General features: G+C 40.3%; 1 protein-coding gene across 1 annotated transcript; it reads left to right on the top strand.

Annotated features, from left to right (window-relative positions):
• The first annotated feature begins 25,793 nt into the window (after nucleotides 1-25,793).
• suclg2 (succinate-CoA ligase GDP-forming subunit beta) lies at nucleotides 25,794-137,150 on the top strand. Its single transcript, XM_044122735.1, has 11 exons — nucleotides 25,794-25,929; nucleotides 49,680-49,821; nucleotides 75,399-75,498; nucleotides 77,134-77,224; nucleotides 79,254-79,406; nucleotides 82,290-82,379; nucleotides 84,305-84,401; nucleotides 86,709-86,870; nucleotides 89,051-89,193; nucleotides 124,752-124,872; nucleotides 136,257-137,150. Exons 1-11 carry the CDS (start codon nucleotides 25,846-25,848, stop codon nucleotides 136,367-136,369), a joined length of 1,296 nt encoding a protein of 431 aa, XP_043978670.1. The 5' UTR covers nucleotides 25,794-25,845; the 3' UTR covers nucleotides 136,370-137,150.
• Nucleotides 137,151-144,179: the final 7,029 nt, after the last annotated feature.

The following is a 144,179-nucleotide window of genomic DNA, read 5'->3' as shown; positions in this document are numbered from 1 at the left end:
GTGGCTTTGATGGACAGACAAGATTGGGACGTTTTATTTAGCCGGTTGCACGCTGTGAATCCGTCTGCCCTTAATGCTGCAGTGAAAAGGCCAATTCAGACAGTAAACACTTATTTTCCAGTATTTACACAGCAGCAGCTCTATGGTCATTATTCATATACAACAAACCGTCACCTCTGTCATAAACCTGGCCCCGTTTCGCCAGCCCAGAGAAGACCAGTCTGTCGTTTCTGTCTCCGGTGTTGACTGTGTCCCGCTGTGACAATGAGTATTTCTTTTCAGAGCGGCAGCCACTCGGCCACTGCCTGCTGAGAGCAACTCAGCCCACGCCGGGTCAAGTAAAGGTGAGCCACTAGTTTCTTTGGCCCCGGTGAATAACCTTCTTTACTGCTGTGTGAAGAGTGTCTTCTGGGCTCTCTCACACTCCAACCGACGAGACCGAGTGTCGCTCTCTGGGGAAGGAGGGTCTGTCGTGAGTGGGAAATGTACTGAGGGGAAGGAGCTGCAGGTTCTACAACTACTGACCATTAGGAGGCATGTACAGCGAAGGAGGGAGCCATGAAATCTATAGTGACAGAGAATCAATTAATCGCACTGCAAAAAACAAAATCTTACCAAGTGTTTTTGGTCTAGTTTCTAGTGCAAATATCTCAGTACAAAACTAACTTGAAAATAATTTTTCAGCAAGATTAAGAGGCTTGTTCTAAGTAAATAATTGCTAAATATTTATGAAAAAGTACTACTTCCATTGGCAGATAAATTATGTGACAACATGGGAAAAATTTCTTGTTTTAAGTTAAATAATCTGCCAATGAAACTTTTTTTTTTAATCAATATCAACCTCTAAATTTAAAACCTGCGCCTTGATATTTTTGCTTGTTTGAATTGTACGCAGTTCTTTAAATGTCATGTGAGTAAATATATTTGCCCATTTATCCATAACAACCGGAACTTTCAATATCTAACAGTTACTTTCACAATTTACCATCTATTAAAAGAGTGCCCCTCAGATTAATTTCACTCCCTACTATGGCGGGGTGAAATTATCGTAATAACCTGATTTCTATTGATATATAAAGAGCAACATCTTCCCTTTCAGGGTTTTTTCTGAATGTCACATTCCCTACAAACGCTAAAATATGCAAAACTGTTGCAAGCTGAGACTGTTGAGACAAAATTAAATAGAACTAAGTCAAATAAATATTAACATTTTGAAGCTGCAGACTATATATTCTATATCTTGCTGCTAATGCAGAGCATAGCTCACACAGAACTGGATGCTCTCTGGTAACATGTCAGCCACTGGAAAGAAGCGCTGCACTCATGCCACCATCTATGAAATCCAGAAATGGATTTTTCTTTCCCAAAGCAAATCAATAGAAGAACTTTATAGTCAAGGAGGTCCTCGGAGCCGGCGGCTCGGATTCCAGTCAACAGATTAGATTTGGTCTGCCCGTCTTGTGCTGATTATCGACTTGTGTTCTTCTAAATCTGAATATGTTTTTGGTCACCGAGGAGACTTTCAGTTTGCCTCTTAGCTAAAACAGAACCTCACGCCAAACACGGTGCTGCTTTTACTTTACTCTTGGTGTAACAAGAAAATGTTACTCATACTTGAAATACTTGAAAAACTCCTACATTTGCTTTGTTTTCTATTAACATTTGTATTATATAATCATGTGATGGTGATTGCACTGATAAACATTGGAACAATTATTTGCTACAACTCCACTTTGTTCTGTGAAGTTCTGTGTACCAAAATGTGTATAAAATGTGGCTTAAAGCTGAGATGCTGATGTTTGGACATGTAAAATATATATTCTCTCTGCATACTTACTTTTACTTGTTGCTGTCGAAGCTACGGTTTAAAATTTAACAACCTTTGACTCCTGTGCTTTTTAAACTATTTCATCTTATTTGTTGATTGCTCTGAATGTTGCCACATTCTAGGAACAAATGATGCAATTTGTACGGGGGAAAAATGAAGAAAAACGCGTGACCATTATTTTTTTTCTCACGCGCACAGCAGACTCGTTCCCATGGCAACCAATAAACAGTCCCCGGAGCGCAGAGCAAAGATTACAAGTCAAGTCCATCTCGAATTAACACTAAAACAAAAAAACGCAATCAGACTGATTCCCACACAAAAAAGTACGTAAAAACACCCAACAGAACATTCTGTCCGTTGCAGATTTATGTTTTTGAATTTTCATTTTGCATTCATTAGGAAGTGATCGCCTGAACACTAGCGGTTGCTGATTGGCTCACTTAAACACCTGCACTCTTGATTATCTGTCAGAAAATGTATGTGGGTCGCCTTATTTTTCCGTTAATTGAACCGAAATACTCCAAACTACACAGCAAGTGTATATGTTAAGGTGATAAAAGTTAAGCTAGCATAGCTAACCTACTCCCCACTTTCTTTATATATTTTTAATTAAAGTCTTTTACTGATCTGTGAAATGTGATCCCCTTGGACCGTGTTATCTTGCTCTCGTAGTGTTGACAATTAATTAAGACTTTGTGTGATACACCATAAAGTGAAAGATTATAACCATCACTTGTTTATATAGTCAAGAAAATTTAAGTGTATATAAATTACTACTATTGCAATGCATTATATATGTTTTTTTAGTGAAATTTACCAAAATATCACGTCAAATTATTTTTAAAAAAGAAAAAAAGGGAACCAAATTATAGACAGCGCTCCACCAGGAGACCTAGAGTGAGAAGACGACGGTCGCTCTCTCATTCACTGGAGCTGTTCTTGTTTACAGGTTAGTGATGAGAAGCTGGTGGAAACTGTAAACGCTAAAAGAAAAATGTTAAGTTACAAATTAATTTTGTACCGATTTCACAATTACATGATAGATGTGCTTAAAGGTTCGAGAGAAAAAAAAAGTGATTTTGTTCATGACTACGGTTAGCAAGATTGTAGCAATAACGGTCGTGAAACAGCCGTTATAGAGTTCGCTACAGGTATCGAAATGCCTGTACACTTCCCGACCCAACGTTGTTAGATTACGGTGGTGTCCTGACTTGTTGTGTTATCCGTTAATCGGAAGCGCTAATGTTACTTTTTTTTGCTACATGTAATCAGTTCTCATCGGAGTTGCAAATATTAATTTATTTTAGACGTTACCACTTCCCCCCATACTGTGTAATCGATCCTAGCGTAGTTATTCAGAGCTTAACGTAGGCTTAGTTATCTAAATATGTCCATATTAAATTATGTAACTAATCACATGATTATATATTTTTTCAGAATTATTATAATTCAAGGGGATTATAAGCTTTAAAATTTCACTGCACTTAAGAAATAGGTTTTCCTTTTATGTAAATCTGTAAGATTTAAATTGATTGTCAAGTTATTTTGATTTGGCCCTTGGGCGTGGTCACAGCTGGTGGGAGCTGATACTGTTTGTTGAGTGAATAGAAAATGATTGTTTTGGAGCAACAAAACGATACTTTGAAAATGATTGCACAAAAGAAATAGTTACTGTCTAATTTCATGATTTCACAATTTTGAGAATTTCTAATGAAGACAGAGTTTGGGGAAGAAGACGGCGGTCGTTCTCTCATTCACTGGAGCTGTTCTTGTTTACAGGCTTCCCACGCAGAAGAAAGGAGAAGCAGAGACAAGAAAACTAAACATCATTTGTTACAGCTGTTTCATTCCAACTGAGACGTGTAACTTTTGCGTCCCTTTTTCAGATTCTTTGCTTAATTTACTAATTTTCCCAACCACCGATATTTCTGACTCAATACAAAGAAATAAATACAGTAAGTCACGTGATGTCCAATCCACTAGATCACTGAGCGGACTTGCCATTCCCGTTTTACAAAGGAATTTTAAAACACATTACCAGGCTGTTAATGCTTTGAACACAGTGTGCAGCTGCTGCCGAGTTACTGTACGCAAATAGATGCAGGCACATAAAGTAACAAAGATAATATTTGTGGGGACTGTCCCAGTCAGGCCAAAGCTGGAGGTATCGCTGAATTCAGCAGCGACCAAACGGGATCCTTTCACAATAAGTTTGGTTTGTGATGCTCAAAAAGCCCCACTGTGGTCAGTGTAATAATTTGACTCCTCTATATGTGCAGCTATCCAGCATATCCGATCATCAGTATCAGCCGGTGTTTATAGTCGACCTTAAAAAATATTAAGTCGTTCAACCCCTATTTCTGGGCTGTGGGTGGATGGACCGACTGGGGTTTCAGTTTTCTTCTGACTTTGGGGAGTGCTGTTGGGAGCTACCTCACTGGTCTTGAGCTGCTGTCTGTCTGAACTGAGCGATCAGGGTTAGAAGTCAGGAAGATGACCAAGAACCTGATGGTCACTCTGTCAGAGCGTCAGCATGCCTCTGTGGAGAGAGGAGAACCAGTTGAGTAGAGCACACAATCCTATGATGATAACTACAAACACTTATCAAAGATATTAAGCATAGAAGTACATTTAGCAGAATCTTAAATCAAGACTGCTTAGTCTATGTGATTCTCAAAAGAGAAAAGGTGATAATGATTCACTGCGATGTGGATTTTTATACCAAATACAAAAAAACTTGTTAAACACAAAACTGAATTTTAAAAACTCAAGTCACACACACACACACACACACACATATATATATATATATATATATATATATATATATATATATAATTTAAAAGCAGTGGTTCTTAATTATTTTCTGTCATGCCATACAAGTGAACACATTTTTCAGCCCCAGTCTTTGAATTGAAATACCACTGATATTTAAATATTCATCTGTAGTCACCACTGGCACCAGGATTCTGTATTTAATTACCTGATTGTCAAAGCTGATTAATAAAATGAGCCACGGCTTAAAAATTAAGTTGCTACAGCTTTTATTATTGTTGTAAGTATCAAAGAGAAAATTTAAAAATAATTCACTGGGATGTGGATTTTTTAGACCAAATACAATAAAACTTGTTAAAACTGTGTCTACTTGTCAATTTCATCAGCTACTTTCTTTTCAAAACTGTATAAAAGTTATAACTCAGATTGTCAGAAGAAATGAAAAGGACATATAATTTACATTCACAGTAAAATCAAAGATTATGTAGGTTTCTTTGCATTTGCTGGTGTTTTTCTGTCGGTTTTAAGGCTGAGCTGTCGGGCTTTTAAACGTTCCCCTTGAGCCGATCAGGCGCTGTGGCTTTTGCACTTGACACATTGGTGAAGCATTCTACGAAAATTAGCCTTCATGGAGGAATAATATAAATTCCGGTACAGGCAAACCCTCTCGCAATAGTAACATCCAGATAGACCATTTCTTGACTTGTAACAGACCAGCGCGCCTGAGTGCCGCCAAGGGTAGCCCCGTTTTCTGTCGCCTGTTAAAACACCGAAACGTAGCCGACCTCCTCTTATTTAATTTTGACCCTCACAAAGCTCTCCGTCTATTCTCAGCTCTGCACACCCATATGCCCAAGGTAGACTACTTCTTCTAGCCTTCCGGAGTTGAACAGCGTTCAGTTTTATGTTAAATGTTTGTTCCTTCCGCTGAACCCCCCTTCTTGCCCCCCACGCGCACACACACGCCTCTGCCACCAGATACCTCGCATATTTTTAAAAGTACATTATCAATAAACATCAATAATAGCAAACTGGTAAAAAATAAATAAATAAATAAAAATCCGTACCTGATAATATTTTGAGATAATTTGGATTGCCAACGTAAATTCACGGCGAAAGGGACTTCAAACTGGGAAAGTGTCAGGCTCACGACTGTAGTCTTCGGATGAACAGCCAAACTATTCCGGTTTAAACTGGTTTTTCTTTTAGTGCAGTTTTATTGTTGCATTACTGCCCCCGTATGGCCAAGAGAGGTTTCGGTGTGCTAATTCACTTAACTAAATTTTGTTGCGTTCACACACAAAAAAAATGTTTCGTTAGGTTAACATGTGACAAAACCATGTTATCTTTACTAGAATGAATTCATTAATCACAACAAGCACATCTTGTATGTCTTAACTTGAAATGAAATATTAACATAATGTAAAGAACTGCCCTGTTTCACTTCTATGTGGGCATGACAGCACGCTTGGCTTGTTCAGCTGCTGACCCTGCTCATCACCTAGCTTCAGGCTCTTCCTCTTCGAAACAAACAATAGCATCTTTCACCCGGCCTCTTCAAGCGGTGGGCTGCGGAGTGGCAGCTGTCCAGAAAAAAAAAAGAAAAAAAAAAAATCCAGGTCTAATAAAGCATTATGTGTGTGGGAGGGCTGGCGAGTTTAGGCGCAATAAAAAAGCACGAAGTGATAAATTTAGCATCATGAAAGCTGGAGCTTTCAGATTGTGGGATGCTGTGGGTGTTTACGAGAGAGGGATGTTTTCATTATACCTCCGTTACACGTTATTATAGTGACTGTGCCATTTTCCAATTTATTAGTACATTTATTTTTACAAAGGCCATTCGTGGGAGAAGGAGTTATCTGATAGCGGGGTCCGATGTTTACAGTAGTGTTTGATATGGTGCTGGCAGTCGCCATATGTTAGAAACTGTGCCTGAAATAGAATCGTTGAACCGCAATATTGTTCTAAATTATGAATGCTCAAGTACAAAGAAACACATTAGAAGCACTTAACTGAAGATTAAAAATAAATCAGCGTGTGGGCTGCTCCTGCTGTTGAGTTCACGGTCTCCAGAAAGCCTTCTTAAAGAATGTGATCCGAAAAATTCATTCATAAGATTTTATCGGATGCAGCACCCCCTGCTTTCATTTGCAGCGCTTAGAAAAACATAACCAAATGTTGCGACACAGAGTTGGTTTCGGACCTTTCCTTCTGCTACTTTATGTTTTCATTGCTTTATTGCTTCATTATATCTTGCAACTTCCTGTGTTGGCTCAGTTATTATTGCTGGTGATTTTTTTGATTTGTTCTGTTAGATTCAATATTTATTTCTATTTCCCTTCAATTCTTTGTTTTTGTTCCCGCACTCAGCCGTACTTTGCTCCCCTTCCCAATTCTGTTGATCATTTTTCTCATCCAACAAATCATTTCATCGAGTTCACTCAGTTAATATAATTTGTTTTGTAACATTTGACACTAATCTTTATCAGGGGTAAGACAAAATTCAAAAAATGTTTTATAACAGGAGAAGGACATTTAAAAGGAAATAAAATAAATAAAAAAATGTGCAAGAACAACCAAAAAGAGTTTTTGTATATCAGCGCCTTAATACATTTTTGGATTTGCTGATGTTAATAACGTGGAAAATAATTGCATAGTCAATGATGAGAATTTTTAGCATCATTTAATGTAAGGCTTCATCTGGCGTGTGGGGAAGCTTGAATGATTGTTGGTGTGTACAAGAGAGGCAGGAAATGAAAACATCTTTTATCTTCTACCTGCTCCTTTTCAAACAAATTGTGTAAAATTGGCATGACGATTTGTCCTATTATTATTAACTTCTTTCCTATTTTCACTTTTTGTCGTCTGTGCGGAATAAATAAATCCTATTCGTGGAGCCTCGTAAACAATAAAGAGATTTGTACAAATAAAGAAAAGAGGTATTGATCAGCATTACTGTGTTACTTTCTCTACTGCTATCACTGCATTTGCTAGAAGAAGCAAAAAAAAAAATCATCATTATCATACAATAGCAAGAAATGCTTTGTGTCATCACATTATCAGTCCTCTGTGCCGTATGCGGTTCAGTAACAAAAGCTGACTTTGGAGGTGCACAAAAAGCAGCAAATCTGAGGAAGACGCAGTGAGAGGTGAAGCATGAGCGGGCGGAGGAGAAACTCAGGGACTGCATAAACACTCACAAAAAAAAAAAAGAAGAAAAATATGATAGCAAGAAACTGGAATCCAATTTAGTGACCTAATCAGAGCAGTGCTGTAGCAGAGAGACGGACGGAGCGGATCTGGAAAGGTGTCTGATGGAATTCAGCGAGCGAACATCAGCACCCATCTGTCCCCACGTCACGGAGGAAACGGAGATGGAGACTGTACACTTGGCTCTGAAAAATCTTTAGAGATGGATGCATTTTTATTATTATTTTTTTTTAAAGGATAAGGTCCATGGCTGACAATCATGCACCATTAAAGAAAAGACATCTATGAAATGACCACCTTTCAGTGTGTAAAGCCACTGTTTTCAATTTCCCAAAGCATGCCGCCTCTGCTTTTATGCCAGTGTGAAACAGAGAGAGCTAATGTTGTTTCTTTTATGTATATTAAGCCGATGAAAAGTTAGAGCTTTTAAAAATAACAGCAACAGGCACATGTGGTTTAGCTCAATTTTTCTCTTTAAATTATTTCACTGACGTTGCTGGATCCTCAGCATGTAGCGTACTTCGTTTCGCCGGATGCGATTTTATAGAATCGCCTGTCGCTACAGTACAGAAGTGAAGGCCGAGACAAGACTGAACTCGTTTTGATGAGCCATCTTCCGGTGATGAGATGTTTTCGGGTTTCACATCGGCTGGTGTTTCATTAGATCAGCGGGAGTGATGCTGCGTTTGGTTGTTTTCCTGCTAACTGGCTCTCATCATTGAGATTCAGAAACATTCATTTCGCAATCCGAGCAGGTCCCGACAAGCTCTCGCTTCCCTCTCTGAGCCCGCTCATATTCTCTTCCTCTGTTCCTTCTTCTGTTGTCTTTGTAGGTCAACACTCAGCTCACAGAGTCCAGGCAGCAGGTATCTGCTTGTCCAGTGTGAAGTGGTTTGGTCGGCCGACTGAAGCCTTACCAAGTTACACCGAGCTGAGGTCCAGCTGAGCAGCTCTCTGCCCCCCTAAGATTCACATCACACCTCTTCGAACACGTACAAAAATGATTCCTGACAGAAGGGGATGTGCTCACTTAATGGAGACGTTAAAGTTGGACCAGGTCTCTGTCTAACACAGCGACCGTCATGCTTTTCGAGTTTTGTCGAGTCACAGTTGCAAATTTCACTGTATTTATACAGACACAAAGTAGAGCTTATTTGTCAAGTGGCCAGAAGATAGTATTATTACTTTTTTTTTTTTTAAATGTAGGTAAGGCAAGGTAAGGTAATTTTTTTATATAGCACATTTTCAGCAATAAAACAGTTCAAAGAGCTTTACATAAAGTAGAAGGAAATGCAAACAAAATAATAAACCAAAGGAGTGAGCAAAAAGAAAAAAATATATAAACTAAATGTTGGTTCTCCATGTTTGGTAAGATTAGTGAGACATAAAACTAAATGTTGGTTCTCCATGTTTGATTTTATAAAGTAGAAGGTGCTAAATGTTAAGGTAATGAGTAGTTTCTCTAGATAAAGTAATAGGAGTTTCTCTGGATTCTAAGTTTGTTCTAATTCCTGTTCTGGGTTGAGTGAAGTATATAAACTAGATGCTGTTGTTCTGGGTTGCTAGGCAGAATAAGAATAGGTACGCCAGGATTTTCTCTGTACAAACTAATAGGAGTTCCTCTGGATCTTTTTGTTTTAGGTGTGATTCCTGTTCTGGGTTGAGTTTACAACTAGAAATCTGGAAACTTTCTAGAACCATTTTTTTGTTGTCATTGTTGCTTTTCAATCTGTCTTTTTTTTTTTTTTTTTGGTGTGTGTTTCCCAGGCTTGGCTGAAACCTTTTTCTGTTACCTTTGTAAAGTGGTTGGAGATCATCTCTGACTTTGACAAAGATTCTCAGTGAAATTATGAAAAAAGGGGGTGAAAGCCCAGTTATATGTCAAATCCTCACCTCCATAAAATAATTATTTTACATTTTACTATGCTGTGGATCTCTACAGGTCTAACAATTTCCTCTTTGATCAATGCTCTCTTTCCCTGCCTGACCTATCAAGTTGGGTGAGGAGCCATATCTTTTTATTCATTTATTTATTTTTTATCATTTTTTTAAATAATGAAAGTGCAATGTGAGATGTTCACGGCCGCTTTTATAATCTTAACACCCTGCTTTAACCTTTTCCACAACTGAATCTGCGGTTTGTTACAAACATTTCTGCAAGGCACTCATCTGGAAGTGGGAACGTTCATCTCACTGATAAATCCGTTCTAATGCTGTGGCGCAGATGGACATTAGATGACGCAGAAATCTGGTTTCTGGGTTACCGTCACATACAATTAATCTTTTCTTTTATTAGTTTTGCTTATTTGCGGTCCTTTATGTTAAGAAGCCATGTACATATTAAGTGTCTGGTTCTGTAAATACGAAGGACACCAATTCGGAAGTGTACCTGCACTTATTCATTTATTTATTGCACTTCTAATCAGGGTCCGCATTTTCTGGCTTTCCAGTGTTATTAAAACTGACCCACTCCCCTGACTATCCTGAATTCGCTGTGGTTCTTGCACTACAGCCTATTTGGCGTATTGCATCTGGGTCTTCTCCCCTTCATTAATCAAACCAGCACGCCGTATTTTCAGGTTCCTTAGAACAAAAGGTTTTGGTCTAACACACTCCGACTTATATATTTCTCCCTCATATTTCAGCTGCCGCATGACACTTTATTTTACATTTGGACTTTATGGTTATGACTCCCTTTGTCTGTGACAGGGGTGATTCACCGTCTAAGTGCAACAGCGAGTTCAACCTGGTCTGTTGTCTTGGGGCTGAGTGTTGAGAGCAGAAGTCAGCTGAAGCAGCCGTCGAATGATGCTGGACGCGACCAGCATCCCCGAGGAGGCGGGTGAGCACTTGGCTGTATTCGCTGATCACCTTTGAAATGCAAGCAATCAGAAACTGGAGGTGGAACGATATTGTACTTTGAACCATGAAGCGCCTTTGTACCTGGATGGCGGCTGAAGGAGCCTGCTTGTTGCCGTGCGTCCATTTCTCCCTGTTTTCAATTAGTTTCGAATGACATTAATTGGACGGAGGTTTTACGCGCTACATGTCCAGTTTTATCACTTCTTGTCGTCTGTTGCTGTTTTCTCTCATCGGTCTTCATAAAATAAACCTCGTCAATGCCAAAATTTTACCTGTGGAACTTAGCAATGTATTAAAGTTACATTTTTGTTTCGTAAAAAATAGAAGCACGTTAAGAAAAATTATGCTTAATATGATAAAATTCAAATGAAAAACAAATTTGTTTGGGGAAAACAAAAGCAAAAAAAATACTGTGCTAACATGTTGCAAAAGCGAACAAAATGTGAAATTAATACCTTTTTTTTGTATTTTGATGTAATCCATCAGTTATGGTAAATGTGATTAATTGTAAATAAAGTTAATTTGTCCAGGAATGATTTTCTTGACCCTAATATCAAAGTGTCAGATCAATCTCACTGCTCAGAGGTACCAGTCAGGATAAGGTTACAAAAACGTGCACGTTTTTGTACATGCAATGGCACAGTAAAGACACTGATTAATACCTGGAGATAAAAACAATTAATGCTTCAATTGTTGACTGTGTGTTCTGTGACTTTGTGTTTTTGTGATGTAAAGCACCTTGAATTGCCTTGTCGCTGAAATGTGTCATTGACTGATTGATTGATTAGAGATTCACAATCCCTTTATTGATCAAGTTGGTTTTTACAAATTAGTAATTTGTCTTCTGGGTCACAGACATGCATTAAATATAGATGTACATTTAATGGGACAACAATTATGCTACAATAATTCAGCATCTGTCCCAAAGCTGACGAAAAGCTAGAAAGAAGGAGAAAGCAACCATGATGGATCTGTAGGAATTTCCAGCAAGTACTGGTCATGTTTTATGCATTAACAATGTCTGTAACTCTCCGTTTATAAATAAGAACATATTCAAGATTGTGTTTTCTCCCAAAAAGTACATCCAAGACTGGTTAGAATCTCCCAAAACACTTTCTGGGGAAACATGTTCAAGATTTAGGACCTATTTCAGAACAAAAAATAAAAGCCCACAGCGAAACACAGTAGTGGCAGGATCATGCTCTGGGTTGACATTTCTTCAGATGGGTCTGGGTTTTTATCAAGATGAATGGAAATATGAGCAGTTCCAAATAGCTGTTAGTTTGGCCTCAAAACTGTAATATTTAATGTTAGCTTAAGCGTATCTACAGGATCCACAGTATAAATACGAGTTTTCACACCAGATCCAATCAATCCATTTTTAATACGTAAAAGTTTCCACGTCTGCCTTCATGCTTGCATGCCACTCTCACCAACAAATCTGAAAGCGTAATCGTTTGATTCAGAGCCCGTCTCGTCCCTGCGCCTGAACGTCCGGGAACGCTTCATATTAATGTTCTTGTAAGCAGCTTTCAGCTATCACGAAACCAGATCATATTTCATGATTTTATTGAAAAGAGAGCCCATTTGAGTTCATAATTACCTGTGCATCGCGCCTGGGGCCCTTTTTCCTTTCCCCACTTTTCTGATTTATGTTCCACTAATCCTCTGCGCGGGGTGTGAAGGCAGCCAGTGGCTGACCTGGATATCACCGAGCATTATAAAGCACTACAGGGAGTCTTGGGCTTTGAGAAATTGCGCCAATGGGGCCAGTGCTGTGAGCATACATCTATTGTTAATACGTCTTCTGCCCTCGGGGCCCCCTATAAGGGCACGTTAGGGACGGCGGCAATCTATTCACTCCAACTTACTGTCAGTGACAGAGCAAACAAACAGACTTTTAAAAGCTGAGCTGTCTTGAATTCTCAGTTGACGTTTTGTTATAAAACCACCTTTCAAAAAGGGTCCAGTTAGCCATTTGATAAATTGCTAATATTTCTTTTTTGAGGGGGATATTTTATGTGACAGACCAATAAATAATCGCTCTTAATTGTGAAAGGGGAGGAAAAATATATATGGTTTTCAAATAATAATAAATAAAACTAGTCTAACGCGCTTTTGTGCTCATCATTAAATAAAATCCAATGCAACAACCTGCTTAATAAATGACCTCATACAAGTAAATAGACTCTGCCTGTTTGTAATTTAACCACAGTAATCGCAGCAGGGCTTCAATATCCCAAGGTCTGAACATTTTACAGAACACTATTCAATCAGCAGGAAGACATTTGTAAATCTGTCAATATTGTCCAAAACACCTCCAGATGTTCACTCTGGAGGAGCTGCAGAGATTCACTGCAAGAATCCACAGTCTTGCCAAGTATTTTGTCTACACTGTAAGTCTCTAGATTTTCAAAAAAAAAGATAAAGCCATGCCCCAAGACACTTGTGAGTATAACTTTACGACCAAATGTGGTTGCGCAAGGAGGCTGACATATAGATGCACACCACACCTTTAAGATTTTCATTTCTAAAAATATTTGAAAACCACAAGTACGATTCTGGTGTGAAAAAAAATATGACAATGTTCCACCTTGAAAAAAGAAAATAGTCGAACCAACTTACCGTAATTGAGTTGCTTCAATTGGTAACAATCAATTAAGTTTATTAAGTTGGACAAATTTAAGTCAGTCCCACTCAAATCATTTAGTTAAAGGATAAAGGATCTTAAAGGAAGTTTCTTTAAGTTAAAAATTTTTGACTTTTAAGTTTATTCAGCACAAAAAAAGTATCACTAAAGCAAAAGAAGTAAGTGAAATTGATGTAAATAAGTCCACAACATGAACTACAGCCCAAACACACATCTTAGCGTGCAGGAGTGGGGGATGTTTCTAAATGGAGTGTGCAGAGTTTACTATCGTTGCAGTTTTGACACATAAAACTGTTTGATGGTTTGGACCCTGGGTTAAAGTGGAGCATCTTTACTTGGGATCTAATTGTTTTCCTCAGAGTAATTTGCACATCAGGGAGAGAGTTCCAGCTGTGATGAAAGGGAAGTGATTCATAATTCATGGGGCTGTAAATGCGGAGAGCAACGGGCTAATGGGCAATATGACGTTATGCAATGAAACTGTGCATAATGAAATTTGGGAATATTTCGTGACCCCTGTAATGAGAAGCAGGATTTTCTAACGAATGTGGAAGTCAGCCTACATGTGTCGAGTTTATTTAATTTCGCTTAACGACGTGCCGCGCGACTGCAGAGGCAATTATCGCGACGCTCACAAAGCGAGAAATATCTATTCTCCGCTCATCATCGTCGGAGGGGCTGCGATAGAAGAGGTTGACTTGAAAAGCTCCTTTGATGTGACACTTAAGACACGGCTCCACCACCGGTCAGATATCCTTTACAAAAGAAATCATTAAAACCAAGGGATAAAAGCAAGGTAGAGGCACAGATTGGAGAAAATAAGGAGAAGACAAACAGGAAAAGAACAGGACAGGGGGGGGGGTGAACGACGGGAAGTGCATCCTAAGGAAGCACAGCTGCTTTGTTCTCATGCCACACACAAGAAAGGGCCACATCAGTGATGCTGGCTGTTTCCAGCAAATCGCATAAAAGTGAGGGGGGAACTCAGTAGAGAAACGGGGAGAAACTGAACATAATCCATTTGGGATTCTGGAAGGGACTCAGTCCTTGCTGTCACCCGTCCATCGTTTCCAGGAAACACAAAGAGCATTATGCATGAAGCCCAGAAGGTCTCGGAGCGCGCGCCGTGCTGTCGCACTGCTCTACCTCGCAAAGTTGCTCTGACACAATTGCTCCAGGATCTCACAATGCCGCCATGACATAATGAATTACATCCAGATCAATGACGGGGTAAGAGGTGATCATTTGCACCGCCGTTTCAGCCTCGACCCAACACTCTCCCCGCCTCCACCCTCTTAAAACTTTTATTAAAGAGTGAAAATGTAAGTCACCTTTCAGGTGCGACATTGCTTTTCTCATGGGTTTGAGTAAAAAAAAAAAAAAAAAAGAAGAATACGACACTGGAAGAAAGTTATATAAGATATTCAAATGTGCTGTGTCCTTTTCCTTTTGAAGTCTTAAAGTGCTTGTCTGAGATATTTTAAATTTCTGTGGGTTTTCTCTTGAGTGGAAGTGCAAAAAACTTCTGATTCTGCTGTAAAGTTTAGCAAAGAGATACAAAATCAGGACGTGGCAATCGTCCAAACATTGTTCCGGTGTGTTTCGCAGATAGTGTAAAACTCACAGCGGCGAAGGAAACTAAGGAAGAGATAAAGGCTAAGTCAGATTACATTGTGAAAATACAGTGTGATAGAGCTGATGGTGAAACAGAGTCACTTTCACCTTCGCATGCATTTTCATGACCTGGTTTTTGAGAAGCCCGGAGTAAACCAGTCAAAGCTTCGAGCTCTTCCTGGCATGGTCAGGCTGACACGTCTTAAATCTTAAAGGGACATATTTTGTCTCCTTTATTCTGCATTCATCTGTATGGTTAAGATATGCAGAATGAAAAATGACTCATGTCCAGGTCCAAACAGAGCCAAGCACTCTGATTCATGCAAAAGTGCATTTACATACTGTAAGGACCTATGTTTAAGGTTCAGCGAGATGCCTCATGAAGGAAGAGTAAAATTATATGAAAGCATCTGGTCTAATACAGTTTCATAGCAGTGCATCACTCTGTGTCATGGTAATCACCATAACAGAGAACAAATACAAACGTAGCAACATTTGTTTGACCTCAAAACATAAACACTATTTCATTCCAAGCTTTTAAAAAAAAAAAGCAGTTTCAACTTGAGTCCTTTCACCAACATGAGTACCAACATCTCAGATTTAAGGGTGAAATACTTACTATGTGAGTAATAAAAAATCTTTGCAAACATTTCTAAATTAGCACGGTAAAATCTGTAATTTTGAATGCTAAGAAAAAAAGAAAAAAAACCCAATCGCCAAATTCTGGAGAGACTGATCAGCGTGGAAAGCTGTTCAATATAATTTAATTTTAAGAAACTCTTCTTGGAGGCTAAGAAACAAACAGCTTTTTATTAATATTTTAACAGTTTGATGGGTCTTTTCAATACACTTTGGAACAACCGGCCACTTAAGAACATTCAGATTTTTGATATGGCTCAAAATGGAAATTATTTTGGCTAATGTGTTTGAAGGCAAACGAATTGTTCTTGGTTCTCTTCTTCTATCAGTTTCTAGTATTAAAAAAACAGTCCTACTGAAGTTTGAAATGATAACGACATGGACTGTAGTTGGTCTCTGGTTGGTGATTGTAACCTTGTTTTAGCGCCTAGCATTGTGCTGTGGGCTTCGTTAAAGTTACTGCAGTACATTTCTCTGCTTGTGTCCTTGTTTGTGAAAACATGTTTGTCTGTTTAGAATGACTTCCCCTCCACAGTCCAGACATGCAGGTCAAGAGAATCAATGAACCAAAGCCGCCCTGTAGGTGTGTAACTCTTTGTTACTTTCACATTCAGATACAATACAAAGCTTTGAATTTGTTATGATGACCAAATAGTTTAAAACATGACAGTTAATTGTGTTCCCACTTTGCATCTTTTGGTTAAAAGTAGATGAAAGAGATGTGAACTAGATGGAAACTACACTAAATGTTATTGGCATACAGAGTGTGAATGCATGCTACTTGAAATACAACATCCCAGTGTAATCAAGCGGCCTTCGTGGCTGTAATATTGCAAACCCTGAAATTGCAATGAAGATTGGGATTTGATTCGTTGTGCAGCTGGAGTCTAAACTCTGGTTCTCATTAAGGCTGCAGTCAGGTTGTATTTAGTCTGAAAAGTGTAGATTTAGTGTATCACCAAAATCAGGTCCACATATTCATTTGAGGTGCAAATGTAGACGTGAGTTAGCTGAGACCGGGAAGTGTGTATCACTTCCCAAGCTGCAGAAATGAGCCTTCTTATTATGTCGTCGAAGTCTATGACAAAGCCATGCGTCAGCTGTGTATGCTTTTTCTCCTAATGTTTCAGAGAGATGTTGTCACTTAGCTTTATTTCAGTGTTACAGAAGTAATTTGCATTATTCTGAGTGTTGCGCATAGCTAAGCGAATGCTAATTCTTCATGGAATATGTGATTCACTCAGAAAAATAACAATTTTTCTTTTATAAATCCACCTTTTTATGTCACATTATTAGAAAATAAAAAAGTTGCAATAAGCTGCTTGCATATCTGCGCATAACCTTAAACTAATACTTTGATAAACTACTGTTTGTTTGTTTTTTCTCAACTCCAGGGGGTCTTTTGTGGGCTCTAGCATCCCTTATTTGAAGGTAGGCTGACAGGAAAGGGGGAAGAAGAGGAGGGAAGACATGCAGCAAATATCGTCGGGTCTGGGAGTCAAACCCGTGACAGCCGTGTCGAGGACTCGACCTCCAAACGTGGGTCACGCTATCCCCTACTGTTTGTTTTAATGCCAGCATTAAGACTTCTTAGATGGAAGTGAGAACATCTCGACAAGGTAACATCTGCCCACTCCCACAGAGGCCTTCCAAATCAATAGTATAGTGAAGACATCTTTTTTCGACGGTCATCTTTAGGTGACCTCAGAGATTTTATGTCAGACCTCGGGACACTGATGTGGCCATTGCAGAACTTCACAATTCATCTGGTGATACAAAGGGTCAGGAGGTCGAAAGCATCACTGAAAGAGCTACAAAATTTTCTGGCAAGTACTGGCTGTGTTGTACTATTACTGATAATAACCTGCTGTATCCTCCATATGTCTAGACGATGGTTGCAAAGGCCATATAAGTATGGCTCAAACACTTGTAGAAGTTGTTTGGCTTGATGGTCTGAAGGAGCTAGCTAGAATGCTTGGGCCAAAATTTCAAAAAGCATGTTTGGCACGAAAACAAAGAGCAAACCTTGGTGTCGGCCACTGTGAAACACGGAAGTGACAGTGTTATATTCTGGGGTTGCGAGTTTTGGAATGGACTAATGGGGGTTCAGAACAAAATGTGACAGCAAATTGGACACTAAATGTTCTCACAGTTGGTTAGGGTTGGAAAATGCCTGCATTTCGGCGTGGGCGAATATGAATTTCTTGATAGCACATGTCTCATCAGAGGTGAAAAAGGTTGGAAACTATCTATGATCGTTTCAGCAGATATGAATGTGTACAGGGCTGTGCCCACTTTTGAGAAGCATTGTGCTTTTGTTCGCGATAATCTTGAGCAACTTTGAAGATATAAAAACGTTTCTGACGGCTGAGCTTCACAAGAGGCTACCTTACAGGTGTTGCTTAGCATTCAGCCCTGTCCCACCACAATGCAAACCAGCGAATGCAAATATTGGCTTTGTGTCAAAAAGCTACTTTAAAGTTGGATGTGTTAATCTTCTCGCTATTGGCCTGGTGAAGCCTTCCTCATTATTCCGGTCCCAGCCTCCATCTACTGAGGGTATTTCCACAAGGTTAATTAGTGTAGGGTCCCTTGAGGTTCCCTCATTTGATGTGGGCTTAGGATAGTGGAGGTGCCTCAAACAAAAACAAGGTTACTGGAGCCGTAGAGAGCGCACTCCTCCTTGTTCCCCCATCCACCTATATCCACACGGACAACCTTACCATTCCTGCTTTAAACTTCTGGAGGAATAGTTGTTTATCTTGGAAGCAAGAACTGGAGGTATAAGCTATGAAGGAGACATTTGCATCTGCTTGAGGTCAATCCATAATTTAGGTAATGGTTCAGCTGGTGATGGGAAATGGAGTTATGGTAAATAAGCAGCTGCTTTTCTCAGCAGAGCTACGAGATGAAAACCAAGAAGTTGAATCATTGTGTGTCATTGTGCAGAAAGAGCAACATTCGCGGGAAACATTCTCGCGACCGAAAAATGCATTTGGATGTCACTTTGCTCCGGAAAAACCATTTCGGCAACTATCATCCATCAGCGATCTTGCAGTGTATGGGAGCTTTTCTGATATGGGCAATAATGTTCTATTGAGCTAATCTGAGGCCCACGGGTGCATCTGTCATCCTCCCCCAAGAGAAAGTGGCAGTAACATAAGGCTTAAATCAAAGAAATAACACACGGAGTAGATGGGGGGGGGGGCCCTCCGAAGGTCATTGTGTCACAAATGACTTTGCATCAAGAGTCACACTCTGAATCGCACCCTTGAATAAAGTGTATCTTCGAGCCAGTCCCCACGGCCTGCAGCGGAGTGCACTGCGCCTCGCCATTTATGCCCCCGCTATTTCTGCCTCTTCCTTCCCTCCACCTCTGTGACCTTCGTCGGGAGGAACATGATTTATCACACCAATATCCCCTTCGGTAGCATCCTGATTGCTTTGATTTCTCTATTGACATTTTCCCACCATTCTGGCCGCATGCATTTTTCACACTTGTGAGCGAGCATCCGCAAATAGTGTCAAGAATGCACTCTAAAATAACACCTCGCATGCCAGCGCACGCCCTGAGCCTAATGGGCAGCGATCGTGTTTGCTTTACATTTGGCAAACTCAGAGGCCGACCCAGGCCGGCTTCTTCAAGAAACGGCCTTCAAAGGGATTGAGATAAGAGGCGTCTCGCAGCACCTGTAGGTCCGCAGGCGGAGAGGTGTTGAGGTGTCAGGGGTTTGTTGCGGGGAGAAAAAAATGAAAGGCGGGAGAGGAGCGGCTGAGACTTTTAAAGCCTGACCCGGTTCTCCTTTGGTGACCAAGGTGGCGCGCAGCATGGACTGAGAGGCTTGTGAAGGAATGCACCTCATATGCACATCTAAGAACTCTCCCATCCCCTTTTCTCAGCATTGCCACGACGCCTCAGACTGTTTGCATTCATGTGTAGAGGCGGCTTGTGTGTGTGGGTTTCCGTGTTATCAATTCAGTCCTCGCCTGTGCAATGAGCCATGCTGTGTGATACGGAAGCCTGGAGAAAGGAAAAGAATAAAATCTACGATTGAAGCCAACATTTCAGATGTCACCTATGCTCATCCTGTTGAAGTTGAGAGTGTGTCAGCATTTGTTTTCCTTTGCGAGAACACAAGAAAGCCTCTAAACCCCTCTCCTGCTGCAGTGCGCCAAAGCCCCCTTAAAGCTCAAGATCTGCATGGTGTTGTGGTTTTTGCAGGAGTTTCCAAGGGGCCAACCGTATTGAGTTCAACTCACACGCATGCGTGATTAACAGATCAGTCGCCTCCATTAAAAGCTCCTTTCATGTGAAATCACGTTATAATATCACGCCTCCTTTGATCCGAGATGGCAATTTCCATCTGGGGGAAACTGCTGCAAAAACCTGAAGAAACATCACACGGTCGTACACCCAGTACTTCACAAGCTCCGTTTGATGCAGCTGTCTCCAAGCATGGGACTCGTCGTGTTATTCCACAGCACATTAATGGAAGGCCTCCAGCTGAGTGTGGCTGACAGGCGTCTGGGAGGAGAGAGATAGCAAAGATGTGGCAGCTTCTGTCATCGTATTGATTCGATCTCAACCACTGACATTCAGAGCAGACACAAGCAAAGCTCAAGCAATTTTCTGTTCCCTTGCCGGTATGGATTTTAGGATGGAAAAGTGAAAGTTACGTTGAATGTAATGCCTCGCCCTTCTGGTTAAAAATTAAGTTTATGCCCTGCACAAACCCTCTGGAAGGTAATAGGAGAAAAAAGATAAAGAGATATTCTATGCTTATGCATATGCATAGTTATGACATTGTCAATTTAAAGGGCTAGCATGGAATATGATGACTGATAATGTTTGCCAAAGCAGAAGATGTGCTGAGCGCAGGGTGGCAATGACCCTTCTTCCCTCCCACCCACCTTCACGTTCCTCCTCCTGTCCGATCTCTCTCTGCTCTTGGTGCTGGTGTCTTTCTCGCCCGTTTTAATTTCCTTGTCATGCTGTCTGCTTTCTGTCTCTGAAAGCTGCTACATTTCTTTGCTTGTTGACTCAGCAGTAAAGTGCTGTAATTCCTCATCCCCTCCATTCATTTTCTGTTACTTTAGACAGAAATATAGGACTTTTGTCGGTTAGCAGAAGCCCTGTAAATCTACGTGCAAACACGTAGTTAATGCAGAAACACCCATGCCTCCTAAACTTTTTTCTTTTTTACTATTTTGACATGTTGCAAGCCTCAGTGCATGTTAGTGGGATTTCATGGGTACAAGCCAACACACAGCAATGATTATTGTGAAGTAGAAGAAAAACATTTTTTTCCCCAACTGGATGTGTTTTACTTTACCACTTTGGCTCACTTCTTGTCTCACGCATGGCATTTTCACCAAAAATCCAAACAAAATACGATCTATTAGGGTCTAAAAATGTGAAGAAGTAACTATCGTAGGTTGATTTATTTATTTATTTTCTGTGCTCATATTATTATTCATGCTTATTCTACATTCTACCATTTTTTGTTTACAGTTGTGTTACGTTAAATTTTGCATTTCCTTATTGCCATGTTTGTTCCTGTTACTTGTCATGTTTTCCATTTGCAAGCATTACATTTATTTTAATTAAAAGTCATTTTTACGAGCATCATGCCTGAAACGGCCTCTGCGTCAGCAGACCAAACATGACTGGTACCTCCTGTCTCAATTCATTTTGCTTCCACATGCACGCATGAATGTGCCCTCACTCTTGTATGCGCTGCATGTACTTTCATCGTTTTGACCTTTTGCTTTAGTTCCTGTGGCCAATGCATTTTATGTGCATATATTCACAGAGGTCAAAACCTGGAAAGCCGCTGTTTGGCCCCTTCTACTCTTTTTGGAACATGAAATATCAGTCCAGGCTGAATAAAATAGACCCACTGGTGCGCATAGAAAACTTATGAATTCCTCTCTGTACGGTGACCTTCTCTGCTGTCCAGTCAGTTCTGCTAATGAGACAGGCCAAACCTTAATTTCCTTCTCTCAGTGACATTTGATAGGGCTCCTACGGTCAGGAGGTTCTGTACAGAAGCCTCATAAACGGGGTGTGTGGCTAACAGGCGAGCCAAGGAAAGCAAAAACTCCCACACAGAGGGAGGGGAACCAGCAATGTGGACACAGCGAAGAAACTAGAAGAACCTACAATTAGAATTAAAGTTGAAAAAAAAAAGAAAAAACAAAAGAAAAAGTGACAGAGAGCGATGGTACAGCCATCAACGCTGCAGTCTTTAAGCACCAAGCTGTGAGTCCTGTGAGCTGTTAGCCAAGCCTCATGCTGCTGTGAAGGTGAGAGCGAGGAGGCGGAGTTCGCCACACAGTCTGCAGGGATCAGTGGCTCTTATTCTCTGCTGCTTTGATGACTTGCGGCTTTGCCTGGGACTCGCAGTGGATTATTGGCAGGAAACCGCAAATTAGTTGCTCTGCCACCACATTAGCTCATGTTCCTTTGGAGAGAGGAGCGAGTGGAGGACAAGATAGGACAAGTGGGAGTTAGTGGATGTATGCTGTTGTTTTCAACGGGGGCCACCTGAGAACGGCTGCGATTGGCTAAGCAGTCACCAGGCAACCGGGCATGAAAAAGATGCTATATATTGTTCTGTACAAGCCAGAACAATATATAGCTCTATGGACTTAAAATCAGAATTCTTTTTTTTTTCCGGTGGCCCTAATCCTCTTCCGTAGAGTCAGCCTCTACTTTGTTTATAGATATTTTAATAATAAAAAAGAGGCAATTAGAGGAAGTAGTTCTTTAGGATTTCTAAAAGGCTTTCAGATCTGGACAGATCTTGATTGTTATTTTGGGTAATTTTTAAGATTGTTGTGGTTGAAACCTCAAGAAAAGTTTATGATTTGAGGTTTTAAAAGACTTTCCTGGAACCTAAGAGGTCTTCACCCTGATTTGAAATATTTTATATAAATACAGATATGAAGTGTGCATTTGTATTTGTAAGGATTTGGTTGCATTTGTGTGTTGATTGTTCCCAGCTGTGTCTCGTTTCCCTGATTACCCTATCTGTATTTAATACCTGTGTTTCTTGTTCCTCGTTGGGTCCTTGTCTGATGTGTCTAGTGTTTGTTGTTAGATGTCTTTTGTTTCCAGTTGCTACCAGTTTTGAGCCTTAGCCTTCCGTTCAATATGTGCTGCCTGGATTTTGGACTTTGTGTTTCTGGATTATCATTAAGTCATCAGTTTCTTCAGTCTAACCTGGGTCCACAGCGTCTTCCTCACCACCTCTCCACCGCAGATCATGACAGTATTCTGCCTTCTCTACCTCCAACACACCTAATAAAATCCAGAGTGTAGTTTCATCTCGATACAAATCCAACTGATCTGTGAAGGCCTCAAAGGCTTGGTAGACAGAGTTAGTGAGTAAGGACAATTATGAAGACCAAGAAACACAGCAGACAGATCAACAACAACATTATAAAGAGGTTTGGATATAAAACATTGCTCTATAAGCTTCAACTATCTGATTTTGGAGCCGTTCTTCCAAAATGAATGGCCAAAAGTTTGTCTATAGATCTGCAACGACGATGAAAAGATTTGTGGCTATCGATGGTTCGACAAGTTAGTGCACTAATTACATACAAATTAATTAGAAATGCATGCCATGCGCGTCATATTTGTGATTGCAAAAATGTTTTATACATCATTTCACTTTGTGTTCTGCACTACTTTGTGTTGGTCAGCCTCCTTAATTCCTAATGGGTTAGAATTGATAGTCACAACATCCCAAACAGGGGTATGAAGACTTTTTTTGTTTTTTGCTGTTGTATCAATAAATATAGAGTTCCACAGATACATTCATTTTCAATAAATTAGAATTATGCATTTGGATGAAGCTTATTTGTCAGATTAAAAGTACATTTCCAAAACTGACAACCTTTAAGCAGGTATTAAACATACTTTATGCTGTTTTTAATAGTTTGATGTAATATTCTAATTTTAAATGTCTGTAAGTAAAAACTGTAAGCTGAAAATCACCAGAATTAACACAAACAAAGACTGTCAAACATCCAACCGTGCGTAGCTAATCTGTATAAAGAGTTTCACTTGGTGATAAGAGTTCCTGAAACAAATGGACTTTTCAATAATTTTCTTATTTATTGAATGAGTCTGTACATGTGAGTAAAGTGAAGCGTAACACAGGAACAAAAACTCTGAGATTCTGAAATAAACCCTCGGCTGGCGAATCGCTTTGGCTTCAGCTCAGAGACTCGTTTTATTCCTATGCAGAGCCTGCTACTCTTCACTGGCACACCGAGCAGTTTATGCATTCAACAGGATTTGTTAACATGCTGAAATATTATGCCACAGCAGCACTTTTCACTTCATTTGTGCTCGTACAGTGATTATGTTAAACAGGCTTGCAGCCAAAAGAATATGTATATATTTTTTTCCCTCTCACGGAATATGGATCACCAAGTGTCAAAAGGCACTCGCCCTAAAAGAGGAGAGTTGAGAGTAAGAAGATCAAACAAATAAATTCTCTCCCGCCTGCTGTTAGACTGGCTCCCATCTGCGCACGTTGTCGAACTTTCCTAAGGTTTTATCATCTGGGCTTTGTTGTTTGAGCATGAAGAGGCTCAGAGACAGATCTCCTGGATGTAGCTGTTCATCATCGTCTCCTCCCCTCCATCTCGTCCTCTGTAGCCTGCTGACACTGATGGTTTCTGGGCAAGTATCTCTCTCTCTCTCTGTCATAATCACTGCTCTTTATGATCGCTTTGCCCTCTCTGCCCTTTCAAGATGCGGCATGTAATGAGGGCTCTGGAGGACTGTGTGAGTGGGCTATTTAGCTATTCAGACAAGATCGCCTCACACATCCCACGCTCTCCAACTCGACTCCCTACCAAACACCTTTCAGCTGAGCGCAGTGATTGTTTGTCCTGAACACAAGGTCACATGCCGGACGGAGCCAGAGCGGCTCCAGAGCACCAACATCCATGACGGGGCCCTTTCAGTACCTATTTACTTCATGTAAATTAATGTCAGTGATGAAAATGGACGCTTTGGATGTTTCAAAACCGTTGTAGATGCAGAAATACTCTATTTTTATTGCTGCAGAGACAAAATAAAGGTCGCTTTCCTCAAATACACTGTGGTAAAATTTTTGCCGTTTTGTATTTTATGTTTAGAAATTTAATAAATACATGAACCTTGTCTTTATAATCCATGTTTATACATTTCTTTTGTGAATGTTTTGTGATTGTACATACAGCATAAAAAGGCACATTATTTTTTATTGTATTACTGTCTGGGATAAAATGAGACTAAAGTTTTCTTGTGATATGTCGACAAAATGTGCCAAAGCTGTCTATCTGCTAAACACCAGAATAATAAAAGAGATTTTTTTTTTTGTTAAATGGTTTTTCTCAAAACATCTAGAAACAAAATCTTGCTGGATTTCTGACCCATTCCTCCTGACAGAACTGAGCCAAGTTTGAGGGTTTGTGCTTTGCCCGCACACATTTTCTGCTTCTTTTTTGGGGAGGAATTTAGGTTTATATAAGCAATACTGAGCTTTTTCCATAATCTTTTGAAATTGACCTCTGTTCAATAATATGTTATTTGGAAAAATTACAACTTTTAAGCAGATTTTAAACTTACTTTTTATTAAGCCCACATTTCTGCTTTTAAAAAACCCCAAAATTTTTAACTGGTAAATCTAATATTTTAATCACTAGTTGTTTGCGTGACACCCTCATCATTTATAGTCTCTATATAATGGACATTTCAGGATAATGTATAACATATTACAGTATACAGTACAGACCAAAGGTTTGGACACACCTTCTCATTGAATTCAATGACAAAGTGTGTCCAAACTTTTGGTCTGTACTGTATATTATATTATATAATATTTAACATAACAAAATGATTATATTTCAAGATTTTTTTTTTTTTTTTTTACAAAGGAGACTATTAGCAGCATTTGCTTACTCAAATGACTAACTAAAGTGACAACATTAGGAATAAGCAAAAAGCAAACTATAGTAGACAAAATACTCTCACTTTACAGCAAGATATAACCCACTACACCACAGCATGCACATTTCAAATACCTAAGCTTACATTGGCAGTATTTACCAGTGTTGTCACGTCAGACCTGTGTGAAAGCGCTTCCCTTCATAGGTTCTCTCCGCTTGAAGCCCCGCCCACATCTTCCGGTTGCCCTATGAACGGCTCCTTGTTGACCTACACGTGGTTTCGACGTCACTCCTGTCTCTGGTATTGCGTGTCAACATGGCGGCTTCCATGGCTTCCCAGGCTGCAGTTAGAGGACTGAGGACACCTGCAACAAAGCACGTCCTGCTGGACAAGCTAAAGGTAGCAGTGCGGCTTGAGCTTGTGACGGCGCGGGCCTGTGCTCCCGCAGGCTGCGCGTGGCGTGTAGGAACGTGGTTTGCGGGGTTATACCTCTTCGGCAGAGTGACAGACAGTAAAGGCGCTCTCTTCCCTGCAGACTCCTGTAATCACTGTAATTATACATGTCCTGTTACAAGTACTGCTTGACAGAATCATAGTTATTTGACTCGAACGTGTCTGAAGAAAGTCTGAGTAACTCGTCCGTCCCCGAAAGTTGGAAAATTGTAGGCGTATGTAAGACTAGATTAGTATGTTAAATGCTTGAAAATTTTTATCCAATTATCTTAGAACTTTGATTTAGAATAGAGGCAGTACACATGGGACATAACTAGAGCATTTAAATTAAGCTGAAGATACAAAATGTACCTGCACCCTGCTTCTAGAACAAAGGTCAGAGTCATTTCAGATAAACCTGGAGTACAAAGGTTACCTTTGCTCTTCCATCTGTAAACAGCAGGAAACAGATAGGCCTAAATCATTCCAATGCTGTCAAAACCGCTGAACAGAGCAACAAACTAGCTGCAGTCTATTAAGTTGCAAAACAACACTAGAGAACAAAGTTGTATTTATACTGTTTTCTATAAATTTAGATTAGATGGCTAAAAATATCAAAATTTTCAGCTTCGAACCTCTCCAAGTTTAACTTTTCCCGCTGTAGTTGTCATTTCATCTATAGTAGACATGGTGTGGTATTATAAGTTTTACTTCATATATCACACTATAATGCTGTTAGAAAAAATTTGAGACATTCATCTCTCTTATAGAACACTAATTGGTCCATGTGCAATCATATTGTCTAACATTTATTTATTTTTAATTAGCTGTATTTTTCAAGTGCTTTGTACAACATAATAGGCAAAATTATACCAACAGCAGAGTTATAGGAAATTGATCTTTTGGCTTTTTTTCATGCCACAAAAAAAATAACACGTGGAGCATTTATCAGTTGCAGAGGAAATCTTGCAGTGGGTAGTTAACAGGCATTTTCTAGTGATGTATTTGTTGGGCGAGAGCGGCAGATACCCTCTGCAAACATGTTTGGATTCTTATATGTAAAGAAAATGTCTGAAGTTAATATCAATATCAGCCAATTTTAGTAATTTTTTTTAAACAAATCGGTTTCTTAGTAAATCTGAGCCGATATAAAAAAAAAACAGTGTTTATTTCTTGCTTGTGTTTCTGAAGGAGCGAGGGGTTGGACATGTGGTATTTGTTTGTTCATGTGGTAGTGACACAGTGCAGGATTTTAATGAGACCTTTAATGTGGATAACTGCACATTTACTTTGTAAGCGATTCGTTACATAAACTCTGTCAGGTCACCTCTGTCATGCTGGCAAATGTCTTGTTGTTTGTTAAGGAGGAAAACTCCTCCCAGTCCACACCTCCACGTCACATCTTCCTGGCTCATCTGCCGGCTGACTGCTAAGGAAGTGTTGTTTGTGACTGTAAATACTTCCAGATTTGAGTTTCCTTTAAGTGACGGAAAAATATTGTAGCTGCTTTCCCCCGCCCCCTCAGCCAACAGACTGACAGTGCACAGTTAGGTTGGAAGTCGGCAGCACTGTTACTTCATGCTGCACACAGCTGGAGAAAACTACTCCAGTCCTGTTTTTCTGTCTTGATAAAAAATACTTTAAACTGCCGAAATGCTGTGGCAGAATTAAAACTGAATGACCTGCCCTTATCTTGTTTATTTTACATCTTTAGTGTGTCTGAGTCAGTGCAGAAGTCTTCAAGAATCACTATTTTCCCCCCTCTAAGTAGAATCAAATGTTACATTTAATTTAATTAAATGGTAGTCAGTTATTATTAATTGTATATTGTATAAATATACAGTACAGACCAAAAGTTTGGACACGCCAAACTTTTGGTGTATATGCAGGCAAAGTATTTATTTTCAGATTGAAAAGAAAAATCCCATGTTGTTGTGGCTGCAGGAATGTCTCCTCTCGTGCCCTTCTTGAGTACCTCTGCTCCTTCCTGCTTGCCAAACACAGCGCTCTGAGCTGTCCCAGGGTGTGTTGTTACGAACAGCATGCTGCTGTTGCTGAATCAGAAGAGCGAGAAGGAGGTTGTTGTGCGGTGCAGTGGCTTTCACTGTGCCAGGATATCCCTTACACGCAGGTGTTGATTCAGCTCTCACGCTGCCCCCGATGCTGGCTCATGAATGTAACTCGCAATGGGTCTGTTGCATTATTAAGAAAACAGCGCAGCACCTTGAAGAGGCAAAGGTTGCACCTCGCTTAGCCTGTGATTACGCCTATATATGTATATAGACAATTTTTTAAATTTGAAAATGAAAATTTTAAGTTTTCGTCTTCAGGTTTTAAATGAAAACTTAAAATTTATATGTTTGAGTAAAATGAACATTGTTCTTTTATTCCATGAAATACTGACAACATGTCTCCGAAATTCCAAACAAAAATGGTCAAAATAACAAAAAGGATCCATCGCTTTCAGATCTCAAATAATGCTAAGAAAACAAGTTCATATTGATTTAGAAACAACAACACTGATGTTTTAACTCAAGAAGAGTTCAGAAATCAATATTTGGTGGAATAACCAAGAGGATTTCAATGCGGTTAAGTGCAGTGAGCTCTTAATATTTTGCTGTATATATATATGTAGGGTTACATATATGACATGTACTTAATTTCCCTATGTTTACAATAGCTAGTCGTGGTGTAGAGCATCTTTGTGATGTTGATTTTCACGTATTTCCAGATTTTTCTGTGAATAATAACGCTGAATTATTCTCGATAAATTTGACTTTTTGTGGATTGTTTTGTAGAGCATATCTAAAATATTCAAAAGTAAACGCTGCTTGGGAAGCAGAAATATGTTGATGCAATGCTACTTGACAGGCTATTGGCTGGCATTTGTAAAGCAGCCAATCCAGAGGCACCATTTATTTTTCTTGGCACTGATTGGCTGTACTACCAAGAGTGGCGCTATGGAAAACTGTAGATGTTAACTTCTGTGGTAGTGCTGCTAACACAGTTTCCACTGCGTGTATAAATGTATATTTGGTGGTTGAATTATTAAAATGGAAAGTTGTAAACGGTTTTAGAGAGGATCTCAAGTTTTGGAGGATTTTGTCTATTTGCAGCTGACTCTGGTCCCCAACCTCAGTCAACACAGGAGGTCAGCTGCTTCTAGCTTCATCCATCTTCCTATAAACTCTAACCTTGTTTGTCCTCAAAAACAAGCACACTACCACTTCTATAGGATATATGTTTAATTTATGTCTATGTGGCAAAAATAAAATACTAATACACATGATAAATAATTATTACAACTTAAATAAACAATGCGTATATTATGTTGGCAGCAGGATGAGTAATTTTCACTCTGGTTTTTAAAAAGCTGTTATTTTTACTTAAGGTTATTGTTCCATTTGAATCTCAAACTGGCTCTTGCTCTAAAAAACTGTAACTTATAACTCTTCATGAATCTGTGGCGTATGACACATTATTCTTATGTGTGCCCTCGCAGCTTCATCCCTGGATTTGTTTTGTGATAATGCTCTATCTTGAAACTCAGCCTCTGCAAATTCCATCCAAATTTTAAAACCTTTGTTTAAAAAAAAAAACAAAAAACAAAACTGATATGGGAGCCTGACTTCAGCTATTATGTGGAAATTGAGCCTCTTCAGTTGCTACTCGTGTATTGCTAAACTACTGTATTTTTGTCGGGTGGCAGAGTTATCCAGTGACTGCTGTTGTGTAGAAGAAGCTGCAGCTCAAGGCTTCTCTCTCAGAAAACATACTTCTGAATAAAAGCGAAATGGAGGGGGTAACGATTTCTGTCTTGACTCGATAAAACATGCTGCTACATCAGTTCTGTCAGTAGCAATGGGCCAGAATTACAGCAAACTAGGGATGCACGATATTGGATTTTTGGCTAATATCCCATATGCTGACATGCTAAAACTCATTTGACCAATAACTGATGACAATATTTTTTTTATATACCTACTTACTGAAACTGTGGCTTTCTCTGCTGTGAAATTAAAATACTGCATTATCTTTGTTAATTTAGCCTGCAGCCAAATGCAAATGCTAAAGGCAAAGACAATATATATAAACTTTTAACTTTAAATAAACTAATAAAACCTCATAAAAATGTGGCTTTATTCTGGTTTTGATCTAAAATAATTATTTTTTTTCACCCAGCGACAAAAAGAAACGTATATCTAGTTCCAACTAAATATTAAGTTGTCCTCAGGTTCTAAATTACCTTTTGGTGTGATTGTGTCCAGATGTCTCTGTGTTGTCCTGTGATGGACTGGCGAACCCTCCAAATTGCACCCTGCCTCTCACTCTGGAGATAAGGCCCCAACTCCACACAAAGAGAAAGCAGTTATGGAAAATGGATAGATGTATGTATGTATGCCCATGCTTATCGCCGTGCTATGGACAAGTTTGAATATCTGACATTTAAAACCACATCCTTTTGCAGCAAGACGCGGCTCAAAAGTAACTCTCGCAAAACTTTTAATCTCACTTCTGCCACCTTTTTTGTAACTGCTTGTCTCCTGAAGAGAAAGGAAGTCCTTTTGTCTCCGTCTCTTTCCCTCCCGTTTCTCTTTTTTTCCCACATCTCTTGCTCGCGCTCTCTCTTTTTATCTCCATCTCTCTCTCATGGGGAAGGTGATAACGGTAATGCTGAGGATTTCTCTTTGGTCCACAGCACAGTGTCGCAGCCGCAAATGATTGGCAGCCAGGTATCACCACAATAGAATCAAATCAGCTCCGACAGTATGTCAACTCAACTGAGAAATTCAATTTGTGATGATTTGTAAACAGCAATGCCTAGAACGCGTCAGTATCCAAACAGGCTGCAGAGTACTCTTAAAGGAGTGGTGAGATGTTGTTGTCTTTCTCCAACTCATAAATCAAACCTCCCCAATTGTGTGGTGCTGGGTGAGACAAACCTCAAGCTGTTTTTCCCTGTTCCCCCACGCAGCTAGGAATATGTAAATATTTATAGTTTTTACTTTATGTAAGGTGTTCACGTCTGCTAATAATCCAGCGGCGTAGAAGTCCATCCCGGTCTGACGGGGGATGGACGGGGAAAAGAGGCAGCTCGGGAGACGTAGCCCTGAATATTTCATCGAGGGGGTGGAGAGCCCTCTGCTCGCAACGACTTCTTTAGCTGGAACTTCAAACGGCGGCCGGTTTCCCCATCTGTTTCAGCTCGAGCACATTTACATTTCCTCCCCGTAAGGGACACTGGAGGCCGTAGTTAGCTCTTACTGGATTTGAATATCACTCTCCAAGGTTAATAGCCGTTTCTGTAGCTGATGTGGTGCTTTGGCTCTCTCAATTATTTAGACTGGCTGCAGTCATTAGGAACTGTAACCAGCCTCTGAAATGAGGAATGCAGTTAGTGAATATGGCTGTACTACCTGCAGAACTTCTATTTTAATTCTGGTGTAGGAGCAAAGAGAAAAACCTGATTTACATTGAGAAGTCATTCAACTCCACTTACGCTAGGTGTTTAACCACTTACTGTGTTAGTGGCCTGATGTTAGGCCATCTGCTGTTCAATCTAATTCCAGTTTGTGTGGAAAAGTGCGGTATGGAAGTAGATGTGCATCCAAATCTCTGTTAGAAATTCTTGAATTTTAGTTGATTTCAAACCACAGAGGGGCAGTATGAGAATCTACACAGCATGTTATCTTCATGTTATGTAGGGTCTTTACCGGTACTTCATACCCTGGCTATTGCTTTCCTACACAACTCTGATCGATTCTCATCTCCATTCAGTACTCTGTCCTGGATTTCTCCCATTGATCTCGATATTTCCAAGTTTCCGTGCTGCCGTAGAATTGTAGTCTGCTATGGTTGTAGTTTTAGCAATGCTTCCAGATGTTGAATTAACATTAACAGCTGTTTTGTTCGGTTGGGCACTTGTCCATTCGCAGTTGAGGATGGCTGTTTGCAGTGCAGGCAATTTCTGGTAAGCATCATAGCGTCAAACTGGCACATTGCATACTTATCTGGCAAAAGTTAGCGATCGGGTAAAATGTCCACATCTCCAACAAGCAATTGTTGCTCAGTAGACGAAGGTTCAGATCCTCTGAATGAAGTAAAGCGTAGAAGAAGAGCCTGGTTTTTACCAGGCTGAGTACTTCAGTTTCCTCCCTTGTTCCCAAATTACATGCTTTGTCAGTCGGTCTCACTTAAAGACCTTCAGTGGTGTACGTGCACCACTGAAGGTCCTCCTTCTTTTCTCATGTGTTGCCCATGTGGACCATCATTTCAGACTGACTTAATTTAAATCACTATTGTACATTCTAGACATGGCAATTACTAAAGAGAGACACGTCTATAGGTTAGGAGCTGCAGGACATCAGCAATTTTACATAATTGGGATTTTTATCACAACATATAATACAGTTTTGCTAGTTGTGCATGTGAAAATTCAATGCTGTGAATAAGTAGTTGCCCTCCAACCTTCATAATTTCTGGTCATCAAAAAAAACATTGGTCTCAAAGACAAGTAAATATTAAAATCAGTTTAAATATGTGTTAATTTTTAAGGAAAATAAAGCTAAGAACCTAGAATTGTGTACCATAGAAACTGACACTGAAACCTAACGATTGGTTGTGCCATCATTGGTGGCATTTACAGGCAATGAGTCTTTACTTTCCTCAGGAGCAATTTTTGCCCAAGCATCTTTGCTAAATAGTTTCAATTCAAGCCACACTGGAGGGTTTTAAGCACGAACAGCCTGTTTACACAGCAGTGTTTGTACACTTACCTAAGTTGTACATAGACGGCTGAACTTTGACACAGTTCCGATTCCTGTAAAACCTTGTCCTTACCAACTCTTATCTCCCTTATTCACTTGACACTCTTCAATACAACTGTTTACACCCTTTCTCTTATTAGCTATGCTAATTGCTAAAATCCATATCTATAGAGACTCAACAGTCAGGTTTTCCTTTCTTAAGCCTGTCTGCAAGAGATTATGCCTGCCTTGCCCAAAGACCTGCCAACGATGCAAATCTGGCTGATCTAAATCCTGGAGCCATGCTCTGCTGCTCTCGCCTCTGTCTCTGCTCTTGTTCTATCCCCAGCTCTTTACCCGGCAGATGTCAAATCTCTCTGTACACTACGATGCTCCGGGCATGACCTTTAACTTAAAAGGCAAAGACAGAGGAAACTTGGCGACCTTTCGTCAGCGTGTCCTTGAGCAAACCACTAAACCGTCACTGCGACATTTTTTTTCTTACACATGCGTTCTGTGATTTAAGACTAAATGGCCTGGTTCTGAAGACGTAGCTTTAATGGCAGTACTGGCTAATCAGATTGGCCATTGCCATTAATTCAACAGATTCAATTCTGTTGTTATCCGCAGTGTTTTCTTTTTCTTTTTTCTGCAAGACTGATAAACTTAATTAGAGAAGGGGGATGAATCATTTGTGGGTTGTTGTTTTTTTGCTACATGTCTGGCTTTAAATATTTCACAGGCATGTTTATGCAGAAAATCTGTGCCTCTTTGCCTTGTTTATTTGCTTTTATCATATGTCACGGCCACCTCTATGACAGCTCACTTACATCTGCGTGCTCGCCTAATTGCAAAATGGTCTGTATTTACGAGATGCTGCAAAGTGGCAGAGTGCCACCTCATTAACTGAGGAACATTCCACCGCAATCAGTGCAGCAATGATTCTGATTGCCGCTGCGAGGACCGCCGCCTGTGATTCAGCCTGCGCTCGCAGACGTGGACACTAAGAGTTCCCATTTCAATCCTTCCTAGATGGTTAGCTAAATGGATAGGGAAAAGAGACGAGTTCATAACCCGAAAAAGGGGAGCAAATCAGTTACATCGAATTGTTGAACTGGAAATCTGTTAATTTCTTAGACATTTGATATTGCTCTCATAAGAAGCATTCTGGTTAATTAACTCTGCAGCCATTCGTCGTCACTAATTGGGTAGTGTCATTTCAAAGGGTTACAGTTTGGCCATGACGAGTAATTAGGATCTTAACCTCGGCAGACATCTCTGAATTCTGCTTCATGAAATGGGACTTTTTTTTTCTCCTCCCCCTTTTTTTTTTGGGCCTGACCGATGAGTTAGATTAGCAATTTAGAACAAACTGCAAAGGTTAATATAGGTGAAAGTAAGGGCTTTTGTTCAGACAGGCCCATTATTAACCAGCGCTGGCAGCAGATTTGTACTTGTTGTGAAACAGACAAATAGATGCAAATTGTGTAATTGTTTCAGCTGCCAGCTCTGCTGTTCTTATATTTTCCTTTGGACAAAAAGTGTGGTTGTAACCCCTGAGGGCGTTGTCAGTGCCAAGCACAACAATAATGATTTATTTAACATTTGAGCGAGCAACACAACGGAATCAGGAGGAAAAATTTAGGAGATCATAACAGAAATGAGCTGGAGCTCAGTTCAAGCATCATGTACCTCTACCTGTTCTTGCTCCTAGTTATGGAGTCCTTCAGTATTTAACATATTAACAGTGGATCAGTTCAGTGCTCTGTACAACATGAAAATAGCCAGTTTGACCCCAAGTATTTCTATAACGGAAAGAGGTTTTCCTCCCCAATGAAAAGCTCCGTCCATTTTTGAACTTCAAGATGGTTGCCTCTTTCATAGAACAGCTTTGTACCTTGTTTATAAAAAGCCTGATGTGCATCTTCTTTATGCGTTTAAAAAGAAAGTTCCAAACTTGAGATTTTATGGGTAGAATCACTCAGCGTTTGCTAGTCCTTTACTTGTTTGAGCCTCTACCTTACTAGACTCCAGGAAGTTCAGTTTCTAATGTCAAGGCCTGGAGACTAAAGAACTCAAGCCCATTACATCTGTTATGGTAAAGCTTTTGATGAAAGTACTGTTGACAAGCTAAGAAGAGACTACCCAGGCACATGCTAATTAGCCAGCTAATGTTAGCTTTTCATCCCCTTAGAGTTACTTTATAGAGATAAAAAGCGAAGAAGTGTCAATACTCGGTGCAATAAGTACATTCACTTAACCTGAGGTGCCTGGTCTTGCTGCTATCATCAGAAAGAACCAGGGTCAGCTGTAGTGCTGGTGTCAACATCTCCCAAAAGAGTGGATTTTAAACTCTCCCCATTTTTGGATTGATAATGTAAAACCAGATAAATGAAAATATTTCTCTAAGAGGAAATGATGGATGTAGGTCTGTTGCGATAAATAATAAATCAATTAATCATGATAAATTAAAATGAGGTTGATTTTTAGTTGCTTGCTTGTTTGTTTTGCCCTGCCCCTCTCTCTCTCTCTCTCTATCTCTACCAAAAACTTGACTCTGGTGGGTTGAGTTAATCCGGCCCTTCTTGTTTCCTTAATGGTCTTGACAAGGAAGCAACAAACTACAGCCAAAAGCATCAGATTTCCGCCGCTCGGGGTGAACTCAACACAAGGGATGCGATAGCGACGAATGTCCACAATCACTGATCACAATCAGCAAAATCTAAAAAGGCCAGCGCAATATGTTGCACACTAAGACAGTTTGCTTAATCGTTAAAGAGATACTGCTGTTTCATCTCGTTGAAAAGCTGCCATCTTGAAAAATGCTGCAAACATTTGACACCTGGTGTAAATGATTCTCTCAACAAAAGTCCTATCTAGCATGATTGCCTGTTTTCCCAGTCTGAGTAAAATGATTCATTTACTTTGAAGGGCAAGTTTGTTTACGGAGACTTCATAAAACCGTTTTATCGCCTTTTCAGTTTATTTTTGGATATTTCAATGACTTTTAGCTCCACTGTTAAAAGTTCTTTAGAAATTAGTTTATTGATTTTTGAGAGTGCGGACTTGCATTATTGTTCCAGTTTTTATTACATTGGGTGAAAATGGGCGCAATACGACAATATTGTCGTTCAACACAATCGTTTCTGGGACAATTTAACGCCCAGCAAAACCGGCATGTTTGTACGTTTGTTACAGTTCAGTACTGTGCCAAAGACGTCTGACATGGACCAGGTCAGGGTTGAACCAGAACTACTAGTTTTATTAAAGCTCTTACGGAAAAACCAGGCTAAGATGTGAAACATTACACAATCTGAATTTGTAAAATCGGTCTAAAAGATTCTGATCTGTGCTTCTTTACATAAATTCATTCAACAGAAATGGTCAAATCCATGCACTCACTGATTGGATATAGTAGTATATAATTAAAAATGGACACCATCAGGAACTTTTGGGATTGGTTTAGGACATCCCCATATGTCCTAATTTTTTTAGAAGATTTATTCGAGATCTCAAGGATTTTATAATACTGTGGTCCTTCATTAGATATTTGAGAATTAAAATTGAGCTTAGTGCTTCTTCCTCTTTTAGTTATTGTTGTGCAATCTTGCTTTACTTCACTTTTATGAAACTAATTACACTTTTCGACAACTGCTTACAAGTCCTTGAGTTTTTGAGTGATTGACTGACAAGCGGCGTAGCATCGACTGGCTGCTGTTTATGGACCGGATCAGGGGTGATTGTCTGCTTTTTGACCTTCTCATGTAAATTACGGCTCTAATAAATTTCCGAAGGAGGCAGACCTTCCGTGTCAGATGGGCACTTTTTTCCGACATTGTTCCCCTCTCTCCGAGTGATAAAGACAACCGCTTTAAATTAGCCCGAGGATATTGACTCCGTAAGTTTAAGAGAAGGGCAAACGACAAAGTAGCGGCGTGACTTTGCGAAGTGCCAACATCAGACATCGCCTTTGCCGTGATGACACTTCTCACGGCGTAGTGCGGTTTGACATTGTGCTTCCCGCTCTCTACCAGAACACGACAACGCGCAATTTCAAACCTCTTAGGAGGAGAAGAAGTCCTGATGTTGCACGATGCTGTGCTGAATACCATATGGTGCAGCCAGGGAAGTGTTTGGAGTGTAGCACCACATACCATGACTTTGTCCTTCAGTGCCTCTGGTACGTCAGTACATCTGCAAAGAGGACATGGTCATCGGATGCATCTGCTACTGCGTCTTTCTCAGAGGCTGTGAGACGAGTTTCAAGTTTATTGTTACTCTTAACTCTTTTTGCAGACTTCATGTGCCGGTTTTAATAATTTAATTCAAAACAAGTTTAATAATTTCTGGTTGCTGATTGTGGCTGCCGTTTTTAAATTATAATTTGAGCCATCAATCACACAGATTTCCAAGAAAATGAAAACTGTTTTCCACATCACCCCCACCCCCAACATCATTCAGCCCTATTTATCTTTCATTCCCTCGGCTGTTTGCCTTGAATAACCCCGGACGCCAACACACTTAAACGTGATTGACTGCAATTAAAAATAATGTGGGTTAGCTGTTTTCAGAAAATTAGAAACTTTGTTAAAGAAACGGAAATGGAAGACTACATCGACGATTCCAAAGTAAGTAGGATGCTTGCTTCTGGCATTATATGCAACTTCACAGAATTTAAGAAAGAAACAACAAAAAACTAATTTATATATATATATATATATATATATATATATATATATATATATCGTCTATGATGTGTAAGTCCTTTCAATCAAGACTTATTCTGCAAGCTTGGTTGTGAAAATTACATTTCTCTAATGTTAATTTATCTTCCCTGTCCTCTTACTCATTTGAAGTTTGCTATAGGCTTTGGCATCAAATTGCAAGTTTAGCTCTAAACGTATTACTGTTTGGAAAAAAAAAAAAACTATCAAAGATTTGCTGGAGATAAGAATGTCTACATACATACAGTGAAGCTTAGAGAGCTTTAAAAAAAAACAAAAAGTCTCAACAACAAAATTGAACATTCCTGTATGAGGCAACATTTCTTTAAGAACATCCAAACTACTCCGTCAAGACAACGGCCCACATAGCTTAAACCAAATTAAATTTGCCTTTTGAGAACACGACTCCAAAGGCTGTCTGCTTCTTCCTGGAAAACACCAAAGCAAAGTTGAGTGCAGATGTTGTCTGTGCTGTTTTTATCCATCTCAGAAATACGTTTGTAACTGTCACCCACCAGATTTCGCTGCCACACCTGGCTTACTTTAGCCGCTTTTTAAATGCATCGAACTGGATTGAATCATACTTTTCATCTAGGACACAGCACTAGAGCAGAGCTGCGAATCGCTCACTAGCTCTAAAAATATGTTAAAAGTAATTGCATCCTCACTGTCAGATACTTACGACAAACAAACAGTTGAATCGGGAAAACGCTGTACAGATTCTGTTCTGGTCCACAGAATATTTCCCAGTCAAGCTTCCCCTCTGCTTCAAGAATTTATTAAGAACTCAGATAATGTAACCAGAGCAGGCACCAGAGATGACCGTATTATATCATTTCTGACAGGTGCTGTTTATCGAGCTATTTTTATCCCCGAGCCGGAATATAATTCCAAGAACCTTTAGTGAACTCCAGTTTTTCTCCTTCTTCAGGCGAACATCTTAAGACTTGGCTTCTGGAAGACCGTAACTGTCAACATGATGCCGCTTAAAGTTGTATACCTATATATGTTTTATTGTCCTTTTTATAGCTTGAAAATGTAGATATATTTTTACAGTCAAGCCCATGGCAGATTTAGATTTACAATAATTTTCATTCAACCAAGACATTTGACTCTGGAAGGAATTAATATTTTCAAAAGTTAAAACAATGATTTCTTTATTTTATTTTTCCATATCAGCACTATGGAAAAATGTATTTAGCTGAAGTTTATTTACAATTAAACATGTAAAAGTATTTAGACCTGTCTCAGTAAACGATGGGAAATATTTCTTAATATTACACCAATCAGATCTTGATTATATTCTGACTAATAATCTTTGCTAATGAGCTTTAAGTTTTTGAGGTTGGCAGGCCTCCTTGCCATCCCCCTTATCATTTCCTTCCTTCATAGGTTCCTTGTAGTTTGGATTCAAGTCAGAAGCCAAACTTTAAAACACATACATTACCTCCAGTAAGAAGAAACATGCTGGGAAAAATAAAAGATTGCTTTAAATCTAAATCTGCACAACCGTTTAATTGTTTTGTTTTGTTGTATTTTTGTATTTGACTCCAGACTACCAGTAAACTGTGAATAGAAATGAAACATTTGGCTATAACCTCATAGGTTTTGTTTTTTTCCCCAAGTGTTTGATATTTATCGCCCTATTTAAAACAAAAATAAACATAAGCTTCCACACACACCTTGTGAAAACCACCAATGTCTTCAACTATTAATCAAAGCAACTAATACAAAATTTCCAAAAATTACAACCCAGATCACTATGCTTTCAAACCCAAACTCTTTCTGATTTGTTTTCACCTGCGGTAAAACATTAAAGCGGGTTTCCTCTTACCTCAATACCTTGATAGAGCCGGTTATTTGTCTTTGTTGCCCCTCCACGTCTCCCTTGCCAGTGTGTCCCACTTCTGCTCACTCGGATGCATTCATCAGAGCCATCTTTAAGTGCTTTTGTGTGTAAAAGAGTTTGCTGTGAATACTTTATCCCGTCTCAGGCCCTCAGCTCACAACATCGTGTTATTATGTACAGTGCATCATGCTGTACCTTTTTCTTCTTCTTTATAAGTCTCTTTCCTGTGCTTATGAGGGTAAGTAGAGCAGTGTGTAGGTAGTGGGGCTGTGTAGCATCGTCTCTGGAGTGCCGATGATGATAATTACTGTAGAGACAATGTCTCAGGGGGGAGCCGGCCAGCTGCCTGCTTCGCTGCCACTCTGTCATCCACCACTTACTGTTTTCTGCCAGGGGAGACATGTAGCACTCTGATAATTCCTCTCCATTTTAGGCCTCAGCAGGATCATGACTCTCCCATCTATCAGCATTAAACAGATTTGAGAAAAGCTCAAGCAAAAATTGCGACCAGTCTGATAAAAGAGTGTTTTGTTTTTTTTTGTTTTCCCAGATTTGGGGTCGTCTTAATTCTTGTAAGATAATGACATTTTGCTACAACTACAGAGATGGCTGGTTTTGAACAATAGCGTTTTCAAGCAGGATGCAGTGATTGTTTAAAAAGTATTTATGGAAGGGTGTTTTAAATGTACTTTATTTAATGAAGAGATTGTTTCAAGAGAAATGAATGGTGCTGTGACTGCAGTCAATTTTAGGGTTTTCTATATTCTGACCAGTTAGGATTTTCAGAGCGACATCAAAACTGTAAAAGACGACAGGTCGACCAGGTCGCCTTTTTTTGAGTCTCTACTCTCCAGTTAACGATTAATCTACTTCTAAATAAGTTATTCCAATAATCAATTCTTCACAATTAATCTGATAAATCGTTTCAGTCATAATGTGCGTTTAAAGGTTTTGGGGTGGGTGACTGTGATGGCAAGTAAATTTGCTCAGAATTGCTTGATGGAGTCTTTCCTTAAATGATGAAGGACGATTATTGTTCTGTCTATTGCTTTTAGATTTGTTGTTGTAAAGGACGGCGTTTATGTCTGGTAGGTCCCATACTGTTTATTTACATTTGCACACATTTTTAAAAAAAAGAAAAAAGGACGGATCCAAAAGTTAATTTCTTTGCTAAACATCTCAAAACTTTCATTTCTTTTCAAATCACTCAATTCACTGTAAATGACCAGTTGACTGGTCATTTACTGAGCTCAATCTTTTTTTTGTTTTTCGCTCCATTTCAGAAGGAAATGTCTTGAGTAGTTTTATGTCCGTTACTCAGTGCTAAAGAAGGTAACTTTTAGCAGGATGTTTCCGATCTTCAGATTATCTGGTTTATCTGTTTTATCTTGTTTCTAGCTTCTCAAATTTCTGGCACTACCTGCATTATGTCTGATTGTCTGCTTAAACCTGTCAGGACTGCCAAAATAATATGATGCGAGTTGTCTGTTTTATACTAAAAAAATGTCTTAAAAAAAAAAATAAAAAAGTCAAGATAGCTTGCAGTATTGTTTTCTCTTTCTTTAATTGTTTTCTTTTTTCAATTTTAAATCGTGTTCCCATACGAACCCATAATAGTGCATTATGAGTTCGTATGGGAACACGATTCTTACGCCTGCTTCAGTTCAGGTTCATCTCTGGCTACATTTACAGACACTCCTCCTGTATTGCAGTTTACAGGATCCCTTCTTTAAAAAGATCTGTCTTTGGATTCGGTGCATCCGATGCCCTGGGTTTATTTTCCATTCTCTTGTGTCTTGCCCCAGGTAACTCTCAGTGCCTGAGGGGTCATCTCAATCCCAACCTGACCTCTTCAATAAGCAGTTATTTTAGGATGCCTGCTTCACTTTTTTTTTTATTTTATTTTTTTTTATCTTTGCTCAGATGTTTTTGGTGTGTCGGAGGAGCTCGAGCGTTCGGGTTCTAGTTTGATGTTGAGCTGGTACAGGAAAGTAAAATAGTACAAGTTTTGCTTAATGTATTACAAACAACTTTGCTCTTAAAACTGCGCCTGAGAAATCAAGGCAAAAGAGCTTAAAAATCATCCACTCAGTAGAGTTTGAAGACACATTTTAGTTTTTCTTGCTAGAAGACTTTGGATGTAAAAATAGTTTGTCCTCTCGATTCTCAAAAGGCCTTTTCTGAATCGGATGGAGCCCCAGGTGACTGCATCAAGGACGGAGATCCTTCGTACTTGAACCGCCTGTTTCACCACTACGCCATGCCCCTCCCCTCGGCAATAATCTAAGAATTTAATGTTACAGTGTTCCATATAAGCAAATGTACGGAAAAAATAAAAAGACTTATCGTTTTGTTCCTGGTCCATTATCTATACAATAAACATTTAAAGTCCGTCCGTCCATAAATCAGGCGTTTATTATCTGTCAGTCCGTCTGGTTCTTGAATATTCAGTCCATCCATCCCTAAATTGAAGCATTTGTTCATCCTTCCGCAGATAAACTTTGGCCATTCTGAAATTATTTGAAATTAATAACACTAAATTTATTTGCAGGAGCTCAGAAATATCCTTGGCATGCTGGAAATGTCCATTTGGAGTAACTTTGGAGTGTATAACTGTGACCTGGAAAAAGCTTCAAAACAATGCAGGGAATTAATCTGTACTCAACAGATACATTATTTATTAAAATAGTTCTTTTAATTACTTTAGCACATACTACAAAAGTAATATTTCCCAGATTAAATTCAGATGTTCAGAGATCTTTTTTTTTTTTGGTCTGTCTGACCTTTTCTGTCTTCGGCTCTGCTGGTTTTGCACTGAGGACAGAGCCTTAGCAAAGTATGCAGCATGTTGACTCACCCTGTTTTCCTAATTCGACTTAACAGCCTGACAGCTGAAAACCTCTGTGCCATTGTTTAGCAAATAGATAACAGCTTTTTAGTCTTTACAATGAGTAGTGCAGCGTTTTGACCTTTTTATAATTTTACTATCTCAGCTTGAATGTCGGAGCTCGCTGTGACTCACGGCACTTAGTATGAGAAATTCACAGTAGTCCACAACACTTGTGGCTCTTTAAACCCCATTTACCCACAACTTCATTTAAAAAAAAAGGAAAAACCAAATTAGTTTCTTGCCATAAAGTTAAAAGTCCTTCACAACAAAAGCAGTACGTGCAGCACCACATGACTGTGCTAAGTGAACTGCAAGCTGCTGCACCAGATTCCTCCTTAGTCTTTGTTGGTGAGGTTACTCGCAGGCAGAAAAACTGCCTTCAGCAAGAGCCTTAATGGTATCGAATCGCTTTACTTGTCCAAATTTTGTTTGCTCCCTCGCTCTCCAGCCAGAGAATAAAGATTCACAAATCAATTTCGCCTGCATACTTCCAGACACAGAGCCCCACTCTCTTAAAAAAAAAAAAACAGAACAGAGCATTGTTGCCGGTGACCCACAATCACTAGAACAGCCCGCTTTTTGCAAATTCAAGCTGCCCAAGTAATTGAGCCTTTTATGTCGCTGCTAAAAAAAAAAAAAAAAGTCTCTTCCCACTGACTTTTAGTTACAGCTTTGCATGGTATCTTGGCTTCCTTAGGGGAAAATAAACTTGCATTTGGTCAAAATCACAGTTGGCAGGTCCGACCTCAAAGAAAACGGGTTGGATCTGTAACGCGTCTGCTATTTTTATTCTACATGCTGAACTGAATCTATATATATATTTTTTTGCCTTGTACTTTTAAACACATGCCTGTGGAGCAGTCACTTAAAAAGTATGTGTCGCATGCTAATCAGAATAGAAAAAGACATTTTTTGTTATTTCTTATTCCTTATTCAAGTTATACTTGCTGCATTTCTGTCTGTAAGCCTAAACCAAAAAAACGTAGAGGATGGTGAGTTATAAACGTTGGGAAGTTGGGAGTGGATGTTGTAGGAGCGAAGGCCCTTTGGGAACCTGACAGCAGAAAAATGACTGTAGTCTGCAAAACAGGGAAATCCTGTTCTGCAATTCGGCTTGTTCTGACTGTGGGAACATGTTCCCCCTAAGTGAAGTAGTTGAAATAAATGACAGGCAGTAAAAATGCAGGCAGGACCATTTTGTCCAAATTCATTAACAGATTTTTCCTCTTTCTGTCTTTTTTTTTTTTTGGTTTTTATTTATATTTGCATATTTCTGTGTTTCCCTACAGTTCTATAGTTAACGTCCTGGTGAGGCTTTAAACCCATTCATGCGGCTTCAGAAAAGCCCTGTCATCATTATACTCTAAGAACGTTCATCGGGGGCTTTAGAAGCAAAGGTCGACATAAACTTCTAATACACAGAGTAATAAGTGAAGCATGTAGATAGTATATTTTAACGGATGAGCATGAAGACTTGACCTGCAGAACCCCCTCACGTATTCTTTTATGCAGAAGATGAGACCAGCGCATATCAGCATGCACTGTTCTTTTAAAGATTAAGCCGTTTTGGCTCTAATGAAGTCTCTGGAAAGCCTCTCAGGAGTGTTGGAGTGCAGAAACCATGCTAATCCAGTTTAGCACTGACATGACTGGTCTCTGGGTTGCACATTCAGAAATGATGACTCAGAATAAATAGATGATTTATTCCACTGAGGTTGTCCTAAATGGCTATTATGACTACCGTAGATTGGTTAAAGGGGGTTCAACGCTGGATTATAAGAGGAAAGTCATAGAAGGCGCCACACGAAAAAAGATTTTCATTTTTCAGAGATGTGTGTCTGTGTGTGATGAATTTTGTGGCGTGTGAGAATGGATTTTTTTCTTTTTCTTCTCCTCGGTTTCTTCTCTTCTGCTGTGACTTGATACCTCCTTCATATTACCGTCATGCCTCTAGCCAGCAAATGGATTCTGTTGATCTGTTGTTTGGGTCAATAAAGAATTAAAGTCTGACCTGGAAGATGTGGTGGGCCTCTTCTCGTGACATTTTCGAGCCTTGATCCATTTGTTTTTTCTACATCTGGTTGCGTATTATCACCAATATGGAGTGCGTGGGTAGTTTTCTTGAAAAAAAATGTAAGGCTATTCCAGCAATAACTACTTAAAGCTTATGTTTGTGGGGCGTTCCTGCCCGGAGTGGTGTGTGACATGAAAGACAAGGACTGCAGTTTGGGAAATGTATCAGTAACCTGCACTGATGTTACATTTTCTTTTATAGGTGAGTTCTGATGCTAAAATCAGAGATGGAGGTAATTCAGTGAATCACAAAGCTTTGTCTGCTTGTGTTACCAGCACCACTTGTATTGCATTTATGTTTTTGGGTATCCAGAAAAATTAAGGATTATAACATGAACAGCGCAAAAACTTCCAGATGGTTTATGTGCTGTTGATATGTTACTGTCTCCTTTTTCACCTAGACCCTCACACACACACACCATACAGCTGTCCTCCAACATAATCCAACAGTGGAGATGACATTTAACCAGTCTACAGCGGACCTCCACTACTCAGGGGTGTTGGGGACGACAGGCGGCCACAAATGGCTAAAATCAATCAATTAATCAATCAATCAATCAAACTTTATTTGTATAGCACATTTCAGCAGCAAGGCATTTCAAAGTGCTTTACATCAAATCAAACACAAAAACACAATCCAACATAGAATCAACAATAAAAGCAACATCAAGTCAGGTTCCGTCAATAAATTTGCAATTGATTACGTTTTGAATACAACTCTAAACAAGTGGGTTTTTAGTTGAGATTTAAAGGAAGTCAGTGTTTCAGCTGTTTTACAGTTTTCTGGAAGTTTGTTCCAGATTTGTGGTGCATAGATGCTAAATGCCGCTTCTCCTCGTTTGGTTCTGGTTCTGGGGATGCAGAGCAGAACCAGAACCAGAAGACCTGAGAGTTCTGGAAGGTTGATACAACAGCAGCAGATCTTTAATGTATTGTGGTGCTAAACCATTCAGTGATTTATAAACTAACAACAGTATTTAAAGTCTATTCTTTGAGCTACAGGGAGCCAGTGGAGAGACTTTAAAACTGGTGTTATGTGCTCTATCTTCCTGGTTTTAGTGAGAATGCGAGCCACATATACTTGGTATCCACTCTAAAAATGCTTGTAGGTGCCTAATTTAATAGCTTAAACACTAAATATACCTTTATATGCTTTAACTGGAAACTGTCCTAAGACTACCGCAGTGTGACCAATCAGTGTCAAGGAAGATAAATGGCCATCCCGGATTGGCTGCTTTGGAAATGGCAACCTATTTAAAACTTCACCAGAATCCAGGCCTCCAGGATACAGTTGTTTCTCAATAGTCAAGAGTCCAGACCTTCTGTACGAAGTGAAACGTGGAACGAGTGGCTGGTTTTTTACCAGGCTTCTGAAAACCGATCTACTCATCATTTATTGGCTGCTGGTATACCACCTGCTCTTTGTAGCCCCTTCTTCTATATTAGTTTGATAGCCTCGGTTCTGCAGCAGTCTTCAGAGTTTTCTCATTTTTATTCCTCGTTTTGTAATAATTTTGACTAATTTTGATCTTCCAGGTTTCATGGCAACATGCTGACATGTTCCTGCCCCGTATGATGGGACGACAGCTCTAATAGCTAACTATTTGATCATTTCTAAACAGTTTTCTAGACTTGTGTGTTATATTGCATCATAATCTCTCTTTGTGTGTAATGCTAATAACAAAAAGGATCTTTCAAAATGCCATAAATGTTGGCTAATGCAGCCTGTTAAATGGGGTGTGACTGCTCTAGAAGCCCGCATCTATACAGAGTAGCTCCGTGATGCTAAATATTTGCTTAAATAATAGATATAAAATTTCATGGTGCGTTCTGTGTTTACATAGCAGATCCTCCTCTCTCCATTAAGTCCATGCAGAGTGGACCAAAACTGTGTTACGATAGATATAAAACTGTCTTAAAATGTCTGTTAAGTCCTTCTGACACAAATGTACTGGTGAAAAACTAAAAAAAATCTATTCTGTTCATCAAGTAAGTGTGCACTGGCTTAACTGCATACTCTGCAAAAATAGAGAAATTTGTTCTTTTTCCCAAGGCTGCTAGAATAAAGTCCTTTCTAGCAGCAACATGAAGAACTCCTCGAAAATCTTTATACGTCTCTAACTGCAGCAGGCCCACTTCCTTTTTCAGAAGTAGAAGGTTTTTCATCAGACATCATACAAGAAAAAAGGTTCTGCCCAGAAATGAGCCAAGAAAAGCATGATCTCCCAAACCAGGACCGCAATAATGAAATGGTCATTCTGTCCCTGCAGCCTGAGGAGGAAGAAGAAGTTTCCTTGTTTTTTCAGAGTATGCATTGATCTTTTATGTTTTGAGTCTAATGTTTCCATCTATTTGTCATAGAAAATCTTAAGTGGACTCTTGAAATGTCGTAAAAAATAAAGCAAGATTCAAATTAGACAAATAAACAAGATGTTGAGCTTGCAAACTAGCATATACCACGCATTTGTCTCAGAAAAATGTAAACTTCTCTGCTCTGGACTTTTCTCAGAATTTTGTGCTGCTAGCGTCTCACAGACCCATCAGTGAGCGGGAGCGATCCACCTCTCCTCTCTCAACCTCAGGTTCCTCTCTCCAGCCACTCTAGGCTACAAATCTCCCCTCTGTGCTGGACGTTTGGACTTCGAAACTTTCAGTTTTGTGCTTCCAATTGGGCACAGAATGCCTAAGCAATCTTCAGATTAGCCACTATCAGTGATGCTCCAAAATGCTATAAGATGTCTGTTGAAATCAATGTGTGTATTATAATTTGGACGATTGGATGGGGTCATTTTAGTGCTAAGAAATCCCTGCTGTGAAGACGGTTTCTTTCTTTAATTACATTTGGAAACTTTTGTAATTCCTTTCACTTGAACAAGAAGCCCAAGTTAAGTCGGCGTAAAGGAATCCCAAAGCATGATGCTTCCACCAGTGTGCTTTACTGTCGGCATGTTTGTCTTTCAGCAATATGCAACGATGCTTCATTTGGAGGCGCCTTTTGTATGTCCTGGATGTGTTATAGTGTTGGTTAAAAAAAAAAAAAAAAAAAAAAGAACAACATAGAGTTGCCTTTTATAGATTCTTGTTTCACACTTTCAAGGTTCGTCCTTCTGCTTTAGGAACTGTGGGGTCAGGAGCTGGTCACACGGTACATTATTGTTCCAATACGCATCACTGTGAAAGTGTGAGCTCTGGTGCTATTTAGGAGCATACATTTTACACTTTTTCTCCTGCCTTTTTGGTCCTGACTTCTACTGTTGCCATTTATTGCAGTCTAATGGGGCTTTAGAAACTCTGTGGTTTCCTGTCTGTATGTGTAGTGTTGTGGGTTTGTCTAATCCTATTTGGCTGTGCAATGCATGATTCAGAAAAGAATAAATTAATCATATGTTTATTGGTAATACTTGTGTCCTTACTTTATGTCAATAGATGACAAATTCTGGCAAACTGCAGTTTTCCCTTCCTTCTGTTCTTATTCTTGCTACTGTTACAAAGCACTTTTTATTTTTGGCATATTTTATTCTACAAAATAAGAAAATGAGTAAAGTTGTCTTACTAATATGGGCACAAACACCTCAGCATTTACTTTGTTGGGTCTCTATTTTATGAGGAGTCCTTCAGTTTTTATTTAGCGACTTCCACTCAATTCGTCTTCTGGTTTTAATTCACACTGAAGACGCTTCCGGCAGCAATTTGTTTTTTTACAAACAAATTGTAAGAAATTGTACTCAAAATTAAATGTAATTTTGAGTACATTTAAAATTTACTCAAAACATTTTAACCTAGTCTAGCTTTGTGTGAATAGTTTAACATGGATTAATGATAACACAGCTTTACTTAAAAAAACAAAACAAAAAACTTCTGGCAAATGTTTTCTTTTTTGACAGACAAAATATATTCAAGTCATTGTGTTACAGGCAGAAACTTGATTTTATTTGGTTATGTGTGTGCTGAATTTTATGAACATATTATATGAAATATTCTGCCTTATTTAGCTGTGCTCTTAAAGGTTCTCTATGTTCTCTATGTATTTTGACAATGTAAAACAAGTTATGGACAACCCTGAGCATCCTCTTCATGTTCAATGCCATTTAAAAACTGTAGAGCAGAGTAACTGTAGAGTGTCTTCGATCAGAGGCTTCTTCAGAACCACTGTGATTCAGACCACTACAGGAGATCCTCCCTGTCTTTGATTAAAGTTGTATGACATAACAACATAACAAATATTTTTGAATTGAATTGAAACAGTAATACTGTAACATACGCTTGGCTGGCTCTGAAATTCAATATTAATATTCTCTCTTCTGCTTTGAATTATGCTTTTGTGCTGCCAGTGACTCCAGTTGTCACTGGGTAAAAAAAATCAACCCTATGCCATGAGATTACCACCATTCATTTTCCATTTTCAGTTTTCTCTATCTTGGGGGCTACAATTACTTGGTAGCTGGACCTGATCATAGTACTGATCAAAAGTAGCCCCATACCATGATGCTGCCACCACTGTGTTAGACATTGGTTGTGGGTTTTTGAGTTTACACTAAATCTTATCATTGTCTTATTTGATAATGATATCAAATAAGACATGTGTTGGTATTGCGATGACACCAGTAATACTGTACCAAGTATGGTACAGTATTACTGGTGTCATCGCCACAACAGAAAAAACTAAATCTGCCTTTACCTTCTGTTTCTCCTGATTTGGACCAAAGTTGACTGGTTTTTAGAACATCTCATAAGTCCATTCATGATGCTGCCGCCACTGTGGCTGTGATGTGTCAGGACAGTCTTTATTTTCTCATTTATTGTATTGACTCTAAAACCTTGTGGAGCAACACATCAGAATCTTCTATTATTATTTAAAGGATAACAAAGTTAAAAATAAGCAAATCTGACACAACACAGATCATTATATTGGATATATTTGATTGGTAAGAAAACACAAACACCTGAAGCATCCTTTACACACAAAAGCCTTATTTACATCGAAATCCTTGTTTTGCTTTTAATTTAACGAACCTCTCCCTTCCTAATGATCCCTAAAGTTGTTGTTTTTTTTCCCCTCCCTGGTAGCATTTGCGTGCATGCACATGTGGCTGCTTGCCGACTTGCACTTCCACCTGTGCGCTTGGCACTGTGAGCTGGTGCAGTGGGGATTTTCTCTCTAAAGCAGCCCATGTTTCTCCTTCCTATTACAAAGCCAATTTCTTCTTAATAGCAGCAACAGCTGGAGCTGACGGGGCCAATGTCTGCTGGTGCAGCAAACGGCTCCTTAGCTGTAATGCAGGTGCAGAATGCGGTTTGCATAACGAGAAACAACCCAGCAGTTGGGAATCTTATCGCTAGTTGCGCTTTTAAGTTCTGGAAAATATCTGTGTGCCATGTTAGCCATTTTCCCACGAAGCGAACTTACTCTCCCGCCGTCTTGTTCGTCCTTCCAGTGCAGCTGGCTGACCCCCAGGAGATGGCTGAACCTACAGGAGTACCAGAGCAAGAAGCTGATGCAGGACAGCGGCGTGGCGGTCCAACGCTTCTATGTGGCCGACACAGCGTCTGAGGCGCAAGAGGCGGCTAAAAGACTCAGTGAGTAGATTATGCCAAAACAGTACAGTGCGCGTCCATTTATGAGGCAAGTTTTACTTTTAAAGATTCTTATTGCATTGAACAGCTGGAGCCCTCTGAAGCAATAAAAAAAAAAAAATCAAAAAACCTCAGAAGTGAATATTTAAGAAAGTACATGGGACTTTATTAAAGGATATCTGGGTGTACACAGTTATGCTGAAGCAATTAGTATGTGCAAAATTAAATGAAAAATGTAAATTTCTTTTGTTGGTTCAAGTGGTTGTAATGACTCAAGATGTACAATTAATCATTTCTAACAAATTCAGTGACCAATAACAGCAATCCTTATTTGCTAAACCAGTGGTGCCCAACGTCGGGGGCCTTCATCCTGCTTCTTTTAGTTCTCTCCCTGGTGGCACCAACAACCTTTTCAACATGTCGATGTTCTTCTTAGACCTTCTAATGAGTCATCGTTGGATCCAGGTGCATTAAACCAGGAAGAGAACTAAAACACACAGGATGCCGGCCCTGCAGGACCCACTTTGGGCACCACTGTACTAAGCAAAGTCCCTCCATTCATGGAGTCTGTTAGTTCCTGGATGTGTTGACAGCTTGTGCGACAACCACACACTGTTAAGAGAGCAGAAATGTTTTCCTTCTCTGTAAAAAAAAATCTCTCACAAGTTCTCAACAGGGTTTAGGTCAGGTAAGAAAGCGTGACGTGTCATTATTATTTAATGTTTAAGACCTTCACTAGCTAGCCGTGAAGTGAAGTACTTTGATGCTTGTGGCGGAGGATTATCTTAATTAAAAATTAAGCTCATCTAGAAAGACGCAGACTTTCATGTAAGTCACTCTTATCTCATCGGTTCATAAAACCTTTAAAACAGTTCGTCTTCAGATATTTCCTGGCCCAGTTTTGACATTTCAACTTATTTGTCTTCTTCAGTGGTTGGTGTCAGGTTTTAGCCTTCCTTAACTTGGCCATGTCTCTGAACAGAGTTGGAGAATAAAATCCTTTCTCCAATTTGGTTCGTAAAGTATGAGGTTCAGAAAGAGTCAGTGAGTTGAATTAATCAGTTCCATTTATTAAGACCGAAATGCAGCGCTGGTTCTTCCTTATGTTTTCCTTAAGGGACAGCACAACAAAATGGCCCCTAACAACAGTTTCTAATTCCTTTTGTCGGCCTCTATCTAAGCTATGCCCTAAAGAGTAGCCTTAGCTGTGTTTAAACGAGCATCCAAGTAGCTAAAAGAGGAAAACACAGAACTATTTAGTCCCAACAGCACCTTCTATTTAGAGTTAGCTCAATCTTTCTAGTGTTACCACCTCATTTTTCCAGATAAAAGCATGAAAATACTTCAAATTGCTCCCTGTCCGTCCTTAGAAGAAAAAAAAGAACATTTATGCGTTATTATGACTGAAGTCCTTCTCATTGGTTGTTTTTAACAGAAAGTTGTTGTGCTCCATTTGGAAACTTCTGCTTCCCTATCATTTGGTAATTTTTCTTCAGAACCAATAGATTAATGGATTTCTTCAAAACCACAGGTTTAACTTTGATCAACATTGTACTCTTTAGTCAATAAAATGTACAAAATATTGAAAATGGTTCATAGTGGTGAGATAAGGTCTTGACAAAAATCATCTGAAAAAAAATCTCCATCTTTGTTTTTTTCACAATACTTGGCTGTTTATTCCCTTGTGACCTATATATATATATATATATTTTTTTTTTCCTAATTGTAGCCTCCCTTATTTACTGAGAGATAAACCCGCTCTTTATTTATTTAATACCAATCTTGGCTTATTAATATCAAAGAGGAAACTGCGCTGCAGAATACAGTAGTGCTGTTTATCGTTCAGCGTTGCTCCTTTTGCTACCCGACGTGCAGACGGCTGCGTTTAATAAGGTCTGAAGTTTTATCAGGTCTAATCACATCTTTTGTGCTGTTTATTTCTATGCATGGGCCAGGGTGTTTTGACCTTAGCCACTGTGCCCGCTCTGCTTTTCATCGCAGCGCTTCATCCGCCCTAATTTGTTGCACAACCTCTCGCATTGAGTTTCTCACGCTTTGCATGCGTATTTTATGATTACTATTTGTCTTCTTGCTGTTATTATTTGCCATTTGTTGCCTTCATTCACTCGCACAGAGCTGTGTGCGGAAGGAGTTCTACAAGTCTGCGACAATGCGTTGCACTTGCACAAACAAGGAGGGTTTAGCATCCATTTGTATGCACCCACACACTGCGTTCTTCTCCGTCTCTTTACTTTCCCTTTCCTTCTTTGCTTCTGACACAAACAACTTGTGTTCCTGCCTTTAGATTTTATTCAGCGTTAGTTTATAAATACAGAAACCGCGTTTTTAGAACCGTATCCAGATTGGTCTTCAGGCAGCGATGTGCTACTATGATTTCTACACAGGAAGTCAGGAGTCTGGGGTTCTGACTTCAGTGGTTCTGGTTGTGATGCAGAAAAAGATAAACTGAATACCATAAGGATTATATATATATTTTCCTGACAGCTTATATTGCTGCAAGGGATGAAACAGAGAGAGAGAGAGAGCTCAAGACAGATGAGTTACTAGAGAGCAGACAGCTTAATACAAGCCAGGCGAGACATGGGCAGATGGAGATCGTCTTTGAACAGCGATTTTCAGATGTTCCCACAGATTCTCTGTTGGATCTACATCTGGCCTTTGACTGGTCCATTTTGACATGGTAATTTTTCAGGATGGAGAAGTTGTGTTCAAATTTATGTGCAGTGTTCACATTCTACCGCACAAAGAATTGTGGATATAGACCCAAAAAAAATCTACCTTAGTCTCATCTGGCACTTTTTTTCCCCATTGATTTGTTGTGTTCCCAACATGTCTCATGCCAAACTGCAAGTGTGTATAAACCAGTCCAGTTTAGTCCGCTTTAATTGAACTTCAGTTCATTTGCCTACAAAGTCCGGTTCATTTGGGGAGGTGTGAATGCATACTGACACTCTGATCCAGACCAAAACAGAAAACTCTGGTTCGTCTACAAACCTAGGTCTTGGTTCAGTTGCAGTGAACTCTGGTGTGGTTCAAATGCATATATGCAAACGGACCGGCACCACTCCAAAAGTAGGAGGTAGACTACATTGCAAGGCATTCTGGGTAAATAAAACAAACAAATTCATGAGCGGGAGAAATGGCCCATGGTCTGTTGCCAAAGACAAATGAGAAATCTTGCAACTGCTAAAGTTGCACTTAGTGTCTTTTCCAAAGGCTTTAATGTTGTTTCCTTCAGTGGTTCTTGATACAGCGCCTCCACAGGCGAGGAAAGGAACAGATTTTTTAAAGAGTTTGGGTCGTTTGACAAAGTGCAGTGTGAAAGTGAACTACACCAGCTGGAAATGTAACAAATGTTGCAACTTTGCTCCTCATTGTAATTGTATCTGTGAAAACACCTGCATTATTTCCCCTTGGCTTTCGTCTTTCCACTGCTCCATGCAGTCCAAATTTATGGGACACACAAACAATGGTTGTCTGATCGACGAGTGCCTGCAGCTCCTCCACAGACATTTGAGGTCTATTGGGTGCTTTGCTGAAGGATGCTATCCTCGGCCAGCCTTCTATGTTTGCATGATTGCCCGACAATGATTGATTTGTTAAATGTCAGGATATTGTTCTGCAACCTAAATCTGCTTTAAGCTTCATCACGTCTTTATCCCCAATCTGTTCCTTTGGTTTCCATGATCCTGTTTCTCCACTAATGTTCTAAGAAACACTTCAGGCTTTCATAGATCAACTGGATGTATACTCAATCAATCAGTCAACTCACTTTATTTTGGTAAATTGTCAACATTAAACACAGGAAACAAAAAATAACAATAAACAAACCTATAATTTACCAAAAAAGAAATAGGCTGAAGCCAAAGCTTATGCTACCCTATTTATATACCTAGCAGCCTACCAATATATCTTCACTTTAAGTATATATATATATATATATACATATATATATATACATATATATATATATATATATATATATATATATATATATATACACACACACTACATAACAAAGTAAGATTTTATCATTTTACATTTTAAGGCTCTTTTAAATCTCACCAAGAAAGGACAGAATTTGAAATCATCATTCAATTCATTCCACAATTTCACACCAATAACCAAAACACATACTTTTCTGTGTTAATACTGAGATTAGAGGTGGACTCTATTTATTAATGATGTGACTTCTTAACAATTTATTTGTAAAAAAAAGTTTGAAAACTTTGTAAGGAATTGTAGCTTGAATTAAGTCTGAATTGTCTGGGATTATTATTTTTTTGTATTGTTGAACTTTATTGTTACTGCAGTCTGAGCTCAGCTGCATTGAGCTCCAACCTTTGCTTGTAAGGTATGTTGATCTCCAGAAAAAAACAAAACATGAGACTTGATGAAGAGCTCGGCATCAGGTCTTAATTGGCACGCTGGAGTCGGAGCTGCTTAAAATAAGAAATTGTTGAAAATTTCCTGCCAAGCTGTGGGGGGAAAAAAATGCATGAGAGTAAATGTTTTCAGTGTCAGTTCCCTTGTCCAATAATGCGCCTTGGTTCGCCTGGCATTGCCTCTGCAACTTTCTCGCGCTTCTGCAACCCGTGACTACAGCTGGCTTGCTAATAAAGCGTGCAAATGAGCATCCACAGATGCTTCACTTCCTCACGCTCGCACTGCGTCTGTGAACGGTTCCTCTTGGGCCGTGTTGGGTCGCGCAAAGATGCATCAGAAGGGGCGCGCTAGGCGGGGGGAGAGAAAGCGAGAGATTGATAACCTTTTCAGTTAGGATCAGTTGGGCCAATAAACGAAGCGAGAATGGCAGACCCGGACTCCCGGGGGGGAAGACAGGGCATGCAGCCAGCCCTGGTTGAAGCTCTGTTTACTGACTTCACCCTGTGGAGGACATGAGGCTTTTCTCCATGCATGAGATGCATCTGTTTGGGGGTATCTGAGCCGACTCGGAGCAACTCAAAGCAGATTTATGGTGGGTGCCGGCGTCCTGCTGTGAGCTTCTGGCTTCTTGTGCACACACCAAAGTGAGCTAGCCAAGCGTGAAGGCGCAGAGATGAATGGGACTCATCTCTTCCTTTAGGCTCACCAAACTATATTGTTTTTTATTTCTTTTAAACTCTCACTTAACCATAAAGCGGTTAAATTGTATCGCATAGAAACATTTCTCTGGTCTTCAAGAAGTCAAAGATCGATGCTTTCTGTTACCGTTTCTGAAAAAAAAAAAAACTTGAAAGAGCCCTGAGTTTTCTATCAAAACTTTGAAAAAACAGAGTCCGACATGGATCATTGATTTCCCTTTTAACTTGAATGGCATGTCTAGGAGGGAGGTTTTCAGTGTGGCAGATGGGTGATGCGTGCCCAGCTAATGGCTCATGGAAAGAAGGGTTTTGATTTCGGCGGCGCCACACTGGGTGAATCCTTCGGGGAGTTATCAGAAAGTCTGAAGCTTTTGTAATGCGCTCTCCGCCAGGACGCTGCAAGAGTGGCAAACTAACCAGCGCTGTCCGTCCAAAATCGATGACCCACATCCACCCGTCTCGCACTTCAAGCTTTTAATCTTGCGTGTGTGTGTGTGTAGCCGAAGTGGTCTGTCTACAACAAGATGATATGACCCAAACTTTTCCTCAGAGGAAAGATATTTGAAATATGTCTTTTTCTGTTACTTTTCTGTGTTATCAGCACACTTACCTACCCTGATTGAGTGCTGCTCAGGCTAGAAAACGTCTCGCAAAGAAAACATTGTTTCAGTTCGCATCGTTTTGATGTCAACCTAATGTGATGGACAGACATTTGTCAAGTTTTTTTTGTTTTTTAAGAGCGAAAGTTATGCTGAACGTAGGGATGAATGAAGCGCCTCCTGCTTGGGCTTCAGGACCCAGATGTTAGTGAAACAAGTGTGTCCAGCCTTGGATGTCAGAGGCTGAAGTAGTTTCTGAGCAGAGAAGAGCCTCGTTCTTCCACTTCCGTTTCTTTCTTCTTTTCACATCGATCGGTTCAACGGGAGTATCAACGTTTTGCAAGAATAGAGCAGAGATCCGGATTCATCAGAAACAAACGGCGACATTTCTGATCACATTTTAAAGTTTCATGTAGCTTTAACCTGGATCATTTAAGACACAGGTAACAAACTCCAGTCCTGGAGGGCTGCAGTCCTGCAACGTTTAGATGTGCCTCTGCTGCAACATCTGAACAGAATAATTAGGTCATTAAGGCTCTGGAGAACTGATCTACACAAGGAGGAGGTAATTAAACCTTTTCATTCCAGTGTTTTGGACCTGTGGCTCATCTAAAAACTGCAGGACAGCGACCCCTTGAGGACTGGAGTTTGACAGCCCTGCTAAGACAACACAGATATTAATTCAAACATCCATGACAGAATCAAAGCAACACTCCAGGTATATTTTTGAAGAGGGAAAAACATTGTAACATGATAGAAAGCTCAAAAAGTTGATTTTACATAACACTCCCCTATCACGTTGTTAGGCGATAGACTTTTCTGTCACTATCCCTAACAAAATAACACTAGCTGGTTAAGCAGTGTGGGGTCTGGTGGTCAGCTCTTTAACACATATGCAGCTTCAAAGCTTGGTACCTTCAAAAGAAAAATAGTTGGTGTCCCTGCTAGTTTCTACACCTGGATTTCTGTATTTTCTGCATGCAGGAAATATTTTCAAGATGGCGTCGTTTGTCTTTCTTTCAGCCTTCCCTCCGTCAGCTCACCAGCAGAACACAGAAACAGGTGGGGGAGGTGAAGCTCATAAATCACATGCTGCTCTGCACTGTAAAGAGCTTTTGAAATCACCAACTGTTGTTTGAATAAAAATGTTCCTGCGATCCTCTGCAGAAGCTCCAAAGGCAACAGAAGGAGGATCAACCATGAGCCAGAGCAGTGGTGTCCAAAATGTGGCCTTCTGAGTGATTCTGTCTGTTTCCACCACCAGACAAGTTTAAAACTCAACAGACAAAATAAAATCTTAAAACACGACAAAGACGTTCTTGGTAAAACATAGATTTCTTATTCATCTGCCTGGTTTTTGCACTGCTTTTAGCTATGTAGAAAGTAGAACTACAAACATCCAACAGCTTTTAGTCCACGCTGGCCTGGACGCCGGAGTTTTTGTAACGCGCGAGTTCTTTCAATTTCACTATTTTTGGCCCTCAGAGCAAAAAGTTCAGACACCGCGGCGCTAGAGTAAAGACGGATGATGTGACAAAAGGACTTGGTTCTTTGGGTTAGTAAAACCACACCGGGTCATTAGGTGTTTGCTCGTTTTTTGTTTTTTTTGTTGTTTTTTTTAAGCCAATTACAAATCTGCCTTTCAACCAGCTTAGTTTCCAATTTAGTGGGAAATTCAATCAGTCAGTTTGTAATTACAGAAGCAATTCATTCTAGCTGTCATTTCCAGGCACTTCACAAGACAAACGTGTAACTCATAGCTGTACAGAAATAACCAAATCATCAGGGTCATTTAAATGGATTCAGTTTCACACTATTCAGTTTGATCAAATCAGTTTCTATCAGCAGAATGGGTTAAAATTCAGCCGATCCTATAATGACTATCATTCAAAGATCACGTTCTGTTTTGTGAAAATACATTTGCTCTTTTTCCATACCTGAAGACTTCCTCAAATCACCATTTGGCTTGTAGAACTCACAATATTTTAGTTACTACAACATTTAGCTGCCAGCAACAAACAAGAGAAGAATTAAAGTTCTGCTGCATTGCATCAGCGGCACCAGCATCCCATTTTCTTCTCACAACGCTCCGTTTTCAGACCGAGGAGAGCGCAGACTGCAGTTCTGAAAGCCAAATATTTCCCTGTTCTTGTTGGATGCAGGGTTTTAGTCGCTGAACAGTTTGGAGGCGTATTTGTTGTATTTTTGGCTGGGCCGCATGCAGCACAGCCCATAATCCTCGGATGTCTCTTTGGCTGTCTGAAAGCAACGTCTGAGACAGAAAGAGAGAGCGGGAGACTTCTTCTTGTTTTCGAGCGTCTCTTTCGGAGCCTGAATACAAATGAAGACTGTTCACCCTAAACGTGTGAGGGGCCTTTTGGTCAAAGGTAATATTATATTGAAGGAAGTTAACTTTCTTTGAGCTTTTTTCCCCACCCTCAGCTCTCAGCAAGCCGCAGTGGATCGCTATGGTTACAGAAATATTTTTTTCTAGTATTTTTTTTTCCAAGTTTGATTGACACAAATGGCTGATGCTGTTTGGCGGTAGCTAGATTCAGAATATGACCTTGTGACTCCTGCATTTACATCGGCCCTTGGATTTAAGATTTAGCCCTTTTGCTTATCCAAATCACACTGCGCTGTTCTGAGCAATGTGCTTTTTAGTGGAAAACTTTCCATCACTGACCGTGGTTTAGTAGCCTGCAACCTCCAAATATTAGGTTGGACATTTTTATTATTGTAGCTTCATGTATGTAATATGCAATATGCTTACTTTATTAATGATTTTCACTATCCTTTAAAATATATACTTATGCTTGAATTTAACATTAGTTGCTTGTATTTCATATGAGGCTTTGAATAACAGTGATTTTTACCATGCTGTGTTATGACCGGTATCTGTTATGCTGTCTAGAGGGCTCTGTTGTGGATGTAAACATATTTTTCTCTCTATTAAAGTTGTTTTTTTGTTTGTTTTTTTTTTTTTACAATGGCCGTAAGAAGAACTGAGCAAACGTTCTTTTAAATAAAAACAGGGGAAACCATTTTTAAAAGTAGGAGCTTTCTCTCAGCTCTAAGGTTTTACATGTAGTTGAAACCAGAAGTTTACATACATTGAATGCATATGTGTTTTTCTCACTCTCCGAAGTGAAATCTGACTTAAATCTTAGTTTTAGTTCAGTTGGAATTAACAAAATTATTTCTGTTTGGTAAATGTCACAATAATATATGAGAGAAAGAGAGAGAGAGAAAAAAAATAAATAAATATGGTATCTGAAAACAGTTTCTGAAAGGAGAGACGTTGCACTTTCCAACCAATATCGGGTTATTACGGTAATTTTATTTCTATGAACAATACTTTAACATTCCTCAAAGGAGCCCAGTTCAAGGCCTGTATCTCTGTGCCTAGGCCTTTACCTTTCAGCATTTTGAAAATGTTTAACGTTGGAGAAAAGACCACATCGGATATCGACACCTTTGAAGCACCTTTGTGAAGCTGCAATCTTAACCGTCCAAAACTGGTTTTCAACAACGTTGCTTCTGTGCCAGAATTGGCCGAGGGCGCTCCATAACCCAGCAGCATCAAGGTGTATCTAAAGACGTCCTGTACGTCCTTAGATACAAGACGTCTGTATGATGTACACTTTTAAAAAACACAGTCTTTATGTTGAAGGTTTGATTCCCATAGTTTTTACTCCTTGTTGGTAAAACACCTTATTCAAATATACAAGTATTTTAGACTCTTTTACAGATGAAAAACAATCTTCTGCTTACATTCGATGCAGGTTCTTGAACATGTGCCTGCGCTCGCATGCCTGCTGCAGCCACTTAGTGCGTCGCCACCTGCTTGACAGATGCATCTGTTGAGCAAATCTTGATGGATTCCCAGCCTGAATTCTGAATCAAAACCTCATTTTCCCTCCGTCTTCTTGCTACAGACCTCTTTACGTCTCCCGTATTTGCTGCCTCCTCTGAAATCATTCATTGACAAAATGGTGATGGAGGGATTTGTGGCTTTTTTGCCGGCTTATCTTAGCTGTATGATGAATGTGGGCAACATCCACCTGCGCAAATGTTCGCCTCCTATCTAATGAAATAAGGGAGGAGAGAATCGCGTTCGTTGCTGTTGCTAATCTTCTTGTCCTTTTTTCGACGAACTGTGCCAAAGCTGTTTTATATTAATGTTGCCGCTGTGCTTTTTGGCTCGTTTACATTGACATCACTTTCAAATTCCTCATCTACCTCTGTTGGCCTCTGCTCCCGATCTTCTTCCCCCGAAGTCTCTCTGCCAGATTATCACAAGGAGGAAACATTTTCATTTATTTTGCTCTGCCATGAATATTCAGTGTAAACAGTTTTTATGCATGACTGTCTAATCTCATGTGTGCTTATTAGAAGGATAGTTAATTTGATATGTCGGCGTGCTGAATAATTGCAAGCTACCTTGACACGAGCAGACTCTTTGAGGCAGATGTGTGACTGTGGAGGTAGTATTGCAAATTCAGGATGTTCTGTTACTGTGAAGGGGAAAAGACATTTACTCATGGATCTGCTCACGCTCTCAAATGCTACAGATTGAGCCAAATGTCAGAAAGGGGAGAACATTTCGGTTGGCTTTTCCCTACGCTGTGCATTGATCTGTTGGTTAATTTTTTTTGCGATGCGACTGCAATTTGTAAAGCGAGTCTCAATATAAAAAGAAAAACAAGTCAGTTTGCATTCGTGGAGGATTTAAAGTTTTCTCTGGCCGCGAGTTTCTACTAGCCTTTGATCACTGCTGCACATTTAGAGTGATCCGTCACTCTCATTAAGCTAATTAAAATCATTAAAAGTAGTTTAGAGTAGCATTTGTTTCGAGCAGCGGACCACAGGCTAGCTACCCGAGCAGATAGCACTACAGATAACCAGCTAATATGAAACTGTAAGAGACCCCGTGTTACCATAGCTACAGCGTTACGCTATTGTCTCTGTAGGAAAATTAACCTCGAGGTCAAATGACGATGAAGCATACATAACAATATGAATTTGTTGCTCTGTAGTAAATGCAAATTGATTAAAAATACCCCAAAAGGAAAAAGAAAAATGTCGTAATCCTTCAGTGTACATTCATTCTCTCCTTTGTAACCCGTAACTCGTTCTTTCACTGCATCGTTCCTCCTTTCTTCCTGCCCTCCTTCCTGCCCTCCTTCTTGTCTTATGTCCTCCTGTCCTACCTTGTTTTCTTCTGTTTTTTTTGTCATCACTCCTTCATTGTGCACTTAATTTCATGCCTCTTTATACTCTTCTTTCTTTTCATGTAATGAATTCTGCGCAATAACATAATGTGTCTATTTATATTCATGAATAAGATTAGATAACGTTGCATTATTTTATTTTTTTTAAAGCATTGTTAAAAGTCTTTGTGTGTTTGTGATGCAGTCTTAATAATTCCCATGGAACTCCTGAAAATCAGATTTAATGATTGAGATGAGTCTGGCTCTTTAGCTTTATTCATGGCCCAGTTTTTTAGACACTTCTCAGCACTTGCCCAGAGATGGAGCTTTCATCAGCATAATTTTCAATAGCATGTTTTATTAAGGCCAACCCGTTTCAAAGAGATCTGTGAATAAGCAACGCACAAGTGATTTTTCTCCTCATTTGTAATGCCATTGTTAGATCAGACTGTGGGTTTTGGAGATTTTTTTGTTTTCATATACTCTGCTGTTTTTTTTTTTTTTTTTATTATTTTTGTTTGCTGACCCAGGTCAACAGTCACACATGTTGGAGCTAATCTAGTGCAATTAAAGATTCATTCAGTCATGGCAGGTTTGTGCACGCTATTCTCGCTTGTGGCCCACTTCTATTTCAGATAGCAACAAACAAGTGTTACTGTCAAACATGGATAAAGCACAGAACATAGCCAGAGCAATCATCGCTGTACATCCCCTCCCATCTCATTCACACTGTGCCCAGTGGAGCCTCCTTGTGCTCGCCAACATTTCAAGTGTCTTGTAATGCCACTTTCATCTCCCCCCCTTCAGAAAATGAGAGAGTCTCTGGTGAAAAGTGCTGACAGTAGCAGTTAGCGTTGAATAGCGGTAGCTGAACTTTAGTTTCTGGCTTCGTCTGAAGTAGCGCCAATAGGGCCGCCTCTCTTAGGAGTTACGTTTGTGTATATTTGTGACCAGCTGGGAAGTATGGAGGTCCTTCATCTCGTTGGTCTGCTGGACAGAGGACATTCAGGCAGCTGTTCATTTATCAAAGCAGCCGATCCTACATCAAGCAAAACAAGTATATAGGCTTCAAAGGATTATTCATCTTTTGTGGAATATAAGAGATTGCATTCAAATTGCTGTCCTCTTTTTTTTTTTTTTTTTTTTTTTTCTGCGTTCGGTGCCAGACATTCAATTTTTCTAAGTGGTTATGATTGCAAGCTCTACTATTCCCAGAGTAAACACTTGGCCCTCCTTGGAAAACACCATTAGCGATGACAGAGGAGGTTGAATGATGTTCAGTTCAAACTGTACTAGCACTTCCTGGCAATCTGACTTCAACCCACATTGTTGTGCGCACTCTATGAGAAATTCGGTCGACAAATTTACTGCCGTTAAAAATCTCGCTGCCTAAGTTTGGAACACATATATATGGTGATAACTTTCTCTAGAATTGGTTCAAGAAATGAACTGAAATGTGTGTCTTATCCACACAATCCCGCCTTTCTCTTTTCATTCCACTCTTTGTGAAAACAGCTTATCTTCTCCACATCCACTGTTTCCTAAATTCAGTCAGTTGTATCTTCTCCTCTTCCATGGAGTAAAGGAGATGACTTTGGGTTCCTGCGCAGTGTAGAAAAGTATGAAATGTAATTAAAATATTTCACATACATTGCAAAGTACCATACTGTATATCATCAATCATCCAACTGTTCGTCGTTTTATCCCTCTCTCTCCGTTTCTTGTTTGAACTGTCATCCATCCAGCCGTCCAACTACCAGTCCATCTGCTCCATCCAACAGTCTGTCCAGTTATCTATCAATCTGTCTGTCATTTAATAGTCTGTCTGTCCGTCCACTTATCCATTTTTCTGTCCGTACAACTGCCTGTCAGTTTTCCTTCCTTAAGGTTCAATACAGAAACTCTGACCACTAGAAGTATATTCTTTTTAAATTCATAATAGAGCTGAAGTAACTTTAAATGTGTAGGAACCCTAATCACCCTATCCTTCTCTGTGTTGGTTAGCACCTCATACCTATGCCTGACTCTTCTATAAAATGAACATAGTATACCCATTTTCCACTTGGATCACATTGCAGGAGATTAATGAACAAGTGCAGTGGGTTAGATTGAGTGTGCGGCACACAACTCTCACCTTCCTACTCGCTGCAAGGCCCCTGCTGATGGACGGAAATACTCTCATCTCTCCGTAGGGCCGGCCTGTCACACTGGAAGACTGATGTTGGGCTGCAGTTTTTCTGCACGCACCGCCTGCCAAGATCGTACGCGTAGCACGCAGTGAGGGTAACAGAAGGGTGGAGACAGTGTGTTACAAAAGGTTATAGACACGGGCCCACACCGCCTCGCCGACCTACCAGGCAGAACAGAAATCTTTTCCAGGGTTTGTAGCTGATAAAAAACATGTGCTGCATAGACTTCTTCACACAAAGATCAGACAAAAAGATAGGCCCATCGACAGACATCTTCTGCTGAACTCTACCTGGCTTAGTTATCCCTTACATGAGCAAGTGTTTAGGTCTGCCCTGGTAGGTGAAGTACGACGGGTTTGAAATTGTCTTACCGGATGTAAATGGGCTTTGCTGGGTAAAGCAGGCTGTCTCTCAAAGAGCTGATTTGTGTAAGCTGCTTAGTGTTTCCACCTCCTCATTACACATCCTAACCTATTCATGTTGTGGCTAAGACTTTGAATTATTCCTCACTCATCCCCTTTGTTGTATTAAGCTGATTCTTATATGCTAGTAGTTTTAGACGTGTTCTCTTTTGCTGGTGTCACTTGTTATGGTCACTACATAATGGCAGTACGTCAGTGTTTATGCCTACAGGCCGGACTTTGCATTAAAATTAATTAATCCTGTGCAATATGCAGGTTACCACAACATTGTTCATACGCCTGACGGATTTGGATGTTTAGTGATTTTCCTTTTACCAAGAAGCTTGTTTCTACATATAGGATCTAGGCTTTACATGTGGGACGTGGGACAAATAAAATTACTAACAATTTATGGAAAATGTATGTTTTTACAGCAGCCAAACCTTCATAATTGTTGTTTTTGATGACTGACCAAGTCTTTGAGGTTGAAAGGCCTCATTGCCAAAACCCTAATCTTTACCTCCCTCCACTAATTCTCTATCAGACTCAAATCAGGACCATGGCTGAGTTACTCCAAAATATAAAAGTAAACAGTTAAATTAAAGGATGACTTCATCAATATTTAACTCTATAGTTAAAACAAAATGCAACTTCTCTGTACTTTGCTTGAATTTGTGATAACTCCATGTTCAGAGTACAATTCCTTGTGATTTCTTGATATTTTTTTTTTTATTCCCGTTGCTCTTTACATGGTATTTATTAGCTATTCTATTGCAGCAAAAACCCCTGAGTTGAATGTCGAGGACAGAGCACAGATTTCTGGATAATTTGCCAATAACAATGCCTGGAGGCTGTTCATAAGGAGGACCAGGGCAGACTGGAATGACCAGATTTATTTCTTTATAGATTTTCAATTACCAACTGTTTATTCTGCCTCGATGCACAAAATTGCTGCATCATCCTCCACATGTCCCGCAAATGATCCCCGGGCAGATGGACTTGAATGTGACATGGTTGCTGGTTCCAGATGGGCTGGTTTGAGTATTTAAAGAACTGCTGACCTCCTGAGGTTTTCCTGCATCGCGCTGGTCTCCAATGATTGGTTGAAAAATGGGAAAGCATACATAGAGACACTTGTGTGGACGAATAGGGAGGCTGATTCTACATGACAGAACGGCATTAGTAGCTCAAAAAATACTCGTTACTACCAATAGTATGAGGAATATTATCTCTGAAGTCACAACACATAAAGCACAGAAGAAGTAAAAAGCCACACTGGGACCAACTTCTGTCAGCTAAGAAGAAATAAACCAAGACAAGGACACCAAACTAAAAGAATGTGTGGATGACATGCATGGAGATGAATCAGATGGATAATGTATAAGAGAAGTATAACTATATCATGTGCTCCCACACATCCTCAGATATTTTCTTAGAGTATTGAAACTATTCTGAAAATGCAGCTTGGGAAGTTGAAACACCAAGACGTGATGCTGGTGTTTGCAAAGTCACCAATCCAGAAGTGGCATTTTATTTTTTTTAACACTGATTGGCTGATTGGCTGTGCCCCCGATAGATATTATCTAATGTGGAAGTTTTGAGGTATATTTGGTGTTTGAACAATTAAAATGGGCAAAAATGAGCATTTTTAGAGTAGGTCACAAGTTTAGCTATTTGTGGGCAGCCATCCCACCACAACCCTTGTGAGCACCAGAGGTCTACTGTAGACAGTTTTATGGTCTCAATTTCTTAAGAGGATTGTTATCTTTGGCGCTGTTTGCTTCAGACCCAACATCAACGTCTGGATTCATCTTGCCTTGTGCCTCATCAGAGTCATATTTTGGCTCAATGGTGGAGCGCCTTGTTGGTGGAACAATACTCATCTCTTATCTCAGATTCTTATGCATGTCAGTTATATTTTGCAGCGAAAACCTCAGTTATACTGGATGAAAATGTTACCAAACCAGCGTTGGAAATGTCAAAAGTCGCTCATCCAGCCCATTTTGTATCACGGCGGCCATCTTTGTGGTAATGTTTGTTTTTAACCGTTATCCTTGATGTCGAGTTTCATCCTTACTGCTCTGACATCAGAGATCCGGATGCTGATTCCCATGTAAGAGTTTTCTGCTTCACAAAGAAATTATGTACTGGAAAGTCTCATTGTATGAGTGTGTTATGTCTTTTTTTTTTTTTTTTTTTTTTTAAAGATGTAATCGTACAGTTGTTATAGAAAATGCACCTCTGGCCGTTTCTCTCAAGTTGAAATCAGAAGTTGAGGAAAGCACAGAATTACAAATAGGAGCATAAAATGTACAAGCACCTTTTGCTTTGTTCTAAGAAGCTCCAGCCATTAGGCACACTTCATTACTCATCCATGGAAGTTGCATTGCAAGTAGTCCTTCTGCCCTTTGATGCATCAGCAGAATGTTGCAGCAGATGTTGGTGCTTTTTTTTTTAAAATGTATATATATATTTTTTTCTTCCATTGTTCATGCTGAACTAATGGAAATTTGTTCAGTCAATATTGAAAAACGAGCAGCTCGTTTACTGCGGTGGGTTTGTCCATAGCTGCCGTTTCCCGCAGTTAAGTGTCTCGTGATGCTGCTCGTGATAGACGTGCCCGTCTCCCTCAAAGCAAATGAATGTCCCTGCGGATATCGGCGTGTGGTCATTTAGCACCCATCATCCACAACGCTATCATCATTACTGTCACCCCCTCCGGTTGCGTCGCGTTGACAGTCTCTCCGTCATGGGTTTTGAACTGCAGCCCGCTCTGTCTGAGACCTAGGCCACCTTGGGTTGTCATTAGAGGGCCTTCTGTGTCTGAGATGCAGGTGGACTTCTCCCCTAATGAGGACTCAGCTGTCATGCAGGCAGGGAGTGCAGGAGGTGTCACATAAAGGTGTCACTGTCCGTCTGGGACACTGGTATTCTTTCGCTTTTGAGTAGCTCTCAGATGGCATTGTTGCAGTTGATGCAGAGACAGACAAATGGCTTGTAGATTTACCTAGGCGAGACAGAGCTATGGAAATGGTAATGATAACTCTTAGTCATGGCAGGACAAATGGCTGTCGTTGACGTTTTTGGTGTCAAAAGAATTTTTTTTAAAGCCCGTTGTGTCCTCATGCGTCTGATCTTACTTGCACAACAGCAGCAACTCTGGCTGACCTTTCACCTCAACCCTACAAGCAACAAACGTACTTTCCCTCGAACCCAGAACTCCTTATATGCAAACCTGTTTGATTTTATTTTCCTTTCCGCTCACTGCATGGATAGAGAAATATGCTTGTCTGACCTTTTTACAGTCTGGTAACGTTTGAAATGGTAAAGGTTTCTAAAAAGCCATGTTAAAGCGAGGTAGAAGCAACTTCACAGCTGTATTTAAATATAAACCGTCACACAGCCTGCTTTATAATTAATCTTGACCTATTCTGCGCTCTGGGTTTAACCATGCTTAAGTGTAATTAAAATACAATGTGTTGGCGCTGCTATTACACTGATTACATTTACACAAGTAATTGTTGACCTGCGTTGACCCTCTGATACATATCAAACAGAAAACCATGCAGACGTGCAGTTCTTAGCTCACATAATTAACTGAGCCCCAGGTTGTCACCTTTTTTAGGTTGTTAATATCCTCCATCGCCTTTGGTGCCTTTTACCGTTATGGGTTTCATTTTTCTTCTATTAGCGCATCACTAAAAAGCCCCATTGCAATTTGATAGCAAGCCTGAACCTAATCGTCCATTTTGACATCGTAATTGAAGTTATTTAAAGAGATACCATTTGGCAGTAAATGAAAGCAATTTAAAATGGAATGAAAGAGGAAAACAAAGCTACTGCTCCCTTTAGCCTGCATGTGCCCTTCCACAGTAAACAAATAAACCAGACTTCCCCTGAAAGAACTTGAAACTGACAAAAGTTAAGTGGCAACCTTTTTGTTTGTTCATCATATTTCATTATGGGTATGGTGTGTTCAGGTTGCAGGTGCACGTTAGTCTGTTTTAATTTTAATCCTGTGAGAAATTGGGAATTATTTCAATTAATTGTAATGATGCTAACTAATTTGTCTGCAGATTGTTTTCTAGATTCAAGGCATCAGCCGCTCATGGTGGCAGCATGTCAGAGTAGTTCTGATTTGTTCTTTTACGCGGGCTTTTGTTCATAGGTATTTCTGCTGAGGTATTGCATGTGAAAGGTTTTTTTTTGTCTTACCTCTTTAATTTCGGAGCGCTGATTATTACCTGAATAGTTGACAAAATAAATGAACTATGACCTCCAATCCCAGAGGAGTTTAAAAGGAGGCTTCATGGATGCAGAGAGAGGAAAGGGAAGTTCAAACCGTCTTTTCAATCGATCACAATCTGTAAGGATCATATCTTCAACTCTGATGTCTTCCTGCTGACATTCTGGCTAAACGGCCAGACGGATCTTTAAAGAAGACCGGAAACAGCAAATGAGGTGGATTAGCATTGCTCCAACAACTGATGGGCATATCATCCAAGACATTACTTCAGAATATCGCCTCAGGTGCCCGGATATTGAGATGTTAGCATGTCATACAACAACAGTCTTCATATTCATTCAGAACTGCCAGATTCTTCTTGCCCACAGTAACTCTCTGAGGATGATTTGAGTTGCAACAAAATTGATTTTTTTCTTTGGGATAAATAAAGTATCTTTGATTTTCACACTATTCTGCCTTTCTCCCAAAAAGTCCTCTGATATTGCCCAGTTTTCTACTTCTTCTACAGCACACATACTAGTGAAGAGCCCACCCTCATCTTTTTCTTCCTCCCTTGCATATGGTGGACAGATCTTACCATCTCTGGATTGGCACTCTGCCTAAATTTTCCCCCTACCAGCCAGCATCTCCCTCGTGGCGCAGCCTCCACGGCTTAATTAAATATCACTCCAAAGCTAGCCGCGGTGCTAGCCGCCATTGGGCCCCTTCGGAAAGAGAGGAGGGTGGGCCAAGAGAATCGGTCTTTTCTAGCTGCGCGCTAAATGAACAGGGTGAAAGAGAGACTTCGTATCGAAGTAGCATCCTCTCTGCCAGCTGCTGTCACAGGCGAGCGGGCTGCGAGTTGATTTGCACTCATTACGGGGAAATGAGTAAGGCCCGAGGATGATGACCGCATTACTCAGAACGCATGTGATGTGATTGGAGATGTTGTGCGATGTTTAATCTCCTCCCCTGCGTCCCCAAGAAACAGAAAATAAATGGAGATGAAAATCTTGTTCTACATCTTCACAGTGGGCCCTCGCATGATCCAAATGGAAGTGGAGAACTGATTATGCAAGATCCCCTCCCTCACACCCCAGAGAAGAAGAAGGAGAAGAAGAACAAGAAGAAGAAGGAGGGAAAAAAAAGATTCCAACTCTGTTAATAACCGGAGCCCTTTCTGTAGGAGGTATTTGTAATTATAGCAGCTGCATCAAGTGAAGTCCTTCATTTATCCGGCTTGTCTTCGCCTCGCGCTCGGTAATGGAGGCGCGCGTTCACGGAAGCACCCGGGACTGAATGCGCATTTTATTGTCGTCTGATGGAACACACATCGGCGTCACCCTTCATTAGGCTGACCTCGATGTTTACGGATTTAATACTGCATGTTTCCGCTGCATGAACACCCTGAGCGCCGACTCTCCAACAGCTCGCGCTGGTGTCTTTGCTGATTAAATCCAACCATGTGACCTTCTCTCCTCTCGTACTTTGCGCCATCTGAGTCGAACATAAAAGCCTCTTTGTGATTTTTATTTTTTTTTAACATAGTGCTGCTCCTTTTTTCCATCCACCCCACACTTTGCTCCACGCTCATTATGGACCAACCTCGGCCTCAACGTTAGGGCCAGCTCTTGTCTGTCACAGCAGCATCAGCAGGAGCAGCTAATGGTCACCTTGCTCTTTACCATGCCCCATATTCACTGTGATCTTTGAGGACATCATTATCTTCTCCATGCATTTCCACAAAGCGTGCCGTTTCTTAAGCAGTTCTGCAACCGAACCAACCAGCTTGGAAGTTTGACAATTTGTTTGCATATTTACAAATATCTGCTCTTCCATTTTCTGTCTTTTTTTTTTTCTGGCCTTGCAGAAGTAAAACTTTTTCTTAAATTTTTTTGTGTTACAACCACCAATTTCAATGTATTTTTCAACATAAAGTAAGGTATTATTCTGAAGTAGAAGGATAGGAATACATAGTTTAAAAAAAAAGATGAAAATTTAAAGGTATATTCTGTTTTTGTATCCAGTTTTATTCTAATATTTAATGTAGGGTTGTCCCAATATTAAAAATATTTGGTACCGTTGTCAATTCCGTGGCAACATTTTTTAAAAGGAACAAGTTTCTTTCTAAATTAGGAGAACAAAACCCAGTCAATTACAGTACGACATGACTTTATGACTTTTTCTTTAATAGGGGAAAAAACAGGAAGTAGGAGACAATTCAGCCCTTCCTTTGAAACCTATGTAATTTAAAAGTGTCACTTCCTCCTTTGGCAAGACAAGAGCAGGCATCACTTAGTATAAGTGTTAATTATTGAAATGTACTTTTTAAAGTCCTGCAGTTGTTTCTTCATTGGTTAATTAGCCACTGTATACTTCTATTTGCCTTATCATTGTCTGTTGATAAATATTACCGCTGCCTCAGTGTAACGGAGAGCTGCGTGGTTGGAGGCTTTGCTCTTAGGAAGTTCATCTCGCTTAGGGAGCTCAAGCAGAAGGACAGTCTGTGAACCGAATATATAAACTGACATCATTAGTTTGTGTCATCCACGAGGTTTACTAGGCTACTTCACAGTTGCGAACGTTATCACAAACACCATGTCATAGTGTTAGCTTGTAAGGTAAGGTAATTTTGTTTATTTAGCACCTTTTCAGCGACAAGGCAGTTCAAAATGCTTTACATGAATTAGAGGAAACGTGGTGTTGGCGTAGCTAGCATGTGGCATCCCTTAGCGTTTTGATCTTTTCCTGTCTGTATACTTTATGAAGATGGTACATCCAAACAAGGCTGAGGTAGCCTTCCATGCACCTTTCATATGGCTACTGTACTAATGTGAAAAGGTTGAAGGCGTGTGAATGCTTGCACAAGCCTCTGAGTTATCACACAGATTGCTTCTCCAGCACCCATTTGTAATTGCTGATTTGCCACATAATAAGCAGGTTTGCCGTCAAACACTTGTGCAGCAGGAGTGAACACCTGCCTCGTTCTCACCCCATTACCTCTCTTTACACGTTACATTGTGGAATAATATATTCCGCATATCTCTGCTTTACAATCTCAGCTTGCTGTTTTGAACGTCTGTGTCAGCGTGTCGGATCTTTTACCTTCCCTTCACATCCCCAACAACGCGGTCTCCCTGTTGGCCTAAATATCTTTGTTCTGCCGCTTGTATCCTTTTTTTTTTTTTTTTTTCTCTATTCTGTAATAGCAGAAGTCATTTCCTCTGCGCTGTCCCCGTCTTCTCCTCATGCCCTCAGGACACTCTTCCTCATCTTGCTTTGAACTCTTTAATTTTTTGCATAGTAGCAGTTTTTTTTACTAACATATTTATTCATTTATAACTCCTTTCAAAGGCCTTTGCATATGAATGCACCTTTATTCTCCCACCCGTCTCCCTTTCTCTCCCTTAGCTCTCCACACAGAGCAGGCCTTACTTATACAGTGTTGGTTTAATCCCCGTCGCCCTGTCAGAGACTATTTTCTCTGGTTTCTTTTCAAACTACAGCAGCTCTGAGCTCAGACAGCATTTTTCGGCTCTCTTGCCTTCTCAGCTCCTAGACAGTTTTCGCTGTGCCAGTTTTTTTATTTTTTTATTTTTCCAGCGCAAAGTCATTGAAGCATCTTGTGTGTGTGTGTGTGTGTGTGTGTTTTTTTCAACCAACAAGGTCAGGGTGTCTTTCTCACTGCAACAGATCGTCCCTCTTCTGCTCTTTTCACATTGATGGGATTCGTCTGACAGTGGTTGATTCCTTCCCCCTCTCATCCGAATAATCATTACTTAGTTAGATACCGTCTTTTATCAGGAGTCCTTGGTCCAAATGCAAAAGAAGATGATTGTCTATGGAGGTCTAAAGTAGGCTGAGGGAGACTCCTCTTCATGTGTGTCGCCGCAGAGTGAAGCCATGCTGGTTATTTAATGAGGACAAGGACATGTGAAACCATCCAACATTTGATGAGTTGTTTTTTTTTTTTCCCCCTCCTTTCTATCCAAAGACACTGTTCTTCAATCAATCAATCAAATTTTATTTGTATAGCACATTTCAGCAGCAAGGCATTTCAAAGTGCTTTACATCAAATCAAACACAGAAACACAATGCAACGTAGAATCAACAATCAAAACACGACAATGAGTCAAGTTTCATCAGTAAATTTGTAATTGATTACGTTTCAAATACAATCCTAAACAGGTGGGTTTTTAGTCAAGTTTGCATTCATAAAAGGTTTACCTTCTTGCACCAAATAAGAAGGATAATCAGGTAGTCATGTTGATAGCAGAAGTCCTCTAAAAAGGGAAAACTTTACAACAAAGAGCCATCATTGCTTTAATTACTATGAACTTTTTCTATATATAGTTGGATTCTCATGATGATTAAAATGAACAGTAAAGTGCCAACCAATCAATCATCCAGATAAAAAGTCAAGACGAAATGCAAGAATCAGTTAACCCCTTAAAGGCAGAGTATTCAAGCAAACTAGGTTTGTCACATGGATGGGAAACCGCCAGTTAATGACAAAAGAAAAAAAAAAATTATCAATATTTCTGGGAAAACTAAACACACTACACTTTGGTTTTAGAACCATAGTAAAGGTTCACATATAATAAACAGAGTTTTAAAGAATCTGGAGTTACAGAAAAATTTAGGCCATATTTAACTAGTCTGCTTTCACACAGTGAAACTTGACTGACATCTTGTTCTGAATCTTTAGAGTTTAATTTGACGTTGACTGTTTTAAGACTTCTGGACTTGAAGCCTCAAGTCTGGAGTCTGTCGGCCTCTGGGAAAGCTTCCCACCAGGTTCAGGATTTTGTTTCTGGGAATTATCTAGAAGGAGTTTTGTGAAGTCAGACACAGATGTGCTAATTCATCCCAAAAGTATTTTAGCTTTGGGATAGAACCCCTTTGGTTGATTGACAGAAAACCTTTCTATCTTTGGATCAGGGTTATGATTTAAGGGTTAGGACCCGATCAAGTTCTTCTGCACCTTGAACTTTAGTACTCTGCTTTTTGCACTAGTTCACCATAATGATGGCACAGGAACAGACAATCAACTCCTGGATTGTCCATCCCCATAAACCAGTTATGGGGTCCCAAACTGGTCCCATAAAGCCGTAGGCATTGAAACTGTCCAGAATGTGCTGGCATGCTGCAGCAATGTGAATTCCTTTCACTGGAACTATATTGGACCATTCAATGACACTGTGGGCCGTGCACAGCAAATCTGTAGCAATATATCTGAGCAAATATATTTCATGACTTCGCTTATTGCAAAGGTACCACTTCGCCTTGCTGGAAGATGATAATGGAGATGATAATGAACAGTTCCTTCACAATAATATCTAGAAAAAGACTGCCTGGTCTAGCTGCTGGGTTTTATACACCATGGACAGTCCCGAAGGCTGATTCAGTTCTCTTGGTAAGGTAACATAGAAGTACTGAAATTACTCATTTCAGTTGGCAAACTTTTTCAAATGATGTAATTTCACACCTGATCAGTTTACTGTATCTTTCCATATTTCAGCTAGAGAGGATTGAATACAGTCCAAATTTATTAAAAACTGTACAACGGCCCTGCAGTTTCCCACTGCGTGGAAGTTTTGAAGCAGATGCTAACCGTAGCATCATGGGCGACTCTTCTGTCTGCTACTGTCAATCATGTCAAGTCGGTCACTTTTTCGATCAGCCATCCAAAATGCTACCATGCAAGTTATTTCAAAATATTGGAGTCTTCTTCAACACTTTTGTAGCTGATTGTTGGTGGCATCTTAATTGGTCGACTCTACCAAACACAGGGTAACTCAGAAAACTCTGTTCTTGTCTTTCAATAGTTTCAAGAACAGATAGTTACGGGGGTTGAGCATAAAGCCTCCACCTTCCTCTCTAGGGCTTGTAATAATATCTTGTAATCTCTTTCACCACACACAGTCACATCCTGACAGTCTTCACTGTGACAGGAAATTTTTAAATAAATCTAGTTGTCATGCCCTTTCGATGTTGTTCTACACCACTACTCAGCAGTGTTTGCAGTCGGCTCGTTTCTTCTTGATCGGTTCTGACTGGCGATGACCGGGTCAGACAGATTTTTTTTTCCCAGTTCAATAAATACATCAGACTCAAAATATATGTATATATTTTTTGACTTCACGCAGTAAACGCATTAATACATATTCCTCTTTGATTTAGCTTTTGTTTGAAGTCCTTCTACCTTATAATTGTGAAGTACTTTTACTTATTTAGCAACCCAGAACAGGAGCGTCTAGTTTCTATACTTCACTCAACCCAGAGCAGGAATTGGATCAAACCTAGAACCCAGAGTGATTCCTATTAGTTTTCCTAGAGAAACTACTCGTTACCTTAGATCAACGTTTAGTATTAAACTCAAGACCTACAGAAACTCCTGTTAGTTTACAAATCTAGAACAAACTTAGAAAGTACCATCTAGTTTTACAGGAACAAGAATACATAAAACAGATAAAACCCCTACTAGTTTATACTTCTTCTTCAACATGGGGAACCAATATGTAGTTTAATATTTTTTGTTTTCTTTTTTTCTTTTGCCCTTTCCTTTGCTTTGTTGTTGTATTTCTTTCTAATGCATGTAAAGCACTTTGAACTGCTTTGTTACTGTAAATGTGCTATAAAAATAAAATTACATTGCCTTATCTAAAATGGAGATAAAAGTGTGGTAGATAGGCTTAGAAGTTAATAATTTTATCCTTTCTTCATTTTCTGTTGTATTGAAAACTACTAGCTTTACCAAGAAACGTATCTTTTTTTCTCATTTTAGCAACTTGTGTTAAAAAATGTTACACTAAAGGGTTTCCCCCAGAAAACTTGCTAATCCTGGTGGTTGGGCGCCAGGTCAGTCATTCATCCAGCGTTTTGAGTTAAAAATGTTTAAAGTTGAAAGTAAATTTGAAACTGTCACTCGACAATTATGTGCTATTGAAAGATTGAAGATTAATACCTGAACACCAACTGTAAAGTCTTAAAAAAATGCAAACATTTTAAAAAGACTTGATTAAATTAGCAATGCTCAGCCTGGTGGGGGCACAAGTAAAGCCTGGTGGCCCGCCAGGCTTATAATACACTGGAGGAAACCCTGCATTGATTGAAATTAATACAGCGTTTGCTCAAATGAGCTTTTCATTTTACTGTGTGTTGTCCATAACCTGTAGAGTAAAAGCCTGATCAGTAATGTTTGAGAGAAACCTCTAGTACAGTCACAAAATTAAGAGCTGACTTGCATCCATACATGTGTCATACTGCAAAGATTTTTAGGTTTTCTGCCTCCGAAATATGATAAAAATATGCCGTTCAGGGCATCAGTCTGCAACGGTTGTTTTAAAATGACGCTGCTTTTCATTTTACTTTTAATGTCCTACAAACACAATAATATCCTAATCTAAATAAAATGATTTCCATACAGGGTGACTGCTTTTCTGTGTTTTTGCTGTTGCAGATTTAACAAAAAGCCAAACATCTACTTTAGTGTTTCTGATCCATCAACTGTAGTTTTGAAAATGTTTTGCTAATTTTAGCTTCACGTGCGTTAAACTCGACACCTCCGGCGATATTTGTGATCGCATTAACATTCTGTAGCTATGACGGAGAGTTCTGAACAGGAGTGCAAACTTCTTACTCTCTCTTGATTTGTATTCTTCTCCTGTCTTCTATACACCCCTCTGTTTTCCACCTCGCTTCCCTTTTCAATCCTACAGACAAATAAGTTACCGGCTCAAGGTGTTGTCTGAGGGGATGAACCCATAAATTAAGTGATCTGTCGAACTTCTCCTGAGTTTTTATTTTTTGTCCCCTCCTTAATATGTTCTCTGTCTCCTGTTTCAGATGCCAAGGAAATAGTCCTGAAAGCTCAGATTCTGGCCGGCGGGAGAGGCAAGGGTGTGTTCGACAGTGGCCTCAAAGGGGGAGTGCACTTAACTAAGGAGTAAGTGTTCCTTTATGTGCTTTTCAAAACTGAGAATAACTGTAGGAGATAGATTCGTGTTATTTTCCCCAGTGACAGCAGCTTTTAGGGTGGGCTTTCTGAAGATGCTACTTAAGCACAAAGACACCGTCAGGATTTCTTTTGCTGCAAATATTTCTCTTCCCTTACTCTGTATTTTAGGGGGTGGGGGGAATCCTTTTAATTAAATGGTGAAAAAAGCAGGTTAGCTGTAGCACTTTGCACCACCAAGTGTGCTGAATGTGCTCCTCCAATGACGGCCTGAGCAGAAATCTGCATTTTCTTTCTTTCTTTCAGAAATCTAAGCTGCGACTTGAAAAAGCGTCTCTTTTCCCCTATTTTCTCCCAGCACCTGAGGAAGTGTCTCCTTTTTACCAATTGTTGCTACCACTTACTGTGGCCTTAAAGGCAAAAAAAAAAAAAAAAGGAACAGACAAAAAAAGTTGATTCATGACATTTGTCGCAGGCGTGCATCAGCAGCACCTTACTCTGCAGTTTAAAATCTTCCTAAAAGTTTCTTCTTTTCTTTTTTTTTTCTTAAGTGAGACACGCTGAAGATCATCGTCCCAAGACAGTGACGTGAGAGCACGGTTCGCACCGCCGCCATTTATCAAAGAATGAATGCTTCCCCCCGACCACCAGCTTCATTTGTATTCTCTTACTAAACCAGAGCAGGCTTACAGAAGCAGCTCTGGTTGCTGGGAGCTTTTAGGCAGAGAGAATAAGGAGAAGCTCATTTACAACCATCTGGATCAGAGCCCCCAAGATGTAGTCACTTTTCTTAAAGGGCCGGTATTAGTACGGGCTTTCCATGCACACAGCGCCGTTTTGTAGCACAATTTAGCATCGACGTTACCTTAAGTTGTTTTAAGAATGCTGTATATATAAATGAAACATAACCTAAAAAGAAAATATTAGACTTCGCAATTTGACGCATTGATATTGGGCCTCTGTCTCTTTAAGAACGTCAGCAGAGCAATGCTCCTCTGTTATGCAGTTTACGCCGTTCATAGGAGAGTTGAACTGAGTAGTTAGCATAAAAGCTGAACAGATGTTATTCAGATTTTTTATTTTTTATTTTAAAGCTATCCTTTTTTCCACTTTACAATAAAACTGTTGATTAAAAATAGCGTTTTTCACGGGGGAAAAAATTACGTAGCTGTAGCTCGTCCTGCACAAAATCAGAAAACACTACTATGGCGACATCACTAGCAATAAATCGACAATTCCTGCCCCCCCCTACCCTCCACCGCTGTGTTGGTTGTGTGAGTTTGCAGCTTGGTGGTCTTCAGCAGCTGTGTCAGGTTTGAGCGTCTACTCCAAGGAGAGCTCCTGAGGGGGCGAGGTGCCAACTCATTACACTTGGAATAGATTGTTGTTAGAAGGGTTAAGCGTACCCGACGTCGCAGCGATGATGTAGTGGCGACATGTTGCGCGGCCCTAGTTGCAAACTTGACAAACTGTGAAAACTCGAGGAGCATAAACACCTCGGCAAGGCAGCGTATGATGTAGTAATCCCCAGAGTGAGGAAGAATATGTGCAATGCTATTAGGAAGTCGTAAAAAGCGGCCATTATGGTGATGGATGTTGTTTTAAGCGCCGTCTCTCCACTTTCAGTCCCGCAGTTGTTGGCGAGTTGGCTAAAAAGATGCTCGGCTTCAACCTGATTACCAAGCAGACGCCCAAAGATGGAGTGAAAGTGAAAACGGTGAGCTAAAGGAGGAAGAAAAATCCACTTTTCTCTTTCTTAATGTTTTCATTATGTTTTTTTTTTTTTGTGTGTGTGTGTGTGTGTTTTTTTTTCTTTCTTGACCTCGTTTCTCGGAGTCCAGTAATGCTGCTCTGTAAAATGAATGTCTGGCTCCGACTTCCCTCTCCTCCATATAAGCAGTAGCTGTCCGCTGTTGTTTACTGCGGGTTTGTGCTGCCTGGTGTTCAGGCTTGTTGCATAAATTGAGCCAGGCCCAGTGTGAATTTAAAGTGTTTGGTAAACAACTGTTACTATGTGCCACTAACAAGCAAGAGTATGATTTTTATTTTTTATTTTTCCTGCTCGTACGCTGCATGCAGTACCTCCTCACAGCAGACATTTCCAGGTGATGAAGCCCTCTCAGTTTTTGCTCGGTGTGTGTGGCTCCAGCACTCCTCTTCCTTCTCCTTTCCCCTCATCATCCTTCTTCACCTCTACTCCTCCTCATTCCTGCTGCAGAGTTTACAGGTTGGATCCAGTTAGCCTCCGCTAAAGTCACTCCAACAACTTTGAGTTCAGTTGTCTCAAAGGACCGGAAACAATCTGTTTTTTTGTTGTTGTTGTTGTTGGTTTTTTTTTTTTAATTAGTTGAGCAAGAGTAGAGTTGTCCCTTTGTCTGCACATCCACCGTATTGCTTACAGTGCGGAAAATCAGAGAAGATGAGGAAAGTCCAAAGAATCTTCCTACAAGAGCAGAAAGAACAACACCTTTCCGATGGTTCTTGTTGTTATTCCAGTCTTTAACTCGCACCCTGAGAAAAGGGCCCAGTACCTCTGCATCCGATTTGCCGACATGACACTGATTGACAGATGACAAGACAGGGAGGGAGGGGAGAGTCGGTGTCGGGTGAGGGACACCACAGCGATTGGAGGAGGACCGGGGTGAAAACACGTGTTTGGTTTTGTGAGCAGGGACTGAAATGAAAATGAACTCCAGAGACTTGTTTCAGTGACTGGGGACGGCAGCGTTTGGACAAGGAAATGGAGGGCCAAGTCTTTCAACATGAAGTTTAGAGAGAGCTGTCCATTCTCATTCACACGGGTGAGAAGCGGAAGGAAATATCCTTGTTCAAGCAGACATCGTACCAAGAAGACTCACTCCTCCTTAACCGCAACAGAACGGATGCTGTCCTGTTTGCTTTTTCCCTCCCAAATGCTCTCCTTCCTTCTCTTAGTTTTTATTCGTTTGCTCCTTGATTTGTGCAGTGTTTCTTGAAAGGTCCCGCTCATAACCTGTGTTAGCATGTGGAACCTACCTACTTACTCATGTTGTCCAGTTTGTTTGGTTAAACAATGAGAAAAATAAAGATTTTATGAATATAGATGCTTAGTTCTGGTAATTATGTTTTTCAGGTAATAAAACAACTAAAATTCAGCCTCTAATTATTTTATAATATTACAGAATGGAGAGAATTATTATTTTTTATTACAGACATGTTGGCAGACAGTCACTGACATCTTCAACAAGGCATAAAAGATCGTTGCTTTCTAATCTGACTGTGACAGAGTGCCTTTTCCCATACATATTAATGGAAAATTGAGTGGAAGGAAGAAGTGTGGTGTGGAAGCAATCAGCCTGTGGGACAAGGAAGATAAAGTTGCAGCGTTTACCAGTCCATGCCCACTCTTTCTTGATGGGAATTTTCTTCATAACCATATTTTAACATAGTTTGATAGTCACAGCTGATGTAACTTTACAATCTGTCACAGCTGTAGCCCTGTAGGATATGGGATGTGTGTGGTGAATCTCTTGAATGAGCTTTGTTTTATTTTTTCATGAATATGCTCAGGTGCAGCACTCTGTGAACAGCCAGCTCCTGTAGCACTGACTTTTTGATGCTTATTCTCACAACTTACAAGGATCTAAGAAAAAAAGCTGTTGAAATAAAATGACATCTCAATGACGTTCTGGTATATTGTGTAGAGGATAAAAACATGTCGCCACACTGCTCTGTCTGCCACTTCACGTTTCCCTCTTCATGTCCAGGTGATGGTCGCTGAGGCTCTGGATATAAGCAGAGAGACGTATTTTGCCATCCTAATGGACCGGGCCTGTAATGGTCCAGTAATGGTGGGAAGCCCTCAGGGAGGGATGGACATCGAAGAGGTGGCCGCCACCACCCCACAGCTCATCTTTAAGGTACGCTACTTCTGGTTTGAAATTCTGAGATATTGACAGGAAGTCTACATTTTTTTTTTTTGCAGAATTAGAAGTAGTTTGGATATTTGTTGCTTGAGTGTTTTACAAAAGCATTCGCTGACGCTTAGCAAGTTTGTTCCTTTGGGAAAACTCGTGAGCATTTAGTGTTTTATTTCGATTTGAAGTTGGGCCAAGTTACCTAGCTAAAGTTTAAAGAGGGATTTGGTGCTCGTCCGGTCGATTCTTGTGTCTCTACAGCAGCATGTTGGGCCTCCATTTAAACAAACGGAGACACATTAAAAGGCTGTTTTTGCTTTCTATTGCTTCTCATTAATCTTCAATGGGAGCTACTTGGCAAGTCCCTGCTACTGTTAACAGATGGACAACTTTAAGCACCACATATGCCTTCATCTTGTCACATATACTCATGCAACTTCCAAGGTCAGAGGTCAGTGCGTTGTAAAGCTTCAGCTCTAGTGATTTCAGACAAAGATTATTTTTGGTATGAATGTTTTTTTTTTTTAAATCATTATTTTTAAAGAGATTAAAAATGTTTCATGAGCTTGGCACGAGATTAAGTTGTTTTCACCATGTTTTTTTTTTGTTTTTTTTTTTCTTGGCGGACATATTAAACTAAATCAAGCTGGATGATGAGTATCAGGTTACAGCTTTGTGTCATTTATTTTTCTTTTTAGAGTTGGTTTTAGGTCCAAACATTAGCTAGCTGAAGCCAGGTGTTTCATGTGCGTTTGGTAATAAGCTTTGGACGAACATGTTGGTGGATTTTAAAGCTTCGCTCCATTCAAAGCTTTTCTGTCCTACTTTAACTCTACTTTAATGACCTGATTAGTGAAGTGCTGGGATGATACCAATTCTTGGTTGTGCTCATAATTACCATTTAACAGTCAAGTAAAAGATCTTTGATCACCATTTTTCTCTGGCTGAATTTTCAGATGTGCCTCTTTATGGCTTCAGATCCCTCCGGTTTGTGCTCTTTTGCGCGTTTTGAGGATCGACACCGATGCAGTTGCGCAACACGTAACGGACAGCATCCGGTTTAGGATTTTCAAAATAAAAGCTCCTCCAGACTCAATACATAGAACGGACATATTTAATTATTTCTTGCACAGACCGGTACCAATTGGTCCGCGGCCCAGTGGTTGGGGACCACTGCTTTAGAGGGTCTGAACAAAAATAAACTGAACTTCTCTGTTAATTTCACTCGTCTGTCTGAAACTAATTAACTGTGCTCTCCTAAAATCTGATTTTACTGGGGGGTATTTCACATATTTGTGTGTACGTACGACTGAAACAGGACAGAAATGCATTTATTTTAGAGCTAAAAAAATTTACCTTTCCACTGTATTCCTAAGTACAAAGTAGATGGCTTTGTATAGTATAAATTAACAAATAAGCAAATAAAATAAAAAACACACAGTAGAAAATGAAGTCAAAGAATTTCAGATTGTTTTTCGAGTATGGTTCTGTTGAGAGGTTGTAACCAGTCGGTTGAAGACGTCTAAAATTTTGATGCCGATTTTTTTTCCAAACGATCCCCACCCATAATTTAATCGACAAGAAATGATTACTAACAAAATTCATCATTTGTTAATGACGAATCGCCTGTATTTTATAAATACAAGCGAATAAAAATGCCAGGAGCGTGAGTTTGCAGCACTGGTCCTCCACATCAAACCCCATTTAAACAGTTTCAGAGTAAGTTACAGCAAAATGCTCATTTTGTTCCGTTTGGACTTTACTTCATCTGGTACATCTGGTCACATAATAGCTTTTATTCTAGTGTCGGTGTAAAAATTAAGTTGTGAGCTAAAAGTCTGGAGGAGACAACACAGCAGGATAACTTTGGGTTTGCCTGGTGATACCTCCGCCTACACACCACCTTTCCACTCTTCTTTTAATATAAATTGTCTTAAAAGTCAACAAAATAATTCAATTACGTCTCGTCAGTCTACTTCTTGTTTTAAAAAGGTTATGATTGGTTGCACTCTCACTTATCGAATGCCCAGGTTGGATGTTCTGTTCCTTCCTTTCCTTTTCCTGTTCGTGACCTCTTTCTTCCATTTATTACCGTCTTAATGATCCTTTGCTCAGTTGTTACTGTCTCGGTTCTCTCTGCCCCTCATTAGCCTCATTGGTCGTCTCCAGGAGCAGACATCCAATTCATTTGATTTAAACACCACATCTACATGTTACACAAGCGAGTGCTTCCCATAACGCAGACAGTAAGCATTAGGATGATCACACAACAATGTACGATGTCTGGATATGGATGCTGGGGTTTCCAGGGAGATTCCCCTACACAAGGATTATCTAAAAAACACTAATAATGGTGGAATATGATAATATGTGAGTAGTATTGGACAAATGTGGGTTTTTACTGACAAAATAAGAGTTACTCTAACCTTTACAATGATGATCTCCATGGAATGACGACGGCAAGCGAGACTTTATTGGTCGCTGCAGTTTCCAGTTTGTGTGATGGGAGAAATAAATACTTAAAATTGATGTTTGAAGCAAAATGACACATTTACAAAACGGGGGAATCACATCTTTACAGGTTTAGCCCACACAATGTTTAGTTCGTTTTCATCTGGAAAACAACAGGTAAAATGCCACCTACTAACCCAAATGTCAACATCATGGTTTTATAAAAGTGAAGACTTACTGACCATCCTCTCAACTGAACCAGGAAACATCTTTGATATCTGCCATGCAGAGAAACAGAACAGACATAAGTTCTCTTTCTAAATATACGATTGGATGGCTTTGTTTTTGTTTTGGTGCTTTTCTCTCCTCTTCCTCTCTCCCTTTCTTCAGTTGTTTCATGTCTCTTCTCCTGCTTGTGCTGTGCTGTTCCTCCAGGAAGTCATAGATATATACAAAGGCGTGCAAGACGACCAGGCGCTTCGCATGGCAGCTAATTTGGGTTTCAAAGAACCTCTGCAAAGACAGGTAATGAGCCCACCGAAGGCTTTAAAGCTACAATGCTAAGAGGCGGCAGACAGATTTTGCAATTCATGTGTGCATACAGAGGGGACGGGTCTGCATTTGCAAACACGCCGCACTTCTTCTGTTAGTTTCCCACGGACAACATGTTGAAGGGTCATTACAACGGACTCACCTGCCAGGTGTTAGATGGTTGTAGCTGGTAGTGAGTGAGGACACAGATAGATTCGGGGAGCCGACATCACTCACGACAGAACCAGCCACTCAGTGATTTTGGGATCAGTGCATTTTGGGATTTTGCGGTTAGCTGGACGTCCTCCCTCTGTAACATCTGGTCTGTGAAACAAGAAGGTTTGTTTTCTTTTCAACCCCGACTTTTAAAATTCACCTTCGACCTTCATCTGCCCTTTAAACGAGGGAAGACGAGCTCAGGCCTCGCAGTCCAAATGAGAACTAGTTGATTTGAGACTCTCTTTATCTTTTGGCATCAGGTCAGTAATTTGTTTGCTTTTCAACGGGACAAAAAAAATCAGATAAAGCCGACAACTACAACACATGAAGCACATATAAATCAGACAAACTAGAGTTGAATACATGCCCTCTTTTACCCTCCACTCCTCACATTATTTGTGATCTTTTCCATTTGCAGGTTGTTGAAAGGGCATTGATTTTCAACAGGCACGAGGGAAAATAGAAAAGGATTGGGTAAATGTCTGCATTGTTAGTTTGTTTTTGCCCCGGCTGCCTCCGAGTCGGCTGCCAGACTCTTTCATTCCGATAAAATTAAAACGCTTCAAAAATAACTTCTCTGCTTCCAATAAGCTATTTGAGGACAGGAGAGATGTTCAGAGCATGCCAGGGCTGTTTTTTTTTTTTTTTTTTAAAGACAGGAGTAGAAAAAGTGTTGTGCAGTTTGTACAAGGACAAAATTGCCATCACTTTAGCTGTGGAATCAGTTTTGCTTTTGATTGCCGTACTCAAGCAGTTAAAGAAGAAAGGTGCAGTCATGTCGCACACACGTTTTCACATCACAGCCACGGACTTCTGTGTGTTTTATATGGACTTGAAGTGCGGTTGAATCGTGTGTAATTTTAAAGCAGAAGTAAAGTGACAACACAGTTCAAGATTTTTTTTCCCACAAATGAAAATGTTAGGAGTGTGGTGTGCATCTTTTTGTTCCGGATGCCCCAAAATGACAATAAAGTGGGACCAGTTACTTTCCTAAAAGTCAGCCGGTTAGCAAATTTAATGCCATTTATCTCACAGCAGTTCTGTGAAGTCTCCACAGTTTGTTAGAGAAAACAAACAACGTTAGAAGAACAGCAGAAATGAAGCTGTGGAGACGTTTAAAGCAGGACTGGCTTATAAGAAAAAAAGCACGCCGCAATGCTCAGATTTTCATTTGCAAAAAAAAAAAAAAAAAAAAAAAAAGCAACCATAAATCTGTGTTTCACCCTGCCCTATTACCTACTGATGCATTCTACATATTAGACTGTCACATCAAGTCCTACCAAAAAACAGAAGTTTATATTTGTAACAAAGTTTAAGACGAATCAGGTTGTTTGCAAGGCGCTGTTCGGACGTAAAAACCCAACACATTAAATCAATAGCTACAATATGTTGCAGCTGCAGAGATGTTGCCATAATCGTATATATGTAAAAAAAACAAAAAAACAATCGAAGCATGTTGATTTGTGCTCGATTTTTTATTTTTTTTTTTTTTTTTTTGCGTAGCTGGTCTTTGAATATAGAAAATCAATTGTTGTCTGCATGTACGCCTCGATGTAGAACGGGCTCTAACGGGGCCGATGTTGGGAGCCGATTTGCCCTGTTTTCACGCAGCTTGTGTGCAGAAGCTGAGTGGCCTCGGTGGGGGCAGAGTGCTCCGAGTCAAACCATCAGCGAATTATTGTCGTCTGTGGACTTTGCAGGCAGCGGATCAGATTAAGAGGCTCTATGATCTGTTCCTGAAAGTCGACGCCACTCAAGTCGAAGTCAATCCGCTCGGAGAGACTCCCGAAGGACAAGGTACCGCGTTCCACAGTGAAAAGGCTCTTTTGCATTTTTATTTTTATTTTTCATTCTTATTTTATTTTTCATGTTAATGATTTCCAGAGTTGTATTTATTTGAATAAAATAACGTGAAAGAACGCAGCGAGTTGCGAAGATGCTATCGTCTCGGGCCTGAACGCGTTGCAGAATGTGAAGTGTGCTCTAATTGCAGCACACTGACATCAGCCACTTGTCAACATGACTTTATCTGCTTCAAAATACAGATGGCTTCAGGGAGCAGAGCTCTGTATTTTCACACCAGGCTGCTGCTTCAGTTCTGATAGCGATTTTTAAGCTCATCCAGAAGTAACAAAAAAAAAAAAGGCTGCCTCTCATGCTTCTCTGACGTACCACAGTCTCAATATGATTCAGAAAGCAGTCAAACAAAAAGAAAAAAATGAAATCTGTCAATTAGATATGTTTTTGAGAAAAGGGAATCAGGGTAATTCCAGGCCTTGAAAATGCCTGGAGCTGCATTTAGATTAGTAACAGACATCAGAAGACTTCTTTTAAGTTAGTATTATAAATAATTTACATTTTTCTCAGATATATTTTCCTATGTTTCTAAAACCCAAAGCCAATTTATTATTGGTACATATGGATGTTCTGGGCCTGACTCCATAAACCCCATTAAGACCTCAGTAATTATCAAGAGTTTAGTCACTTGAGTGACTAATAAAGGAGGAGGCTCCAGGAATCCTCCAGTCTCCATGAAAGGGAGATTAGGACAAATTGAAATTAAAGGTTACAAAACCCCTTAGATAGGTTCTCTTTTTAACAGCTCACTTTAGCCTCTTACCGCTTTAGTCCACAGAAGCAACTATTGATATGATGCACAAAGCATCCGGCAGTACAAACAAAGAAAACGACTCGATGATGATCAACGTGTTTTAGCTGCGAGCTGAACCACTCTGCACTACGCTGCATTCACACTAGCTCTGTTCTCGGTTTGCTTTAATCAAACTGCTGGCTGCTAATGACGCTGACGCTGGCCAAGTGCTACATTAAACTGGTATTGTGCAATTTTCATGAAATATTACTTAGGAAGGAAAAGCCAGGCCATCTTTACGAGCGACATTAAGGGATAAGGAAGACCTGCAGCTTGGCTTTTAGCTTTGTCTTCTGAACCCTTTTGTGTTTGGGAACATTTAGATAGAAGGTTATTTTCTGATCAGCGCAGCTTTCAATGGGTTTCTCATATGCTTCATTCTTAGTACATGCACTGCCTTTTAGGGTTCCCATGAGAAGTCCTGACCAGGTTTAAGGCTTATTGCCGCTGTCTCCATTATAACAGCAACTGCATTAAAATATTTATGTTGTTGTTTTGATGCTCTTTGGTTTTATTTGAATCTTCTTTCTGCCCAGTTCCCTTTAACTGGCTTGTATTTGGAGGTGTGTGCGCCTGTCTTTGGGTTTGTCAGTTTAGGCCTAATTCAGACCTTCTCTTTGTGACTGTCACGGTTAAGGTGTCTGTGAAATAGCTTTATGGTTTTTATGTTAGCATAAGAGAGCTGCGACTCTCTCAGGGTGACGGTTTCTGCATCAGTTTAAAATAAATCCTAGATTCTCCTGATGTCTGTGAGCTGACCCAAAAAAAAGTTGATTAAAAACAGACATCCTGGAGTCGTGCCATATTAGGTCCTAAAATTGCTTCTGTTAGAGTATTTTTATTCACTCCTCTGGTGTGTTCAAAGATCCAGGTGTGGTACAGTAACATTTTATTGCAACTACCATCCTTAAATTTCACACATGCTCTTACCCTTTTGTAGCTTGCAAATTTGCCAAATTTAATGTACATGTTGAAATAATTTACATCATTCGATCTGTTCCCACAGTAAAAATCTACACAAAGTGACTCAAGCTCAAGTTAACGGGGTTACATTTCAAGTCCTCATTATTCGTCTGACGATGAGATTTTACCCCGTCACAACAAATCATGTCCGACCTTACAGCACTGATAAAACTGGTTACATGTAGGCCTTGTTGTTTAGTTTCAAATTAGTTTAAAAACGTATGTATTTTTTTCCCCATTTACACGTCTATCAGCATCAAAAGCACATAAGTTAATGAGTGAAACTTTGAAATAACCACAACCTGGGAGGAAAAAGGAGATATTTCCCTTTGCTCAATCATCAAATGTTTTTAAAAATCGTAATTGGTTTCCATATTTCTTGTCCAGTTCCTCAACCTTCTTTGCCTTTCCTCTTTACCATTTCCCAGCTTGTGTTCTTCCTAACTCCGCCTTCGCCGTCCTTTCTGTTTTTTGCCCACCTATCTTCCTAGTGGTCTGCTTCGATGCCAAGATCAACTTTGATGACAACGCCGAGTTCCGTCAGAAAGATGTGTTCGCCATGGATGACATGACGGAGAGCGACGCCACGGAGATGGAGGCAGCCAAGTGGGATCTTAAATACATCGGAATGGACGGAAACATTGCCTGCTTTGGTAGGAGGACAGAGCCCCGTCGCCAACGCGTTCACCTGCACACACAAACACCAACAAATAAACGAGTCACTCTCAGTAGGTGGACACCTCCTGGCAAATAGCTTTGACCGTCTTACAGCAAAAGCTATGGGGAGGGGGAAGTGAAGGGAACCGCTGCAGCTCTCGTCTACGTTACAAGCAGCTTTTCTGAAGACTCCAGAAACGAGCGCTGCCATAACCAATGGATTCTAATTAGCCGTAATCCGCCCAGAAAGTCTCCAGTGAGCCAGATTGTTAGCATTCTCATTAAAGGCCTCCTCTCTTGTCATAAATCAAAGCTTTTACAGTGTACAGCAGCACTAACAGGTGCTCTCGCTCCTTACCCCATAGCCTCCTAAACACATTAGCTGTGTGTTAACACCCTCGTCACACCCGCTCACCTCACACACACCCCCAATTCTGCATCCCCTGCTTCCACTCTCTTAAAGTAACAGCAGCTTTTAAGACCCCGCAGCTTTCTTGAGAGCTCCGTAAGGCACCAAAGTGACAGCTGTTAAAGCAAATTTCCCTTTTTACTGAGACCTCAGTCGGAGGGGGAGCTTGCCAGGACGCAATTTCAGCTTGTCTAAACCAAATGAGGTAAGACGTACTTGTGCCACTGGCCCCTGCACAACCCAGCAGGGTGGTTGTACAGACAGTCAGGCAGTCTGTTATAAAACATAAAAAATACAGCTGAGTCTCATTTAATTGAAAATCTTAGCTATTTTTTTTTCACTAATTGTATCACTAATAAGACACGAATTTCAAGCTTGATTTCTGAAACAATCCAAGTATATCACTCTTGCAAGGAAAGCAAAACAACTGAGTTTTTAACTTTAGTGTGAAAAAGATACAGAGAAATAAATTACACACATGCTCTGAAATGTATTTAATAATCCATACATCCATATTCTGTTCACCCTTGTCCCAAATGGGGTCAGGAGGGTTGCTGCTGCCAATCTCCAGCTGCGTCCAGGGCGAGAGGCGGGTTCACCCTGGACAGGTCGCCAGTCTGTCGCAGGGCAACACAGATACATACAGGACACACAACCATTCACACACACACTCACACCTAGGGAGAATTTAGAGGGACCAATTAACCTGACAGTCATGGTTTTGGACTGTGGGAGGAAGCCGGAGAACCCGGAGAGAACCCACCATGCACAGGGAGAACATGCAAACTCCATGCAGAAAGACCCCGGGCCGGGAATCGAACCCAGGACCTTCTTGCTGCAAGGCAACAGCTCTACCAACTGCACCACTGTGCAGCCCAAGTATTTAATAAATATTCAAAATTTTTTATGACACTTTCCAGATGTCACTTGTCTGAGGGATCTGGTCACGTTCATTGCTTAGATGTAATTTTGCCCAGTTCTTCCACACCGTGTGTCATCAAACCTTAACGGTTCTGACGACCGCTCCTTTTAACTGTCTTCAGTTCTTTGCCTCTGTGTTTGGGATCAATGTCAAGACAGCCCCACTATTTATATATTTTTACTTATTCATTTATTTATTTATTTTGAAGAACAATGAACGACGCCATTTCTCCATCAATCATGATGTGTGCTATGACATGAAAGACGTTCACTGGGCTACTAAATATGAGTTTTGTCCAGTAGTGGAGTCTTGTGCAGTGAGAGTGGAAGAGGCCATGACAAATGAATGTATTACTGTGGTGGTCATTTTTTACACATCTTTACAGAGAAATGATGTAGGAAGCACCTGGTTGAAGACGGTGTGTGAGGAAATGATGTACTTTCTATTTTCAGATCATACATATAAATGTCTTCACCATTAGATTCTGTAGCTGCTGTCACTAGTATATTTTTCAACCTTCTAAGGTTTAGAAGATCCTGAGTTATTTTACTTTGCTGTTGAGAAACCTTTGTAGGTCAACAAGTAGGACTAATGTAGTAGATATAATTATTATTTGCACTGACAGATTTCAATCGATTACCCATATCTCAGTTTATGGACTAATTTATATTGATTTGAGTTGAATTCCAAGTCTAATATTTACAGAGAAAGTTATTGAGGTGCTCAGTACCTGTTTACTTCTGCTGATGTCTTTCTATGCTTTATATATATATATATATATATATATATATATATATATATACTGTATTTATTCATGTAATATAATTTGTATTTATTTTTATCAGTGAACGGAGCCGGTCTGGCCATGGCAACATGTGACATCATTGACCTCCATGGAGGAAAACCGGCTAATTTCCTGGACCTCGGGGGCGGAGTCAAGGAGAGGCAGGTGTATGAGGCTTTTAAGCTGCTGACTGCCGACCCAAAGGTAAAAGCTAACTGTCAACAAAAGTGGTTTGCTTCTCTTTCTCTCGCACAGCTTAACCACATGAATCAAGCCCATCAGTGAATCCGCTTCCTCACATCGTCGCCTCAAACATTAAAGAAATTCAGCTTGACGACCTCTTACTGTTATATAAGTCACGTTTCTTGTCAAAAACTGTGTGTTTTTTTGTTTTTGGCTGGCGATTGCCATTGATGCTCAGACAATAGCGCTCATTAGTGGGGCTTCTGGTTTGTCCGTGCTTCACAGAGTTAGAACGGGCTTTTGTGTCGTCATATTTCATCATTTTGGCTGCCGGTAGTAGACGAACTCCATTCTCAGCTGCATGTTTGGATGTCAAAGGCTTGTTTCAATAGCCATCATTATGCGCCTATCAAAAAATGCAAATAAAAAAGAAGCACAGTCAATCAGAAGCGCGCTTCTGGGAGTCTAAGTGAGTGACAGCTTGGGCTGTTTTGCAACCGATTCGACTCTATGTTCAGAAATCTAATAAGTCCAGTCTAAACAGTGTGAGCGTTGTAACTATACTGCACGGCTGATTGTGTGTTGACAGTTATCACATCACTAATTCCCTCACTGCTGTCACCCCCCCGTATCCCAGCACTGATCTGCGGTTGCCTTTTGAGTCGGCGGCCCTTTGACGTGTGGAATACAGACTTAAATGAGCTGGTAATCAGTCCAGCTTTTAAAAACCACCTTCCGGCAATAACAAACACATCTGTGACTCGACAGCGTGCGCGTCGCACTCTAATTACGAGCTGCGATGGCTTTGTTTGCTGTTGTTTTCACCTCGTGCGCAGGTGTCGAAATGCGATCTCAGGAACACTTTACCATGTTTAGCTGCGACAAAGGGTCTTTGAGTTCATACCCGTGCAAAAGAGCAATTTGCAAATGGAGAACTTCACAGGTGTTTCAAACAATGAAAGCCCAATTTGTTATGAATTGGGCGCCTTTGGATCTCTGAGTACTAAGAAGATGACCGAAATAATATAAAAGCGAGTTCAGTCCCAGACGCGGTTATTGGAACCTCTTAGGAAGACTCAAAATAAACGCACCGTTTGTTGCATCTCTCATCCTGAAAGTTCTGGAAAAATCCTTCGTTTTAATTCAAATTTATTCCTTTATTAGGGAAGAATACCATGTTATGTTTTTGCTGTCTAATTTAGAATAGTTGACTTGTTTTTTTTCCTATATCTGTAAGACCTTTTCTAAATGCTTGTGTACCTGCTGCGGTTCTGTCCTTCCGTTGTCCATTTTTACACAAGCTGTACTGTGGTAAAAACTAAAATGGTAAATTTTTAGAAAGAGTAGAACTAAGATCTTCCCCTCCCTGTCTTTTAAAAAAAATAAAATAAAATAACATAAGTTTGTACACCGTTTCAATCCCAGATTTCTAAGATAAGTTATAATTCCCAACAATTAGGTGAAATGGAGGCGGCACCTTGAACATTGATTCTTCAAGGTGCCGTATTGATCTATTTCTGCAATTTCGAGCAACATTAAACACTGTGGGAATGCCTGGGAACCAGCCACCGGTTCTCAGAGTAGAGACGTAAATTTCACGATGATCACATCAAGTTTACCACAGTCCGATTCTCTTCATTATTTCCAGGTATATTTTGCTAACATTACTGTAAGGATATATCATGGATTCCTAAAAATGCAGAAAAGGTGCACATTCTCATAGGAACATATTCTGTGCTTTCTTTTATTGCTTTAAAGTATAATTTAAACTAAAGCTAGTAGATATTTAACTGTGTGAATTCTTCTCTAATCAGCCTGTCAAATCACATTTCTGTTCTTTGATCGATTTGCCCTTCTAATTTAAAACCCAATAATGGAGCAACAAGAATCCGGTGGTTTGAAAAAGACGTGCAATCAACAGGAAAGACTGGGTCTCACTCGTCACTCCCTCCCCATATGGAGGGTCGTGATTATTGTAATGAGCTTTTAAAAATAGGTTGGATATTTGCGGAGAGAAAATGGTAGAAAAAGCAGGAGAAGGAAAGAAGCTCCCCAGTGGACAAGAGGACCTACCCTCCTGTTCCTTCGTCTCATCGTGTCCTGGGCCGTCTCCCCAAATGCAGATTGGGAAATAAGCCTCCTGTCTGTCCCTCCTGCTGCTGCGGATGGAAATAGCAACAAGAAGCTCCTCCCTTCCTGGAGGAGAAAAGTCGAACAGGATTGACATTAAAGAGAGTTGGAGGCCCCATTAGCATTTCAACCCGGGTATCTGGGAAACCTGCTCTGATCTGCACAGGGAATGTTAATCATCTCATAATTTGAGCAAGCTGCTCATTTGCATTTACATTTTGCTTCCTTTCTTTCTTTTTTTACTGTTTGTTTTACTTAAAAATAGATGTTTAAATCGCACCGTGGATTTGGTGAACTCAACAAATAGAGGTTTGAAGAGTCGGTGAGGTCGCTTTAAAGTGCCCTCAACTATTAAACTTATATATCAGATTTATTAGAGATTTCACTATTAAGACATTTTGTACCTGATATTCGCCGAGTTGTTTTCTGATACTGACTCTCTGCCTTTACACACACACAGCATCCCATCCTCAAAGATATTTTATTTAGGGATTGATGGACTTTAATATGACATATTTTTACTAAAGCATAGCGGCGCACTGTCCTGGGTTCGATTCCCGGCCCGGGGTCATCATAAATCATATGAGCAATAGGGTTCAATCAATTGACAATTTTCTTCCATTAGAGAATTTACAGAACTGACTTGGTCACAAGCATAGTGGATACCACAGAAAGTACAAAAATAGGATCTGGGGAAAAGTCCTGAAACTACTATAACAATTTTATGTTTTGTTTTTATCAGATAATGTGACGATTTTGCTGGTAATGAAGGTATTTTTGTCCCTACTGGAGCGTCTGCAGGATATCCAGCAGCGAGGTGACCATTGTTAGGAAAACCGCCTTTAATTTTATTTTTTTTATTATTTCTCCCCACCAGGGGGTCTTTTTGTGGGCTCTAGTGTCCCTTATATGACAGTAGGCTGACAGGAAGGGGGAAGTAGAGTGGGGAAGACATGCGGCAAAGGTTGGTCGTGTCGCGGACGCCACCCCCTATGCCACCACAGCACACCCTAATTGGTTTTTAAAGATATATCTAACTTGATAAATGCATCAACAGACTGAAAATATCAAACATTTTGTTCCTCCTGACGATAAAGAGGAGTTTGCTTAAGGTCCAGGACATTTGCAACAATGTTTACTTCATGTTTTTGACCGATTGGTTGTTAATTTACCTTGTCATCTTTTTCAGTCCATTTCCAGCTAATTGCAAACAAGACTTGTGTACAAAGCTTCCTTAATTAATAAATGTCATGACATTTAATGGATCGGGTCTCAGCTGCTCTTTACGCAGTTCTCTCCTGAATTTTTCATTTATATTAGTTTTATTCAGTATATGTATTCTCATTACTTGGTGTTCATCTATTATTAATAATTTGGTGAGCATCAGTCATGGTGCGTAGTATAGGTTTGTCACAGAAGAAGATAAAGAATTGGGTGCCCACTGTGAGGATATCCATTAATGTCTCTCTCATTCTTGTCATTAGCCTCTGTGACGTTTCAGTCGCAGCGACATTCAATCGATTTATGACCCATGTAAATCACAGAACCCATACGAACAAGGAATTGGCCTGTAATAAGGTCCAAGTGTGTTGACCGTCACACAAAAAAGCAGATATTTTGGTATCTGTCGTCTTTGTCACCACAGTCTCTTCGTCACACTTTGTTTTTCTGTGTGTGTGTGTGTGTGTGTGTGTGTTTCTGTCTCTTTCTGTCTCTTTTCCCTGCCTGTCAGATGCTGCTTTGATGTCTCTGGGTCATTGTGCTGAGAGGAGTGGAAGTAATATTAGCGTCTGCAGCTGCATAGCAAAGATGAGGCAGGAGATGACAAAGCCTTCTTGTTCTCTCTCAGTTCACCTCCTTAATATCTTCCCTTTAAGCATCCATTACCGTAAAGATTTCATATTTTCACAAAAGTAAACGGAAAAGGAAACTCGCGTACATAGTGGAGATACTTTTGTGACGCTGCATGCACAGGAAATAAACTCCAAAACGTAATGAAACCGAGGAAAAGGGGAAAATAAAATGACTGGAAGCAAAGTTCTGGCTTTAAATTTGTGAAGTTTTATGCAGCTCGGTTGCCTCCACCAGACCATTCGGCTTTGTTCGACTTGAGGCCCCCCAGCCTTTTTATGCGAAGACGTATTTATTTTCCGTGCTGAAATAAATAGCTGCGCTTTCTTCATATCCGCGTCTCGAACAGTTTGTTGACAGAATAGCTGAATTTATTGGGGTTTTTCTCAGATCACCTGTAGGCACAGAGCAGGAGCAGCAAAGGCTGTACCAACAGCCAAATGACCTTGTTATTGCCTCGTGTCTGCGCCATAGAGGAAGTGGCAGATGGATTTTATTTTTTATTTTTTTTGTCCAGCTTGACATTTATGCTGTTGTCGAGGCTTAGGGCTGTTTTGTGTTGTTGTTGTTGTTGTTGTAATTTCTATGGGCTACAGTATGTGATGGAATTCCTTCGCATTGCTGTTCACCCCCCATATCAGCCTTCCTGCTGTTTAGTCCACAGTGATAATGTAACTAATACATTATTTAAAGTAATGTAAGAATAAACTTCAGTTCTCGTCTTTTATCGCCACGGCATTGAAAAGTCATTATTGCGATGGAGAGGGGCTAAACCGCGGCGTTGGTTTCTTCCCCTTTAAACATGTTTTCTGTTCACGATCATGAAAAACCTCATCTGTTGTGGGTTTTTTTTAGTTTTTTTCGGAGGCAGAAGCATTGTGCAACAGGAGGGAACTCCTCATGAAGACGAAGCCGTTCAGAACGGTTTGTTCTGCTGACGGAGTCGGGGCCACGTTTCCTCGTTGGGTGTGTTGTTGGGAAAGCTCAGCCTCCCACGGCTGCTCCTCGGTGAGTTTGCAAAAAACTAATTTGAGAGGAAGGAGCAACAACGACACCAAGTAGAAACAGACGAATTAAAAGGCAAGTTAAATGTGTTGTTTTCAAAGCTGGTAGTGCATTTAAGAATATTAAAACGAGCAAATTGACCCGGTTTTATGCGATACGGTACACGAGATCATTGTGAAAATATGTTATTGTGTGGAGTTGTTGCTGCTGAAGGTTTCATGTTGCTACATAATGAAAGAATGAAACAATTTCAGCTGCAAAGTCACTTAAACAAATACAGTTTACTCACATCAAAACTAACGGTTTTACCTCAGCTGTCTCTGCCGTGTCGAATTTTGCATAATCAAAATCTTCGGCGGCAAGAACAAGTTGGACGGATGCGACCGCCACTTTAGCTTGGTTTTACTGTGACGATTCTCTTCTGTTTTTATTTTTTATTTTTGAAAGCTTCTGATACACTAATCATTGATATGAATCTCATGATGGTTTTAATGATGTTTTCCATCCAGGTTGGAATGCCTATACATTCTAGTACCTTAATATAAACTTACTAAAAATAAAACAACTTAGAACATCCTAAATCAGGGGACCCCAAAGTGGGTCCCGGAGGGCCGGCCTCCTGCATGTTTCAGTTCTCTCCCTGGTTTAACACACCTGGATCCAATGATGGATCGTTAGAAGGCCTAAGAAGAACATTGACCTGCTGAAAAGGTTGTTGGTGCCACAGGGGAGAGAACTAAAACGTGCAGGATGCCGGCCCTCGAGTCACGAGGACCCCTGTCCTAAAACTAGTTTTTAAAGCGTGACTTGTGTTATTGTTGTCCACTTTAAACACCTGACCCAAACGGTCTGTAGATTGTAGACTATAGCGTGAACTGAGAGGGTTCTGACTCTAAAATCCCACTCAAGCGCTGTAAGAATCTGTCCACACGGATAAGCCAGTTGTCTTCTAGAGGTCTTACTAGGAGAGAAGACAAAGATTGAGTTGTTGGGCCACAATGTCAAGAAAAATGTTTGGAGGTGTCAAGGCGAAGGTTTTAAACTAAAACTAACTGTGCAAACTATTCAGCATCAGGTGGCAGGGATTTATTTCCTGATGAAGTAGCATCACATTCTTGCTCTTCGCCTTAAATTAATTGTTTTCATGCTTTACAAAATTGGGTTTTCTAAGAGGACAGTAGCTAAGTAGCTTTTTTGTTCCTAATGGATCAAGCAGGCTAACATAACACTTTGAGAATATGTCAAACCTCAACCTGAGCTTGTAGTAGGACAAATCTTCAGACATGCTGGTACAACTGGTGGATAGTTTCTCTGCATTTGGCTGAACACTCAACCAAATATCAGTTGAAGTGTATGTACATTTTTCAGCCCACACGTCACATTGTGATGAACTCCATTACAGTCATCATAAATTGAAACATTTTTTATTTATTTTTCCTTCACTATGTGTAACTTTAAAAGGTGCCTCCCACAGTTCTCTATCCCCTACGGCCCTGAAACAAAATGGCACACAATTGAACTTCTTTCCATCTCAGTAGCTTTGCTTCGCCTTACCTTGTGGTCCGTTTTTAACCGCTTTCCTCCTCACGGTGACACTCCAGATCCCATCATCCTGTCCACAGGGCCAGACTCTTACTGTTTTCCCTAAGATTACCTTTCTACAGAATTTATTCGTTTTTTTATAGATGACATTTGCCACTAGTTATTTACTTGGACATGACTGCACATTTTTACCGTGTCGTGTCAAAATGCCCCCATTAGTGCTCTCATCATTCTGTCTCCTATTTTTGTTTTTTTACTTCATGTATTTCTAACTCCTCTCTGAACTTCTCTCCCTCCTTGTGTCTCTCCTTTTCTATCCCTGTAGCCTCTCATCTTGCTCAGTCCTGTTACGCTCACAAGCGAGGAGCTACTCTTAGTTTCACGGCTGGTAGCCGATGTCGGATCCCGCGTCCGACGACGTGCTACGACGTTCCAAGATGTCGCGGGACGGAAGAAGCTCCACTCTGAGCAAGTTGGGCTGCGAAAGCTGTTCTGAACACTGAACAGCAACGCCGACTTGTCTTTGAAGAGACGAAGGAAGACATAAAACAACTGTGTGCTAAAAAGCTATTTCCCTGCTGCTTTAAAGCACATTGTTCTACTGGAAATCACACGGCCCTCTTACTTTCACCACAAAGACATGTAAATAGGTGCAAATATGTGGCTCGTGTCGCCGCCGCTCGTATGCACATGCGGCCCGCCTGGGACCCGCATCAACTTTTAATCACAAGACTCGCATGTGATGTAAAAGTCCTAAGCTGTTTTATTTCGGAGCCGAGTGAAATCACCTCTCTGTCTGGAGCCGCGGGCCTGTGGGAGATGCTGCTCCCACGTGTAATAAATACAAGCAGTACGAGCGAGAAAGAGAAGAAAGCAAACTACCCCGATAATGGAGTTCATTCTCGGCATGCGGAATAATATAACACAAGTACTAAATAGGGGAGCAGCCTTTCGGGGACGCATACTTAGTCCAGCCGACACACTGGGGCTGCCATATTGAGGCCAGGCTACGAGAGAAGTGAACATTGCTTTTGACAAGCAGACAGTTTGTGTGTTCTCGGGGAGCAGTAGCTCTGGTTGATGTATTTCTCTCTCTCTTTTTTTTTTTCTTTTCAATTATGTGCCGTGTTGGTCATTGTATTGGTTTGCCATTACGGGAGAAGGAAGGCTGTACGTTATATAATGGTTTTCCTGGCAGATTTGCTTACAGGGCAGTAAAAGCTTAATAGTGACCATTATAGGGTCGGCATTGTGCGCATTGTCGTCCACCGCTGTACATTTTAAGATTAGTGTTGTGTTTTAAGCCAATCCCCGTAATAATGCTAACTCTCTGTTAGTCCATGAAACTTTTTCACTTCGAGCATCATAAAATGCTACATCCCGGTTTACTCTGTGCACTTTTTGTTTTTGTTTTTTTCCATTTCGGATGCAGAAATCCGTTTTCTTTCTGCGGGTTTCAAGGTTTTACATTCCAGCCTTTGAGACGGGAAGGGTAGAAGTTTATGTCCCAGTTGTGCTGCTTTACCGAAGCGCACGTCTAATGATTAATCCATCATGAGTACGAGTATGATTAGAGGTTTGTCTTGTTTACACACATCAAAAAGTTAAGGGAAACACTCCTGCCCGCACTTTGCAAAACTGCAATTTTCCTACAAAAACACAATGATTAATAAAAAAGCATTTAGTTTAGTGCAGTGTATTTACTGCAGTGCATTCCCTGTTATCCTGATTTATAATTACTTGTCTCCATCCCAACAGAGAAACACGGCGGTGGCTCCAGTGCATCTGGAGCTTGTCAGGGTTCATGAGGAAAGAGGAAAAGATTGATATGCGCAAATTTAAAGAGGAAATATCTAAAGCAGTCAGCAGCATTAAATAATTCAGCTCATCTTGGACGTATGATCAAAGCTAGTGTAAAACAACTTGAAGAATATACAGATCTCTGTAGATGGATTTAGTTGTATATGGAGATATATATAGATATGATGTATAAACAGTTTAATTTGATTTTACTGGGGAGTAAACTTATTTTCCTCCAACCTCTGGTATTTTATGCTTAATCTAGTGTGGAAGTAGCTGTGTTTCTGCATAATTTATCAATTTTGAGAAATGGTGTTGAACACACTGGTGGTGAGCTGCAGTGAGGGGAAATGCAGCGTTGTGAGGAAGCGTCCGCTCTGACTTCAGCCCTCTGATAAGTACAAAAACACAATGAGTCACTTTGTAGAACAGGTATAAATTATAAACTATTGCCTTGTTGATATAAATATCTTAATAGAGTTATATTTATAAATATTTTCTATCAGCGCCCTTCGTTTTACGTTCACATCAGCAACTTCTGAGCGTGTTTCATCGACATGAAGAAAGAATGATGGTCGGTCTGGAGTATGATGATTACTAGGTGAGAACTTCCAATGTTCTCTTCGAAAATGCATAATAATAAAACGTAAGATTGATGGAGAGCTGCTCTTGCCAATTGATCCAGATTAATGGTCGGGAATCGAAGAAATAATGTCCAATTTTCCACCATTGTGGGAGGGTTGAACCAGAACGTGAAGGGCGAACACTGAGAGTCTGCACTCTGTGCCGAAGGTTAATTTAAAGAAGAGATGGAAATGGGTAGAGATGCAGCCGACCTTTCGGGTTGATTTGCCCTTTTGGGAACTAATGCCTGGTCCATCTTCTTCTCCATTTGATCTGCATTAGAAGGGCACTGCATGCTTTTGAACACTTCTGGCTTTTTTTGCTGCCTCGTCAGTCAACAGAGTTATTACTTAACCGTTATGTTTGAATAAAGGGCATAGATTGCTAATGTATTCACCCCACCTCATCACCTTGTCTTGGCATCAATTTGTCCCCATTTGATTTTCACATAACCCTACACACACAAACACACACACACGTGCGTGCACACGCCCACACACACATGTACAGTCAGAAATGGAGAGAGACGAGTCCCATGGTTATGTCTGATTGAGCTTTCCCCTGTCTGCCATTTCTCATTCTCTTGAAATCAATAGAGGATCTAGGACTGGAGCTCAGGCTAATTGAGCAGTGCGCTCCTTGTTCTCTTATTGCTGCCAGAAGCATTTTGTCATCACAGCACCTGGTTCACACTTTGGTGGTCGGGTAGAGTCCGGAGAGGGGGAGGGTACCAATACAGCCTGTGGAAGCTGCAGACAGAGGGGATCTGCATGTGGCAGAGCAACTTTTTGTAGAGGACTAAATGGACATAAAACTTAGACGTCTGTCCATCCACACACCTTCCTCTGTCATCGATTCTCATTTATTATCTTTAGATTTTCAAAATATGATCAGAAGTAGTGTTTACTGGGCTGGTTTTGTAAAAAAAGAAAAAAGAAAGAAATAAAAACAAAAGTCTTACAGGGTATTTTGTTTCCCAAAGAATCCTCTTCCAGTATTAAATTGACACCAGTTTCTTTGTGTTTCAATCGCCACATCTCTGGATCTGGCTGTCATTTGGCTCTGAAACTGCTGCAGTCTCAGCACCAGCCGTTTGCTGGAACAATGGAAAAATGTCTCAGTTGTTACCGGGTACCATTGGAAAAGGAGGTCACACAGAGATGAGCTGCTTCGGTGCTTTGTTTTCACACCAGACAGTAGGGTACATTTTCAGCTGGTGCGGATCTCTTTTCACACTGCTTTGTGTCAAACAAACCAAACCATTCGGTTTGGTATAGGATACTGAACCCATCGGATTCTGAGCTCAACTTCCTCCCTCATGAAATGGAAACAAAAAGGAGCGTTGTCAGATTTTAGCAGTTGTAGGATTTCTCGTTTGTCAACTCACACGCTTGCTTTGTTTTTATTTACCCAGAATGCCCTGCATTATAATGCGCTTCCTGCTTTTGGAGTGGTCTTCGGTCTGCTTGGCATTCAGACCGCACCAAAGTTCACTTCAACCTAACTCATACCTGGGTTTGTTGGCGGACCATTGAGACCATTGCGTTGGAGTTTGATTGCACACTCACACCTCCAACATATGAACCGAACTTTCTAGGCCAAAAAACTAGAGTTCAATTAAAGTGGACCAAACTGGGCTGGTGTGAATCCACCCTAAAATATGACTAGGAAAGGAAGTTTGCTGATACTGAGCAGAATAATTGGTGTGGTTAAACTTTTTCCCGTTGCACTGCCCATCTGCAAAAGTTCTGACCGAAAGGCAGGGAGGGTCAAACGTTAACTGAGAGAAACATTTAGTGTTTTATAAAGATTCCTTTATAGAACCAGTTAGAAACTGGCCTAGTTCTTGTACTGAAACTGGTTGGGAGAAACCCCCCCCCAGCTGTCACGAACTCTCTTGTTTCATGCGTCGTCTTGTCATATGTGAGGCCACTCAGCGACTCGAGTGATGAGGCCATTTGTGCTCCCTGAGCCGTGCACTGACACAACAAAACGCAGCCCTTTTTCTTTGCTACTTGGCTGTTAATGGGTTTGATGGTCTTCTAAATTTGTTTTTTAATGATTGCATCACAGTTTAACTGCTTTCTAATGTGGTAAATTAATTAGCTCCGTTAAAGTTAGGGCTGTTAGCAGCGCACCAAACCCTTACCCTGGTACCTGTCTGACGATACCTGCTCAAAGTGCATCTTGCATCATTAGCTGACATGTTAGACAGTGTAAGCACATTCCCAAGAAATGCTTGTGCAATAATGCCATAGTATCACCACATATTTGTGCTCGGGGTAAGAAGATTAACCATCTGTTCACTTTTTAAGAAAAAAAGCAAATTTTCTGTTGCTTCTACAAACGTTAATGGAACTGTTTCGCGGCCCGATGAAAAGTTGCAGAGACACATAAACGCTTGATTCATTCAAAATGAGTACAGGTACAATTTTGTCTTGAATGCCCAGACATTTCTAAATATTCCAGCAAGTTGTCAAAACCATCTGAATTCCTCCAAATCCCAAAGCTGTGCTGTTGAAATATGAAATCTTTCTGCCAGCTGCGAGGCCTAATTAGCTGTTCTCCGCACAGTATCTCTTTAATTGTCTTCTCTCATCTCAGCAGCTTCCCTCCCAGTCTGTCTTGTTTCAGGTATTTGTTGCTTTGTACAGCGAGACATGCCTGCAGCGGTACAGCGAGAGATTATTGTCACTATAATTGGCTTTTCCAGGCCCGATTTGATACGAGCCTCTTGTCTGATCCGCGCGGTTCTTTATTATCGGCTGTAATGGAAAGACAATGAGGCTCACATGAAACGCCCTCCTGTCAAATCTCCTGAGAGATCTGCTCTTGCGTTGTGTTTTTATGCTGCCGGTCAGAATAGATGACGCTCGTGTGAAAACACACACGCATTATGCCTCCAGGAATCAGTCTGATGTTGGCAATACGCATATAGCTGCTGTGTTAAGCGTGTGCAGCTGCGGTTTTGGCCTGAATTTGTTGTTGGAAAATGTATTGGAAAAAAATCAGGAATTGTCTTTATTTATTTTTTTTAAGAGTCTAGATATGGAAAATGTCTGAGTTTCCAGACATTTTCCTTTATTACTACATTGTCTAAAACATACGATTTTATAAGCTCTCTGAAAAGTAACATCATTTTTCCACTGATTTATCTGTAGTCGATTCCCTTTACGCTCTGTTTGCAACATCTCAATTTGTGTTTTGACTAGCTCATCGGTTCTGTTGGCTTTTGATAAGATGCTCATTTCACTATTGCATTTTTAGTCTTTAGCTATGAATGAATCCATCTTTAAACTGGAGCTCCACACTTTAATTGACTCTGACTCACACACTAAACAAAGTTCTGACCCGCCATTTGTTTTAAATCTTTGTAAACAAAGGATGAGATGCTCTGCAGGGGCTCCCTATGTGTGTGTGTGTGTTTTTTTTAGTGCCTTATTCAAGTTTATTGCTTGGTTGAATTTGAAATTGAGGTCTTATAAGGTTGTCCAGACATTGAAAAATTTGCAGCGAAACCGCGCTTTCCCATATTTGCAAATGGAGCCCAAAATTCAGCCTATTGTTTGTTTTTTTTTCCACATCTAGATTGGAGTTTTGAATTTAAATATCCAGAATGTAAAAAAAAAAAAAATCTAGAACATTTCAGAGGAAAGTTTATAGTAACCCTGTTCTTTACTCACTCATTAGTATCGCTACATTCATCGTCAGTGGCAGCAGGTAGAAAAACCCGTGTTGTCAGATTGCATGACGCAGCTAAATCCCTCGTTTTCTATCTGGGCTCACATGATTGTCTGTTGCTACAGCAGCCTGCCTTGTTCACCAAGCAGCTGAGGCGATGTGAAACACGGTGGGGAAACTGAGATGTCCTCTAAAGGCACAGGAAGTATAGTTTTTCTGTTGCACTAAAATTTCAAATGATCCACACAGCAGCGTCTGCCACCAAATCAAGTGTTCATTTTCGTCTTGGCTCTTGTTGCAATTTTGTTTTCTTTTCGTTTCCAAAGGTGCGTTTGAATATGGACTCTTTCAGACTGATGTAAAAATAAAACAAATATCCCCACATTTTCTGGACATGACATGCTTGCTCCATTCTTCCGAGTCTACGGGCGGTAGGCCATTCGATTTATAGACGTTTTTGTTGCCAAGGCAACGAACTCAAAGGCCTTTTTGCTCTGATTTATAGTAATCATTAAAACGCACCATATCAGTGCTCTAAAATGTCACAAAATCCTTCATAAAGGGAACCGGCTGCTGGAAATTTGTGTGGATCAAAATGTGGACAAGTGTACCTAATGTTCTCTGCTCCTAATGGATTCTTAATGGATCCTGGTGGATGGCTTTGTTGAAGAAGCTCAAGTTTCTTTTTCAGTACACACTCCAGTCCCCTATTTTGTATGTTCTCTGTTCTCTTTGATAGAGTTTGATTTGATTAAAAGATAATGACGACATTCAGGTGGTGCTCTGGAGGATCTGAAGGATGTACACAGGAAATTTGATGCTTTTCATAGAAGCATCAGTGTAGCTTGACCTGAGGGCAATAGGGGGGCTACAATTTCATGGGATTAACCTACAATATTGTAGCTCAGGATGAGTTGGCTATAATTATATTAAAACATTCTTTGATGTTTGACTCAGACCCTTTTTAAGGGATATTGTGTCCTTTCCTGATTGGTTTAAAACGTGCTGCAGACAGTGGACTTTTTATTGAAATCACTTGCAACTTACGTTTAGATGTCTGTCTCCCCCACCCCCCCAACAATGACATATGACCCTTTTGTGGAGCCTTCAGGAAGTTCTGAAGGTTGTTCTGCATGCTGTGGCAAGAAGGAATAATTAAAAGTGCTTCACTATCTAATTCAAGGTTTGACCATGCTTACATGTAGTTTACACCCAGTTCTGGCTTACGGGTAGGGTAAGTGTGGCAGCTGTAATTGGGGTGATAAATTGGGATGCAAAGGTATCCCTTGCTCCATTGTGCAAGGCATCCCCTAAAAATTGAGATACCTTTGTCTCAGTTTTTATTTTTTGTCATTTAAGCATGTCTTATCCAGCAGTGTGATGCTCAGAATTGTTATCCGAGTGCCAAGGTCAGGCCCGAAACATTTGCTCTCACTATAAGCACGTCATGATGCTCTACTTGATATATATATATATATATATAAGTAAAACGTTATTTAGGAATTTCTCTTTGTTTATCTAAAATGTAATAGACACCAAGATCTAAAAGAATGGATAAAAGAAAAGGGAAAGAAGAAGATGGGAGTAGATTGAAGAAGCATAGAGAGAATACAAGTCAACAACCCAAGTCTGCTCCTCTACCTGCAGGAAGCGAAAAAAACTACCATAGCAACAAACGTGTGCTAATATAATATCTACACCACTCAAATATATACAATATGTATTCAAAGACAACCGTAGCCCAACTTATGGTGTTTCTAATAATCACTTGAATCTAAACATAATCACGATTTCAATCATAAAGGGAAAAAAAAACAAAACATAACACATCAAGATTTAGGAGAAAGACGTTTTGTGGCAGATCCTTGCTGCGCTGCTAGAATTCAAATACTGTGAATGAGTTGAGTGGCTAACTAAATGTTCGCTAACTCAACATTAGTCTCTGTGAAGCTCGTAGCAGATGTAGGAGAGGGTCGCTGTCGGACATTTTTCTAGAATTAGTGAGTAAAACAAAATGCCTTTCTTGCATAATTATACAGTCCAAAGTACAGCACGATTAAACACTGGATGCTACGTGATAGTTTTGATAATCCTGCTTTACTTTGATTCCCTTCTGCTCATGGCTGCTGTGACACAAAGAGGTTTGCTGGATGATCATAAAATGCACTAAATATAGTTTAAATGGTAAATCAATTTGCAGCCAACTGTACTGTATTACTGCCTACTGCAATCATTACAACTAATGCACCAGTCATCTAGGGTACTTTGGGTTTTTTATGTCAAAAGTACAAGAGCAAAAAAACTGTGATGCATGGAATATGCCTTTAAGACATGTATAAATGAAGAATAAACAATGATTAAGAGACTGTCAACACTATCTAATCATTGACAACCTAAGATCGTCACATCTTGTATTCCTAAACCAAACTGGTAACTTATTTGGCCAGGTGGAAATGTCCCAACTTATTTCTGTCCAGTTTTAGTGAGCCAGTGTGAAATGTAGTCCCGTTTTCTTGCTCTGAGCTGGCAGCATTGGCTGCCGGTGTGTGTTTTTGCCTTTAGTTTTAGGTTCTGACTTGAAGTTCGACGCGTCGTGTGTTCAGAGATTGCATTCTGTAGACCTTTCTTGTAAAATCCGCTCATTTGAGGTACGGTTGCCTTTTCATCCTCTTGAACCGGTCTGCCGGTCTTCCTCTGACATAAACAAGGTGTTTCCAGTCGCACATTCTGATTATTTTTCTCTGTGTCAGGCCATTCGCTGTAAGCCTGATAAATAATTGTGCTTGAAAATCCCATTATATCAGCACTTTCTAAAACAGTCAGAAAGTCCTGCCAGGTATCAACAACCGAACCTTGTTCAAAGTCACTCAAAGTCCATTTATTAACAATTCTGACGTTTGGCTCACATTTTAGCAAGTCATCTTTAAAACGTCTAGATGTCTGAATATATTAGGCAGCTGCCATGTGCTTAGCTCTGCAGTTTTTCCTTTCTGTAATAAACAATTGAATCAGCGTATCTAATGAGTGTCTGTTGAGCGTATGCTTTGCCGTAACTTAGTCTGATGACAAATTATAATTTTTTCAAAACCTCCCTATCGCGACAGATTGTGTAAGTTGGTATTTTTGACCTGCTAATCTTTGGTAACATCTGAATTTTTAAATCTGACCTTCATGTATGCTTATGCTCTGGTAACTCTTTATTTGAAGGACTGACATAACACCTGGCATGAACATGGAGGAGTGTTTATGAATGTTAATGACTCTGTAAATAATGACACTTTAATGTAAAGTCACTTTAAAAGTTGCATTAAAAGTCAATTAAAGGTGCAATTTTGCATTATTTGGTTTGTAAAGACATTTTAATGCAAAGTTGACACTTTTAATTGACTTTTAATGCAATGTTTAAAGCAACTTTGCATTAAAAGTGTCGTTATTTACCGAAAGACACTTCATGACAACAGTCATGAACATTCATAAAGACTCCTTCATGTTTATGACGGTGTCATGTCAGTCCTATGCACATCCCTTCAAATAAAGTGCTACCTATTTGGTCAGCGTTCAAAACCTTCTTTTCCTAAACAACATTGGCTGAAGACTAATAAATGACGTCTTGTTTTACACTGATCATTGGTGGTACTTGTAAAAAACTTTAAGGTGACGCCCCATCTGTTTTTATTTTCATCATAAAACAAACCAAAGTGAACCAAATGTCTGAAAGTGAGTAAATATCTAAAGTTTACATGAATTTAGTAATTTGTAAAGCTATTATTTGAGCAAAGTAGCTCAAATAACTTCAGATTTGGGTTACTCCTGCTAAAAAGTGATATTTGCAAAACAAAAAAAAGAAAGAAAGAAAAATCCCCACCTCTTTTTTTTGACAAAAGTTGATTTAGGCAGGAACACTGAAAACTTTTAGAACAAATATTTTACATTTCCATGGCGTGCTGCGTCTCCAAAATGTAAAGCTCATTGGTTGGCAGCAATAAATAAAAGCCAGCAGAGACGTTTCCTCCCTGCTGGTCTGGACTGTGTCAAGTGTCTGCAGCTCTGAACTAATCGAGTCAAAAGAAGGGAGGGTTAGCAAATGTGTGGGTTCTGCCAGCCGCGGCGATAAAACTCCACTCAATTCATTTTTCTACCCTCGCTCCATAAATACTCACTGCGCACCTTTAAAACCACCAGCGCGTCCCCCCCACTCCTCCGGCCCTCGGTAAAACCAGCGTGTGAGGTTCTCTGCTGTCCCCACCTCTGCAGATAAAGTCTTTCAGCTGGTTAAGAATAAACTGGAACACTCCCATCCTACCACTCTATCAAGCCGCCGTCCCGTACACCCAGTCAACCACAGATGCCTCCCACTTGTGTGTTTGCGTGTGTGGCGGCGAGGGAATGGAAGTCATCTTCTGCAAGATGAGCTCCAGTGATTACAGCCTGAGACAGTTTTCTAATTATTCTGTCAAACATCAATCCTGTGGGCTGATGCAGGCCGTCCTGCGGCCTGATGGACAATGTAATCACTGCTAGGACAACCCCCCACTACACTCTTCCACCCATTTTACACATCCATCCAGAACTTCCCTCCCTCTCCGTTCATCTTCTGCAGTTTCTCATTTTGCTGTCTGCACAGTGCCTCAACAGAACCTTCACTCATGCTTCACTCTCCAGTTCATTTTTCATTCCCGCAAACTGTATTTTATCCAGATTCTTGTCCCAAGTTTGAGCAACCAGACCTGCTACCAGCACAAGGGCTTAAGATAAGTACCAGTGCAAACATGTGGGCAGGTGGAAACAAAAACAAAAAAAGAAAACTGTCTTAATTATGTAAGCTTAGTCCTGAGGCTCAAACAGAAATACAAACCATGTTGTTTATAAAGCATAGTAAAAGTAATTTTTGGTGTAGAATATCATCCAGACACTTGAACGGTTGTTTCAGTGGTTGGTAAGAAAAACAAAAACACAAAAAAAAACTAATTTAATCTCATAAAATGAGTTAGATGCCTATGAACAAGAGTGAAGAACAAACAGTCTTCACCCACTTTGAGGTAATAGTACGAACAAAAACGTCCGACTTCCTGACGGATTTTTAACAGCCAATAACCAAGACTTCAACACAAATGTCAAACTTTATTAAAAACAAACGCCAAGTAAAGCGGTGCTTTAGAATCTATCTAGAAAAATTTATTTAGGGGAAACGAAGTGAGCAAAAAATGTCTTTAAAGCAGAAAGCTTGATTCGTCAAACAAAAACTGAGCTCTGCTGTTAGCAGAGTGTGACCACTGCTGATGGACAAGAGTTTTAAACTCACTAGCTGCATCCCCTGAAGATACGACAACTCTTTTAGTGGAACACAGTGAACGTCAAACCCCGAACTTACCCGCGATGCATCGCGTGTCGTCCACTAGAGGGCGCTGGTGTTGGCAGCCTCCCAACTGATTTATTACCTGGCTGTACCGCCATGCCACTGCTATGTGCACCGCATGCTTCAGAATATGAAACCAGAAGAAATGCGTCTGGTTTCAATAACCCGTCATCGAATGTTGACAAAGTGATTTCAAACCTCCACACAGTCCATTTACCAGAATCATTCCCCGTTCATCACGTATTTAAAGGTGTTGTAACTTAATCTACTGGGTAATAATTATGATTTTGTGAACTCAGGAATGTGGAGAGTACATCTCTGTGCTGGATGTTGGGCTGTTTGCCGTTATGTTTTTGCTGAAGGAGTATGTTTGGGGGTTTTGTTTGATCTTCATAATAATTTGATGAAATCTAATTTGTTCCCACGCAAAATATTAAACTGATGAAAAATTCAGAACATTTTCTAATGTCTTTAATGCATACATAGAGCAATAGTGATTTTGGTTGATCAGTTTCACAAAATATTAATCTTACATAAATGTAATCAGCAAGGCTTCTAGCTTTACTCCGTTTGATTGAGCCTGACCCGTTGCTTCGCAAAAAGGCTTTTAAAAGGGGGTTATTATGCAAAATTGTTTTTTATTTTTACATCACGTTGTAATGTTATCCTTTCGTCAAACACATACCCAGAGTGTTGCTTTGAGTCACTCGTGCATGTTAGAGAAATCCTTGAATCTCCCTTTGAGAACCTTTTAGGGTTACCATAACACTTCCTCATACAATTTGCTGCTTCTTACCTGGATCACTGTGTTGAAGTCAAACTTTTTTTAAAGGTTTTGACACATGGAGCATTTTCAATACAATTGAAGGCATCATGTTTGCCCGATTGTGCTACAAAATGGCTCCATGTGCCAGGAAAATACAAATAATCCCCCAGATCTCTAACAAATTGCTTTATTTCTTGACTGGAATCATTGTCTCTACAGCGTTGTCTCTAATGTGTTAACCCAGCATCTAAATTAAAATGCACTTTAATAAATCGTTTCTATGACAAATTTAGTGTTTGCTGAGTCTGTCATAGAAAGGTGGATACTTTTGCATTTGTAAATATATTGTCTCATTTACATTGTAACATGGAAGCTAAAAATAGAGCAAAAAAATAGCTGATACATTTTTATTTGACTGAAAAATAGTGTTACAATGTTGGTGAAAAAAAGTTTAGATTATTCTCTTTTTGTGAAAATACAAACCGATTTGTTTACAGAAAGTTTGCCATCATGTTGCATCACTTTTTAACAGCACTGTGTAAGCACTTTGGAACAGCAGATTCTAGTTTCTGAGTTTTACAGGGAAATGTTGGGAGATGTGCTCCAGGTTGTGTGGATCCCCGCTTGAAGGGTTGTATTTCTAAGTAAAGCAACCCATACATTGGTCTGACACCTCGAGTCAATTGAATCATCTTCTGTTAGAGTTCAAAGGTCACGTTATTTGTTGAGCTTACTTGGCCGTCGTGATACAGAGAGAGCCTGTAGTTGTGACCTCTATTGATCTGAGAGCCGGTCGGCCTCTTCAGTTTCTCCTGAGACTTTTATTGCTTTCTTTGATCCCTCTAATACCTGAGGAAACCCGTAAGGGCTAATTAATATGCTGTTCTCCGCTCTACAGCTCTATCAAAAGTCAGCAGGGAGCGACCGGGTGATTCCCTTTTCCTGTAAGACGTCCGAGAGATCCTCTATAAAATAAATTCTTCTTTTCGGTTTAATAAAACTTGAGATTAGCCTTTTTTTTTTCTTTTTTTTTTATTGCGGATTTTTTTTTTTCCCTCATGGCTCAGAAAGAAACCAGCAGGAAAAGTGGGAGTCATAAAGATGTCTCATCAGTTTTCGGATCCATATGTAGGTCTTTGAAAATCAAGCTTTAATTGCTCCCATCTGTTGCGAACAGGTTCGTCTGTTTGTGTAAATTTAAAGCTCAGTTCTCCAAACCCGGCAGGAACCATCTTCATGTATGCTTGTGCTCTGGTAACTCTTAATTTGAAGGACTGACATAACACCCGGCATGAACATGGAGGAGTGTTTATGTATGTTAATGACTCTGTAAATAATGGCATTTTAATTTAATTATTTAGGTAAGTAAAAGACACTTTATTGCAAAGTTGACACAGTTGAAGACTGACGCACCAAAGTGGAGAGTGAATACTTTCTGTTCAGTCGAGTTCTGCATTACACATAAAGACAATAAATTGATTTCTGAGGAGGCTAAGAAACAAATCATCGATCTTGTAGGAACTTTCCTTGGCCTCTCTCTATTCACTTGTAAAACTGGCAACAGCTGTCCTCTCTTTTCATCTACTATTACCAGTCCAAACATTTTTATGTACTGTGCTGCTCTGTATGAGCTGTTTATTGTGTCGGGGTTTTTTTTTTAACCTATCTGGTCTTTTCATTGCCTTGCCTTGTCTCACAATTTAAAGGAGTCACTCAGTAACTTCGGCTCTTCCTGTATTCTGAGGAAACTGTTGCAACATGTTGCTGCAAGCCTGAATGAAACGTATCCAGATGAGAATTGCTGTAACAGTGCCACTTATTGTATCGTGAAGAGAGGGAGGTCCAAACTGCACTTTAAAATTGCAAATGTTTTTGCAGAGACATTTATTTTAGTCAAACCTTCTCAACTCATGCTTTTACAAAAAAATCTGTATTTAGACTAAAGTTAATGCCATCCCATTCGAATAATAAAGTATTATAAGTCATTATCACTCTCAGACAAGTTGTTTCTAAAAGACAAGGCATGACGTCACAGTTATTGTTACTAGATCAGCTTGTGCTGATGCAATATTTGGCAGGTTGATTATTCGGCACCTGATGATGATGATGATGCTCTTCGGTCTCATGGGAATATAATTAGCCAAGCTGATGAACTCTCAGTGCCCCGAGATGCTTCATCTGAAATGCAGTCAATAACCTTACATCAGAGTATGGGCGTTCTGTTGGGGCTCGCTTCTCAGATTAAAAGCACCTTTTGAAAATTACAGCCTTCGCCGGCATTACAGATATGCTAAAATTTCTGTATGATTTTTTTTTTCTTGATCGGATTCCAATCTTAATTGTTGTGCTTTCATTAGCTATAAGCAATTAATGAAATGTTGGAAAACATAATTTTTTGTGTGTGTAATTTACCTATATAAAACAAGGTTTCCCCCAGGAAACTTGCTAAGCCTGGTGGTTGTGGCGCTCGGCAGTCGTACATCCAGCAGCCCGTCGTGTTTTTCAGTTAAAAAATGTTTAAAGTTGACAGGAAATTTTAAAATATCACTTGACAATTATGTGTGATTGGAAGATTAGCATCTGAACGGCAGCTGTAAAGTCTTAAAAAAATGCAAACATTTAAAAAGAAATTTGCAAATAAGCAATGCTAAGCCTGGTGGGGGTACAAAGTTATCTTCAGTCGTATTGATTGTTGTAACAACGTCTTCACAGGTCTGTCCAACAAATCAATCAAACAGCTGCAGCTGATCCAGAATGCTGCTGCTCGTTTTCTCACTAAAACCAGGAAGATAGAGCACATAACACCAGTTTTAAAGTCTCTCCACTGGCTCCCTGTAGCTCAAAGAATAGACTTTAAAATACTGTTGTTAGTTTATAAATCACTGAATGGTTTAGCACCACAATACATTAAAGATCTGCTGCTGTTGTATCAACTTTCCAGAACCTCTCAGGTCTTCTGGTTCTGGTCTGCTCTGCATCCCCAGAACCAGAACCAAACGAGGAGAAGAGGCATTTAGCATCTATGCACCAAAAATCTGGAACAAACTTCCAGAAAACTGTAAAACAGCTGAAACACTGACTTCCTTTAAATCTCAACTAAAAACCCACTTGTTTAGAGTTGTATTCGAAACGTAATCAATTGCAAATTTATTGACGGAACCTGACTTGATATTGTTTTTATTGTTGATTCTGTGTTGCATTGTGTTTCTGTGTTTGATTTGATGTAAAGCACTTTGAAATGCCTTGCTGCTGAAATGTGCTATACAAATAAAGTTTGATGATGATGAAGAAGCCTGACAGGCTCACAATACACTGGGGGAAACCCTGTAGAGTGTTTCACTTAGTGAATTGAGTTACTAAAAGAAATTAACTTTTCAATAAAATTCAAATTTTTTGGACTATGACAGTAAATGACTAGCGTGGATCCTAAAGCCTTCTTGTAAGTACGGAGATGCATTTTAAAATGATATGAAAAATGTGGGTTAATTGCTGCCTATCATTACATTGATGTTTTAACATTGATCTTTTCTAACTGTATGCCGTCCCACTATCATTCAGTCACAGGAAACAGTTTTAGAAACCTGCTTTAGATTGTCAAAAACAAAACACTTCTACTTGGAGGTAGAGTTTTGCCTTCCAGAAAATCCCATTTATTAGATGGTGTGGTTTAAAGCATTCAGTGGCAAAATTGAATTTAGCTGCTGCAAATTGAAACATATGGAACTTTATATCCTAAAGACATGTTTTTAATCTATTTTGCAGATTCAGGCCTTCAGGTTTTTTCACTAAAGATAGCTAGGTATCATTAGCATGACATTGAAAGCTCCTTCCAGGCCATATAAAGGCTTCAACACATGGAAGTGAAAGCATAACGTCGATTGTTCCAAGCAGTGAACTTTGTGGAACGCCAAGGCAAACTGTGACTAACAAATCCGTCACTAGTCAATGAGTGTAGTTCCAACCACTACTAAAGCAGTGGGTAGATTATGATGAGTAAAAACATTTGCAGATTTTCTGCCACATATTATACTGTCAGGACAGAGTAACAGTTTTAACAAATATGTAAAATAAAAGACATCGGCTGGTTAAAGTTGGAACGATGAGGATCTATGAATGAACCTCAACGGACTGAAACACTGTAAAGATAAATAATGCACAATGAAACATAATGTTCAAATCAATAATGAAGTGTGTTGTGTGATGCTAATGTGTGGTTGTATTTACCATACTCGCCTTCTTTGTGAAATTCTGATTTCTCTTTTACTTCTCAGACTTTAAGATAAACAGCTGAGCTTCATATCTCATATGGAAATGTTCGTCTTGGTCTCCTCGCTCCTTCTGTGCAAGTTAAATGTTAAGTTATTTATTTATTATTGGAATGCATTTCACTAAAGGTGAGCAAACGGTCCACGCATTTTGGACATGTAAATAGTGCAGAGGTGACACAAAAAAAAAAGAGTTTGGGCGATGATTTGCCTTGCAAAGATCACCCATCTGCCCTTTCCATGGCTCATTGGCTCCCAAGATCAGGTGCAATCTGAACTGGAATCATTTGGATAATTGACCTTCTGTGTGCATACATTAAAATAAATTAATTTTGATTGGCCGTGCAGCATTAGGAACAAAGTGGGAAATGTTGCCACTTTTATATTCAGCTGCTGGTTTGTTGTAGCGGGTCTCTGAGGTGATTAGGTATGCTATTCCCTCAGTCTAATGAAATAATTCTTGCTCTGAGCGAAGCAGCCTAAGAAATTCACAGAAACACTGTTGAAACTCTTTAACTCAGACGTCATGTGAAGTGGCAAGAAGGTCTTTCAATATATAGCGTTAGGTGTGTGGGTGGTATGTTTCTTTTTCTTTTAAACATGCTAAACTGATATTAACCATCGTCTTCTAGCCCTTCTTTCATTTCTCCGAGGTTTTTTTTTTCCCCCCAATCTTCACAAATAACCTTGGTATACCATTGAACGCACCCATACTGTGTGTGTCCACACTGGGGGCACACACAGCCCTGTGTGTGTGTGTGTGTCACTGCTGTCTGATGGACAGCTATTAACCCTTGGTGAAGGGGTTCAGGAATATTTATGTCTGCCTGTCAGTAATGACTCGGCTCCCTCCAGGAATGAATAATATGCTTGCCCTACGTTGGCTCCAATTGTTGAGTTCAGTTCAGCACAAAATGGTTTGTGTGTGTGCGTGTGTGTGTGTGTGTGTGTGTGTGTGTGTGTGTGTTTGCGTGTGTGTGTGTGTGTGTGTGTGTGTGTGCCTGTCAGCTGGCGTGTGTGTTGGGGAGTGTAAGTACATAGACGGGGTTCAGGGAGATTGTGACGCCCCGAGATGAGCAGCAGGAGGGGAGTTGTACATCCCTCACTGATATCTGACAAACTCCCGTCGTCCCTCTGCATCGTGTGGCGTCTCTCTCGTTCCTGTCGACTTTGATGTGTCGTGCTTTTCTGAAAGTTTTATTAAATTTGAATAAGAAATGAGGAAAACCTGGATATATTGGATTAAGATCACGCCGGGTGTCAAACTCATTTTTGTTTTGGGTCAAATCAAGATCATGACTGTTTGTAAAGGGCTGGTTGGGCCAGAATGCATTGATTAAAAAAACCTGTTCAATAGCCGTTCAAATATCAATGAATTCTTAAAATTAAATAATGTTACTGAACATCTTTTCAGTCAGCCCAGGATTTCGTGTTTGTGCTTATTTATGACGGTAAATGCGACTTTTTATTACTCGCTCTATAGATCATGGGCTATAATCTGACATCGTCTAAGACTGAGGCAGCTGCTTAGCACAAGTAAGAAAATGCTTTAATGATTTTTGAGAAAAATCTGCAATAAACTCCCAAATGCTTGCGCACAAAAAAGTTGTTGATTTTGTGTGAATTTCCACGAAAATTCTCAAGAAACTGGAGGGACTGATTGATGTAATTTGGCAGCAAACGGGTAAAAACTGCATTTATTTGATTGATAACGTGATATTAAAGCTCACTTAGGGTTTAGTCTAGTATCTAGAGGGCCACAGTTTTGGTTTTCTGATTTGTTGGTTGGTTTCTTTCTCTATTTTGAAAGAAGTTTCCATAGAAAGCGGTGCTAAAATCAGACCAGCGCTACTGTCACGAACACTTTGCTTTCTAGATTAAAAGACAGTTCTTCTCGGGACAATAACTGCAGATGTCTTTGGGTATTAAACGCCCGCCTCAATGTGGGGTTTAGAAATTCTCCAGTAGCCGTTCTCGCCATCTCGGCTGTACGCTCAGCACCTGCTTCAGTGACTATCCGAGCCTATCGGGGTATGTTAACAACTCCATGAAGCCTTTCAACATCAAATTGATCCTGTGCCTCCAAATATAACAACATGCGCAGCTGTTTTGTATCTCCATTACAAACGATGTGCAGCGTAGCAAAGCAGGTCTTGCAGAGCCGACTTTCAGAGGCTTCAGATTCATGTAACAACTCCGGTGCAAAAGCGATGCGGAAGCTGTAGAAACATTCGAATAGTCCTCTAGCTTTGAGTACTTTGAGCAAAACGGTTGGAAGAAAGAAGGTTTCATGAAATATATTTTCACAAATACCCAGATGAACAGATTTGTGTGTTTGGATTAGAGCTGCATGATACGAGGAAAGTCTTTAACTGCGACACTGTTTCAGAACGCCTCTGCTTGAAGCAAATATTGACCTCCGACCTGGAAGGAGCATTCCACCTTTTTCCCTCAGAGTCTGAGGAACTGACTCTCATACCGGCCGCCTCACACTTGGCTGCGAGTCGCTCAAGTGCATAATGGAGGTCATGGCCATTGGATGGCAACAGAACTATATAATCTGTGAAAAGCAAAAGGTGAGACCCTGAAGTTTCCTATCACATACCTTCTTCTCCATCACTTCCCCTTGCAATCCTGCCAGGATTTCTGCAAGTCTACTTAAAGAAACAATAGTTTCCAGTTTCTGTTGCGCTCGTAACTGATTAATTTAGATTAGAGGAAGACGATGGATGAGTTGATGGGCAGACTAAATAAAAGTACAAAGAACTGTGAGCTGTAGAAACCTGAGTTTTAGAAAAGTGTGAAATTCTTAAATGAAAAAGTCATTACACCTTGGAGGAATATTTTGATGTTGTGCTGTGACCTTTGCTGTAATGTAGCGTTTGACCCGCTCTGTGGCGCAGCACAGCTGTCCTGCATATCAGACGTCTGACGGTTGGTGAGAGAGACACTTAATCTCCGAAATGGAAATCTGTAGCAGCGTAATGGTTATTGTTAATAAATTGAAGTATGTGGTTACTTGTGCACCAGAGGAGAGTGAGAGGTTGAGACTGAAACGAGCTTTTGTTGAACAACATGAGACTTTGTTTTAGAGAGTCTGTAAAATACATTTTTTATAAACTCCATTGTGTTTTGTGTTTTTTTTGTTTTTTTTTTTACTTGTTTTGTTTCTCTGGAGGAGAAATGTTACCATTTCGTGTGACAGCTTTGTTTTTATGGAACAAAACTACACATTTTCTCTGTTACCCAACAAGGAGAGGGTTCAAGAGTTTGATTAAATTATGCATGGAGTGAAAATGTGGAGCAAGTTTTCACAGGCTTTGTTAGTTACAGGAGATCGCAGCTTGACAAGGACCAGGTTTATTTGGATAGAAAAAAAAAAAAAAAAGAATAAAGAAAGTATTTTTCTCCACCATTTGAGTCTTGCACCATTCAACCTCACGCAAAGTAACGACCTATTTTCTGTTTCTTGTCTTGACAAAAGCATCGCACGTCAACTGAAAGTAAGAACAGTGATGAACGCAGTCATGAAGCAACCTGACGATTCTCGAGTGATTACATACCGTTGCAACAGAGCGCCGAAAAGGAAAAGGAAGATCAAACAAACAGCTCTTGCTTGTTTGTCCTTCATTTTTTAAAGGAAAACAAATTAAAGAATTACCTCTGGAGAGGAAAAGGGGAAATCGGAAACGATGTAAATAAATCCTTTCGGTCGGGACGCGTTGCAGCTTTATTTTTTTTTCGTTTGTTTGCTTGCCACATAACAGTTTTTATTCACTCTAATTAGCATTATTTGTGTCTCTCCCACCTGTCAAACATGTTTAGGATGATTTTAATAGGGAAGCCTGGCAGTTAGTGAATCAGAAGGCGAATGATTACAAACATTAAACACCACATGCTGCGAGATTTTTTTTTTTTTATCTCTCGACTGTCAACACCAAATGGCGGAGGACTGGAATAGATCTGATCCCATTTGGTCCAAACCTGCCATTATAACCCAAATCATAATCATTAGTGGCTATGAAATTACAACATGTACCCTGCAGCTAATTTTGCAGTTGATTTTTTTTTTTGTTGTTGTTGTTGTTGTTTTGGAGCGTCAGTCCTCGCCCCCTCCCACCTGTGCGAAATAGTTCAGCCTGATTATCTTTTGCTTCTAAAGGCTTGTTAAGCAAGGTGAAACATTGTGCTCAACTTGTCCCGCATGCTAAGGCTTAGCTTGACTCCTGCTAAGCCCCGATGGGCAATACCCGACTCTATAGGAGTTCAGAAAGGCTGCCTTATTCTTCTTCTTTTTTCCAGATAAGAAGGTTAGAATGGCTGGTTAAACACAGCCGGGATGAAAATGTCACAGCCTTTAACCTCACTAGTTTTCTCCCCTCACATTTTAAAGTAAAGGCCATCTCCAGGATCTATTCCCTGGCCTACCAGACGTCTCCCTTTCTCAATCCATCCCCCGCCACCCCTTTTTTTTTTTTTCACGCCATAACGTACGAGTTCTTGTGGCAGGAAGAAAACTATTGTTGCACCTGATTGGGTTTCTATTGACTTAAAAAAAACAACAAAAAAACAACAGGAAATCAAAGAGCGGATGGGTTTAAATGTGAGTGAGAGCTCAGGCAGATGTGCAAGGACTCAAAGATTTGGATGCAGGTGAGCATGATCATTGATTGTTATTGATTTATAAGGACTTAGTCAGGCAAAAGGTTTAGATGAGCAAAAAAAATAAAAAATAAAACATTTTATTCAACAAAAGTTTTTTTTTTCTGATGGTGAATGAGAAAGGTATATGCAAAAGATAAAACAACAAAGGAGTACCTGAATTGGAATAATCTTTTTAAGTACATTTATTTGAAAAGTGGCATAATTCACAGTAAATTTATTTTTGTTTCCAATCAAACCCTTCTGATAACTGCTGACGAGCCTTTTGCCTGTTTCTACTGTTATTTTAATTATTTATCTTTGGTGATGAGGTTTTGAGGTCTTTAGTGTTTATTTAGACAGGGTTAGGCTTTAAAATATATCTCTCCTATATGATTATGCTGGGAACAAAGCAAGGGGAAAATCAGTTATCGGCAAGTCAAACACTAAGCAAATTGTATTTTTCCTCTTCAATAAGTGCATCAGCTAAAAACTAATTCTTTAACATTTGTTTTGTCAAGAATGGACTACAACAGAGCTGGCATAAGTTGGTACAAATGGCACAATCAGCCTGTGGCATTCCCTGAAACCCAAAAGCCAGTGTCAGCTTTGAGTTGTTTTAACTCTGCGACAAAAAGGGAATTCTTGTGTTTAAGAGGTTCAGATGTCCAAAATTGCTACAAAACTTATGACACTTTGAAATGATAAACATGTAATTCCTGTGTGTCTACCCTGCATCAGCTAGACAGCTATCCAGGTACCAGTTTGTGGATTTTTTATTTATTTTTTATCTTATAGTGAAACTTCAGACACGACTGTTTGTCAGAAGTGTCCACTGCCAGTGACACGGCCAATCTTTGACACGACGCACCGTCTGTCTCTCTGCAGTCCCAAGAAGGGACTGTCATGCTTCAACAGGCCGGATAATTATTTCCCTCTTATCCTCCTTTGGCAGGCCAATCCTCGCCTTCAATGGAAGGCAATGGCTGCACCACTTCCCATCACTCCGTTGCTTTTCTTCACCATCTCTCTTCTTCCATCTGTTTCACTTCACCTCACTCTTTGACTTCAACGCTCTCTGTTCCCTCGTCTTGTCTTTACATCGCTCTCTTTTTCTTGATTTGTAGCCTCAATAAGAATAGATGTGATCTGGCAAAAGACGTTCTTGTTGTGACAGAACCGAGGCTCGCCGAATTAGATTCCCATTTATAGATCTGTCTTTCATTGAGAGCGTCGCTTTATCGGTGCTCTTGCACAATAGACAAATTGGTTGCTCCGCTGCCAAAATGAAGAGCCAGTTCAAAGTGGACATTGTTTTAATGAATTAAACAGGGTTAGCATAGTTTTGTCTAAGTGTTGTGGCTGAGCTGTATTTTGTGTTTCCAATCAGCATAGATAGTTGTGTTTATTGCTGTTTTTAAGTTTTGGTGTCTTTGTTCACCTACATATACTCTTGCTGACCTCTTTATCAAGTACGCATTCTGGAGATGTCAGAACAAATAGCAAATTAGACCATCAGTTCATTGACTTTGTGCAATCGGCATCTACATGTGGTCATGACAACCTGCAGAAGTCAAAGGCAGCGGTGGGATGGGCAAGAAAAAGGAGATTTAAGTGACTTAAACTTGGCATGGTTGTTGGAATCACTGGCAGCGGACACTTGTCTGAGTATTTTCCAAACTGCTTTATTGTCTTAAGATCATAATACAATGAAGGAAGCTTAGAAAATGAAAGCAGTACTAACAGCAGTGGCCTTTTTGTGGAGCATTGGCTGCAACTTCTGAATGCCAAGAAATACTTTTGACTTAACATGTCTCTCCTTAAAACTGTCTTGACAGAACACTCATCTCTGATTATGTAAAAAAAATAAAAAAAAATGCAACTTGACCGATCAGGCTGCAGACATTTTGAAAACTACCAGATACATATCCAATTTAGTACCACATATGGAAGTGGCACAAGTCGGATGGTTTGTAGTTGAAAGATTGGAATTGGGCCATTGAGACCGCAGTGAAGAAATAGGGATTTAGTCACATTTACCTGCTGTGTGAACGTAGTCTATCCTCCAAGAATTAAGGCTCTCCTGAAGGCAGTAGTGTGTCCAATGTGGTGCTAGCAAAGTGTAATGTTTTGTACAGTTGGCTGTGAGTGTAAGATTTCCAGTGCACTTGGTTTAAGCCTTTCTTACTTAGCGCAGTAACTTTAATTATTAACTAAATAACTACATAGAGACCATTTGCACGGTTGCAACAAACTAGTTTATGGAGCTAAACAAGAAGAAGAAAAATAAATCTAAACACGACAGATCATAGATAAGATATATCTCTTCTTTGACCAATTGGCAACACATTCTAGTTCTTTGCAGTCTATCATATCACTCATGTCCTAATTCAGAGGTCTCAAAAATATTAATACCTCCAGCACACGTACCTTTTAAAACCTGTTCACAAAACCACACCTGTCTTTTCAAACCAAAATCTGTAATTAATGGCCGCCATGAGATTGGAAAGCGTGCATGTTAACCTTTGGCCCCTGGGCTGAGCATTGGACCCGCGGCAGATCATAGAGAAATAAACAAGGCCTGCCAAAGCAGGCGGCGACTGTACAGGCTGTCTCCAGCAGATAAGACAGAACAATAGCCCTTAATAGGCCACAGAGAGACACACACGCACCCATCTTCAGTGCTGCCTTTTCCTCCTCCTATCAGCTTCCTGCTAACAAAGGGAGCAGGGCGCTTTTCCTTGTCTCTCTTGCAGAGAGATTAGCGACACTTAATAGGAATACGGGCATGAAAATGTGTATTTTCGTGATAATTCAGGAACACAGGAACTCGTGAAGGAGCCTTGTAGAAAGAGACAATGTGTGTATTGTCCCTTGTGTAGAAATCTGGAGGAGAAAAGCAAAAACCTGTTTGCTGCTCGCAGCATCAATTTTATAAAGACTTTGCTTACTATCCAATGCACATCTGAGACAATGCAGACAGCAGCTGATGTTCAGTTATGAGATGAGACCAACACGAGATGCATCGCAGACACGTCTCAAGAAAGCGCCCAGACAGGAGGACAGATTCACAAGAGCATGCCAAATTGTTTGGGCTACATTTCTTTTTTGGCCTAAATGCACGTAGTGGGGCGTATAAAAGCAGGCAGAAAAGCTTGTTTCTCTGGTGAAGGCCCTTTTTTTTTTTTTTTTTTTCTTACTCGACGCGAAAGAAACCTTGGCATGGCATTGGAACGCCAGCAGCGGTGATCTAATTTTGCAAAATTTGAATCATTTCACCGGATCCTAGGTATAAAAAAATAAAAAAGTAAAAAATAGGCTGGAGCTCATTCTGCGAGTGAAAGAAAGCACAAAGATCCGCTGAAAAAGAAGCGAGCTGGCACATTATACTGTACCTGATGCCTTTATGCCGAGCTCTGATGAAAGGAACCTACCCTGCTGCCAGCTTAGCTCACCTTAAATGAACGCCTTTAAGGAAAAGACTGCTCTCCTGTAACGGGGAGGTAAAATGCGCTAGAGTGGGATTTGGAGGGTTTTTCTGCTGGATTGAAGTGTGCAGTGCTGTTTCATACCTTGAAGCTGGATGTCACAGGCATAGAGAACCTACATGGAAGAGAGAAAAGTGAGATTTTGATTGCAGGAGATGAGAAATTGACTCTAAATTTGGCTCCTATTGTCTTGACCATCTTATTATTGAATCATTTTAACCCCCCATATAACACTACTGGAGCTAAATGGATATACACAAAGGATTATAAATGCAAGCTTGTGTTTTGTTGCATCTCTTCTTGCACTAGGCGCAAGTGGGAGACCATTTTTTCTAATCAAATATCCGCTTCTTTGTAGACGTCTCTCTCTCTCTCTCTCTCTCTCTCTCTCTCCGTAGGGAGAAAAATGTTCCTTGGCTTGTACCTTCTTGTAAACCGAAGACCGGGCGGACAAATAAAACAAACTTACAGCAAAGTACAACTTGCTCTTCCCTACATCCATATTTCTATAGACTGCATTTACGTTTGTGCCAAGAAGCATAAATCATGTCCTATGTGTCATTAATATACATTGTTGTCAATGGGAGACGCATGAATGGAAGAAATATGGTGCTTCCCAATAGAGACAGAGTTGAAAAATGGGCTGTAGATATGGTGAGAATAGAACTACTCCTCGTTTGGCTGTATATGGTGTCTAAATCTCTATTGCCCCCTAGTGGGGCAGCTTGTAATGGCCCAGGTCTATGTTACATTGTGTGCTTTATGCATTTTTTTTTTAAGTTATATCCCATATTGTGTCATATCTATAAAATGAACATTTGTCCTTTTTTTTTTTTTTTTCTAAGACTCATTCATGAAAAGCCTGAAAATTGGATTAAAATTGTTTAATTCTGTGCATTTGTGGAAGAAACTCCGTCCACATTTGTTTTCACAGCTTCATGAACACGTAGTTTGGGAAAATGCACTTTTACTTCAGGTGGTTAAGTTAGAAGTCAATTATGTGCACTCAACTATTTGTTGTAACCACAAGATTTGATGTATTGATATGATTTTAGGTGACAAACATACACACAGTAGAACATAGTTGCAAATTGGGAGAAAATAATCTGGTTTCTATATGTTTTGATGAACAGAAATCTAAAAAGAGTGTCAAATATTGTGTTGTTTTATCACTGATTCTTCAATTGTTTGTAGGTCTGAACTTTGCAAACGCAATGGCGCAGTCATGGCACAGTACCAGTGGGCCAGTAAGTTTTAGTACCATGCCTAGTACTAAAACAAACCCCAAAAGTTGATCATACAGACTGATAAAGTTGAAGTTCTGTGGTACGTAACCCGACCATGTTGTTTCCTTTACAGCTTCAATAATTTCCCTCCAAACCAGAGCATGGCGCAAACGTCTCATTACTTGGTGTTTTATTACATTCCTTGTTATTTTAAGGCATTCTCAAAGTCAGCATAATTCTGATTGTCTTTGGTCATAGTCGAGTTTAGGATTTTGGTTTCTACTGGCATTGCCCAAACATCCTCAAAGTATGATCCTGCCACCACCGTGTTTCAAGGTGCTCAAAACACTTTTTTGAATGAATACATAAATGGTCATTTATAATCTCGTCTACACACAGCACCTTCTTCCGCATGTTTGCTGTGTGCCCTGCATGGCGTGAAGGTAAACTGCAACAGTGTTTTGGCGATTCATAACCCTTAAGCAGTTCTGTGTTTTGAGAAGTCTAGATTATAAGCATTCGAGGGGAGAATGCTAATATCAGTCTTTAGGGATTTGACTTGGACTCTGAAAATATTACTTGCTTTGAAGTCAGAGAAGACGGATATCTTTAACTCATGGATTTATCTTTAGCATTTTGAACTCCAAAGAAATCAAATCGCTGGGAATCTGAGACTTAGATGCTTCAGTAAATTAAAAGACAAGGTGAGAACTTGAGTGATGAGATTATTTTCCGTAAGCTCGTACGCCTTGCTTTTTGGTTCAGATGATGTCAAAAACATGGTGCAAAAATGTGCAATTCTTTGCTTTTATGGAGTCTTTTATTTCAAACTGTTTTCTCAGAATTTCTTCATCGTGCGTCGAAACATCTGAGTCGCGTTTGTGATTCAAGACTGCCAGTAACCTGCCTTTTCACCCCTGCTTTTATTCATCCCCGGTTGCATCTGGGGAAATTCAGTCATTAAAAAAAAAAAAAAAAAAAAAACACGAAGCACTAACAGCTTCCTCAGACAGTAGCGCGAGTCTTCTTGGTACTTCCCCACCTCGGAGTAACTTTCTGAGCTCTCTCTGGGTCTTGTGTCATCCTCCGCTGTCTCATAAGGAGATGCTCATTTGGATAGCATGTCGAGGACAATGCCACGGCTGTCGCTCTGATAGCAATCCAAGTCCTTGATCTTCTCCCCCCGTAAACATCGTTACCGCATGCCGGAAACGTACACATTCACAACAGGCAGGCACACGGGCGCACACCCCCACAAGCTGCTCAGCCAAATCGGCGCTAACAGATTAGCAGTGATTATAAACAAACACAGAGGATTAATCCTGTGTGCTCTAAGTCTACTTTTCCACTGAGCTAGCCAGGGTAATTACCAAGTGCTAGATTGTTAGTGTAATCGCACACATACACACTCCGGCTGCTTGTGTTTCTCTGCTCGGTGATATCAGTCTCAGCTGCTCACTTCATGAGAAACTTTTAAATTCCTTCACCATTAAACGCCAAAGACGGCTAAAGTAAACACCCGGCAGATGGCGAGATCGTTTAGCACAACTTGCTATTTGAAATTCAAAAGGTTTGTCCTACCATATTCATATCCATGTCATAGGAGACATGGTCGGCAACAAAAATGAAATCAGCTTCAAGTCTTGCTAATTATGGGTTTATCTTATATTTGTGGTGACATGGTTTTGACAGCTACATTTCACATCGTTATTGGGTGTATTCTTCCTACATGTTCTCTAATTTTGAGGCAGGGTCTTTAAAAGTCTTAAATTAAACACCTTCAGTGGTAGGCCATACAAAGTTTGACACGCAGTGGTGATCAAAATATTAATTTCACTAGGTTCTCAGCATCATGTATAGCCTCCTCTGACATTGTTGAGGAGGTACTTCATTGTCTCACATTGTAAAATTTGCCATTCTTCTCGGCCAGAGAAACTGTCCTGCTAGGTTTGTAGATTTCCCACACCCTTTCTGTTTTCAGAAGATTGGTCAAATTATTTATTTATTTTTTTTTTAACCCAACCCTGCTTTAATCTTCACGGTGTCCTTGGCTTTTGTGGTGCCTTCTTTGACTTCATCATCCTGTTTGCTCGCCAGTGTTCACCTAAAAAACCCTCTTGCTGCTGAATATTGAGACTAAAGTACACACAGGTGGACTAATGACTACCAAGGGGACATCTGAGTGGTTGCACTTAATTTTCAATGGAAATTTGTGTATGATTTTTTAATTCTTTTTTACTTATATAAATCTTTGGAGCCATTGTTGTGTATCCAGTGCTTGCCACGCCTTGTTTCATCCGCCATGGCAACCCATCATCGCAGTTAGAATAGCAGTGGATGATTAACACACTGCATTGTGTTGCGGTTTTCATTAGCGGCAGTCAGAGCAGCAGTTGACGCAGCACTGATTGGCTCACCTTTCACCTGCGTATGCTAATGCCGCTCAGTCCACCGTGTGTGGGAAGCTGTGGCTCTCACCGACACGGGGCCAGTTACTGCTTACCTTAATTGTCGAGATCCTACTTAGTCGTGTGTCCAGAGCACAAAGTGAAGGGTGTGTGTTTATTAGCATTTAATATACATTTTCTAGCTCAAGGCTTTTAACCTGCTCCTGTGACCTGGCTGTGTGCGGAGGCGCCGTTGCATGTTTGACATCTCCCCAAAAGTAGCTCAGTGATTCTGAGGTGACCTCCCTAGAACCTTCACTATTTCTGCTGTAGCCAGTGACAGCTCAACCTGTTTTTGTTGTTGTTGTTGTTGTTTTGGATCCTTTTCATGCTAGAACATCCAATCATGTGCTCAGCTTTATATCTGAATAGTGCAAATTTTCAACCAAAGTGTCTACGTCTCCAAAACACCAGCATCAGGATCGATCCACCGCCATTTCATACTAGGAGGATACTTTCCATAAGAGGCTTTGTTGACTGCTCTACCAATTCAGCGTAGGTGATTATGGCCATAAACATAACTTTTGATCTCATCACCCCAAATTACTTCTGATTGTTTTTAGCTTGTTTCTGTGCTCTTTGGCTTTTTAATGGTTTTCTTCAGGCTACTTGACCATTCATGCAGTCCTTTTTTTTCCTGTACATTGGCTGAAAACGGTTTTATTAAATCCAAACGCTCTTGTTCATATGTTGTGCATTAACTTGCAAAAACCCTGCGTCGCCGGCTTCCACGCTAAGATACCTTATCTTTTCGCAGGTCGAAGCCATCTTGGTCAACATCTTTGGAGGTATCGTCAACTGTGCCATCATTGCCAACGGCATCACCAAAGCCTGTCGAGAGCTGGAGCTCAAGGTCCCGCTGGTGGTCAGGCTCGAAGGTAAAACAGTATCTCGTGCACTGACAAGCCAACGCTTTTCCTCGTGCTCCTACAGAATACAGTGTACACTGCATTGATTTCCCGCTAGCCAATATTAAAAGCACTTCACCGTAATAGAAATTTTATATGAATAGGAAACGATGGCGTCTTAGAAAACAGAAAATAAATCCAACAGCCTCCTGTTCTCTATGTCTCAGGTTTTGACTGTCTTTGAGATCTGCCATGCAAACAGATGAATTGTTCAGGAAGTTCTGATTCACAGTCCAGAGTGCTTTGCAAAACGTATTGACGCCCCTTGAACATATTTCCACTATGTCCCATTACAACTACACATTTCTCTCTGTTTGATTGAGATTTTACGATAGGCCAACACAGAATAGTGCATAACTGTGAAGTGACAGGAAATAAAACGCTGCTTACAAACTGAAATGTTTGATGTTCGTTTCCATTCAGCCTCTTATTGAAACCTTATCAGTTTTGCACATCTGGAGACTGATGTGCTTTGTTCCCAAAACGGCTCTAGCTCTGATTGGCCGTAGTGTCTCTGCTAATGGCAATTTTCAAGTTTTGCCACAGAGTCGCAGTTGAATTTTGGTGTGGCCTTAGACTAGGCCATTCTAGCACGTGTATCTAGCTTCACATACCTTGTAATCAGCTTTTCTGTTTCTTTTCTGACGATGTCTCGCTGTTGGAATGGTGAGTTCAGAATGATGTGCAGTAAACAACGTATTTTGCATGTAAGCCTCATGTTTGCTGTGTCCCTACCTGGCTTTAGACCAACTACAAATGGGATTCTTGTGGCACTTCATTCTGTAAATGAGTACAAAACTTTGGAGCCATTGTTGTGTATATGGCGCTTGGCCCACTCCCTCATTGCGGCCCGTCGTCGCTGTTAGAATAGCAGTGCATTTTTCACACACATCACATTCTGCTCCGCGTTTCATTAGCGGCAGTCAGAGCAGCAGTTGACGCAGCACTGATTGGCTCACCTTTCACCTGCGTATGCTAATGCCGCTCAGTCCACCGTGTGTGGGAAGCTGTGGCTCTCACCGACACGGGGCCAGTTACTGCTTACCTTAATTGTCGAGATCCTACTTAGTCGTGTGTCCAGAGCACAAAGTGAAGGGTGTGTGTTTATTAGCATTTAATATACAGTTTCTAGCTCAAGGCTTTTAGCCTGCTCCCGTGACCTGGCTGTGTGCGGAGGCGCAGTAGCTGGTAATGGACAGCTAGCTGGAGCACGACGGTCAATGCACACATTTTCAGAAGAAAACAAAGTGTGAACATTGCTTTCAGTCACGTTTGTCTGTAAAGTAACTTAGATGTAGCCTAATGAAATAAAATCATAAGTGCGTTTTGACTTTAAATGGTAAACGGACTGAACTTATATTTCACTTTCCCAATCAATTGGACCACTAGAGTCACATTCACCCTCACAAACGCTCACACATTTATACACCGATATGCTGATCGGTAGGCAATTTAGGGTTAAGTGCCTTGCCCAGGGGCACATCGACATGTGGCAGGAGGAAGCTGGAATCGAACCTGCAACCTTCCGATCACTCTACCCGCAGAGCCACAGTCGCACTGTAAAAGCCAAACGGAGGGGAAAGAAGCTCTGCTGGAACATTCCTCCGTGTATTTTAAAACCGGCTGCGCCGCTGATTAAGCACACAGTCGAAACATCCAGTTCATTTAAATTGTTACCAGAGAGGAAGGGCCCACAAGTGCCTCGTTTGGCTCCAGTCGAAGTAACCAAATTAGCAATTAAAATTGCCTCTCAGTAAGTTGAAACATTTCTCATATTAGGGCTGCGTAATTCAGCCTGACTCGCAAACGTGGCAGAAGGTCAGCTCCGTCTGACGCTCCCGACCAGCGCTCTCCTGGCCTGGGCCTAATCCAGGCTTTAGTCGTGGGTCATTACATCGTGGGCTTCAGTGTTGCAGAGAGGATTGGTTCGGAATCAATCAGCTCAGCTCGCTCGCTCGGATGCCGGGCGGCGAGGACGGCCTGGCGCTCTTCAACGGGATCAGGATGGATTAATGGGCGCACTTTTAATTGGAAAGGCTCTTTTTAAAAGGCGGCGCTTGATTGCACAGGCGGAGAGTTATGTATTCCCAGATGTAGAGGAGAAGTGCCATGTGGTCAGGGTGCTATTAAGGATGTATTAATGTTTGTGGGGGGGAATGACTGTAATCTTGCCATTTTATATTCGTCTAACTGATTCAGCTCAGGGGGAAAAAAAAAAATCTGAAAATATTTACGCATGTGTGGTGAAAAATATTGGAGGCATAAATAGGAGGAGCTCCTTGAGAAAGTGCAGTACTGCCCTCTTTGGCTACAGCAGGAAAATGGACTCATTGCACTGTGAGCATACTGTCTGCTGCGACTTGAAGAGACAATTTTCCCTTTAAGTAGTCCTCAGGGTCCAGGGGAAAGAGTGACTGCGTTCTCCAACCTATTGACTCACTGAACCGTTCTGTAGGAGGCTGTCGGAGAGCAAAGGTTTGATTTTTGCTCAAAGGTGTCGCCTTGTTTATTTAAGAAGAGATTTTGGATCCTAATAAGGTTAAAACGGGACCTTCAGTAGAATCCGAGCCGTTATTCTTTTAATGGCTGTTCTGCACAGAGTGTACCAAAAGACTCGCAGCTTTCTGCATTTAGATTATCAGAATAAATCCTGTACGTCTTAAATACTTTTTTTTTTTTTTTTTTTTTTTTTTCCTGCTGCTGCTGCTGCTTCTGCCCGACACATTAGGCTTTTTAGAGTTCACCAAAAACATGATCCCGGAGATTAAACTGCCAGTGTCAAATATGTGGTTTAAATCCAGTCGACTTAGCTGCGCTACTTCTTTCTTAAACAGCGGTCTAGACAGTTTAAAAGACATGAAAACTTAAATTAATGGCTGGCTAGCACTTCAAAGGAAGAAGCTGTTGCAGCATTGAGGATCCCCCCTGCTCTGCCTTCAAACGAGAGGCATTTGATGTTGGACACATGAGGGCGGAGGGGGTTCTTCATCCCGGAACGTAAAGGGAATACGCTAACCGCTCGGTGCTGAAACATTATGAGATGCAGCAATCATATTCAGAGTCGAAGAATGTCGCTCTGATATGAAGAAACTTTCTTTTTTGCATAAAGATTAGAGGTCAGCAAGTGGGGGAACAGCTAGTCCTCTCAGTGTTGAACTGTTGGGGCTCTGTTGGTTAGTATTTAATTGTTAATATTTTTTAAGTGTTTATTCTTTCTAAAAATAGTTTAGATTTTTTTTTTTTTTTTTTTTTGTAAAATGTTCGTCTGAAGCGCCATTCCAGTCAACCGAATGTTTTTCAAGTACTGCTAGAGACATTTTTTAAAATATTACAGCCTGACTTGAACTTTTTCGGTTTACTGTTTTACATCATAGAGCAGGAAAAAAAAGACATAATTTTCCAAATATTTTTTACTATCAGCTAACTTTTTTGTCTCTTTGAGTTCAAAATTAGGAAGAAAAAAAAGTTCCACACTGTTAAAATCCAATATGGCTGCCTTGCATAGTCATAGCTCCTGTGGACAAGATTTGCAGGGACTGGAAATTTCATGTTTCTCATGTAATCTTTCACTGTGGCAACAGGACATGTAGCTACATGTGAGCTAGCTCCCAGAAGCTAGTTTAGCGGTTAGCCTAGTTGCAGAGAAAATTCACCGGAAGAATTGTATTTTCTCTGTAAATGACGCATGAATTCTGTAAGCTGAAGCTAAAATAAGGAGACACATTAGATGAGTTTTACTAGAAATGTGCGAAAGAAGTTTAATCATGAGCAAAAATAAAAAATATAACCATCTGACAGATTTAAATGGCGTTTCTTGCTGGAAGGAATGATCAGGTAGTTAACCTTCAGAGAGCACGATGATCTCAAAGCTGCCCCATGCATTTCTATGAAGAAATAAGTTTTAGCAAAAGTTTGCTGTTTAAAAAAATATTTAGAAAATGTTAATACACGAGACGGTGGGTTAGAGATTATATTGGATGGAAGAGGTATCATTTAAAAATCCGAATGTCTGAAATGGCTCAAAGAATGCCTGAGGAAATGTTGACCAAAAGGATGTTGGTTTAGTTGGGTTTGATGTTATCCAGAGACCGGAGCTCTGAATCCAAAGGTAAATTGAACACAACTATCAAGTGAACCAGCACTTGATGGTTCACTGTTGTCTGCTTTCGCCATTTTTTCCCCACCAGTGGTCCTTGCACCACCGTTTGAGAATCACAGACTTGGATTAAGCCGGCGGTTTTCAAAGTGTGAGGCGCGCCTCCCCTGGGGGGCGCCAGAGCACTTTAGGGGAGGCGCGGTGCGAGGGAAAAAGTAAACCGGAAAAGCTATCTGCTTGCTGTCTACTGATGTGAGAGAAACGTCTTTTACGCATTAACTTCAACTCTGTGGATTTAGGAAAAAGTTGGTACTGTGGGGTGCGCGTGTGGAGCGGGGATCAGTGGAAATGTTTCCCACCTTAGAGGATGTTTTGGCCAGTGATGTCAGTAACGTTACTGACGTCGGACCACTTTTTTCCGTAACGAGTAATCTAACGCGTTGCTATTTCAAATCCAGTAGTCAGACTACAGTTACTTATCAAAATCATTTTTGCGTTACTGTGCGTTACTGTCTTCTTTTGTTATTTAATCATATTTCCTCTACGTGTCTTGTCGAGTGACCGACGTCTCTATGCAACAGAAATGTTAAAAATGGGGGGAGATGCGCATTTTGTTGGTGGAAAAACTGGAACTATTTTGAGTTTCTGTCGACAAGTCCGATTATTATAAGCGGCTTTGGGCTTCATCTTTTAAAAGTCGCTTGCAAGTTTAATGAGTGGCGGGTTGCGCCTTTTTGGGCTCGTTTTTGAACGTGAAGTTACTCATTTGGGCTTGGAAATAAGCAGAGACTCATAATAAATCCCAGAATTTGTCCGTCATTAAGGTAGTTTTAGTCAGTCTCTCCGTCTTCATCATTTCCCGGATGATCCGTCCCGCTGTGTCTTTGTTAATGTCAACTTAATTAGCTTCGAGTTGCGCTCCAGAAAACTGCAAACATCGAGACCAATATGAACAGCGCACTAAACGTGAAAACAGCCACGAATAAACGTGTCCGTAGTTGGCAATAGTTATAATGGCAAGTTAGCACCGTTATAATTATTAATATTACGGTAAGTGTCACAAATCTGTGCAGCCATGTGAGCTGTGGAGCTGCAGGAGGAGCTCTGTGCGCTGCGACATCAAACTCAGGGGCGTAACGCAGAATCTGGAGGCTGGGGGGAGGGGGGCTTTAAAATCCTTCTTAGAGTTTTCCAGACAACAGTGGACCACACAAATTACTCATGTTTTTTATTTTTTGTACTGTTTTTTGTACAATCTCCTCTTCAGTTCAACCTTATCAGTGGAGACACATTGTTGATGTTACCATTATAAAATAACTTACAATTAAGTATTGGCAAAGCTCAATGTGATTTTCACAGGAGGCAGAGCGTTGTTGTTAGCAGCTGCTGAAAGTAACTAAAAAGTTACTTTTAGTGTAACTTAGTTACTTTCCAAGTCAAGTAGTCAATAATATAACTAAGTTACTTTTTCAAGGAGTAATCAGTAGTCTGATTAAAGTTACTTTTTCAAAGTAACTATGCCATCACTGGTTTTGGCCAGAGCGGGGCTGAAGGTGGAGTTTTTACAACTCCGCCCCCCTCCACGGGGGGGCAGGGGGGGCGCAGCAGGCATTGTGCTCCTTGGAGGGGGGCTCACCCTTTCATACTTTGAAAACCCCTGGATTAAGCCATTAATTTGATTGAGAACGGATTAACCGGAAGGTGATGTAGATCCACTAAGTGTTCCTTGTTTCACAAAAACCAAAGAAAAGAAATGATCTCGACTTGCTTTTCTGTCTGCATCAATGGGCTTCAGGTACATTTTGTGTATGAAACTGACCCAACTTAATAATTTTTCCTACGTGTTAGAGACGAGTTTTCCCAACAGATGTCGGCGTGCTAAGATGAAGTTAGTCACAGTTTTATGTTCGGTGGCATCAATTGAAGTTCTCCTGTGCAGAAACTGGCCCAGTCCCTGGCCTTATTATGCTCTTTAAAAGTTGGCCCGTAATTAACTCATGGATTAAAGTGACGTTCTCTCAATTGTCGCAAGTGAACTTTCTAATTGGAGGAGAGCTCCAAAAGATGTTTGGAGTTGTAAAGTGGCAGTTTATCACACAGCTAAACACTAACTGCAGATCTGGCTTAGTTTGTTGCCGGCTCATTTCACTCTGACTCAATAATTAATAAATCAAAGTCTGAGGAGTTTAAAAAAAACACGGTTGTTGCAATTTATACTAGCAGGTAGAGCTGGATCTCAGTTAATTTTATCAGTAATGATGAGTTATGGATTAAAAAAGTATAACTTGCATTATATGCAGATGCATCCAGTGTGATGTATTTCAAGCTTTTATTTCTGCTAAGTTTGATTATTGCTTTGGGAAACCCAAAATTAGGTAATCAACACTTAGGCCAATCAGAGATGATGGTCTTGACCATTTTAAAATGTCGAGACCATTTTACATATTAATGGAAAGTTCAGTCAAAGGAAAAAGTGCGGTTGAAAAAAATGTGCACAAGTGACAGGCGGCACGTAAAGCAAAGTCCATTCGTGAGTTTGTCGGAGATTCACAAGGTGTCCACTGCAGCAGCGGTCGGTTGTTCAAGAGCAACCATACGCTGACATATCCAGGTGATAGGCTACAACTGTCTTATTCATTTTGCTAAAATACCCAGTAAAGGTCCGAGGAGACGCATCATTCGGTTTCATCTAGTCCAAAGTCTCCACAGAGATCCGCCAGGACATTTCAGAGCTGCTGACAAGCATTAGGTAGATCGTGATTTCGTATCCTAGCAGGGTTTGTAACCTGCCCGTCCTCCCAAAGATACCAGAAGATGGCTCAACAACCACGACATTACTGCACTTGCTAGCCTGGCGATATCCTGGAGTAGGCATCGATACCAGGTATCGTTAAAAGGAAGATGAGAGACGGATGCACAAGGCCGAGCTGAAGGTTGTCATTATATTGTAAAAAGTACTTTAACTGTGTAGCACATTGCCATGCTTTTCAGTAGGCCGATGTTTTTCACCCTGGTGCAGTCCAAACAACCGGACCCAGACCCACCTTTTACGCTTCCAAACAAACTCTGGTGTGAACACAAACCGGCCCCAATGCAAACCAGCTACAGGAAATATACTTTTTTTTAGTACTTTGCCGAACATTATAGCAAAAATAAGCCCTTCGGTGTTGCTAATGCCACTGCTGCACGTACTGATTGTACTGGAGTGGCAGCCGATCCGCCCGTTTTCTGCTTAGCGGTGCTGCTGACTGCACATTGTGGGTCAGGAGGCACAGAGCATCTCGTCTCGTTCAGCTTGCAGCAGCTTTTGCCGACGCCGCTCCAAAATTAGAAATATCCCACGGCGAAACCTGGGTTTAATGAGCTGCTATTGACCATCAGAAAACTATTGCAGTTGTAGCAACAGCTCAAATGCAGCAAGCAGGACGTCCATGTTTGTTTTTCTCCAGGTCTGTGATAAATCCCCCTCCTGTCACGTCTGTCAGATGGGAGCAATGATGATTCTCAAATTGTAGTCCGCTTGCGAAAAAGTGAAACGTGAAAGCAAACCACACCAGACGAAAACACTTAGAAAGATAAAAATAATACATAAGATATTTTATTTCTTTATTTTTTTTAAAGAAAATTATTTCTAGTTTTTCCATGAGCTCTGGCCCAAAATCATCCAAATAAATGTGAACTTTTTTCAACAGTATTACTAAGTAAATACACTTGTCAATGACTTTGTAATTTCTTGAAATCTACGTCCATGAACACAGGCATAATGCTCAGTGTCCTGCATCCTATGCAGCCTGTAAGTAGTCCTCTGGCAGCACCTAGTGGCTGCAGGTGAGAACCCACATGAATAAACAAGGATCCTCCTCCAATGCCTCCTCTCATCCTCCTCCTCCTCCTCCACTCGGTCACTCGCTCTCATCCAGCGGGGCTCCGTCTTCGCCGCTGCCGCTGTGAGCCATCAGTGCTCCCTACCGCTCGCAGCGGAACTGCAATCAGCCGCCACGCACACACGTGCAGCAAAACGCGCCACATAAATGCATGACTTTTCCTCCTCTCTCCCGCAGATGTGTCTCTCCCTGCCTGCCTTCACACTTTGCACAGGTAGCGCAGCTGCATCGTCGGAACAATGTGGCACGCGCCACTGCTGCTTATAAATATTTACGGTTTGGGGGGGGTGGAAAAATGTTTAAATCATTTCACTCTTTCCTTTTTCTTATTTGTCTTTTTTTTTTTTTTTTTTTTTTTTTTTAAGGAAAGCTCCTATAGAATGTATTTGCAGTGACAGCTTCTCCGCTTGTGTTTTTTTTTCTTTTCCAGTGTTGTTTTTAAGCTTGTTGAATTAATCATCTGGCAGATACGTCTGACAGCAGAGCATCATAGATCCATCAATCCTAGAGCAGCTCATTGGTCAGTCTCCTGAATGTAAAGCGAGCAGCTCTACAGTGTTCCTCTCTCTTTCTTTCCGTGTGTGTGTGTGTGTGTGCGTGCGTGCGTGTGTGTGTGTGGGCGTGTGTGTGTGTGTGTGTGTGTGTGTGAGCGACAGCGTCAGCAATTGAGACACGAGTACACCCGGCCGGCTCACCGTCCGCCGCTTGACGAGAAAACGACTCGAGACACCCTATCCCCCGCTCGCGTGTCAGAACAAGGTCTCTTCCTGCTAGCGTTCTAATTAATCACATCGCCGAATTGATTGTTTTGGAGTGTGAGCTCGCGGAAAATGTGTATGGAGTGACTTATACGCCTGGACAAAAGAGGTGAAATATTAGGCGCTAAGTGGCGCTGGTAATAGAATTCCTCATGAAAGGTCTATTGATCAGGGAGGCCGGGCCTCCGGGGAATTCACGTACCACGCCGTTTTAATTACAGGCCAGCCAGGGGGGCGGGGGAGCCGGGGGGGAGCCGAGGTCAAGCTGGGAGCGTCTGAGCTAGCACTAACCTGACCAAAACCAGAGCGGCTTAAGCTGCAAGGACATCAGTTAATCAGGTATTGATCTGGTAAATTAAGTGACAAATGAATGTGAAAATTACACAAAAAATACTTTTTTTGTTGTTGTTTTTTTTGCTATTAAGCAGATAGATGAGTTTACTGTCACAGGGTCACTCTGTTACATTGTGAAAACCAATCCCACTGCTGGACCATTATAACACATGACGATGCTTTGATTTCAAGAACAGCCTTCCCACCCGCATGATACTGCCACCACCATGTTTCACAGTGGAAATGATGTGTTCATATTGGTGTTTTTCAAAGTTGGGGCCAGGGCCACTAGGGGGCGCTGGTGGGGATTCAAAAGGATTGGAGGGAAAATACGGGGGTGGGAATGAAAAATAAAAAAAAATGTGATCTAATTAGTGTTGGGGTTTTTTAGCTTAAAATCCAATCTATCAATGATTATTGTGATAAATATGTTAAAGTAATTAACTGAAATGTTCATTGCTCATCCCTCTGATTGGCTGATTGTCAAATTTATCAGGTGGGTAAAAACCCTAAGAGCTAAAACCAGAAAACATGAGGCAGTATTTATGCTAAACGAATGAAATTATTACTGAATAGTGAATGAAATCCAGGGGAATAAATACATTCTAAAGGTTGAATTTTTTATTTTACATATTTTGTAGCATTGTCTGTGTGTTTACTAAATGCGGTCCCTGAACAGAAGCTAATGGCTTTTGGAGCGCCGTGGGAAAAAATGGAAACGCTTGGAAACCCCTCTGCTAGAAGAGACATTATTTTCGCGTCACCCAGAAAGTTCAATTTAGGGCTCAGAGTTCTTTCCTCTCCTAAAAGGTCGAGAAGTGTAAATCCCTGTGGAAGGCACCGTTTACGTGACCCGATTTACTGCCAACAAATCGTTTATGATGGTTTCCTGCTGATAAACATAGAAATCTCCAAATTATTCAAATGCGCAACATCCTACTGCTCCACTGAACCTCACTTTGACAATTTGCTCAAGGATAAGTCAGGATAATCTCCTCCCTTCCTGGAAGAGAGTCGTCCTGGTTTGCTACAACAGGAGATCAGCTGATCGGGTAAAGAGCTGTTGATCAGATGAGACACATTATGTAAATAGAAGTTTGTTTGTTTTTTTCCCATTGTGTGTAGACTCAGTAAATGCCAAGCAAACAGCTGGATCTTCCCGCCTCCTACAGCAGTCACTGGGGCATCACTGCTTCGTTTGACCTTTTGCTCCGTTGCCATCCCCACCCCCACCATCCACTCGGTCGCCCTCTCTCGCCTCTCCTCCCCGCTCTGTGTTGTGAGGTTCACATTTGGCTGAGCAGCGTGCGGCCCAGTCACCGTGTCACAGCGGCTCGGGGGATTACCCCGCATCCCTCCAGGAGGTTTCTGGGCTTTTTCTTTCAGGTTCGCCGAAGGCTGTGATCAGCCGCGTGTCAACCAGCACCTGCTCTCTCTGACCTCGGCTCAGCCAGGGGAGCATCCACACACACACACACACACATTACCGTAACACTGCTCTGGGATCAGCGGGTGAATGTCCTATCATTGACCCATGGGGTGATTCCTTCTGAGGAGCTGTTCCTCTGTTTATCTTTTAAACTCCAGATGTCGGATCGGGTCAAACCTTGTTAAGCAGCGTGTCTGCGCATCCTTGAAAAGAATGAAATTCCTGTATCTAAACTAAGGCCTTAAAATGTCTTAAATCCGTCTTAGAACATGTAAACCGGCCTTAAATTTGTTAATCAAAGTCTTAAGTTTGTTGTTTCAAGACTATTTGATCTTGTGTATTTAGTTTTCTGTCAGGCAAAATACTAGACATCTTCACTGCGTCATGACTCGAGGTGGTTGAGGCTACTGGTAGCTAGCTGCTATTATACCCCTGTTAGCTAGATAGCTTTTTTGCATCTATTATAGGTAAGAGCAAATTTATCCCTGGTTGACTTGGATGGATTTCATTTTTTTTGTCAACCCATATGAGGCTAGATGCATTCTTTGCCCAAAAAAAAGAATAAATACTCTTAAGCTAGGCACGATGGGGGTTAAGGCTGTAGAGAGTTATATGTAGTGAGAAGCACAAAAGAGCCACAAGCAGACCCCAGAAAGTTCACAATTTATGCTATTGTGCTATAGCATCATCTCCCAACCATCCTCCATATCTATATATTTTATTCAGTTTTAATTTTCATTTAGGTCTTAAAAAGTCTTGAATTTGACTTTTTGAAACCTTCAGGTTCTCTGTTCAGAGTAATTTCCCATGATGCCTCTTTTATTCGGGTTTTGCTTTTCTCTCTCTCTTGTCAGGCACCAACGTTCACGAAGCTAAGAGGATCCTGACCGAGAGCGGCCTGCCCATCACAGCAGCCGACAACCTGGATGACGCCGCCAAGAAAGCGGTGGCCGCCATCAGGAAATGAGAGATTTTGCCAACATCTTCACACTTTCCTCCCCAGTGGCCTCCATCATCACCAGCAGCCTTTTCTATCAACAAACTTCCATTTTCTCTCATCAACATCAGAGTTCTCACTTCCATATTTGTATACGTTTTAAAATTGTTTTACAGTCATGCTTTTTTTTGTTTTTTCTAAATATAACAAATTGACTGCTTTTCATTACTTTAACCGTCGTTTCATCTTGATTGGAGAAAATTCCCAGCCTTTCTTTAGGAGACATCTTAAGAGTTTCCAGAAACTCCGACAGAAAATGGATTGAAGTTTTTCACTTTCATTTCATTACATTCCATTTTCTAGTGGAAAGAGACGCGTCTCTCTGGATATTATGGTGTTTATGCTCATTTTTGTAGGGAAAGGAAGACGTTTTTGTACTTCTTAAGCACAAGAAAAACTGAACTTTTCCAATGTAACATAAGCTAAAGGGCGGCAAGACGTTTGGTGCAAACTGTTCACTTCAAGGCTCGGGGTAGATGCAGCATCTTACATGTGTCTCATTTGACATGTCTTACGTTTAAAGTGTGCTAATTCCATATATTTGTGCCTGAGGATTGAAGGTTGAAAAGTTTGGATGCTGACATTACAGCTCGATCATCTCTAAACTTTTTATTTTTATTTTGTAAAATGCTGAAACTAGAATGGGGGAAATATATCATTTTATAAAATCATGAATGTATACCAACAACTAAAACAAAGGTTGAAAGTTGTGTACATAATCCAAGAGATTAAAAACTGATATTTCAAAGAAGTGACGTGTGTGTTTTTGGAGGATGGACCCCTCTGTGTGAAACAGCCAGCAGACAGAAACGTTGGGAAGGAAACATATAATTACTACTGACTCTACTATATTTTTTTTTGCCTATTTATAAAAAAGAAAAATAGTGTGTTTGCAGAATCTGATGGAAGTGTCTGTTTGAGAAAAGAGCTCCAGCGTTTTGTCCTTGAGTTCAGACTCTGTTGACTCCGGGAAAGACAGAGCATCCTTCATCATTTATCTGTAGTGCTTTAAGGTGCAAATGTTTATTGGCATCCCTGATAGAAAAAAAAGAATGTGCAAAAAAACCTTAATAAATATAAAATGTATTCTTTTAACAGCAGAATAATCTGACTGTGAAAATTTTTTGAACAATCCATCCTTGAATTTGAGCAACCACAGTAAAATAAATACCATCTGAGATTTGTTAATGATATTTTAACTCAATGTGATGCGACTCTTTAACAGGCTTGGCAAAAAGACAAACTATGGATATGCATATTTATCTAGGTCACTTTTAAAGCTACATTCAGGTTTGTTTGTTTTTTGTCTTCTCTCTTTATTAACGACCCAGAGGTAAATGAGCATCGTGATGTGAAGCTATCGTGTAGTTGTGGGAGTTTTATTCAAGCTGAGAGTAAAGCGGCACATCGCAGCCCAGTGAATACATTTATCTGTCTGCATGAAGAGAGAATCAATACCGGTTTATACACACTGATTTCATGGGGAAGGAAAAAAAATTGCAGCCTGAGTGCAACACAATAGGTTGCTTGTTTGGCGTTTCCACTTTATCGCATCAGACGGGCAGAAAGCTTCGCAGAAGAAATATTTGTAAAATTACCAGAGTTCAGAATGAAGCGCGCCAATAAAAGTACATCTTTAAAGCTGCAGTGTGTGATTTTTGTGAACAATTTCTGGGGATTTTGTAGGCGTTTGTTAAAACTGTCACCGTTTAACAGCAGAATAGCAGGAGACAAACAATCTGGGAAAACGTTTACCGGCTCTGCTTTCTTCCTGCAGTCCAGCAGCCATCTGCAGAAATACACGGCTCTGTGGGAAACGACCAATCAGAGCCAGGAAGTCTTTCAGATAGCACGTAATTTGAAATAAAAACCCAGAGTGCTCAGTAAGTAAACTTAAAATCGGTCTTACACCAGCTTATTGATGTCCAAATCAACATTCTTCCATGTCCACCTCATAACTGTAGAATAAACTTTCTTTCAAAATGTTTGGCACCATTTGTTTTAAAAAGTTATGCGTTTCTTTCACCTCTCAGCCTGTTTGTGAAACGCTTCAGGAACAGATTTCTGCAGCGTCGCTCCAGATTTTTCACACAGACGTCCCAATTAGGTGTCCAGAAGGTCAGAGAGTGAGACAATGTGCCAGCGAGGCAACAAATGTTTTGAAAGATTTCTCAGCACGTATGAGAACGAATGAGTCCTCCGGCGTCACCCTCTTGTCCGCATGTCGCTTTCTAATGGGCGGAACGGGACCGGGCGATAACGAAATGCGACTCAGAGCGGTTTCTGGTTGATGTGTGGACCTGACGTTCATTAGGTTAGAGCTTTTACACAGCTGACAGCCAATATTTGCTATAAAATTTACTCTAAAATGAGACTTTAACTTTATTTTCCCACATTCTGACATTAAGTCAATGACCTACGGATCAAGGTCAGCTAGGATTGCCAACATGTTACCCATTTGCAAAATAATACAAGTGTCTTTCAATAGTTTGGCAGATTTTGGTTCCATGCCAGGTTTGTTCAACAAAGTAATTATTTGAAAGACCCATTGGTGTTTGAGGTAAAATTTTCATTAAATCTGACGACACCGTGTCTCCAAGAATATCGACTTCTTTTTCTTTTTGTTGTTTTTTTGGTCTCTGGGTTTGTTTTCAAACTGTAATCTGGGTTTTTATGCTGTTTATGGCTTCTTCCTTTCTGATTGGCCCTTCAGGATACAGAAGCTGCTCCCCTGTGAATATTGACACTCTTTTTAAACCCGTTTAAACACATTAAACTCTGGGGAACAGAACCTGTTGGAATGCATCTTCAATTACAGTCTCTAGAGATAAAAAAAAAAAATAGACATATTTAGAAAGGACAACATTGCAATACGGTTCAATTATTTCTCAGCAGTTTTTCTTAGAACCTTTTAAAAGTCCGACCTTTTAAAGTTTTTCCCATATTTTCCATGTATGTGCTTATTGGGTTTGTAGATCATCAAAAATAGATAATTGTGAAATCTGCTTTACTGTTTGTAATTTCTGATAAAGCATCGTTTTCATTTCGTCACCTCAATATTTTTCAGATCCATTTCCAGCTGTAATTATTAATCCCCCAGCAGCTTTAGTCTCAACTGACTTTTTCATCAACTCTAACCAATTTTTCTATCAATAGTAGAGAAAAGTATGTCCACAGGACCATGTTTTATGGTGGGATGATTTGACTTTAATTATGTCGTTTATTTCAAACAGGTTTTTAAAAATAAGAAAACAAGCAATCAGGAGCACAGAGAAAATATGTGATTACATAATCAAGTACAAAATTATTTCTTTCCCACTGCGTTTCTGTTTGAAAAGGAGCAGGAAGATAAAATACATTACCTACCGACTCAAAAATTGTGTGAGAAAAAAAAAAAAGGTAATTACAACCATGTTATATATGTCAATATACCTTGACAATACCATGTCAATATATTGTGCTAAAAAGCCAACAAATAAATTATACTATATAGACAAAATATGTAGCTTTTTGCACACGGTCTAAAGAGTTCAATGTGTGTCCAAAGAGCTTAATTTATGGCTACCAACAAGAATCTCATGCTGTCATTTTAACAGTGGCCGCCATATTTTATGTCAGATATATTGATGACTAATACCTGTCCAGGTTTTCCCACCTGAGCTGTGGAAATCTGCATCTCCTCCAAAGCTCACATGGTCTCTGTTGCTGCTTCTCTGATTCGGTTCAGATTTTTATTTATCTGTATCATTTTCCTTCCACTTCAGAACCGAGAGCCACTGCGATGTTTCTCAGAAAATAATAAAAATACATTAACGCTTGTTGTGGTTGCAATGTGATAAATATTTTTTTCCAATTCTCTGTATTTACCTCAAAAGGTCTGTGTCTGGGTTTTCTTGTCCAGTTTTACTGACGGAATCAAAGCACCGACAACGATACAATGTTGTTCATCATAAAAAATGATGAAGGCAGCATAAAACCAAACAAAAGTGACATAAACGAACAAGAACACGGTTCTACGGAAAGTCCTCCATTTTCACCAAGGATCAAATCAAAGCTGCTTCAGGCTTATTGTATCATTTTTAGCTCGTTTCCAAATGAGAACAGGATTCTTTCCAGATGTGAGAGCACTTCCCACTTCCTTCATCCACAATTCAACAGATGGAACTTCTGGTTTTTTTGGGGGAGGGTTTCTCCAAAATATCAGAACAAGCTTTTCCGTTATGATAAAAAAAACGGAAAAAAAAAAAGTAAGACAACAGTCGTCGTTGGCATTTATTACACTGTCTCTATGTTTTCTCTCATTCCCACCCTCCTTCCAGTTTGGAGTTCACAAACACACTTTAATCTCCCCAGATCTCTGGCCTTCATTCCCCTCTAATGAAGCCTGAGTGCGGCGGCGTCCCCAGAGAGGACTGAAGGGAGGCGACTGTCCTTTATAGGGCGGTTGTGTGAGACAGAGAGTTGACTGAGACCTCTTCCTGTCAGACACACTGACTGTGTGATGGATTATCTGTCAGGCAATCTGAGAGGACGCCCAGGCTCGCAGGATCGACTGCCACCTCCACGAAAGACACACACACACACACACACACACACACACACACACACACACACACACACACACACACACACACACACACACACACACACACACACACACACAGACCGAGCCCCCACTGCGTTCACCAGAGAGGAGCGCTGGGAGAGAAGTCCGTCTCCGTTTCAAACTGGAACTCTCAAACTGCGGCGACTTGTGTTGTTTCCCTCAGCAAAGTCAAGGAGACTCCAAAAAAGACGCCCCCTGGTGACTCTTTTGCACACTTGATCCACATCCAAGTTTTCCCTCCGAGGGCAGAGGGGATGTGCGTTAACGGGATAATGACTCTGAGGTTTTTTTTTTATGCGCAAGGTATTGTTTTGGGTTTTTTTTTTTTTTTTTTGTTTTTTTAAGCATTTTTATCACAGGGAATCATCTGGAGAGCAAAGAAATCCGTGTATCTCTGCGCCGCCAGCCAGCCAGGCAGCCAATCCGTAAAAATGGGGCTGAAGGGTTCAATAATTGCCTTATTTCATGCTCTTCCCTGCGTGTGTCAGAAATATCCCCGCTGATGGATTGGACGGAGGAATTTAAGGCTTGTTAAAGAGCGGGCTTCTCGGGGGGCCAACTGATATTGTTTAATTCAGTGTCGAGCTGGAGGTCAGAACGAAACGTGCACACTGATTTACTGAGCAAAATTAGTGCCGCTCCTTCATATAAATATAGATGAGGAGGGGGAAAGAGAAGCTTTGGAGGTCAGGCTAAAGACTTCCAGCGTGTAGCCCCCTGCTTTTAACGCGGGAGGTGAGGGGACAAGGGCCGGTGTCTTAAATGACCCATTTGCATGGGCTGCTCCTTTAATTGAAGCTGAATTATTATGCTGCGGGAGTTTTATTTTTCTTTTTTTGGTAGCTCGCTTTATTTGTCCCTGTAATTGTGCCATCTCAAAACACTAGTAGTTTTTTATTTTATTTTATTTTTTATTTTTTATGTGCGTCTGAATTGATGTTAGAGCGGTAATTGCCACTTTTGCGAAGCCGCTTTTGTCGTTTAGGCTCGTTGGGGGAACCGGTGCCAGCGAGAAACACACTTCCACATGACGGGGTCAAGGCCATCTGCGAGGAAGTATTGGATGTTTATTGAGTCATTTGGAAGCAACAACTATGAACATATTAGTTCATAAAAAAAGTAACAGTGGGATGGATTGCCTCGGGCTATTGTGCTACATCTTTCAGGGACAAGGCTCAATATTTACAATTTTCCACCTGTGTGTCTGTTGACCAGGCAGAGGACTGATAAGGAGCTCGACCCAGCGTGTGCTGCGTTCAGGTGGTCGATTCTGTGCTATATTAAGAGTCAGAATGAAATGTGTTGGTTGGATTTAAAACTACAGACATATTTGCCTTGCAAAAGCATTCACAGCTAAAAGTTTTTCACATTTTGTCATGCTATAGCCTCAAACTTGAGCGTAGTTTGTTGGGAAAACAAATGTGAAAACCATGTGATGTATCAGTGTTTCCTACAAAATAAAGTCTAGTCGCTAATAAAGATAACCCGGTGGACTCAGTTCGATTGGGGACCAAAATTGCAACAATTGTTACATTTTCAGCTGGCTAATTTTCATCAAATTATCCAAACTCTTTGGAAAAACCTGTGTCCCTCCTCGCCTGTGGTGGCGCTGTACCAAGAACCACTGAAGGAAACGACACCAACTCCTCAGAACAAGACCAGCGCAACTTTCTTCTTCACAAAATGTAAATAAAAACCTAGTGGCGTCAGATTTTAGCGGTTTTGGGTTTTTGACCAAAAAAAACCACAAGCCGTTATTAGACACTGCAGTTTGTTTTGGTTGGATTAGTTTACTTCCTGCTTTTGGAGCGGTAGACATGCAACCCAACATTCTAGCTTTTATAGAGGCCTGGCTAAATACGGGTAAACACCGGAAGAAAACCTCTTAGCTTCCAAGGTAAACCCTTACAGGTTAGCTTGACAACTGTGGACCACTCTGTGTTAGTCTACCAAATAAAATCTTAATTATACACTCTAAAGCAGTGGCCCCCAACCACCGGACCATATGTCCGTTCTATGTATTGAGTCTGGAGGAGCTTTTATTTTGAAAATCCTTAACCGGATGCTGTGGATTGGAATGAGTAAGAAACAACGGCATCGCGCGCACCCCCCGGTCCGCAGAAAATTTAGGAAGGGTTGACCGGTCCGCTGTACTAAAAAGGTTGGGGACCACTGCTCTAAAGTGTGTGGTTGTGAATCGCAGCAAAATGTGGAAAACGTTCAGGTACTACAGGTAGTAATACAATACAATACAATACAAACTTCCTTGAGTTTCGTCTCACTCTTATCGCCGACATCTTATCTTTTCCAGTTTAGCATTTGAGTAAAGGTTTGGTCTAATCTTCGCTGCTGTTATCATCTCACCTTCAGAGCCTTTTATCGGTGTTGTTTTACGGAGACAAATCAACAAAATGGAGATGGGGAGTAAAAACCACGACAGCGAACGAGGAGCTGACAGGTTGACGTCGTTCAGCCTGTTGCGGTGCTGCCTACAATGTCCTTTTATATATATATATATATATTCCTTCTCTTCAAACTGCTGCCAGCCTGTCTGTAATTGAAGAAACTGAGTGAACAGGCGATAGTTTAAAAGGTTACAATAAGTCAAGCACATTGTGAATCTGACTACTTTTTCTTCTTCTTCTTTAGGTCTATGTACACACACTGTATATTTTTACATTCTTGCATTCCAAGAATTTAAAAGGGAGATTATACTGATGTTTTGAGAAAACTGAGTCTTTGTACTTATTATTTTTGTATCACTTATGTTTTTCTTACTTTTCTTCCATTATTTGCCTCCCACATTTATTCCCTCCTTCCTGGCTCTCTCAATGTCATCCTGCCAGCTTTCGCCGTGAGAAAAGAAATCCACTCCCTGAGATACAAACTTTATTTGGTGTGACCTCTGGAGGCCAGGGGGGCCCCCTTAATTTAAACAGATGCTGGGGCTTGAGAAAGCTGCCTCCAGTTGCTTGATAATTAGGCTCCTGAGGTGTTCTGGAGCACCGGGCAGGTTTTCAGCTGACACCCTCAGTTCAGATGTTTGAGCGTGTCGTGACGTTGTGCTTTGTAGCCGTCCAGGTAAAAGAAATAAAGTGGCTGAGATGTACGCTGAAGGCCAAACACAGCCTGGTTTGGTGAGGAAAAAAACAAAAATTATGGAGATGATTTTGT

Source organism: Gambusia affinis, linkage group LG07 (genome assembly GCF_019740435.1).
Source record: "Gambusia affinis linkage group LG07, SWU_Gaff_1.0, whole genome shotgun sequence".
Taxonomy (NCBI): Eukaryota; Metazoa; Chordata; class Actinopteri; order Cyprinodontiformes; family Poeciliidae; genus Gambusia; species Gambusia affinis.
Note: the sequence above shows the minus strand (reverse complement) of the source record. Positions and strands in the feature narration are given on the sequence as shown.

What these genes read in the sequence shown, in the direction of transcription:
- suclg2 (XM_044122735.1), top strand. Translation starts at nt 25,846, where the DNA reads ATGGCGGCTTCCATGGCTTCCCAGGCTGCAGTTAGAGGACTGAGGACA. An exon ending in TCCTGCTGGACAAGCTAAAG is followed by an intron (nt 25,930 to 49,679) that starts GTAGCAGTGCGG and finishes TCGTCCTTCCAG; the next exon opens with TGCAGCTGGCTGACCCCCAG. An exon ending in AGAGGCGGCTAAAAGACTCA is followed by an intron (nt 49,822 to 75,398) that starts GTGAGTAGATTA and finishes CTCCTGTTTCAG; the next exon opens with ATGCCAAGGAAATAGTCCTG.